The 121896-nt window shown below is 40.3% G+C and overlaps 2 protein-coding genes across 5 annotated transcripts; both read left to right on the plus strand.

Annotated features, from left to right (window-relative positions):
• Positions 1–37153: 37153 nt before the first annotated feature.
• On the plus strand, positions 37154–63500 carry LOC120902101 (proteoglycan 4). 4 transcript variants are annotated; one of them, XM_040310606.1, is made up of 7 exons: positions 37154–37330; positions 51035–51256; positions 51606–53415; positions 54636–54999; positions 55066–55275; positions 55339–56637; positions 61695–63500. In XM_040310606.1, exons 1-6 carry the CDS (start codon positions 37282–37284, stop codon positions 56551–56553), a joined length of 3870 nt encoding a protein of 1289 aa, XP_040166540.1. In that variant the 5' UTR covers positions 37154–37281; the 3' UTR covers positions 56554–56637; positions 61695–63500. The 4 variants fall into 4 exon arrangements, with proteins under 4 accessions (XP_040166540.1, XP_040166539.1, XP_040166541.1 ...); XM_040310608.1 differs by having other exon boundaries at positions 37155–37330; positions 51606–52784; positions 52944–53415; positions 54636–55275; XM_040310605.1 differs by having other exon boundaries at positions 54636–55275.
• A 3202-nt stretch (positions 63501–66702) lies between these two features.
• LOC120903556 (tetraspanin-2A) lies at positions 66703–121576 on the plus strand. The gene is made up of 5 exons (XM_040313063.1): positions 66703–67019; positions 102538–102735; positions 119507–119683; positions 120892–121077; positions 121197–121576. Exons 1-5 carry the CDS (start codon positions 66921–66923, stop codon positions 121269–121271), a joined length of 735 nt encoding a protein of 244 aa, XP_040168997.1. The 5' UTR covers positions 66703–66920; the 3' UTR covers positions 121272–121576.
• Positions 121577–121896: the final 320 nt, after the last annotated feature.

The raw sequence follows: 121896 nt of genomic DNA on the forward strand, positions 1-121896 counted from the left end.
TGATATCATTGAATTGTGTCGACTGACAGGCTTTATGAGGCTGAATTGCGTATCATGTTCTCAATCTCAATGTATATTTTTCAATCAAACCTAGGCTGAAATAGTAAGCTTTAAAACTTAAACATTAAAAGATGCTGATAATTATAACCTATAACCTATAACCTATATAACTTATTATAAACAGTACAACTACGCTACCAATTAAGTCAAGTAGATTGAAATGATTGTTCAAACCAATGCTCCAACAACAAACGGTTGTTTTCCTTTTCGGTAGAAGCTACCAGACCGACTGGTTTATTCTTCAACAGCCACCTCATTATCATTAAACTGGTCGCAGGTGGTGCTGAACAAACTTCCGCATTGATTCGCCGGAATGTTTGTCTCGGGCCAGTGCGCATTACACCCCAGCACACCACGCGGGGTGGCGGGAAACACACATCTCGACAGTTAAAACAAGCATATGTGTATAGGTGCTGCGCCGGTGGAAGTGTCCTGTAACTAACGAAACCCCTCGAACTGTCCAATCTATCACGACCAAGCGGCAAGGTCAGTGGCGTTCCGGCGCTTAGCCATAAATCAAACCGTGCGCTACGTTGCCGAGTCCGCTCAACACACGGACAAGATACGCGCCATGTTTAGCGTGTTTGTGAACTGGGGAAACAAGGAGTGTCATGGTTGGGCGACCTACTCGTCGAGGATGTGGAAAACCGTGGCGATATGGCGAACAGTGGCAGACAGCTCGGGGTGGTAGGGTTAATCACTGTAATCCATCATCTATCCTGGTGGCGTCGACAACGGTGGTCGGCGAGCACGGCTCCTGCTTTCTTTGTGGTAATAACAAGCATGCAGACGCACATACACACACACAATCGTACAAGGACGTCATACTTTGACTTTCTCTCGTTTTACATCTCTCGATGCCCTGTCAACCGTGCTCGGTGTCGGTTCCCAACTCACGGTGAAAATGCGTTCTAAGTGTGTTCATCAAACACTAGCAGAGTCTCCTCAGCAGGCAGCGGAGGACATAATTTGCCGGCAGAGGGTCATATATGTGGATGGGGTAAAGTCCGAGTCATTCAGGCGCCAGCCGTGTGTAAGTGTGTGCGAACGTGACCCAGCAATAAGCGGGTTCTTTTTTTCCTGAATCTACCCTCTGTATCGCCTACGGTAAAGCACACCCCGTTCAATGTTCGATGTGCGTGTGTTTGTGCGTGTTGGTGTTTGGATGTGGGTTAAATGATTTAATTCTGAAAGTTAATTAACTCCACTGCAGCCTGCCTTCATTTGCATAATCAAGACGTGTCATTTATGAGCCGATAGTGGCCGGTCAGCAGGAAAGGGGCAGCGTTCATTGAATGTACAGTTTAGCGGAAAGGTATCACGCAACGCCACACTTCAAACGGTGAGGGACGGTGATACATTCGTTTTTGAAGTAGCCGGCTAGCATTCTTTTCAATTTGCCATTGCTCGAAGCAACGGTGATTAACCCTAACGATGGGTGATAGTGTCGTTTTCGGTATGAAGGGAACACATGCACCAGCAGAAGCTCTTCACAGATCACCGCAGCAATTTAATCGAGTGCACTTTAAGCAGTTTTCCACACGACCACCTTCTTATCAGGGGAAGTTGGCGCGCGCTTGAGTCGTCAAAAATGTCAAGAGCCGGTGCGAAGAGCCGGTTGTCCTCGGGTAAGGAAAACGGTGTGCTATACCCGTTCCTCGTGATTTAGTTGTCGTCGTGACAGTAATGTGATAATTTGCATTTCCGCGTATTCAGCACATTGTGTGCACTGGGAGTGATCATTTGCAGTGCCGAATGGTATGGACCGGTGAAAGAGGACGGAGTCCCGGCAGAGAGCAAGAGCATTGAGGGTTTACACAGCTTAGCAGTCACGGAATTGCTTGATGGGGGAAGGTGTGGGGTATGGCACTGCCACACCCTGAAACAACTGACCCGCTAGCGGCAGAGATTGTACACCACCTCACGCTACAACTCCTTCTAATCTGCTGCACTTTCTACCGTTTGGCAATAAATGACGATTAACTGCAGCCCGGCCTGGCTGGCTGGCTGTCTGGCCGCCAGTCTATGCTCTACCATCCCTCTCCTCGTGGCACTGTGTTTGCGGCAGTATAATTAGATTGCTGTTTGCGTGTTATTTGGATAATTGAATTATGGTAATTTTTGTCAATCATACGCACCCGGATTGACAGTAATTACGCACATATGCGTGCGTCACGCCCATTGGAGAAGAGCAGTAGGTGCGTTATCAATGCATTTTGATACAATTGTTGAGTAACGTATTGTTGGTGTAATGGGATGGTGAGGCAAAGTATTGAGCAAATTATTGGTAGTATTATTAGTAGTTAACTAACCACAAGCATCTATTAAATATTTGTCCCATTCGAAAACCAAATTTACCCTATCCGTAACTATCGATCTTTAAGTAACTTTTCTGTGATCACTTTTAGCAGTATTCGTTTGACAGTTCATCACCCGTTCTTATCTAGTGACAGCTGTGTCAGATCTAAGGCGTTAAAGAGTAAAAAATACGCCTAAAGTGTGGGTATAACTTCTGCTGCCTTCGACTGTTCCATATTTCCCAGCAATCCCAGCCAGTGCCGTTTGTGGACGCGTTGATAATTATCGCGGATCGCGTTCCCAACGAGCATTGCACGTCGCCGTGACGTTGACGAGGGTGTAGGCAGGCCTATGCTAACCTTGCGCTAACCCGGGAAACTTATCACCAGCGCTACTGTTTGGTAGTGGATCCGATAGATCGTGGGTTAGTTTCCCTATCATTTGTTCGCTATTTGCGCGAGCGCGCTGAAAATCGTGCCTTCCAACATTCGTGACAGTTTTGGGGTGAGACATCCTACCAAGCTTCCACTCCCTAGACAATTTAACTGGCTAACTGTTGCAACACTGCAGAGTTTACCAGGATCGTTGGCTACCTGTTCGAATGAAATGGAATTTTGCAATAGAAATACAAAATGTTGCTCACCTTTCGCATCGGTACCACGCACATGAATCGTTGCTTTTGGACAGTTTTGTTTACCCCGGACACACCCTTGAGAGAGCATTTCTGCTCTTCCAGCACTGCGCTGCGCCCAAATGTTTGACGCGGTTTACTGTGGCCAAGCTTTGCGTAACCCAAATGGGGAATCGACACTGGTACACATTTCAACGTGCCTCACGTACGCAAAATTGTAACGAATCAATCTTTTCGATATTCCCTGTTTTGTATTCCTCCAAAAAAAAAAAAAACCGCATGGCAACGAAATGAGCCGTTTTTAGCATGCGAGCTAATGTATTCGTGTGTGCATGTGTGTGGGTGCACACTGTTAGCGAAAAGGAAACTCTAGCAGGAGCACAGTCATTCGTTTGTTTCAAATGCTCTAATGCAGATCCAGGATATTGGTGTTGGTCGTGATGGTATGTGGTAATCCGCTGCTGCGATGGAGCACGATCCCATTGTATTTGATTGATAGATTTATGGTGGTGATGATTGGATTTATGGTTACGAGTCGCCAAGTGTCAATCGATCAGCATGGGAATCGAAAGCTCCATCAGACAGCTGGACAGTTCAATCCGAGAGTTTGTTCAATCCTGAAGGGGCTTTGTACGGTTGAATGCAATGTTGAAACCATGACTTCAATATTCATCTCATTTCTGCTGGATTACACTGGTAAATTATATATGTTTCAAATTATACACATCAAATGGGCCTGTTGGGAGAAGCATTTGAAGGTTTTTGTGCGTATTTTATTTAGTAACTTTTTTTTGGGATTAATTCTAGAGCCCCGTTTAAAGATCCGTAGTGAGGCAAGGTTACACAAATATTATATATGTTGAGTGCCGACATCGGTAGCCACGCAGAAGTCGACTTCCATGCTGTTACATCCTTTTCTACTTCTCCTTGGTTTAGTTTAGGGTAGTTCCAATTATTTTAATACCAATAGGACCAGCTAGATTTTAAGCAATTTATGTTAAACCCCATAGGCAGACATATTGAAAGTAATAAATGAAATGAAAAGTCTATCAATAGGACCTGAATTGTTTTAAACTTTTTTTTTAGTTTTTGTACTTTTTATTTTGTCCGGTCATGTTAGACTGTACTAAATGTTTTTTTTTAATAATAGATATCGGGTTGCTTAAAATATAACTATCTTCAACCCTTTGTTAAAATTATTTTAATTACTATTAGTTTTCTACTGCAAAAAATTCAATACCATTACTTTTTACAATAACACCAACTTGGAGTGTTTGAATATTTAATTTTAGTTTTGCTACTTTTGTCTAGCCTATTAGTGGTCTTCACCGAAAACGGTTGTTGTGCCAAAGAAAAATAATTTGTAAATAAGCAATGTAAAATGTGTTAAAATTTAAACAGTTCCATAAAATTTGACTTTGTTTTTCAATCTCAGCTTAAATCGAGTTGTTTAAAGAATGCTTCTATAAAAAAGAAGAGATTATTTTCGTTCTACTGAAAGGGGAACAAGAGTCTCTAATTTTACCGTATTAAACCTTCATTTTTTACGCATAGTTAAATTTTCTGGCTGCTTGACTGCACCCCAACAACTTTAGTATACAACCGGAAGCACTAATTGTGTACTGCTTTCCGTGTTTCAACCTGAATTCTAGTCACCTAGAACGAATGATTTTCGTGAAAGGATTACGATAGCGAGGATGGCAAGGATGAAATGAAAACACACATTTTATTTCACTCTATGATGCCAAATTTAATTGAATGGAGTATAGTTGGAGGGTTTCAAAATGCACCTCAGAGGTACAGTCCCTGAACCGAGGAAGGAAAGCGGTTCCGTTCTTTCCATTTCATTCTAAACAAAGCCATGGAACCCGTCCCCAGAGAGTGAGCGCATAGCGTTTTGTCTGGTTGTATTTTGATTTCAAGGCTGCTTCTGCCTGCGCTTTTTACTCATTGACCCAGGAAAAGCGAGGCAAAAATGTGTTAGGCGTGCCACTGCAACGCGATGTAATTAAGAAACAAGGGCAAACTATTGTGTACATCGAGTCTTGCAGCACAAGAGAAGAGGGATCCCAAATCTTAGTCAGGCGAAATAACGGAACGCAGGCTAAAATCACCCATCGCATGAGGTAAAGAACAGTGAGGTTAAATGGTACCGTTACCAACTCGAGTCGTACAGGTCGTTGTGAACTCACTGTTTGTCAGCTTGGTGGATGTGGGTTTGGTAAGGTCTCCTGCTGCGTTCCGTGGCAGTTGCATGTGTTGTTGCTTTTGCGACAAATTACACCGTCAACCGGCAGGGTGAACCTAGCCGCACCTAGGTTTAGGTGTCTCAAGGGTCTACAGCGAAACCGTGTCGTGTAGCACACAATAAACGCCTCCAACTCTTTCTGTGCGATGAAAAGGAACTGCTCTTCTCTCACGGATAAACGTGCGCTGGAACATAAATTTAAAGGTGGAAAAGAAAAACATTTTGCTTAAGCTTGCACAGTAGGGTGGCTTTGTTATCTGACTTTTGCGATGCGGTTGCGGAAGGAAGGTGCCACAAATAACATCGTTTGCTGCTTGCACACGTTCGAGGGATGATTGGAAAGAATGGTTTAGTGTTGTATTGAAGTGCTTGAATGCTGTGTGTTTTAATGAACAAAAATTGGTTCTGCACAAAACTAGTGAATAGCGGGAGAAACGGACGAAAACAAATTGATTGTAAAATTATTCTTAATCAATGTATGAACGGCCAACTGGAAGGGAAAAGGCTAGCTTACGTTTTTTATTGATCTGCGCGAAGAACTGAGAGAGAAAAAGCGAGACTTTCGAGCAAATGGGAAATCGATGGATGTAAAGCGCGAAACAAACAGAATTTATGGGAACAAATACTTGTTCTATCGCGACGCATGATCCGAACGCATGAACAGGATCCGAACCATGCCCAGAGTCATAAACAAAATTTGATGGCAATGTTTCCTTCGAGCTGGGAACCATTTTTTCGTTTAGTAAGAGTATTGGCAGAAGCACGAAGTTACAACGTGTTTGGTATTTTCAATATGTAATCCGATATGGTTCGGGATGGATGGTGTGCGTAACATAAATTAATGAAATTATTGCATACTTCGTGGATGAAATAGCTACGTTAGAACACAACATTTTCAAAAATTGGTTTAGTGAACAAGTTTTTTTTTTATTTTCCTCTTCTCTGTGAATATATAAATGAATCTTGCGATGGACAGTATTGATACGAATATTTGAAGCACTATCTAGCGTATTGAACACAACTTCCACGTAAACTCAAGGGATTCATAACTTATAGCATGTACTTTCTTAATGTTATTAACCTTCTTACTATCATTTTATTTTTATAGCTTTCTTGGAATTTAGGAAGCGCACGAAGTACTAAAAGGCATTCAAACAATAAATATGTTGTTTTTTAAGTATGAGTTTGAAATAATTGAATTGTGTTGGAGGTCAGAAGCTTTTAAAAGGCAAAGATATGTAGTAACTACTAAAATAAAAACTACTATGACAGAAATGAAGATGGATTGGAACAAGGCGTTGTTGTGCACGATTGAAAGGATTTACAAATCTTCTTCTCCTTCTTTGGCTCAACAAACGATGGCGGTCAAGGCCTGCCTGTACCCACTTGTGGGCTTGGCTTTCAGTGACTAATTGATTCCCCCCCATAGCAGGATAGTCAGTCCTACGTATGGCGGCGCGGTCTATTTGGGGATTGAACCCATGACGGGCATGTGGTTAAGTCGTACGAGTTGACGACTGTACTACGAGACCGGCAAATGTATCTCTCGATGTATCTGAAGGTCTAAAGTCATACAATACTGAAATACGCCCTTGCAAATCATACTATTATAATTTTGCGATTGTAACGATTTGTAGTTGATACTTAGTTCATATAAATGCTATTTTTTATATTTGATTAATGTAACGTGTTTTTATAAGTTGTAAAGTTAAAACAAACTCATATCTAATAGTAAGAGAAAAGTTGAAACCCCTCAAACATTTGATTATTAAACAGTAATAATTCATTATTATCATATGTAATAACACGCGTTTACCTTAAGTTTTTTTCTTTCCTAGAGTGATGAATGTCTTACTTCATTAGTTGTTTTCGCACATCAGCTGCAAGAGCTAGTATCTAAGCTTTTGTAATTCATATTTTCCCATTTAAATTCTTCTTCGTCTCCTTGGTACAACAACCGTTCTTGAACAAGGACTTATTGATTACTCATAGTAGGAAAGTCAAACCTACGTATGAGAGCAAGCTCCATTTTGGGTTGTAACCCATGATGGGCATGTTGTTAAGTCATACGAGTTGATGTCTGTACCGCGAGACCGGCCCCATTTAAAAAATATATTTACAGTCCCTATTTGCTTATAATAAGCTTTTGGGTATTGATATATGATATACCAATGGTTTATCATTAGTAATAATGACGTAATAATGTAAACTAATGATCGACGTTCATTTAGCATTATTTACTGTCTTCGTTAAAAGTGCTAAACGACCAAGTTGTTTAACGAAAAATCTCCTGGAGCAACACGAAATTAGCACACATAACTGACAGAAGTGACTGGTTTTATTACCACCCTGCATTGCCACTCCATTAATGAAGATCTTTATGCTCAGTTGAACATTATTCACTGCCTTGCAAATGTACCCAACTTGGCTCACAAAATCCGTGTTGCATGTTGCATTGCACTTCATTCATGCAAGCGTTTGAGGAGTGTATTTTTTCGCTCGCCTCGTGCACCACCATAGTGTCAGTCTTGCGTAGGAAGATCTAATTGCATTTCACACGAGCAATTAACTGTTTGAAGATTATAATTAAACGGATGCGAAACGCACCGGAAAGCGCGGAGCTGCTTGATGGTCGAGGTATCGCGAACCTCTTCCTTGAAGGCTGATAAGTTGGCAGCTTTGCAAAGCGAGACTAACGTAATGAAGTTCCGTTCCGTTCCGTTTTCTGCCTGGATGGTTGTAAATTTGCCATGCTTACTGTAACAAAGAAAAGTGGTAAACTGCTTGATAAGATTTAATTAGTTTCACTCGTTTGCATGCCCATGTGCGGGTGCGTGGGTATAAGGGTGTCCTTGCATAAAGCAACGTGTATTTCTGTCAGGAGCGTGTATTACATTCAACTAGTGAGAGATAATTGAATGGTGAATTAGTGAAACTTATGCTAATTGCCTTAATACTTTGAAAATTTGTGATAAATGTTCAGTTTCTTATAATGAACAACTACCCCTCTCATACATGTGACTCCTTTATTCGTTCAAACTTACCCTTTGCAAGTTTACCATTATTTTGAAAGGATCAAAGTAAGAAATTGGTTTCTCAAATATATGAGGTCATAAACTAACCTACATTTATCATCTAGAATCGTTTCAAATTAATCATTGAAATTTAAAAAAATGTGTTGAACCTACTACACATCATCATTTCTTTTCCAGCAAGGCTCAGTTTGATTCCTGACTGTAAATGAATTTTTGATGAGCACTTTAAGATGTATTGAGATTTTAGATCCCCTTGTTTCGCTTAGTTTTGTTTGCCTGCGAAAGAAATATAGAACAAGACATTGAAATGGTTTCTCACATTTTCGTACGTGCTTGAGCAAAGGATTGGAGAAAAAGAGCATGCTTTTGGGTATGAATCATAACATCCATTTTCATCTTGGAATGGCTTTCTTTCAATTTCGTCTCGGTAAGGATTTTCTGTGTACACAAAATAAAACAAACCTCAAGCTGAGGAATCATTCTGAGTGTGGTACTTCTAGCCCATCTTTGATGGTGTTTTTTATAGTATCTTGACTTCTTTCACTCAACCTTCTGCACAATACCCAGGAAATGGGCAGCAAACCGAACCCCGTAGGGCGTCAACTACCGTACCCCAAAACCAGTCCGAAAAGCAAATCAATCTTTTCCCACCCCGAGCGATGGCCGTTTGTTCCGTTTGGAATGAAAAATCGTTCGAGCACGTTGTTGATAGTTTTATGATGTAAAACCCCATGATAACATGAGTCGCCTCAGTCCTTTTGCTGATGGATAAATCTTCCTCAGAGCATGTTCGAACAATTCGTAATGCGGCTCACGTACACACGTACGCCGATAGTGCAATAAAACAATTACCCAACCAAATCCAGCGCGAATCAACCGACATCACGGAAAGTAATACGCTCCACGCGGACGGATCCACTCGCACTCGATCTGGACGTTTCGTGCTGGGGCTGTGAAGTGAAGGGCTGTCTCGGCAACGCGACGCTGTGTTGGTGTATGCAACACAATAAAGAAACAAATTCATCCATAAATGCATGGTAATGCACATAAATTTCCCAACCACATGGCTGCTGAACGAAGATTGACAATTCAGCACGGCAGTTATTGACTGTAATTGACTCACGTTTGACGACTCACGTCCCCGCGGCATGAGCTCCTTTGCACTGGCAAGCGTTTCCCCCATGTCGATCCTCGCATATCGACACCTGACAGCAGACTTTTCCTGTCCACCTGTGCAGGTAAGCGAGGAAAAACGAGATTTCCATTGATGCCGTATCCCTGCTCAGCAATGGGGCCGACGCTTCTCGTGTGGGAGGAACTCAACACGTTACCCGTGCCAGTTGTGACGGAAAAATGGCTTCTAATTGCGCGGCAGGAAAGAGAATGGGAAATGTGTAAAGCAACGTTTATGGGCTTTAAGTAGATGTGGATTGGCTGGAAGCTCGTTTTCCTTCCATAAATATTGTATGCCTACATAGTCGTCCTGGAGGGGTGTGTGAACATTTGCTACACAAGTCTTTCCTCTACCGGCGATGGGCAACTGTCATTAATAATTGGATGACGATGACGGACCTCCGTGCAGGTGTCTGTGCAAGTAAATGATGGATTTGTAAAGAGATTCCCCCTTTCTTTGCGGACCATTCATGCTTTGCGCATCGGGCTGGAACGTGTGGCTCTACAATACGTACGCCTTTCTATGTTCGCTGGCTATGTTGCCGAGCCACCCACGGTAAAAGGATTAGCACGCTGCCCTGTTTCTGTAGTGCAAGGTGATTCTTTGAATGGATTGACAACAAGGAAAAGATGATTTGTACCGTTCACTCTTCAGATTTAAATGAAACAGCACGTGCACACGCAAGCAGAGTGAATTGCCTAGCATGGTGCCGAACGGTTGATGAGTTGATGGGAAAGTGACTTGAATGTTAGTGACCGTTCCTTGGGGGATTGGATTTTGCACGTCAAGTGTTGAGAGGATAATTATTCTTGTGCAGCAGAATATCGTCTTTGTCCCTTTTATAACAGGCTTTACTAACAGGAAATGTCAAACATTTATGGACGCAGAGGAATACAATGTCAACATTGATGTTGGATTTCAGATGTATTGAAAATGAGTGAATATTCCAGTTACTGTATGTTCTACAAATATTAGTTGATATATGGTATGATTGATAAATAACTAATAGCAAATTGAAAAATGTGTAGTATTTTGAATTTCTTATTCTATTTTTTGTCTTGTTTAAATATGCTTTCACTTATTCAATATTTCTCCAACAACATTTTTACATCTTTTGCATTTTAATAATCATAAAATAAAACATGAATTTGTTCTAATTTGTCTTAAGTGCAGCAGGCGTTTCTCAATTGTTAGGAGCTTTGAAAACAAATATATTGTTTTGTGGTGCAATGTTCACATCCTTGTCTGTTACCTAACGCTTAACGTCTTCATGTTTGGAAAACCTTACGCTGAACTCTTGTGCATTGTACAACGGCTGAAGCGATACAGCTCGGTTGGGCAACGGACACAGCTCTATCTGGTCAATTCATCGTTCCGGTTGAAAACCGGTAGTGCACACCGCCCTTGGAGACAGTCCAGGTGGTTTTGCAATCTGCTGTTTGACCTAACCTTCGACCAGGGTAAACTGTCGGTGGTATGTCACATACCAAACTATGACACTACTCTTTGCATTCCACGCCACATGGCATCTTTGGTTTAATTTTGTCGGTTGTGAGAGTGGATTTTTCCATTTCCTGCTTTGAATACCTAGTACGGTGTGTTTTTTAAAACTTCGGAATCATATGTTATGTGCGGATTTTACTTTGAGAGAAGAGGTTATTAAATCAAATATTATATTAATTTCATACTTACGCTACGACATGATGGACACGATTTGCAAACGTCACATTAATCAAAGCAGGTTTCGTTGCCTGCTTTACCACGTGTTTCTGCAATTTAATTTTGCCATTGAAGCACAACATCTCTGAGTGCGTCAAATGTTCCGAGCAAAGCCTACAAATAAATCCATTCACAAATACAGATGGAAAAAATGCTCTTCCTTGCCATTATGTATTTTACTTCAAGCCCATACAAGTAGTGGCCAAGATGGAAGATGAATGACGTTGTAGCTACTCTTACCAACAAGGGCAAAATGTCAATGAATCGTGAAATTGTTAGCTGCCTCGGATACGCCAGGCAGTCACGGACACACCAGTTCTTGATGGATATGTATCCAACGGATGGTGAAAATAAATATCCCGCTGTGGTTAGCACATTCCCAACTGTGTCAACAAAATGACAGTGGAATGGGATGAATCCGTAAATACAAGCAAATAGCGAGAACAAATTGAATGGGAATAGGGTTAGGTGGACCATCGTCGCAAAGATTGAGAAGAATTCAACCATTTGGTGTTTAGGAGAGTTTGCTGGAAATGATCCTAATTTGTCATGTGAAAGACACAAGGAAGACGGAAATGTCAACGTTTGCTTTCGGTAAACGAGTGAGATAAATAAATAAATAATCAATTTTGAAGCATCCATGTGAATTATTTACGCTACGTTTCATTGGTTCTTACTTTCTCTATTTCATTTGCAGATAGCTGTACCTTTGCGTGGAAATACATGTCAATCGGTATGTACCTTTAATCAAATTAAACATATTATTTTTAGTATAAACTGTTTCAAACACGCTGTTACTAGTGTTTGGTCAGGCATACATGAGCACCATCATAATGTTTTGTATTCCGGCAAGTTCATGGCATTCCAGAGCTGTCGCATGCATGTCGTCATTCGTGAATCATAGAATGACGTATAATATTTAAAATAGGTTTGTCCTTCCGACGCAGAACTTGCATGGATTTTCCAACTCTTCGGGGATGATTCTTTGATGCTCTATGACTGTGACTCTTTAGTGTATTTGGTCAGTATCGGTTTGTCATTTGGTGTTGATGGTGTGGTTTGCATTTCGTTGCTTAAAACATAGTGTTTAGTGTAAATTTTTGTGAATGATTGTGATGATTGTGTGGATAAACTGAATTATATAGTGTAGATAGAAAATTGTTGCTTTAATAACGCTTTCTGATGTGGTAGGTTGTTTACAAGTAAAGTATAAATCATAAGCTATTCGATAGAAATCACAATGACTACGACAGAAACCATATTCTGACTTAAGTCTTTATTTTGATTTCTCGCTGCGAGAAGAACGTGTAACACTTAGTTATTCCACAAGCAGATGAATAGTTCCGCCTGCGTTAATGATACGTCGCAAAGAGGCTTACCACTGTGACACTTTCGATATAGAGCCCTGATGAACGCACACCGCACCCGATGAATGGGAAGAACGCGAGCAAAATTTACAATTGTAATGCTCCACAAGGAAATCTTGTTCTTCCATATTCCCTTCCCACGCCCACATCTGGGCTGACAGGTGGTTCTCAGGATTTGTGTCGGATTTGTGGCGTGTTTGCGCGTGTATCGGCATGCACGGAAACCATCGATAACGCCTAAATTAATGCTGATGGATGCTGTTCCGTAAGCCATAATTGATGGTAAACATTTTATATTCCACCATTCTACCTTCCGCCCTGGCATAACGACGCCGAGGCGTTTTAATGAACGCACATGGGCAGATTTACGATATGATTGATATGTTTCCTTTAGGATGAAAGCGTGTGTGAAGCACCCTCACGGATCCGGCATACAGGAGCAATCCGCAAAGATGTGGGATAAGGTGATGAAGATCGCTATGGAGATAATTCGGAACGGCCTGGTTACTATGAGCGATACAGGAGTGGTATTGATAGAGGGTTTTCCTTTTGATCCTAGCTGAGATCAAAGTTTGTTTGACACTTTCGAGCTTTGTAAATGATGTCTTCAATATGGTTAGAAATTGTCGTTGTCTTGCAAAACTTCAAAGCCGTTACATTTCTGGTTGTGGATTTTACTCTTATTTGTTTCGTGAATGGAGAGCTCTTGATATTTTATAGATTCCATGCGTTGAATGAAGAGTATTATCTTTGAAACAAAGACATTTGATTGCTTATGTGAATCTTTTAACTTCAATGGTAGCAACAGTGCTAACAAAAGAGCTCAGAGGTACAAACGATGTACACTCAAATAGCCATCCTAATTTAGAATTGCCCAAAGGTGAATGCAGCTAATCAAATTAACCACAGCAAAGGTGTCTCTTGAAAGATCACATTACCGTTTTTGGGTACGTGCGTCGTTGTGCCGTAATCTTATTTAAATCTTTGTAGTAGCAAAGAGAGAAAAAAAAAACGCACACTCCTAATCCTGACTTTTGCCTGGAAGCTAATTTTGGTTGGCCGGATCAAATGGTTAAACGGTGTCGCGTGATCCTTTTTGCTGGTATCAAATTCCCAACAGAACGTCCTGGACGGAGCAAAGCTTAAGATTCAAATAATTGGATTCTAGCAGGCGGTAGGAGAGCAACGCTATGGGTAAGCTTTATACGGCGTAAAAAGGTTTAATTGGAATTTTCTTCCCCGCGCTGCCTTTTCGGTCGGACGTGCACTATAAACGGTTTAGCAGATATTCGCATTAATGTTGCCGTCGGTAAGCGAAGTGAGAATACGCCTCTCGTACTTTTCATTCTTTCCCCTTGCCGCTGCTCGGATGCGTATTACTTGCAGCGTTAGAAGGAGGCGTGAGAAGGATCGGGGTGGTAAACCCCTTCGCAATTTATGACTGACTTTAACGAAGAAATACGTGTGCACCTACACATGCTCAGGTGCTAATGAGGGAGGCAGGATAGGGTAAAATCCAGCAGGAGCTCCTGCAAGAGCCGTAAGGGATGAATCGTCCAGTGAAGCATCTTTTAATCCTGCCCCGAGGCTTAGTGCACACTTTATGAGTTTTAATTTAATTTTTGCTTTCCATACCTGAGGGCCAGGGTGTGTGTGTGCCTCGGGAAGTTGGTTGCAACTAAAGTCGACGGGTCGTACTTTTAAAGAGTAGATGGTGGTTTCTAAATCTAACTTGCTTGATTTTTTTCTATTTACTTTGGTAGGCTTTGTACCTTAGACTTTGTGAGGGTTGTGCTTGAAACGCTTTGAAAAATAATTGTAAACTAGGGTGTTATAAAAAAATAATGACAGAGAGAAATACAAAACCCTAATACACTCTACGGATAAACTTTGGTCTGTAGACGATCGAGTGCAAAGTGTTGTGAGCTTTTATTTATTCATGATGCCAAGCTGCTATCAACAATCCACCACCCCAAAAATAACGACGGTCAAGATGGTGAAGATAATAAACTACTGCTTAGAATGACGAAGATTATGGAAAATGTATATGCATATAATTAAACTTCTTGTTGTTGTAGAAGGGGTTCTTTAAAACACCCTAAAGCAGAATAGTACTAAAATATAATGTTTAATTTGGATGCTGCCTACAGCGAAGCCGATGGTAGTTCAGGAGTTGATGTTTATGAACACAGTTAATTGACCGTTTACTGGTAAAGCCCTTTTCTTCAAGAGTTTTCTGAGAGTAGCTTACTGACTTAGGCATTAATGAATTATTGTGGAAAAAGTGATTGTATAAGAATCTTGTATATGAAGGCTTTTTTTTCTACATACTTTAAAAATTAAACTCTATAAAGATTTCGCCTTCGTTGTGTTTAATTTTGTCATTGTCAGGCTTGCAGAAAGTTTTCACGTTTTGTTGTTCTTGTTGTGTACAGCTCATTCATTAATAAAGCTTCGATTAAGATTGAAATACTGCTAAGGTATACAATTTGTTCTGGTGTCCACATTTTAGCAATTAGCCACAGTACGCAATACTCGATTTGCGCGATTGCTTTTAAATTGAAAGATTCTTGTTTTAGTTTTAGAATATTTTTGGGTTTTTTAAAGTTTTATGTTACATTAAGACATCTAACTTTATTATTATTATTATTATTATTACATATCCTCAACTAACTTTGTTCTGATATTTGTGACACTTTTTGCCAACTACGTTTGGTATGGCACGTCCTAAAATTGATTTAGAAGAAGAAATATCATATAATTGACATTGGATCTTGTATGAGTATAAAAAAGGAACATAAAAATCGCGCATGATACTCCTAAATACGGCCGATTGTGAATTCAATTATAAGGCATTTCGATTTTGGAGCCAAAATATTTCAGTGTCAATTTTTTTAAAGAATTTTTAATGATTGTAGGCGTTGTTCCTCGAAAGCTATATACAAATAAAGTACAAATTGAATTAACTCCACACTAACGTAGTCACTGCAGCATAACAACCACTCTAGAAGAGCACACTCTGGAACCTCTGATAAACAGCATCGGAATGGGTATAAAAAGCTAATCCATTTTCTCATGCAACTGATAGCTGGTAGGGTTTATTAAAAAAAGAGAAGTTTGCCATCAATATTGACGGGTAGAATTTATGGCATCGTATGTCACCGTAAAACAACTCACGTATTTTGCCAGGAAGAAAGGATGCTATAGACTTCGTTTTAACAGCATCAGTACGTGATGGATGCATTCTTGACTGCACGGTAGTAAACGAAGGCAAAAAGGAAACTTTCGATAGAGTCCATAACGCTGATGAGGCTGGACCGGCTGGATGATCCATCGTTGTAAAATGATCTCATTTTGAACGATGCTACCACCCGAGACGTAATCCACGAGAGTAATATTGTGTGTGATTGCTATGGGAGTATATAATGGCGACAGAAACTTGAGCTTTATTTTTCCAGATCTTTTTTATATTTTTAAAACATGGAACGTTTGATCTAAGACTTAACTATTTTAATGCTCATACACAATGCGACATCTAATGAAGATGATCCAAAACTATATTGCTTAAAATCTATTTACAATTTAATAACGCCACAAAAAATAATAATTAATTGATTAATTTGGGCGATTAAACGTGTACACAAAATGACTGAATTTAAAAAAAGAAACTAAAAATCTTCCATATTATAGTACTCCTTTACAGTGTCTCGAATTGCATCATTGAACTTCTGTATGAATCACTGCATATACAATTATGCTACAGTTGGGATGCCCTTTTACTCGAGTTGGCAAATCAACAGCTATTGATGATAGACTAGAGCAAAAAAAGGACCGTCTACTTTAAACTAACCGACAATCGATGCGTCGCTCGCATGCGGTACGGCACTGTAGTTGAGATTGTAATAACACACTTCCCCAACCAGCAAGGTTACACACACGCATGAAACAATCATATGACGACCCAGTTTTCGCAAGCACCATCCCATGCTTCCATGTCGGTACCGTCGGCTTTGATTGTTGGTGTCGGTTGTTCTTAATGTTGTTGTTGTTGTTGTTGCTGCACCGTCATCATCTCCCACATACAAGCACCTCTCGAAAAGGTACAGACGCTCACGTGCGGATGTTCCAATTATTATCGATGGCCACCGAAATCGAAATCGCATCGCAGCAGCGCTCGACCGAAAGGCATCGGATTTGCCGCGCGCAAATGGCAACCGCACTGGGATCAATTTACTTTCGCCCCGCCGACACAAGATGGTGTACAGAGATGCTGGTGCGCTATTTACCTTGGCATTGCAAAGGCACGAGTGGCACGATTGGGGCTTGAGTTTCTATGCCGAGGTCTTGCACTCGTTGTGGTTTTTCTAATGAAGTGTCGAACAGCGGAAGGTTGGGCTGGTACGTGTTTGGAAGTTTTCCGAGTGCCGCTCAAGTCATTTGGTATTGAAAATTGCCATCTTCGGTATGCCGTTGGTTTTTTTTCAATATTTCAATGGACAAGTACCAAAGCTTATTCATTATCAAAATATTCTTATTCTAAAAACTAAATTAATATTACAAAAAACTTTAACCGATCTAGAACAGCGAGAATTAAAGGAAATAGTTTGTGATGTTTCTGTTTTTAAAATAACAAGCAGATAGTCCTGAAATTCAAATAAAAACTTAAACAAGATTAATAATTTTTAAAAGCTTATTTGTTGTAAAAATAAACAATTAATAAGAAAAAAAATGATTGGCGAATTTAATGCTTTATGCTAATTCCAGATATGGATTTCTCGATATGTTCGAAACACACCTACCGAGCAAGAGTTGATAACAATTTAAATTTTGAACATTATCATAAAATGCCAGAGGTTACTTATTATATTTTAAAAAACTTTCAGATTAAACGGCTACTATCTTTTAGACAGTATGTTTTAAGAAATAAAACAAAATTCTTCACATCTTAATATACATGCCAAATATCTATCTTGTGTTTTGCTCATGTTTCAGAGTATTTTTTTTTCTATATTTTATATTTATATTTTTTTATATTTTTTTTCTTATTTGCATATCGAACATTTTCTGTTTTGAATAAAATAACTTAAAACTACTCCGATTTGCAATGGCATATCATTGGTTGTGTTGTGAACATCATTTGATGGTGCCTTAATATCCCAGTATCTCTTCATTCAACAATACTGCTCATCTTCTCGATGCCTGCTCACCCTCCTTTCGTCCGGCCAGTATGCGCTACGGTACGCTCGGTTGCACATTTAACCGAGATTAGACAGCTTCCGTTCGTTCTTGAAGGCTCCGCATCTTCAAGATGCAATCATGCGATGCCTGCTTCCTTTTCCAAAGCCCCGGCCAAGCTACCCAAAGCTGTGAGAGATTCGTAAGTGACAAACGAGATGATGATTTACGTGATTCGAATCATATCGTTCGTTTTGGAAGCACCGGCTGCCGGCGGATTGACGCTGTTCGGTGCAAGTGTTTGGAATAAATCCCAAACTGCTACCCCGTGCGCTGGCAGTTTGTTTGTTTGCAACTCTGCTCTGGTTGCACGGGGTTACAAACGCAAAGAGCAAACACACCGGTACCGTTTGCAGTGTGCCACTGTGCACGCAAAACGCATCCACAACCCAAACACACCGCCGACAGGGGAAGAGGCGAAGGCAATAACCAAGTGGCAACCGTGGCAAAGTGCAGCCACATTCCCGTGGTGGTGCTGAAATTGCTCTGCGTGATACACTCTCAGCGTTGATTGGCACGAAGGGTAGGGTAGCATTGTTGCTGGGGCATAGGGACGGCACTGCGCTCTGGTGGGGAGAAACGCAACGCAAAGTGTTTGCATTTTTGGTGGCATTCATCGCCTGGTCCTTGCTTCGTGAGAGAAAGAGAGAGTGGCAAGGGACGAAAACCGGTGTGCGGTAGTAATATCATTTGCATATTGATTGAAATCGAAATTCGAAATTCAATCAATTTCCACATGATATGAATTTTTAGTCAATTTCATTACACATTATACAATTTGTCTCGTGAGAGTTATTTTATTGCGCGTGTAGAAACCTCGTTCGCAATTTTGATGAATGTTTTTGGTGATAAAATAACCTTATTTAAAAGAATACATTTCTCATTTATTAGACAAAACGATATTAAAAATGTATAAGCAAAGAGTGCAACTGCTTTCCTTTTGTAGGTTGCACGTATTCGTGAGCAGTGATTTTTTTCATTCATAAGTTTTAATCCTTTATTTGAATAGAGGTTCTTGGTAATTAAGAATTTTGACATGTCCAACCCACACTACGAGGAATAATGTTATCTTTTCCAAGCGCTCCAGAGCGAACGTTTTTGGCTCGTAATTGATTTCTTAGACACAATTTAGATTCTCAATAAGCGTGTGTTAAAATTTCTTGCTTTTAAAAATAGAATAGTCTACAAAATGTGTATATTATTTAAAATAAAAGTTCCTTACGACCTCGAGCCGAACGAAAACCAAAGGCTTCTCCATCAGTAAACGATTCAGCGACAGGGATTCGTTATTTTAAATCACTTTTTCTTAATTAAAAATATATCACTCCAATGCTTGCAGCGTACCATATGGTGTTGAGTGAACAGAGTACGATAATTAACGAGCAGTTCCAATTTGCCATCAAAGCAAAAAAGGGATTACAAGAAAACCATGTTTGAAAAATAAACAGCTCATCCACAGCGGCAAGAAGTGTTCCTTTGGAGATGTAACTCTTCCCTTTTGATGGCAAAGATTGATCAAGAAGGTTCATTAAAAGGCTAAGGGATCCCGTTGCGATGTTGCTAATTGATGATTAATTAAAATCAAGCCACGTGAAGTGAGCAAATCGAGCATTTGCGTTTGCATAACAGAGCTGCGTTCGCTTGGCAGTAAAAGAAATATGATACTTATTCGGAAACATTTCATTCGCTCGGTAAACCTATAATATGGAAGCATTGTTGTTTCTTTTTTTTGCTAAAATGTAAATGTATTAATCAATCAATTAGAATTTTTTTGCTAAAAAGCCACAAGGAAAAATCAACGTCATGTGATTTTCTTTCGCTTCATTACCTTCATTGTTGAATTCCTCTTACCTTTAGCAAGACGCATTAATTACATCACATTCGTCATATGTTAATTAAAACACGGCTTCGGTTAATTAGCGGTTGCCAAAAAGGCTTACCAGGAATAATCTGCAGGGTTTTGATTCAATTTTACTCCATCGAATTGTGCCGGCAGAATTTGTACAATACGTAACGCAAACAGAGCAGCTTATTAATTTAGAATTTATTTTCCGCACAAAGTGGAACGTTTGTTCCACGCTTTGTGCACTCTAGTAAAACCACAGATTGATCGCTTCAAGGGAAATCAATTTATTATTTATCATGCTGATGTGCTGATGTGTAATTTTCTTCCTCCGAAACGATCCTATGGAGCGTACCAATTGTGACAGATTTACGTATTTTCGGAAGGGCAGTACGCCTGTGTGTCGCTTTCTTGCAACTTGCTTCCCGTCCGGGCGCTTGGTGGTTTGCCAGCTCACAAAACGTTCTCATGTCGGGACAAATTACTTTACCCAAACAATGATTTCACCATGAGCGCACCATGTAGCAGAACCAATTGTGTGCTCATCGAGGGGGCAAAATTGCTGGCGTACGCTGAAGTCGGATGAATTGAAGCATTGTGCGGTGGCTCGTAAGAAGCAAAGCTCGGTATCGCGCTGCCCGTAAGAATAGTCGCGCGTTCTTCGTGGTATTACTTCCCGCTCAAGAGAGAGAGAGAGAGAGAGAGAGAGGGAGAGAGAGAGAGAGAGAGAGAGAGAGGAAGAAAAAGAGCGAAGAAAAAACAATTGTCCCGAATGTGTCCCGACGTTCACGGTGTTCTTTGGCAGACGAGAGCTGTCAAGCGTTCCGGACGCTCGGTGACATGTTTCCGGTGCGACGGGTGCGCTTAGGAGCCTGATTTCATGCGACACAACAAACTACAACTGGCGACCGCTCTTACTGTCCTCGAGTCGTTATTTCAGTGTTTTTTATTGAGGTACACCACACACTCATACGCTCACCGAAAGTGAGGTAAAAAACAAAACAGGCCCGCTTTCATACTTGCCGCACAAGTATGGCAATGAGATTTTTTTGTGAAAGAAAGAACCTACTCCTACGCTGGTACGCCAAGCTGCAGTGCCATTTTTTTCAATTTCAGCAGAAAAAACTGATGAGCAAGATTGAATTCCATTTTCGGTGTACTTTATGTCATGAGTTTTAAGGCTGTTACGGGCAATGGAAGCAGCATTGGAAAGAATGTACCGTCTAATGTATGGCCTAGGACACATCACAAACATACACACTCGAGTCCACAGAAGGGGGGAAAATGAACGAAAAGAAAGCTGTCTAAAATAAGAAAAACAAGACTGAACGTCTCGTACAGCCTTACACACGGCACGGTGTAGCGGGGTTCCGGAGGCACCCGATAAGAACGCAACAATGCAGGAAAATAATGTCATTGCCAGTGGAGGAATGTAGGAAATGTGGCGGTTTGCTTCCGGCGTACTCGGCAGACCGGAAGACATCATCATCATCATCTTCCTCGTTTGGACCGTCGGTTTGGACCACCGGGGTGCCGGAGAGCATCTGTAGGGGAATGTACTGGGTTGTAGACACTTGTAAAAGGAAACACGTTTGCTACCAGCGTGTCCACGCGACTCGCTTGGCCACAATTGTCCGTGCAATATTCCTTTCCTTTGCCTTGCGATAGCTCTATTTCTTTGCCAAGGAATTCTTGGAAAAATCTACGTGTTTCTTTTATTTGCTTCAGTTAGCACTCGAAACATGTGAATGTATTATTCGCTGAAATATTCAATGATAGCGAAAGTAATAAGCTGAATGTAAGTATTCAAGTAAATACCGTGTTTCTACATTTTTTATTAAATCGTGAAGAACTGTAATGACAAATACACATTTGTCTTTAAAGATTTTGCTAGCCATTTTCCAATTTCAAATGCATTCTCCATTGCTTACGAGATGTTTTTCCACAACTGTCTAATGTTGTATTTGCTTCAAAATAATGTTAAAGTTCTTCTAAATGATTTTCAACACATAGCAAAGAGCTGTCCACAACAATCCAGTTTGAGACGTGTCATTCTGTGGTAGTGTACATCATACAGGGTTTTCCGAGTCAATTTCCAATGTCAACAATACTTTTCATTGCTTCGAGATGTTTTTCAACAACTTGCATATGTTGCAATTTGCATCACAATTACAGGGTTTTCCAATTTACTTTTGAATCTAAACATTGATTTTCACCGCATGCAAGATGTTATTCTACATCACTCTAATGTTTCATTTTCATCATAATAATTTTAATTTCTTCAGCATGATTTTCAACACTTCAACGGTCTGTCATCGTTTTATCGCCGGGGTTTCAAACCGGATTGCATCACCCGTTGATCGAACACGTCTCAAGTTGGATTAAATTTGACGGTTCTTTGTGATGTGTTGAAAATCATGTATAAGGACTAAAATTGTATTGTAATGTCAATACAATATGTGATAGTTGTTGAAGCACATCTTGCTGGTTGTGAATAATGATGTGCACATTCGGAAGTGACTTGGGAAACCTTCAAACCATGTAATAATTGTTGATAAGTAATATGTGACATGTATAAAATAAATGCTACGACTTCGAAATTAATCTTTCTGAATAAAAAAATGTTTCTAAACATCTTTGTTTTTAAAATAATATCTAAACAGGAAATAAAGTTTCAGTATCATAAAAATTCGTTTATATCTTTTACAATTTTATTGTTTGTTAGTTGTGTTAATTCTTCTTCATTATTATCAAGCATTTGCACAAGTCATACGATGTCTCCAATGAAACAATTAGGGAATCACTCCCAATTCTTAAACGCAACAGTTTTATTTATCTGCATGTTGATATCATTTCCTTTCAGAGCGTTATTTTTTCCATTATCCTTTTGTCCCCATTTTACCCTCTTCATCTTCTTTCTCTGCCCACTATCGATAATGAAGGCTAATGAGCTGCATGTAGTTCGTCAGAAAATAGCAGACGTGGTTGAGCGAGAAAACAACGCCAACCATCCCCTCCGCAATAGTACGTAACGGAAAGGCATAAAATGTCCCAAAATACCGCTCCGAGCCTGAACAATAAACTGTCCTGTTATCGTTCGCTTGCCGTTCGTGTTCGGGTTCGGACCGGATACGTTGCTTTTGAGCCGGGACGTATTATTATTAGCAGGGACGTCACAAGTGCAAGCAGTTGTTGGGGGAGGAAATGATCCTTAAAAAAGAGAAGAAATAATCACATCACACGCTCATGTCGTCCATGCCACGCTGCTCGGGCCGGAAGCAGTAAACATTTTATCGAACACGCCCTTTGAGTTCCGGGGCAAAGCACCCGATGGGGCCAGAACGACTGACCCACGGGTGCGTTGAAGGACGCTCTGACAGAGCCATGCACCGGAAGCGAACTCGAAGAATGCTAATTAAACACCGGTACACCACAGCGTAATGTCCGGTTTGGTTAGATGAGGCAGGAGGGAAGGTTGTAACTTTCCTCCAATTTGGGGTACGTCCTAAAGCGAGTTCTGGGTGAAGTTGATTAGGGAGGAAAATTGATGAAGGAAGACAAGAAAAAAGCATCCCACCACCGTTTGGTTGAGTTTGAGTTACAAATAAAGCTACAGCCACAATTCTGCAGGGAGAGAGAGAGAGAGAGAAAGAGCGGAAGCAGCCGCGTGCCTTGGTGTGTCATAAAGATCATGAATATTTGTTCTGCCCGTCGGGGCTTTGGTATTGCAGGGCAAGAATTAAACAAGAGAAAGAGAAAGAACGAAAAGCAAAAAAAAAATACAACAAAACATTCAGCCTAACGCCTCTGGTACGCTTTAATGTCGCAAAGGCACACGCCCAACAGAGAGGTGGCATTCGTTTTCCATGCTAATAAAGTTTCCCTATCTTTACTGTTATCGTTTCAGGTTGAGCTAATCGCTAGAGAGCATACATTTTCGCGGGTAAGTACGGTTGGGTGTTGTTGCGTGCCCCCAAAACATTGTGCGTAGGTAAAGGAGAAAGGCAAAAGAGAGAAAAAAAGGAGTTGTACGTTTCTGTACAATGGACTTCGAGGAAGCATGATAAGATTGGTGTAATATTCAACATGTAAATACTTTATGGTTATGAGGGGTTTTTTTCATCTACATTGTTACAGATTGTCGATAGCGAAAAGCATTTTATATGATTTGTTCATCTGTTCGTGCTTACAAATGTAAACCTTAGAAAAAGGGGAAAAGAAAAAAAAATAGCTTAATTCATATGAATAAAGAATGATTCAAGATTATCGAAAACATTTTTCTATTGATGCTATCATGTTTAATTTATTAACACTCATTGAATGGTGAATCACATTTTGAAACACTTTTTACAGTCACTTGATTTCACTTGAAAGTCTCTTTACCGTCTAACTGTATCACTTGACAGATGTCAGCAGGCTGACGTCTGGCGCACACAACAATCAGCGCCTCAATTACATTTTCAATCAACCAACAAATCAACCCTCCCAAATCACCCATTCATAATCAGCGTCGTATCACATTCGATGGTGTTTGCACGGGTACCATCTCCCCATCGGCAGTGGCTAATAAATTCACCACTTTACTGGTATGTCCCGATCGGTCGGGTAATCGTTGTCATCGGCCTCCGCCTCCGTCTCGTCTTGTTTACTTCGCAACACCGTCCGGGCAATACCAATCTTCAGTCGGATGAAGCATCTGCAAGCGCTTGTGCAGGTTACGATGTTGATGCTGTTGCATAAGTGACCTTAATTGCTTGGCTAAAGCCGGTGCAAACGTTTCGAGCGAGTTGCACGTTTGGTGGCTCGTCGCCCTCCCCGCTTTTCGCAATGCATCTTTATCAAGCAATCGGGCCGAGAATGATCAGCCACACAGTCTCATGAATAACGTTCCTGTTATGGAAAGCATTTTCTCTTTTTTTTTGGGTAGGAGTAAAAGATTAATCTATGCTGTGGGGATGTCTGCTGGCGTGATGGGTACGTGTTTGATTGCTTGCGGTTTATTTTCGGTAAATATCTCATAAATAAAACATTCTTCCATCACTTCACTTACCTATCGGGCAGGGAACGTGGTGATGGTTGTGACGGAGCGCTCAGGAGTTCTTCAATTTCTCATAGTGCTCGATTTTTCTCTAGCCACGCAAAGCACGTAGCCTCGTGTGGGGTGTTCCCGCGGAAACCACCGCGCCTAGCCAGTTTCTTGCATGTGTCTGCGTGTGGTCCTGGTCGATGGCGTGTAGTTTGAACGATGCCACAAGTGGAATAAACATCAATCTCAAGTGCTTTAGCACATCCTTCAGCTGTCTCTTTAGCTTCCAATGAAGCTAAAAGCTCTTGTGATCAAAGTTCTGATCGGTGTTGCCTTGGCAGCGTCGTTGAAATTCATTGAACTTTACCGATGAGTTCACTGGCCCGCCAACAAACGAGCCCGAGTAGACCCGGTTGCTGAGTGTAGATGATAACTCACAGGCACACCAGGGTTAGGCAGCTGGTTTTCAAAAGCGGCACGCAACTGTGATTCCTTCTGTGGGTGTTAAAGTGGAAAGCGTTAGACTAACGACTGCAGACATATCCTTGGGCGCCGAAGGTTCGAACAACAACCTTGGTTGGTTTAATTGACGCTTATTAGTATATCTGTCAACTGTGCTCCACACAGCGGGGCATTGTGCCCTGTTGGCAAATATCAAACTGTGCTACCAGCACAGGAAATTTATTACACATTGCCAAATGAGACCATAAGCTCATTATTTCACCTCAAGTTTCGAATTGATGTATTGGCTGGTGGGAGTGTTTGGTGATAACCGAGCGTGCTGGGTAATAATTATGTTCAACATTTGATTTTGACATCAAGCGCGATTGGCCCGAAGATCAAAGGTTGAGGTGATTTTGTGGGGTAAGAAAACATAATTGATTTCAACGAATACCATGAATCCTGTAAGTTATTGTTTACACTGATATCACTCACAATTTATTCTCAAATGAATAAGTTTCTGCGAAAAAATACTCCTAATTCAAGTTCTAGAATTACCCACCAACATTACCGGGCAAATTTTTGGAACCAACAATATGCATAGCATTTTCCCGTTGTTTTGCTGTCAAATTCATCACCCTCGGGGACGTGGCAAATCAACCAAGCCAGGCAAAAACACTGCACTGTTGTTGTTTAGCTTTAGCGAAAGGAAAAGAAAAGAAACAAAGCCAGCGCAAACATACCAAGGCTAATGCGGTAGGAACTCATTTTATTTCCCGCGTTCGAGGATAATCTGTAGCTCTTAAAGTTTGCACAAAAACACAAACAAAAGCAAACCCCGCCGCAGCGTCAATTCGTTTGGTACAGCCTCCCAGCAATGGCATCGTGTACATCGTTTGTTACCGGTTGTTGGCAAATGAAATGAGACACCATGGCGACCACCGCGGGAGCCTAGCCGAAAGCCTGCTACGTCTACAACGCTTTCATGGGACCGGCTAGTTGAACCTCTCCACCAGCCCAGCGTGACAGCTGGTAGAAAATCTGGCAAAATTTCGCTGGCCCGTCAGGATCGTTGCAGAGGTTTTTTTTCTTCTTTTTGTTCCTCCCATTATCTCGCTCTGTAATGGTTACTTGGACGATTGCTAGGAAAATTGTTGTGTGCTGTGTTATTGTTGTGTGGAGCGTTTTCGCACTGTACTTGTTTTATAGAGATTGCTTTACTTTTATCTCACGTTTTGTACAATTTTTCCGCTAAACTCGTAATCAGATAATTGACTCTTGTTTACGATCTTGCAGTGTATATTATCTAGTTCGATTTTAGCTTTTTTTCATCTGCCTTCAATTGGAAACTGTTATTCAGTGCTTGCGTTTGTGTATGTGTGTGTGTGTGCGAGTGATGGTGGTGGGTGGTTTAGATTGCTGTCATCGGTTTGTGGAGTTAAGGAAATTTATTGAATTTGACACCCAATTTGGGTGTGTGGGTGAAGTAGGACCATTGCCTCGAGCTCGTGCAATGGTCAATAAATTACAGATTAGCGCTTCGTGTTAATATGATTTCGGTGCGGTTTGGTGTCGGTATGTTTGGGTAAATGTGTCTGGACAAAGGGTTGAATATCAACATTCGGCAAACCCGGGCGTGTCGATATCGATGATGGTGTAAATTTTCACATTTGGTAGTATAGGGGTGTTTGGAAGGATTATTGTCGGTCCATTAGTACTGGCCGAGTTTCTGCCGATAAAAAATCGTACTTGCGATGCAGTTGGAATAATGTATTGTTTTGATTTCACTATTCATTTGGATGTCGAAAGAAGAACCAATTTTAATTAAATAAAAAATATCGTCGTTCCTTATACAATTATCAGAAAAATGTTAAAAGTGCGATAACAGGATAATGTTTTGTAGATTGCATAATGTAAGACGTTTAAGAGCCATGAAAATGCACCTTGCATAATGCATCGAAGGTGCCCGATGGTTCATGTTAGAAAGCTTATATTTTAGCCCGAGTCAGTTGAAATATACATAAAGCATAATGTGTAAAACTCGCCACAAAGGGAGATGATCAGACGCTTAATTGTGGTCTCGCCGTGTTTTGATAATAATAAAATCATAAATACTTTTAATAAATGAGACTGTAGATAATCATGTACTGTTATATTATTAGAAGGCATTTTCAAGTAAAACACATTAAATGTTTTAAAATTTAGGTATATTTGTAATTATCATTAAAATTATTACCGTAATCTCCTCTCGGTAGGCCTTTTTGGTGGACGTTTTGGTTATTAAATAAATGGAAAAATAAATAAAATGGGTTCTTCTTTGCTTTTTCAATCGAGTGAAGTTTTAAAAGATGTTCATAATTGTATTTAGTTGTACATTACTGTTTCAAACTGGTTCAACATGTTCTACTCTTGAGCAATTAAATTTGAACAGTTGGAAACTGTTTTTATCAATTTATCAAAAGTAGAAACTAAATGCTTTAGCATCTTCAGTAAAAAAAAAACAATACTACATGAACCGATTTTTTGGTTTACGTAACAAGTCAGCTAAAGTTGACAACAAATCAGTATTTTTAACTGCAAAATGTAGCAAAAGTTAAAAACAAATTTTTAAATTGAAAACACATAATTTTTAGCAGATAACTATTTAGTTAGATATTTTAAGGTAAATCTCTGGCTCTTAAATTGATGTTTTATTAGTGTAAAATGTATCCATCAATATAAGATGGGTTTGACCATCATCAAACACTTTGCTAGCGTTGGCAGGGCGTTTTAATTTTGATAAAATTTAACATCATTGCTTTCCCGCAAGTAGTTATTAACTGGCTGGCTGCATTTTAGTGTAAACAATTTTCAATTTAAAACTTTGCTCATAACCTTCTGGCTTGGGAAGAGGAAAGTGAGAGAGTACACAGTAACATCCGCCATATAACCACTCGCAACATACATCGTGCTGGAAAGTAATCACAATTTGGCTGCACACGCTTTTGCGCAGAGCCGTTTTGCCCGTCTCGAGCGTCCGGAGCGTCCCGAAAGCTATACTAGTTCCTTCCCGCCCGAGCGAAAACACGACGCCAACGTGACGCTGATGGTGCTTCTGACGTGCGTTTTTCACCCGGGCGGTTTTGCTCGAGTGGATGACAAAGTTGTCACGGAGAATTAGGCGCGCTCATATACAGTTTACAAACAACAGTTTGGTGGTTTCATTTTTTTTCTGCATTCCCGCTCCACTTTGCTAGTTGCATGCTTGGAGGTAGGGGAGGGCACTGCTTTCCTATGCTTACCAAGCTTCGAAAAATATCTAGGAAGCACCGACACCATTTGTGATAAGTTATCGCAACAGCAGCACCAGTAGGAACCCAACTCAACTCGTCGCAAATGCAATCAGTTACTCTTTACCCTCGCAGTCCCTCCGCACTACTCGCGGTGGATGATGATGCACTTGCCAGGCACACTTTACTGATGGCAATATAGACGACGCCTGCTCCACGGAGAGTGTCGTTCTCAGCCTTCCAGACAGCTTCGTGCGGCAGCGTTTTCTATACATTCGTTGATAGCTTTCCCTTCCAATAGCAAACGCACGGAAATGCATTTTTCTGCATACAAATTTCAGTGCTTCTTCTCGCTAGCAAAGCAATGATGCCTGGCAGCATCATTTCGCTAAACGATGGACAAAACGAAGATAGCGTGCGTAACATTTGTCTTATGTCTGCACCGGGTGGCTGGTTGGTTACTGCTTTAGACATACGGTCCGCCACCAGCTTCCAATATTCTGTAGTGATTTTCATCCACCTCCGAGCGCACCGAACCTTTCGCGATGATTTATGATGACATAATGTCCACTTATTGCAACAAAACTACAAGATGAGCCAGTTGGCAGTGGTAGGACGGGAAGGACGCCTACCCTCCGATGGACACTCACGCTCGTCATCGTCTCTTCCTTTCTCTATTCGAGTGATTAGGTTGATGGACTTTCAACAGAACGAGCTACTTAGCTGCTGGTGGCCAGACGTGCCCGTTTTGGCTACTCGCGATCGTTGACGAAGGGCAGAGATGCTTTTTAACACCCCGGAAATGCAAATGCGTTTTGCATACAATAGATGATGACTTATCGCATTACTAGCATCTGAGGCAATATTCAATTGATCGATAAGGATAGAAAGAAATAGAAATGTTTTAGACCACGTGTATATTTGAGGTGGACCTTGCATAAAATTGCTTTGGTTTCAATACCACATACTAATGGAATTAAACAGTATTATATCATGTTTATACACAATGTTTTTAGCCGCTGTTTTTGTACTATCTTTCACAACCTTACGCACATTTTTTTTATTCTTTTGTTAGCTGCAGGGTAGCCTTAGGACAAGCTGTAACTAATTTGAGACAGTTGTATAGCTTTTATGACAAATAATTATATTGAAATACAATTAACTATAATACCATGCAGAATGAACATGAACTTACTATTATCATAAATATGATGCTAATAATCAATAGCATGTTAATTCTATCAGTTGAATAATTCAGCGGTACTCCGCTTAGAGACCACAGCTGAGCTTCTTTTTAATTGGATTTAATTTTCGTCTGCCGGCTGTTGAGATCGAGTGTGGTACTTTTACGCAAATGTTTGGTGCTGTAAGAGTCAGCTTATTGTTGAGATACAGCCTGTCGAGCTACATGTAGTGAATATAGTTGCAAATTTTGTTTCATAAAAATTGTAACTTGATTTTTTTACCATATATAGCACAAAAACCTGACAAAGTATGTGGAATTTTCCGTTATTGGGGTTTTGCGATACTAGTTTTTTTTTATGGAGTTTGACACTTGGCGGCTGAAATCATGTAAACACCCCATACAATACCACACGCAAAACTAGCCTCAGTATTTCAGCGATTATTTAAGCCTGAAAATTATGTAAATAAATTCCGATTCGTAGCGGGCGCGATCAGGCTCGTGAATGATTTTTTTCTTCGGAAGGATGAATATTGTGTCAAGATAGGTTGAAAATTGTATGGATCGATATTTTTAAGTTCAATAAAAGTAATTAAAGTCAATTCAAACAGAAAAAATAAAACATAACGATTATAAGGGGCTGATTAGTAGAAAAATTGTACAAAAACATCTTAACAATGTTTTAGACCGATCTGGTACAGCATGACAGCGAATGGTTTATGTGCATTTTCGTTCATTCAAGTTATTCTGGCTAATGGATTAAGGTGCCCCAGCAAGATTACTATTTTTTTTTCACTTTTCATCATAAAAATCATAATGCGTTGCTCGCTTTGATTTAGCTGCCGTCGTAATAAACGTTTACCCGCATCAGCGTTATGTTAAAAAATGTGGAAAATTTGGAAAACCCACCCTTATATGCAATCTGCACGAACGTCATCCGTCATCCGCAACCGTCTCACGCCACAGAGTGCACCGACATTTACGGTTTGATGCAACATAACGCGTCCTTCTGATAAAAATCTGTACCCATCTAACGGTCCCGCTAGTGGCATAACTTTCCCATTGCCCCCTTCGCCAGAACCGCCTCTGTTGCACCGCTGTTTGCGGCACTGCAGCATTCAGCAGCGGAAGAAGCACATTATCAAATGAGATTTTTTAATTTCATTAAAAGCATTTCCCATTACGCCGAGCCTGGTACGAGTGGACGGTGCGAGGGAGACCACGTGCAGCGTGGTGTAGTGGTTAGTATATTATTCCATCATATTCATTTCATTTTTCCGAGCATGGATTACTACACACACGCCGACACATTGCGCCACGACGGACTCGCGTGGCGATAGTTATATCCATTTCCGATGATTTCTGTTACCCGTCGTGTTTGTGTGTGTGTGTTTTTGCAAGGTACGCGCAGTGAGGTTTGTACATGAATGTAGTGTTTCAGCACTGGCAGAGGAAAATGGGTGCATTTATTTGGAGAAGCTGCATTGGCAAATCAGTCATGTGAAGCATAATCGTATGGTATGCAGTTCCGGGCGAGTTAAACGCAATGCGATAAAGTGTAGAATTCGAGCAAGGAATGCTCCGCTTAAGTTGTATTTGCATTCCTTTCGGGCGTAATTTTTAATACCACAAAATATGCTTTCCACGAAAAGCCATGGTATGCAGTGGTTAATAAATTAAAGAGCGGCTTTACTTTTGCGCTTTGACCGTAAATTTTGCATCAAACATCAAGTCTAAATAATATCGCCACACACATTTCATTTACTAGCTCAGCGTGGTCGATAAAGAAATCAATTAACACCGCTATTACTTTCTGCCAGCTGATTGCAGCGAATGTAGCTCATGAACCCGTTCTCGCTTTTAGCTGAATGCTTAATTCACTGCTAATCTGACAATCATTGGCCTTAATTTGGTTTGTAATTAATTTTACCAAACCATGCATTTCTGTTTCGGGATTGAGGAGAAGGGAAGAAATTTAAAAAAAAAAAGATTCTCTGAGGAAATCTCCCACATAGGGAGCAAATCAACCGAGCGCAATTTCCCCCGTTCGCCAAATCCCCAGTGTCGGCCGTGAAAAGACAATTACAATTTCCCATAAAACCTAATTAACCTCTTTTGTGAACTTTTGCGTTAGGGGGTTGCGCTTGCTTACGACCCCACGCTCAAGCTTTCTTGGAATAAATCTAATCGCCAGTATTTCACTCGATCGTCGTCGGGATCGGGCTGGCAGAGAGTTACGATTCCCGTGTGAATTTTTCCTACACCAAGCTGCCACCTTCCTCATGGTTCTAAAAACAGAGTAGGCGCAGAGTAATTGTTGGGGCTCAACTTTGCACATCAAAAGTTGCTCTGCTTGCTCTGTGCCGTTGGTAAACACGGTGAACCTACTTGGCTACTTGTATTGAGGATAATGAATAATGTTTTCTTCGTATCATTGCAGAGGGAGTTGATTATGTTTGCAAAACACCAGATTCGTAAAAAAAGGAAAACCCATCATGTCAATATTACAAGTGAATAACAGTCCAAAAATAAACCGATCCATCCTATTTGAAGTCAAACCTACAGATGAGTTTCACATGATACGCAATACCCCATTACCAAGGCGAGAAAAAAGCGTCGGTAAATTCCCCCAATGATGGTGATCAGGAGAAATGGCGGTAGAGGCGTGAGTAGTGGCCTCTTCCCCGAACTGCATCGACCAGAATCAAATTAAAAGTAATCTTGAAGGGAAAACTTTTTAATTTCTTTTTAATTATATCAATACCAACGGGGGCCGGGCGGGCAAAAGGTAGCAAAACGCACGTGGCTTGAAATTCCCTGAGGTGACTTTTCTCGGCAATCGGGGAGTAGGAGAGAGAGAGAGAGAAAAAAACTTTTTGCTCCTTGGATTCGTGTCGACGAATCGGGTTGAAATTCGCACCGGTCTGGGGCAGATTCTCGCTAGAGAGGCAATAAAGTAGCAGGCACAGAAAGTATACCAGCAGGCAGAAAGGTAGAGCAAATAGCTCGCGGTGCGTTTCGGACCTTTTAGGCAGACATTTCGTAGGCGCCACTTTCCAAGAAGGCGCTTATCTGCACCCTTTTCTGCTGAAGGTTCTGAAGTGTGGAACGTCGACAGGGCTGCTGACATTTAATTTCCGCCTCAAGAATCCGCCGTCCAACGCATTGGCAGGGATTCGTTTTTTTTGTGGCGTTGCAGTGGTAGAAGTGGTGTTTGTGCAGTGCTCTTGAGGTGTTTGAAGTTTTATGAATGCTGCCGTGGAAAATAGCTGGCTCGATGCCGAGCACAAACAGGAGCGAGTGGAAGTAAATACGCATAATGCACTCGGCCGTTGTTGGTTCAATAGTTATACGGAAGGCAACAAGGTAATGTGTGCTGGGAAGTTCATTTACAGGGATGATAATGACTGAATTTTTTTGTTCTAACGACTTGTTATTTCAATAGTACGTTCCTATAATTGTTCATTGCACGAAAAGAATCTGCAAATGATAGATTTTTTGTTGTTGAAGGTTATAATCAATAATTTTTAGCAAAAATAAAAGAATTTGGTGTGTTTTTTTCAAATTTTATTTCAATTGAGCTTTTATCGTTTTTTTCTGTACTAAGCACACTGCAACCCAAAAGGGAAAAGAGCTTGTGTTGAGAGCTAGCGAACAAAATCCTTGGCCTCTGAAAATGAGCAGCAATTAGATGAGTTGGCAAAGTTTCAAATCTGGCCATGGATTACCGAAACACCATTGAGTGTTTGATTTGTTTGTGTTCCTGCTTCTTAAAATCCAGCGGTGCATTTGCTAATGCGCTCTCAGGAAACTTTCATTGCAGAGTTTCAGGATTATTTTTTCCCCTTTGTGTGTGTGTGTTTGTGTGAGTGAGAGAGAGAGAGAGAGAGAGAGAGAGAGAGAGAGAGAGAGAGAGAGAGAGAGAAGGTCTATACATGTTCTAAGAAAAAGTAAATATTTTCATTAGGGAAAATAGATGAGATTGACCTACGGGAAGATTGTGAAGTAAACGATTTTAGATACACGTTTACTTTGGGAGGATTTTTTAGAATCAGGTTACTTAGTACAGACTGTAAAACAAGCAATTTTCAACATTGAAAAATGATTTTGGCGTCAAACGAAAAGTATTACATTGCCAATTCGTTGCAAGATATAAAAATAATAAAGTGTTTATGTACAGATGAATGCAACGACTTTTCCTTCAATGCTTCTCATTAGATCCCGCACAACCGATACATTGTCTTTTATCGCTTTATTCTCCAGTAATATGCAATTTGTGACCCTTGTTAGTAAGAAAAAGTCATTTATAAGGGTGTGTAATTTTTTTTTTGAATTAATTTATTAACAGGACATTACGCTATGGCCGTAAATCTATTGATGCATGCACTTCTATTTGGCGTAACGTCCTACGCAGACATGCCGGCCTATACAGACTTTCGAGACTTAATTCATTACCATTCTGTGACGTCCTTTCTGGACCTATGTTTTGTGCATTTATATTATTGAAATATGATATAGTAATTTATTAAAATATTATAAAACATTACTATTATTATCAAAAGAAACCCCATAAAGCTAAATAGAAGGATAATTACTATGTACATTAGTTAATTCACAGTTTTTGACCGAATCTCCGGCATCTTCTATTTCGATCAAGTATATTTATCAAAATGGTTTAATAGAACACAACTTGTACTAATTCTGTAAAAGAAAGTCAAAACAGAAAAAAAACATGCCTTACATAAGCATTATTTTAAATAACCCTTTTTACAAACAAATATATTTTTCCATATTTTTTTATTATCATTGAATCAGGTTTTCGTTTAAAAATAATATACTTCATTTAAAAAAACAAACAGAAAAAATCTCTTTTAATTTTGCTTGTACAGGTATCTTTCAAATGGCTTTATGCATCTTCGTGCATCTTTCAACTGTTCAAGAACTATGAATTGCAATTGTGATAGAAGTATACATGTACAAATATCATGAATTATATTATAATTGTATTCGTGATGTCTACTGGCATACATACTTACAATTAATTTTAGCATCTTATTTAAAACAATTATATGTCGCTTTAGTTTGTTTGTCTAAAGAAAACAATAGTCAGAACAATTATATTACCACCCAACCGCTTTACATATTTTGAACGAAAATGGTAGAAACTTTTTTTAGTACAGTCTCTTAATCCGACTTGGATTTATGTACCATTTCAAGACTGATTGGTTTATGTTCAATTATAGAGAATTTTTATCAAACAAGCTTTTTTAACTATGTAAATATGTAAATGCATGTCTGTTAATATTCTTACACGGTTAAACCTAAAAACAATCACCATTTACTGTAATTATTTTAATGAGAGACACTGTTCCATTTCATGTCGCAGAGCAAAAACTGCATATTTCGTTAATTAAATTACCAACTTTCCGTATGGAAAAGGTAGCCAATCGTTAAAAAAATGTGAAAAATCACAGTACCACGCCTTACTCTGCAAGGAGCGCCACAATAGCTTAATTGTCACCGTTGTAGCAATTAGATCGTTTTGCAAAATGCCGATCGCGGTGGCGCGAATATTAATAACTCTTTATCCCATTGCAGAGCCACGGTATACGGAGCTTCACTTAAAGCAATTAAAACTAAATATGGTTTGCTCGTGTTGAACTCGCCAAGTGAAGAATTTGTGAATGGTGCATTGAAAAATGAAACACAAAAAAGCGCGAAGCAAAAATAGGGCACGCTTCCAAAGAGATCTTACAGTAGGTGTCGTTTTTTTTGCTTCTCTCCACCTTTTACACTTCGCATGGGAAGGGCAACTGGTGGCTCCAGCTGTCAGGGTAGCATGATCTCTTACTTCATTCACAACTTGATATGGAGACCTGACATGTAGGGCGTTGTTCGTTGCTCGCGAACATATGCGATCTTTTCTTCAGATCAGGCGTCGATTGTTGATCGATGGGTGGCAAATCTGTCCGTAGGGGGACACGAATTTCGTTCGCAAGACAAGACAAGTATGCCGAGAATGATGAATTAATCAATTTCACGGCAAAAGCGCCATTTATGTAACTGGCTATCAAACGCGTTCCCCATGCTATGGTTGTACGTGGTGCAGGAGTGGTAACAATGAATATTTTACACCCTTGCTGTGTATGATCGTGCCATTACACATAGCCGAACACAAATCGAATGACCACACATCATCATTCGAGCACTAATTGAGCTCAACTAACTCGCTTCTTTATTTCATACCCACCCCCGACAGAGATATCCGTAGAAAGGAAGGAATCGCACAGGACTTCCGGGGATCGTCCTAGTTACATAAAGCCATAACTTATGCACCGCACAGACCGTACCGGTTTTGCCAGACAGTTTATTATCCAATTACTGGCCGATGTGGCTTGCGCTGAAATGTTGCACACTTGCACCCTGCTCGTGTTCTAGAGCGTAGGATCGAATGGGAGAATGCATTTAAGTGCTCCTTTTTTGCCATCCATGATGACGTTGTGGTGTGAATAGAAAGTGAGGCCAATTTTGCAGCAGCGAGAGTACACAACTGACCCACGCAGGCTATGGTCCAGTGGTGAGCGTTTTTTCACTGCTAGATCTAACTTAAACTAATGCAAAAAAGAAAAAAAAACTATCCTGAAGCTTTATTTTTGCCAGCATCCCAACCCAATAGGAGTACCTTGGCTCATGAATTATTATTACATAAGCTTTTGTGAAGCCACTATTCGATTTTCGTTCTTGTTTTTTTATCCACGTTGGCTATCGAGTCTGCATCGAGTCGAGCCATTTTTCCCACCTGAAGCTGGGTACCAACGCTCAACGCTTTTGCAGTTGCTTGCTGTTGGTGGACAAAACGGACGAAATCGTGGAAACTAAAGTAATTAAAACTATTTATCCACCGCTCGATTTGGTGTAGGTCGAATGGTGCTAAATGCAGTTGTTGTTCGTCTGCCGTTTTGTTTCACAGGTGTCGGATGCTTAAATCATGAAGGAAAAGGGTTCAGTTTGTTCTATTTTTATTGTTCTCTAATTTTGCCTCCAGTCCGTCCAGTGGGCGTTTATTTTTTTTGCCTGAAACGTTCGATTTAGTTTTCAATGTTTTTTTTTATTGAAAGCAAATGTTCAAATCGTTTGGTTTTAAAGTTTTAGATTAGGGATGGGAAAATTTCTACAATAAATTTTGTGGTGATTGTATGGTAATGACTTTTGGACTGGAAAAGTTACATGACTTTCGCTCGGCCAGATCATTTATCTGTTGGTAAATAAACAATAGAAGAGGTTTTGTTAATGACACTCACAATATCCTAGTTTTTTTTTAATTTATCAAACTTTTGATAGCAATAATTTCTAGCCGTTAAAACAGGAAGGAAGTTTTGGAATGATGATCCTACATAATTTTGAATTTTGTTTAACAAAAAAGGTTTCTATTGTGATTTTACCGATATTTTTCTTAATGTATGTTCTATTTATCTAAAATATGTTTTTGTTTTCTTTAGCTCGATCTTTATACTCTAAAATAAGTTTGTAAAAATGTTATTTTTGAAATTTTATTTTCCATTGATTTAACCTATGTTTTTTTTCTTTACAGAAACTCTCTGCATACCAACTTTAGCTTGATTGCACAAATAATGCAAACGCTTGCAACTTAATTTCCTAGCACAGAGCACCACAATCTGAGAACGTCTTTTTTATAAATTTCGTAACATCAATCCGGTAAATCAAAGCGAATCGATCTAGAACAGCTACACAATGGAACATTTTATCAAATTGTTGCTGCTGTGCGTTTGCTTAGCAAATGGTAAGTTAATTCATTTTTGTTTTAGTTTTTACTCCATTATATCTACCCGTGGTATGTGCCAACAAACCATTCGTGTTTGTTTATCCAATCCGTTTTTATTTTTTCACTAAAACTTCGCAACCAACCCTTCACTTTCTCTAAACGCAATCAATCCTTGCTGTCGTGAGTGATATGACCTGCGAAAAGCCACTCTATATTAAGCCCTGGCACGACGGTCACGTAGAAACACTTTTGTTTTCGTCACGCCATTAAATTACACAAATTAACGCCCTAATCAGTGATTAATTATTGCCAAACTCGAGCCACGAAGCAAAGGCTGCGTCAGTCATTTGTAAATGACAGCCCCCTCTCGGTTTCAACCCCATTTTTGGCCCGGGGGCTGTAAAGTTTGTAATTGTGATATATTCCTTCCTTGCGTGTGATATATTCTGGACAGGAGTGGATATCCTTTAAAAAGAAAGGGTTTTCTGTTTTGTGACTGCAAACTATTTTTTATTTGCCGGTTCAGGCTTGTGTGTATGTGTTGTTGCAGCGACACATTGTCCTTGTGGCTCGAAGTTAACTTTGGAACCCCGTTTGGCCGACAGGGAAATAAAGCACCTTTAAAAGGTTGGACAATTACAGACACGCACATATTTCAGCACAAAGTAAGCCAATGCTTGTCACGCCATAGGCAAACTGCATCAAGATGGTCGTGATCGTTCACTTTTCTTCCTAACGTGAGCGAGTGTGTGTGTGTATGTGTCTCTTTGCATATTTGTTGTACCGTACCAAACCATAGGCTGATTTGCTTTGCATTTTCTCCACTACTTTTATTTACCGACCGCCAAGGCACCATAAGGCTCCATTAGACAGGAAGGAGGACACAAGCGTGCCGTAAAAGTTGTTTTAGGTCAGCACTGGGCCCAAGGTTTGAGCCGCCCAAGAAATGGTTATGTTTATGCAAATGTCATTACACCACCGGAAGCCGCACCGAGCGCAATGCAGCGCGGGGAGGCAAAGGAAGAAACTACCACCGGCCAAACCCGGGCTAGGAAGCAGGACGGAGGAAAACTTTAATGAAAAGTGCCATCTAACCTACAAAATAATTTTCTTCGCTTCACTTTGCGGTTCACTTTGGTCGTATTTCTTTGTCCGGGGCGAACTGTAAGCGAGAAGTCTGCTTTCTTGGCTCGCTCAAGAAAGCCCAAACAAGGCGGCGTCCAACGGCACGAAGGGGAAGAGAATCAGCTGAGCCCCGAGTGTGGTAACTTTATGACCTCCAGAGGTTAACAGCGCTATAAGTGGCATTCGGTTCGACTGGTGCACAGCACCGCTATCTGAAGGGAAACAGACAAAAACTGCTCGCCGAGAGGAAGCGTCTGGGGGCAATTTACCACCACAATAAACGCAACCAGCGTCGAAAATGAACGACATACTGCATTTGCTCGTATGCGTCGGGTCCGAGGGAGTTATGGGCGAGCGTTGAGTAAATAATCGCTTCCAGAAAAGATGGAGACCGAATTGTTTGAACCGTTTCGGATGGTCGGGCTGGGCGGAGGGGATAAAATAATGTCACAGACGTGCTGTGTTTAAGATAACAGGATAGTTTGGTAGTTTTGGCATGGAAGCATGAAATATTAATTCGTTTCAAACTGGTATTTTTTGCTCTTTTAACGTCTTGCGGATTGGCATTAATGAAAGGATCTAAATGAAGTTGATTTGTGTTCAGCGAAGAGGCTATGGATAGGTGTATGATATTGGAATGATTCAATAAGCACGTGAAGTTTACCTTCTTAGCCAAGTACATAGCCAAGTTTCTGAAGCAACAAATTCCAACTCTTAAAATATTTTACGGAGCCAGGTTTTATTGGACCCTCTTAAAAGCAATCCACTTTGTACGCCATTGCCAACCAGCCTGGGAAAGGGTCCTATAGGGATGAGACGTAACGCCTGCCCGATAATAGGATAGTAATGGTTGGCCCGGTATCCGGTAGCAGGTGTATCTACTTTGTAGCCAATTTCCGATAACAGCATTAGAGCTTCGGGTTACAATCCAATCCTTACTGTGGACGTTCGATCGATGGGAGACATTCTAGTTCCGAGTGACAAAGACTACAGGTAAACTTCCGTGCCCATCGTAGATTTTTTTTTTTGCTGCATTCCTTCTCTTTGTTACAAGCTGATGAGCAGTACGCTTCCGTCGCCATGGGAAATACTCTCAAAACACACTTCCACGTACACAAAACCCGGAAACGATGTGTTTGTAGGCTATGTCGACGTTTTTCTCTACTCGAACCCACCCTATGCTGGTAGTGTTCTGCCGATTGCCTACCTTGCAGGCGTACCATAAGGAAAAAGGGATGTTTCATTCGCACCCTGTAATCGACATCCGGTAATAAAATACCTGTGTATGTTCTCCATTGATACAAATTTACATAAATTCCCATTTTCCAAACGGCACGCCTACCTTTGCACACACATACACTCAAAACAAGGAAACAGACTGATATCGATAGGAATGATCAGGCTGCGGTAGGTTGTGAAGTACACGTTGCGCAGCAGCGGCATTCGCTCCAGGTGAAGTGAAGTGGTCGTACGAAAACACATTCCCAGCTGTACCGCTGCACGTATGTGCCCTCTGTTAGACGAAGTACCGCCAATTATCGACTTTTGTCGGCTTTGTCTGTCTCTGGCTGCCGGAAAGTCGGAAAGTTTCACCCGGAGGAAGGCAGGGCAGGGGAAACGGAAGTTTCCCGGTAGAGCAAAAGTTTTGTTTATCCAGCCTTTCGTTTCGCTAACTTGTGCTTGCTGTTTTTTTATCCTCCTTGCTAGCACTCGCCTCCCCAGGGCGACGGTAGTTTTTTGTTCACCATTCATGGGTTTCTCCAGAATTCGGACATTCTTATCTTTCCCACAGCAGCATGTTTTCCCTGGAAACGTACGACGCGACACGGGGTCTTGTAAGCCCGGGGGGAAATAATTTCGCATGAATGTCGACCAGCAAGGCAAACTGTGTATGTGTGGGTTGCTGTTGAAGAGCGTACAGTGATCATTACCGCGCTGTGCGGATTGCCTACAATTAGGGGCCATCTCGTCCGGTAGTCGGTATCGATTTCCACGAACAATTTCTATGCCTGCACGAGGTTCGAGTGTGATGCGTTTTCTTTCCCTTCGGAGCATATGCCGGAACGGAACCGGAACTGTAACGGATACGTCTGTTTCTTTGCCTTAGCGCTGGGCGTTGCGATTGCTGGAAATACCAGCTTTTTTTTATTTGGCTCTCCGTAGGAAAGTGTGGCCCGTGTGGTTATGGGCGATGATTCACATGGGGAGCATTATACTGATTAGTTAATAAGAAATTGTCATCAGAACGTTACGAAATGCTATTCAAAGTTTAAAGGCGATCTACCTTATTTTATTTTTGTTGCAATTCTCACAGAAATCAAAGCACGAAACAAAACTTCTTCAAGCCTGTTCATTCCTTTTCTGTGCGACGTGCGTTGTAGCACTTGCAAGGATACTCCACTCCATTCGATGACACAGCATGGTAAAAAGTTACGGTTAATTTGCAGTTAGTCAAAGTTTCCACTGTTTGCTCCAGGACCTACAGCAGCAGCCAGTGGCCATTTCTCGCACCGTTAGCAATGGGTTTAGTTGCTCCAGGTAGGTCGTACCGGCACTACTCGTAACACCTTCGAGACTCGGGAAAGCTTATTGCCAGTAATAGGCGGAAGTTGTGCGAAAAATGGACCCAATGAGCCAATGGGACGAAACTTTCGCAACAGAATGCGAAAAATACTCCCTTCATGGGCGGCATGGTCTGAGCCATCGTCGGCCGGTCCGGCAACCACTGCAGAGATGGATACAGTCCAATTAAATGCAAATTAAGTTGGAGAAAAGTCTAATTAAAGTTAAATTTCAAACCATTTGCTATTTGTGCTTGTATGTATGTGCCACCGGTGGATGCCAACCGTACATCGGGCTGTTGTTTCGGGCACCGGAGGGCTTGGACTTTCGATCAGGTTTCTTATCCAGAACCATCGCACTGGTTTCAAACCGGGGGAAATGAAGCTTCCCACTGCATCTCATGCTTACCCCTGGATCTGCTATGCCCTGGTGGTTAATGAAACATCAAGCCGTACCCGTGTGCAAGTGGCAGTGTGAAGTCTATTTTTCTTCATTTGACTATCAGGGATAGCGAAGAGCCGGATCGAGAGGATCGAGCTTCGGATTGGACCGGTCAAAAGCCGTAGTCGTTCGGACAGAGTTAGGTTCGTTATGTTGAATCGACACTCGAACGCCAGAGCGTTGAATCGAGAGGCGCACCATCGAGTGTGGCAAACTGCTGTTCCGTTTGGTGTTTAAAATTTTCCCATTAGTTCTTCATTTCGACGCCTCAATTAAAGCTCAATTTTGTGCAAAGGCGTTTGGATCAGGAAAAAGCCGAGCATGATACTGACCAGAGATATTGAAAAATCGTTACCTTACCATGGAAAATAAATAACGCAAGGCTTTAAAGTTTGGCGAGGTTGGTTGAATGCCATTATGCATTTCATTAAAAACCACATAATGCTCAGTCAGTTAATGGTAACGATGCGTTTACTCATCGTTCTTGAATATCGTCTACTTTATTACCCAAGTTTTTCAATATGTAGCCTACCAACTTAGTGGGTATGGTAGAAGGGGTCTGAATTCATTCTGTGTAAAGTTATAAGAGGGTCGACTAGTTTTATTCAGCACCTAGCAAAGCATGTTCTATGATGTCATATCAGTTTTCATTACTATTAAATAGTATAGGGCAAACGTACTTATAGTGGTTGTAGTGCCAATAGTGATAGTATTGCACTAAAATGCGCTCCATACGATAATTTAAAAGTAATCAAGTTATTTATTTTTATTAAGATTCACATTATTACGGCTTCGGACGTATTTTCAGATCAAGTTATTTATGTTACTGTGAAATATTCTAAGGTCATTTGCAAAGGGTTTAAAAGTTTGATAGGGCCATTCCGTACCTTAGTGACCGAAATATCCATTATTTTGTGACATGTGGCAACATTTCTCCAAAATCCTTAAGGCCGGGGGACATTGTACGTACTCGTTAGTGTAATTTCGGTTTTCACTAGCGCATTTGGAGGCGGCTGGTGGAAGCTTTTTTTTATATTCGAGGGAATGGTCGTTCCGGAACTCAAATGAAAGTAGTTTTTTAACCGTTATTTTAAGAAAATATGGCTGAAACACTTGCACAACATATTTATCTATCACTTATAAAGCGTCTCCAGTTCAGTTTTAGTAAAAAAACATGGAAGAATAACATATTTTCTGAAGCGGCTCCAAATTGTTTGGCAAAATGCTTCGGTCAGCCGCCGCCACATGCGCTTATGAAAATCGAAATTACACCAGCGAGTACGGACAATGTCCCCCGGCCTTTAGGATTTCCTAACAAAACTAATATTTTTGTTAACGTTATAAGCGACCACTTAACAATGAATTATAAACTTTTTCAACATAACTTTTTTTAAATGTTATTGATTGACTAGAATTCATTGCTTTTAGACCATGCATTTGCCTTTTTCAGTGTTTTACCATAGTGCCATTATAAGAACACAAAACAGGCATGTTCTTATTGTGATTATAGCCATAAAATCAGTTAAAACAATACATTTTAGATATTTTCCAGATTTTTTTTACATGTCTAATTGTTTTCACTAAAATGAGTTTTCTTTTAGTAATTTACCGGGTGTGGGTGGACCATAGTATATCGTACTTTGGTCAATATTTTCATCAATCGAATTTGTACATTTTTTACGATCAAATGATGAAAGAGATCAATATTATGGCAGCAATCCTTGCTATGCATAGGACAAAGCATGAAAACTAGGTTCCATTTTATATTATACACAGTTTTTGAGGTATCTTTGTTTACCATCACTATAGGAACACAATACGTCGACTATAGGAACCATACTACTATTGTGGTACAACGAAGTCGTTATAAAAATATAATTTTTTCGTAAATTTGTTTTGTTAGATGGTAAAAATGCGTGTGATTGCAAAGATAAAGCATATACCAATTGCTATGTGTTAAAATAATCATACATTCCACTATTATTGGTACATTTACTCTATCCTTACTTGTTATTTTCAGAAATTATTCTTCGATTTGCTCTGTTAATAATTTATCTCACATTTATGAAAACATATAAGTCTAAAGGCTCTAAACAAACAAACTGTGGTGCTTATTTACATCATTAACGTATGTGAACATTACAACATGTTTAAACTTTTCATATGGTCCCTTACGAAAACCATCAAACGATCGCAGAAAAAGAAAACATGAAAACGACTTATTAGATGATACAAATGTGCAGATAAAATTTCTTTCCTCCGAAGGTAACAGTTTTTCTTTCTTCTCTTGAATAAAAATTTGCTCAATCGGATTGTGTATAAAGGGTATGTAAAAATGTGTATGTGCCGTGAGCATCTTCGTTTTTCGCTTTAACTATACTCATACAGTCTTTGACACAAAATTACCTTTTACGTGTGCGCACACATACTTTCTTGCCATTGAATGTCTTTTTAATGAGACGCGCATTTCATGTACGTTTGATAAAAGAATGAAAAGTACCACACATCAGGCGCCAACGCCAAAGTATTTTGTCAGTGTTTGTAGGGTGAAAAAACGCAACAGCGAGGTTGTTTTGCTCGTTGAAATTTGTGGCATTTTATCTTTCCATCATTGAACGTTTCAGCACACAGGCAAGAAGACATCAACGTTTTATTTCCACATGAAATCTTCAAAAACTTTCCCCCTAAACAGCAATCCGTGTGAACAGATTTTATCCTGCCAGTTTGGGCCTTCCGGGAAAGCCAAATTTGAGGCCTGCCAACATATAGCACCGGCTCAGGAGCCGAGTGAAAGGGGGCATCAAAAACATTCAATTTTCTTTCACAATTGACAAACCAAAAGGAAGTGGAAGCAAAACCACCCCGTTTGAATGTGGGGAAAAAGTGACAAACATGTGATGGCGGTGTGACGGGTCGGTGACGGAAAATTACCTTACACAAAATGTGTTGTGACCATTCCTGTGGGGAAAAGTTAAGAATTTGAATGTTCCAACACACCTGGTGCTTTGGTTACATTCGTGTTACACTTTTTTGTCAATGATTTTTGTATTATCCTTGCGGCTCACACTTCTAGCAGGAGTAACGCAACGAAAAGATGTAATACAAGGAAGAAAATGGGAAACGAGTGACACACGTTTAGAGACGACTGCCTTGGGGACAATCGTCCATTAAATTTATGTGGAGGCATAAAAGTGAAACGATTTGCAGTTGTCCCGCGGGAAGCGGCGAACGATGTTCGACACATGACGGAATGAAAAACGAAAGCATCTCACAAACTCCAACATGATGGCGTTGTTCCGCTAGGCAACATATCCCTGTTGCACAAAACAATTACGTTCTAGTTGGTGGAACCCCTTCTCGTTGTTTTTCCACCAAAAAACGTATGTAAAAGCGCAATGGCTTGTGTGGAGAAAATCAAGCCCACACTAACGCCATATAATCATGCGAGTTGGTGTGTGTGTGTGCGCCTTGTGCAATACAATCAAAGATGAATAAACCTGGCCCATGTGGTGAAGGACGAGATTGGAATATTTTTCTGGCCTTCGTTTTGTTTATTCGTTTTTTTGTGAATGTTGTGTATACTAAGAATGTCTTAATCTTCTGCGCATGGTTCACTCACAGTCGCCAGTATGTGTTGTGACAGCGGCGAAAGGAAATAGACAAATGGTGTGAAACATACATGTGTATTATTTTACGCGAAGAATACACGTTTCACCATCTTTTGGTTTTGCTAACTCGTATGAGCGGAAACTCCATTCCAGGAAGCAGAAAAGAATGATGAAATCATGTTTTAGAACGACTCCTCCAGCCAGCTCCAGCTGCTTTCTCGCATAACCACCATAGCGCTTAACTGGTAAGCTCTGTGTATATCTGTAGAGTAAAAAAAAGAAAACACAATCATCCGGAAATAAAACTGTCACCGATGGGAACGGGTAACGGGAGCGGGAGAGGGATAAACATTTCACCACGCTAATGTAAAAAAAACCACTCTCCTGTAGAGCACTCGCCTAATTGAGATGTTTACATGCGTGGCTTTAGAAGTTAAGCGTGTATGGGAAGGCCGATGGCGATTCTGGAGGAGATGTTGCTACCTGTTAGCTAAAAATAAGGGCAGGTTTGTATGCCGCACCGGAACGGCAACAGCACCGAATACCTTTGATCTTTCTCCTGAAACGCTGAAAAACGGGGGCAAAATAAAGAAGAGGATACGTACACGAGCTTTCAACGTAAAGGTAAAAAATCCTTCTCAGCATCGGATGGACGACATACATGGCAGCATCGTGTCGTTTTGCCCCAGTGCGTGTCCTTTGCCCACACATCAGTCGTTCCAGTGGGGCTGGATTTTTATCATTTACGTGTTTTTCTTTATTTTGGTTGTTTACGTTTCATTGCTTTTTATTTTGGCAAATATTTTTATTCCCGTGTCTGTGCTTTTATTCTTTGACTTTTACTGAAAGGCGAAGAGTGGCTTCGCTTGAAACCATGAAATTGTTTTAAAGGTGCAATCCGATGTTTAGTCTTAATAATTTAAGAAATTTTCAAACAAGACTAGTAGAGATCTAGTTTTTTTAATTAGAATTGAAGAGAGGGCTTTAGTAGATTGTGAATATGTGTAGTTAATATGTGAAGCATACAAAACACAAATGCTCTTTGATTATTGGATGAGGGTTAGAAATAATAATGTAATTTAATATAATTATAACTTATTCTCATACCTTGTACCTATATACATTTTTATGTTATTTTTATGTATGTTTATGTAAAATCGTAAAGTTTATTTGGTTTAAATCTTCATTTTTTTAAATAATCAATTAATTTTAATTAGAAAAAAAAAACCAAGTGGTATTGATGAAACTGCCACAGATTGGATGCCTTGTTTAGTTTTTTGACAATCCCTTAGTAAGATAGTTTTGCTCCTATGTACTAAAGATTCGTGTACAATTTATACGCAGACCGGATATGCTATTCTACAGCACTTGTACAGCACACACCAAGTAAAATGGGGGAAAGCATACCTTGTAGCACAAGATATGGGAATTATTATCCTTAATGTTTTTCTTCGTTTTATAGTTGATTCTTTATTGTTACATTCATGTTTTTACTAGCGCTGAAACACATCGTTATAATCGGAACGTGTAAATTACATTCGACTTATTCAATTTAGCTCTCCTGCAAATCGTTCAATCACGAGAGGCACGCCAGAGCAAATGGGCACGTCGAATTAAAGCATTTCTTCACGTGCTCCATTACTTGCCAGGTTTTACTGAATGGGCGGCAAGTGGGAAACATTTGACCCTTGTTCGAGATCAAAGAGAGAGAGAGAGAGAGAAAGAGATGGAGCAAGACGCAGAGGTTCGTAGAGCTAATCGTTAGGTATGCAAATCGTGGCCGTGGTTACTTATCGTTTGATCTAGACCACTTTGTTACCGACCCGGGGGATCAGCAAAGACGCTGCCCGGTCGAAAAAGGAAGCCGAGCTTGATATATTGTTAAAGTCAGCCGCACCGAGCCGAACTGGTTGCACGCTGGTTTGTGCGGGCAGAATTGGAAATGGAACGAGGATGGTATGCTCCAAGTCCAGGACCAAAAATGTCGAGTAGAAAACCTGCCAAACGTGAGCAAATGGCAGCTCCGTTCGATGGAGTGGCGCGTAGAGTGTCTTGTACTTGCGCGAAGGCACGCCGTCCTGCTCGATTGCACTCGCGCGAATGGTCCGTGTTTAGAATAGTGAAAGAATTTAATATGTGTGCTGGCATGTAAATCGTAGGTAGAAGAAGTTGGTAAAAGCTCGTTAACAAGGCCAGCTCTGCCCTGTTCTGCAGTTTTGTCCTGCTGGTTATCTTCCGATGTCACTGCTAGTCAAAGGACACACGCGTGCATACATTCACGTACGCTGCAATGCGACCCAAAGGTTTGCCCGTTGGTGTACCTGTGGGAGCGTAACTTTCTGCACATGTACTTTTAGATTTTTTTTAAAAAAGAAAGCAAAAGAACATAACAGGCACAATCCATTTGGCAGAAGTCTCGGCGACGAAAAAATAGGGGGGCTCCGATAGCAAACCCCGTCTAGTTACATTTCATTCGGACGATTGCTTTTGCGTTCTGTTTCTCCTGCGCCCGCAAAGAGGCAGGCTTCTTTTGTGCCGGCTGGCAATCGCATACGGAACAACTTTGTCCTTGGAGGTTCAAGAGTATTGCGTTAAAACTTGTCCTTTTTCCCGTTCAAAGGCATCTGTTTTGGGACTTTTTCCTGAGGACGCTTTCACATGGGTTCGAATTTGTATGTGCGTGTGTGTGTATGAACGATGCACGTATTCGTTTTTCCGCCTTTTTAAACTTTTCCACTCGTTTTGCGACGTTCCACCTAGCGATGCATCCTTTTGAATCAGAAAATCTAAACGCACGCTTCAATCAGTTCCCTTCACATGTTCGGCTCAAAACAGCGTACCAGGGTAAATCGTTTGTGAGCAAAAGTTGTGCTTTACAAAGCGGGAGCAGCCAACCCGCGGCACGGGACGGAAAGCGGAAATAAAATGTGGAAAAAACTCTCGTTCTAACTACCGCAACTTTACTGCTTTCGTTGGCTAGTTCTTGTGCCGCCCAATCATCAAACCTTCGCAGTGCCATTATCGTCCCTTCCCTCTGATTTCCGTGTGTTTCTAGTTTCCTAACTGCTATTCAACTTAGTTGCAAACATCAGCAATACACACACACACATACACCCGCACCCTCACCTACTCAAGCACACTACGAAGTAAGCTGTAAAGGCGGAAGGCACCGGTACGCACGGTACAAACTTTACCCCGCAACTGCATGCAATGCTTCCCTTTGCAAGAAGTTCCTATCTGTACGTACACAGGCGAAGAAACGCACCTCACTCACGCTTACTGTACGCCATTTTCCATGACGTTGTTCATCGGATGCCTTCTCTTCACATCTAGCACACACAAAAAAGTTTATATAAAAAGTGCATCATATGGTGTTTGAGAGTGGTGCATTCGCCCGACAGTGCAAACATTTGCTCCATGCTCGAACGAATAATTCTATTTAAAATTGGCTCGTCACGCAAAGTGGTAATTTGCAAATATCCTTTCGAGTGGCGGGTGTGAGTGATTGTTTCTTTGCCTCCCCCCCCCTCCATGCCAAAGCTTTCCTCTTACCCTTCAGCTGCTGATTAATCGTGCCTGCAAAAGGCTGGTTCGTATGGGCCTTGCTGCATCAAATGCCCTGTAACTGGGAATAAAATTTCAACTTTTTCAAACCTCACCCATGACCGCCGGTACCGCTACGTAGGAAGGGAGCTTTAGCATTTTCATGACTATTTCGAGAGAGTGATTACTTTCTCTGCGAGTATAAATTGAAAAAGGGGGAGAAAGGAGTCAGCATTGTTCCACCCCAAGCCGTAAGCTTCATTACGCTTTTTTCGGATAATTTGCTGTCGTTTCCATTTTAGCATACTTGAGCCGATACATACACACACAGACAAACACTTGGCGGACATTTAGTACGGGTGAGTTTTGTGGTTCACGTTCTAGCAAGCTATGCATAAAACAGAGTCGAACGATTTATTCGACTTCGATTTGGTGTGCAGTAGGGAGGCTCTCACTGCCGGCTGACCATGCCGCCAGCGCAATTCCACCATCGAAAACCGTCCTTAAACACGTGCCTTCGCCTTTTTCGACTGGGAACAGGAGGGACTTCAAATCAACCATTCACATTTAGATTCGTCTAGACTGCATTGTGGAAGATCGATTTGGGATAGCGTCAAGGGATGGAATAACTTGAAGTCTTTTCCCACTCTATGTCACTCCCACAACCACACCTCAACCCAGGGTACGGTATCCATCGCTTCAGACGAGAGTACCTGAAAATTTATTCATTTCCATTCAACAGTAGGATTGATGGAAATATTACACTCAGGATTTGGGAAGGTGAACAAAAAAAACTCATTTTAATCGCTCCAGACGGTTTGACGCTGAATAATCAACCCCAAAGTGTAAGTAATGGAGAGTAAATTTGTGAAAGGTTTTTTTTATTACTTACCTTTACAATTTATTGAGAATAATATTTTATACCACTTTCTTTTCTTTAGATGCGAAAGAAAAATAAATGCTAAGGCGAATGATTTTTCCAATCGGCATGAATATTAAGCGTTCGATTTGCAATGGAAATATAATTTTTTAAGGCTAAGTACGAGAGAAATACTTATAAAACTTTTGAAAAAAATCTCTGTGTTCCATAAGATATGTTTAAAACACGACAGAGTGAGTTTGAACTTTAATGTAAATAAGAAAAAATGCCCATCGGATCAGGTCCAATTATTAAACGAGCTGTCGCTTCCATAGTATAAGACTAATAACGAAATAAATTCTTCCAATCATGGATATTCAATGACAGTCTAAGGAAGGTTTAAACATATTATTAACATATTGTTGCGTTAAATAAGAAGACAATTGTGAAGAAGGTGAGATTGAAGTATTTTGAATTTTACAAAACTGTACAAAATAAACAATTTAGCTAATACGTATGACAAATAAACGTAAGTAAAAGTCATAAAACATTAACAGGTACAAAATTTTCAAATCAATAGCAACAAAAGTAATGTTTTTATTAAGAAAATGTAATGAAGAAGTATTTGCTTTCAGTATTAGAAGTTTTCATAATGTGGGGACAATTTCGTGACTCTTTCTTTCGGGAAGCGAATTTTATGTGACTGTATTGGCACACTTATTAGACTGGCTAAGTTGGAATCTAATAGTAAATTCCATTGTGAGTGTCTCTGACATTCCTGAAAGGGCTCAACATCTTCATTTAAAGTGCATGGTACTTTTAATCATATTTGATAAACACCTAATTGGAAGGAATTTCTTTACACTTACAATTTCAAACAATTCAAACAGCTTTATTTGTTCTAGAAAACAACGTTAGGATATGGTTGCAGGTGAAAGTTTTAAGTGAATCAAACGCACGCGTTGTGTAGTTATGTTGATATTGACATAAAGTTCTACTCAGCTAGTGCTGTCTACGGTTAAGCTTGCTCCAAACGCTGTCAAAACCATGCACAAGAAATGAAAGTTCAACCCTTTCCTCCAATTATGCCATTTTTGCCCCTCACACCGGCATCACAGATCCGTTCAAATTTTGATAAAGTTTAATAACCAAATGCAAAGAAACGTAGAGATGAATTGATTGCTGCCTGTTTGCTTATTGTTAGCTGTGCGACAAAACTTCTGAGCGGAACACTGTGCACGGCCCTCCACCGTTCGCTGCCGCGCTGGTGGGAAAAGTGACAGACTGTTGGCGTCAATATTTGAGCAAATTATTACGCCCAACTCGCGCAGCGGATTGTTGGTTGAACGCCATTTTAGAATAAATGATCGTTCAAAACCCACGGTGTCGCAATCGATACGCCTTTGCCTGAATGGTTTACCCCGTTGGCTGCGGTGGCCGTAGAGCGCTGGTTGGAAATTAGTGTGGCTTTATTTAAGTTTCTCATCTAGCGACCTTCTCCGCATTCGACAGCACGATTACACGATTGATAATTTTGAACAACTATTTTCACTGCTCTTTTCGCGTCGCTATTCATCGTTACAGCCGTACACGGTGCCGTCTATTCGCCGGGAGGAGGCGGAGTTTATGGGGACTCATCACCGAAAGATGCCGGCGGGGATCCAGTGTTTGCTGTGCTGCCGAGCCAGGACGTCAATCCGGACTATTACACAACCCAGACGGTGTATGGATTTCTCGATTTTACCACCACCATCGGTAACACGGTGATGATCTTTTCGCCGCAGAGTGCCGCTCCGGCTTTGACAGGTAATTCGGTTTTAGCATTCAGATTGCGAACAGTCAGCTGCCATGGTGGGATGGCGCATTCGGTTGATTGTTCAGATAGGTTTGTTGTTGATTTAGATGATTGCTAAAAATACAGCTTGCTACAGGGTGGGGTGTTTGCAGATTTTAATTATCCACTGTGCTAAACATTAGCAAGCTAAACTGCTAGGCGGATTTTAAAAAGCCAGGGTGGGGCAAGCAATCATCGGCAAGAAGTAACTGAATGTTTAGCCTTATCTTAATAATTTACAAATATAGACACTAACAATCAAACAAAGTTCGTATTCGCTGCTATGTAGTTGGTACTTAACGAAATGTTATCCACTTTTAGAACCACCAAAAACGACGGCTCCACCACCTCCGGTCATTGAAACGACCCCAACCACCACCACTACCACGGAGGAAGTGGTGAAGGAGATTAAACCCAGCAAAACGGTCGTGCTGCCAGTGCAGCCAAAGGAGAAGGTCAGCATCGTGCAGGTTCTGCCGGAAACTCCGAAGCCTCCGACGACGAAACCGATCGGTCCGCTAAAGTTCGTCCCCAAGGCCGTTCCGAAGGTGGCAATCAAACCAATTCTAAAGCCGAAGCCGAAAATCGTTGAAGTTGCCCCAGTTAAGGCAGAAGCCGTGCCACAACAAGAACAACCCCAGGCAGATCGATTCATCGTGAAACCGGTACCGAAATCTGTGATCATTAAACCAGTCGCACCGATCGTGAAGGTGGTAGCTACGAAGGTTGAACCAACGACGACGACGACGCCCGAGCCTGTCCCGGCAGTTGAATCGGAGGAAGAGGAGGAAGAGGATTTCGAAAAGGAGCAGGAACAGGAAGTGCACGAAGTTGCTGAAGAAGAACATGACGAGCAGCACGATGAAGAGGAACAAGAAGAAGAAGAAGAAGAAGAAGAAGAGGAACAGCAGCACGAGCAGGAGCAGGAACAGGAACAGCAGCAGCAAGAACTCAGTCCAGTCGCAAATGTAGCAGTTGAAGCGGTTCAAGTTACAGAGAAACCGAAGATGCACGTTGTTGAAGCGGTAAAACCAGTAACTGCTGCAAGTACAACAACCACGACGACGGAAGAACCGGTGGCTGTGGTGAATGCTGCCGAGGATCAACACGAAGAGCACTCGCCGATAATGTTTTCCAACATTTCGGAAGATGAAGTGAAACCAGTTGCTGGGGTAAAGGATGCTCAGGCCGATAAAAGCTCGCCCGTAGCGGGAACGGACGACCACCAGCAGCAGAACGAGGAAACGCCCGAAGACGATACCAACGCCGAGGAGGAGGAAGAGGAAGAGGATGAGGAAGAGGACGAACCGATGCCGGTGCTGCAAATTGGCAACAATCTTGGCGAACCGGAGTACGACTTTCTGTCCCGCCAGCCGTCCGAGTTCGTCGAGGAAACGTTCCGCGTCGTCAACCTCAGGCCGACGGCGGCAGGCTCCCAGCCGGTAGCTGCCACTGCCCCATCGTCAGCCCCGCGCGAGAAGGCGGCCAAACCGAAGCGAGGTAATAAGGGCAGATCCCATCCGACCGGCCTGGTGACGACGCTCGGTGGCACCGTGGTTAAGGAGGGCGTTACCACCGTCCACGAGACCAGCGTGATCGGCACCTACATTTCAGGAAAGTATGCGCAGGTCCTACAAAGCACGTCTCATGTCATTCAAGGTAACCAAGGTGGAGCGGCAGCGAGCGGCAACGGGGCAGCGGGGCCATCCAGCCCGGCCACCGATGGCCGGCGGCCCAAGCTGAACCCGAGCTCGACGCTGCGCATCCTGAAGACGGCGGCGCCGGCACTCAACAAGACGCCACGGTACAACCCGGAGGCGGCCTCGATCATCACGCCGTCGCCGGCGACGCACGCGCTCGAGGACACTGGGCTACCGCTGGAGAATCTGTTAGCTAGCCAGCCCAGCTCGAGCCTGGTGCGGCCGTCCCGCCGTCTGCCCGGTAGCGCTAGCGGTAACTTCAAGAACCGTCTGAAGAACCGCATCAGCAAGGACGAGAACGATCTGCAGGAGCAGGGCGGTGAGAGCGAACCCGTTACACCGCAAGCCACGGTAACGCCGCAGCCTACGTACGGCAAGAAGCCAGGCAGCCGCTACCGCAACACACAAATCGTTAAGCCCGTCGCCAAGAAGTAAGTAGCAGTAGCAGGTCGGGTGCCTTAAGCCCGTACCGGCAAGGTGTCGTACGTATTGCTTGCATCGACTTTGCCCGATTCAGAACACGTGCCGCTAGAGGGGGGGCCGGTTCTCGCATCGGAAGTCAAAATTTAAAGCGAACTCAAACGATCGATCCGGCTGTGCCGGTCGGTTTAATTTCATTTCATTCCATTTCGTGCTCATAGCCTGTGTAAGTGAATGTTATGCATGAGTGTTGTCGTCTATTATTTATTTTTTATTTTATCTTCTTCAGTTGAGCAGATCCTTCGTTATTATTTCTTTTTTTCGTTTCATTTATTTTGAATCGTTATTTTCCTTTGTTGTTCATAAGTGCAAACAATTCAATACGCTTTCATGTCATTTATTGTTTTTCTGTCATTTTGTATATTCGACTATTATTTCAAGCATAAAAATCTCTCTTTTCCTCTTAAACTAAAACATTAATGTTTTGAAATCATAATGTTGCGTTTTGCAATCGTTTGCTTGTGAACAATATGTAAATGTGTGTAAATTTTATAATTTCGTTGTGTCAAAATTTCAATTTTTTAACTCATCGTGATACTAAAAAAGAATCATTTACGTTTTTGTGTTTGTGTGTGTGCCTGCTGTATGATTGCGCTTCATATGTTTGAAAGTTTTCACATTTTCATTATCATGTTTCACTACACTCATTTTAAACACATCATGTCTAATTGTTCATCACCACATTACTACCGATTTGAATGTGTCTGTTTGTATGAGAGTTTTGTTTGAGCTGCATATGTGTTTTTGCTCATTTTATTATTTTATCCATTTGTTTTACGTTTTGTTTTGCACGTTTGTTTTTTGTTTGTTTTTATTTTTGCATGAACGCACACCCAATACCATCACCATACATTCATCACAACTTATTACTTCTCACATGTTTCCACCTATTTACGCAATCCACTATACATTCCATTCATACTTGTCACGATTCACAAACTTAACAATGTCACGATACATGATCTCACCATTTCATGAACACTAAATTCACCATCAACACATCATCAGCGAGCGTTTCGTTTTGGGTTTTGTTTTCTTCTGGGCAAAGTGCTGCATGCAAACCAACGGCAAAACACACGCACACATACTGTGTACATACTGGTACAAAGACACCACCCCGGTGATTGTAAACACTTCCCTCCCTTTTCTTCCGCTAACCGTGTTTTTGCAGTACAAGATTTAACCGTTATTCTACATCAAGCGTGGAGGTTGCCACGGTGTCCGTTTATAGTGAGCCGAATCCGACGCCCGGCTCGGGCTATCAGAACCGGCGCAATAAGTCCTCACGTAACGGTTTCAAACCAACATCATCCCACAGCGTGTCGACGGTACAGCAGCAGCAGCCGGATGCGGCTACCAGACGATCGTTCAAGCCGAAACCGCAACCGTCCGCACCGCAGGATCAGGAACCGGGCCAGACCACCAGTCTGTACAAGTTCAAGCTGAACCGGTCGCCGGGCCGCTGGCAGTACAAATCGCCCGCGAAGCCGACAGTCGCGATCCGGAAGCAGAGCGCGGTCAAGCCCAAGGATCAGGTACTGGAAAATCTCACGACCGCACCGATTTCCGACACATCCGTACAGTCTAATGATATTGCGCAGTCACCCGAGCACGCGGAAAAGGTGGACACGGATGCGGACCTGGACCAGTCCGGCTCGGTGCATGGGAATGTGCTGAACGATGCGGATAACGACAACCAGATCGAGCGCCGCTATCCGATCGAGACGCTGAAGGTGGAGATTTCGACGCCGGCTGACTTCCGCGATACGTACTACGAGATTGCAACGATAAAGTCGCCCTACACCTTCCAAGTAAGTGTTGATTTTTATTTAGTGAGAATAAACTGATCTCATGCAAATGGTCTTCTCTTTTAGGTGGGTACGGTGAAGAACACGCGCTATATTACTGTCACATCGACTATTGAGAAGGTGCTGGAGCAGGAGACGGCCACCATCACACCGTCGCTAACGGAACCATTGACTGAGAACATTTTGGCCACTACGACGCACATTGACAAGGAGAGCAATTTGTTGGACTCGAGCATTGCCACACTGCCTCCGATTGTGCTGGGCCTTGACACGGAGACGCCACCACTTGAAACGCTAACGGAAACGTTCAGCACTACCCAGGCCATGCTTAAGACGCACATTCTGCCTGTTATCAGAGAAGGCGATACTACCAGCTACACCCTCATTCAAACCTACCATGTGACGCGTCTAGTCACTGCCACCAAAACGTTGCCACCGATGGAGCTGTACCATTTCGTACCGTCGCGCACACTGAACGAGTTCAACAGCCGATTGGACGAGGCAGGATCCGAGCTACACCTGGAGCTGGAGTTCGGTGATGACAATGAGAACGATGACGAGGATAAGCCCAAGCGCGAACGGCTACCATCCGATCTGGACCTCTCGAACATTGGGTCCGACTTTGACCTGTCCGAGGTGGACAAGACAAACATCCCGGAGAACATTCGACCGAAGAAGAAGATCACGGGAAGCAACAAGGAAAACCGTGTGACCACCGAAGCACCGGTAACGACTCCCGCACTTACACCCGAACAGCTGCAGCAGTTGGCGCTGCTCCGTCTGCTCAACCCGGCCGCTGCTGCACAGATTCCCTCGGTACTGACCTCCTCGAAGCCGGTGGTTAAGCTCGAGACGGTGTACGAGTCGCACGTGCTGCCCATCATCAACGGTGCCAACACAATCCTCAGCACGATTTCGCGCCCGATCGGTACGATCACCAAGACGAGCTACGAGCTTGTAACGACGACGCTGCCCAGCCTACCCATCCCGCCGATTCCGCAGCTCAATCCGCTTCTACTGCAGCAGCAACAGCAGCAACAGTCGCTCCAGATTCAGTCGACACCCGTCGTCACGCAGACAATCGTCACCGAGACGAACAGTAAGGTGCTGAAGCTGACGTTTGGTGCTAAGACGGCGTATACCACGCTCTACTCGACGACGGTGGTTCCAACGGTGCTGACCACCTACTTGACCCAGTCGGTGTCCGTTCAACCGACGGCAGCCGCTGCGTTCCCTGGATTCTTCCCCAACCCGTACGCACCGTTCCCGTTCGTCGGCTAAGGAGGAATGGTAGCGAATTGACTTGCCTAGTTGCTAATTTAGGATAACGAATTGACAGAGCAAAGAGATGGCGTGAATGAGAAGGTAAGCTAACGTAGATATAAAAAGATAATACTAAGCCTAAGATAATACTAAGATAAAAATGGACGCATAAAGCGGTTGTTGCTGGTAAAAGACGCCTTAATGAATGCAATTTGTGCAACAAATCCGTACTAACGAGATTTTTTCCTTGTGGTCAAGTTTTTGTCGCAACCAACCCTCTAACTAAGTAAACAGAACAGTTTGATTTAATTTTCCTGCACAATTCTTATCGAATGGGTAGATTATTGTAGTTTGAACAAACTTTTGTCGTTTATTCAGCCTCTGGTTTGTGCGCAATTATCGGACAAACATCCGGGTCTACTTGTCTCCCATCCTGGGTGGTTTTAAAGTTTCCAACCGAATTTGTTTTCCTGCACTGCTCGTTGCAATGTCCCACTTTGGAAACAAACTTGAACCAGCAGCGGGACTATTAGTCTAGCGACGAGAAGCTTTTGTGTTTGCATCCATCAGTAAGAACAGTGGATAAAGCTTTCCACCAGAAATGGCATCGAGATCTCTCTGGAAGATTCCGCTTGCAATCAACGTGCAACAAGTTTGGTCTATTGTGGACGCCCTATGTCTAGTGCTTGTGAATGAAGCAGCAAGCAAAAGCAGCTAAGATTTTGTTTTCCAGCAAGCCGAAACTTTGCAAATGGTACCAAATCGTGATCAATACATCTGTTTACATTATTGTCATGCTGCTGTGGATAGTTAAATTACCTACTTCGAGTTAAAGAAAGCCTTTACAAAATGAAAATAAAAACACAATCATTTCAGGACGGACCGTCTACCCTTCGAGACAATGACCGATCCAAGTTGATTGAAATCCACACAATGCCAAGTTCTGCTCCCCATTGGGATCCTAAACAGACACATTCAATCTGCAATAGCAAAAGCAAAAAAAGTGCTGCACAGAAAACTCGCTAATAACAGTCCATTCCATACCGATGTACTACCGATTGGTTTCATGAGCTAAAATTGGCGAGGGAAGAAGTACGGAGAAGCAAAAAAATGTGCGAGAAGTCATCTTAATTCTCTTGTTGAATGGAAGTTTATTTCGCATCGCAAACTTTTACCCGTCCGAGCGTACAATGCATCGCGGGAATGGCTCAACTTTCACATCATCGCAGGACAGCACAATGTAAGGACGATTTTTCCTCATTTACTATTTGTCCAGCTAGTTTAGCGAAACTATGGTGTCTCTGGTCATCACCAGTATCAACATCATCATCATCACCATCATCATTAATACCCGCAAAGTCAAACCCAACGTCCGGCTGGCGACGGCACACACTGTAAGACTTGGTCTTTGCCTTGCTGGAGCTGTTTCTATTGAACTAAGGCAACGGCGGAGCGAAGAGTCGTGGGTAGATGGAAAGTTTTCCACTTTCTTTTTTTCTTTTTCCGGAATAGGATTTTTTTCATCTCCCTTCATCCGCTTTCCAGATGCGCGTGAAATCCGGCGAAGATCAACTTCCTGTCGGAAAAGATGTGTGTATTTCTGTGCACAAAGCAAGCGCAAAGTATGGTTGCCATGGCTCATTTCGCCTTTATTTTACGACTTTTACCGCCAGTTTGCCAATGTACAGTGAGCCCTTTTGTTTTTGTATGTACGCGTTTCATGTTGGAACAATTTTTCCTTTACTTCGTTTACCATTTGGTTTTGGTGAAGACTGCTCAATCGAACTTATTTTATTACTTCACTTAAGTTTAGTTGGAGAAACAATTTCGGTTGAGGTTTTTGGCGAATTGGTTCACCAGGGAACACTCCTTTTTGTCACTGTCTTTGTTGTGTGCTGCTTGAATCGATTCCGTATGCTTTTATCGATCGATTGATCGTATTGTTGTATTTCTTCCACTACATTCGGTAGCTGTTTGGGTAGAGAAATTATTTGTTCTGGAGTAAAACCAGGGAACAACGGGACTATTTTTTTGTTGTCACGATGTGGTTATTCAACTTCTACAGCTGTTACTAAAAATGGACAAAGGGAAACGCGCGAAAGACTTATGAGCCTGTGTTCGGTGCTAGAACTCAACCGGCGAGAGTTTTCCTTTCAGGGTTATTTTTATTGGCCCCGTTTGGGTTGTTTTCGGGCGAGGTTTTGGAAAATCCTTAAACGGATTAGTTTTTTATTCAGCCGAAGACTGAACACTCCTATTTCTTTCTAACGATGCATCCCCTCAGGGATGGTGGATGGATCGTGGTCTGTTTTATTTGAGCTAGAGAGGAAAGGACATAAAGCGCTACAAAGGAGCCGATCAGACCGTTTGATTGGATTAGAATCGTCGTCTTTTTCGTCTCCAACGCGCCTTCTACGCAAACAAACAAAGACAAAAAGCCTATAACATTTAGGGGATCTGATCTAGGAGCGGCCCGTAGACCTTTTTTAACCGGTTTACAAGCGTAGTAGAGCGTAACGAAAACTTTAAGTCGTTTGAATAAATGCCAGTGAACACCGAGTAGCCATAGGTCTACCACATAACGCATAGGCACTAACATCAGCTGTATCGTCGTCGAGAGGATTGTTGCATTGAGATGTGCCATAAACTTGGAATCGAACCGTGTCCAACTGGCCATTTGTGTTTCAATCAATAGCTGATTCAATAAAGTGGCTGGCTAGTTGAAAACAGAATAACATCAATATTTGATCCACATGTGAACAAAACCATTGGAATTGTGCAAGAAAATGGACTGGTTCTGCAAACAACGAAACAGGGAGTTTCAATTGTACAGATTGATGTTAGCAAAAACTATATATCAACGGGTAGTATGGAAACAAGTTGTCTAAGTGTAGTTTTTTATACGTAATGTAAAACAACGGTTTGTTCACTATGAAATTAAATATATGATAATAAGATTAACTTTTTGTTTCTAATCTGTAAAAATGTTGAACTTTGGGAAGCCCTGTGATTCAGTTAACTCGTATGACTTAACAACATGCCCGTTTTGGGTTCAAGCTCCGTATGCACCGTGCCCCCCATAAGTAGGATTGCCTATTCTGGTATGGGTAACCAAAAAGTTGCTGAATGGTGGCACAATCTTTGACCGACAACGGTAGTGTTGGGCTCCAAAGAAGAAGACGATTGTTTAAACTGACATTTGAATGTCGATGAGTTGTAGATCTACTCGTAACAAAATAGAATGCGCATTGCTGTCAAACAATCGTAGAGTTAAACAAAGTGTTGGTATTATTCAATCGTGAAGACGAGAACATTTTTCGACTGTGTATTAGGGAATGTTTCCTAATCTTGTCTTCTAAAGAACCAGCCTCAGATAATCATATGAAAATGAAACAAACGTCATCTCCATACTTATCTATAGTATGATTACTCATCAAAACCACATCACACAGCAGTAGCTTCTAGTATCGTCCGTTTCTTTGGAATCGCTCACCGAACCATCCGAGCACTCTATTAGAAAGCTGTTAACGCACCGTCACCTAGCAAGCCTTTCCGGGAATGGTATCATCCATCGACCACAGTGTGTTTAGAACGAGGTAAAGTGACACTAATTAGTGTGAAAATATTTCCTCTGACAAGTACGCAAGGAGAAGGAACCGGTGGTTTAGAGTACCTTGGATACCACCAAAACACCAGCCGCAGTACGATCGGCTCCTTCGGTTTTCCCGTGCAGGAACTGGATCGGAATTAAGTATGGGCAAAACCACAGCAGAATGTGGTGGGAATTGTTGCGTGAATTTGTCGAAGCATTGCTGGCAATACGAAGAGTTCTGGTGCAGTGTCTGTTGGTTCTTTCCCAGCCCTTCCGGACCACAACAAACACTGACACTTCAGTGCTTCAGTGCAAAAGAAAGTCGGGGAGGGAGGAAGACACACTGCTTGAAATTTCTGCAACTTGCTTCCAGTGGCAACCGTTCTGTCCTCGTCGTCAGATGGTTGCTTTGTACTGGCCCTTTTTTGCCAGGCTTTATTCTAGTCTTCACGCTACCCCACTCAACACCTACTGCAAGTAATGTGCAATTTATCCCTGCACAACACGTATACGTGAGGGATGGGATTTTTTCTCTTTCTAGTGCTCATTTTGACCACTTCAGAGCAAAACCACCGAGACAAACAATTTTACCAAAGTGAGCAATGTGCGAAATAAAGATCCCAACCGACTCAAAAAAAAAGTCTGTTGGTGAAATCATTCTGCTCTATTTTATATTCCGCTTAACCCCTCGAAGAGAAGCGACCAAACAGCTTGTGGATCTTCAACCGTTGAGCTACTAGCGGCTGGTGGAAAATGGCGTTAAAAACACTTTTGAAGTTTCGTTTTCCGTTAAGATGATGGTTCTTTGATTTACGGCCCAGTATCCCAGGCGGCTGAGTTTTTCACGTCGGCCCATAGGAAAGAGAGAGATTGAGAGAGAGAGAGATGGAAGAAAAAACACAAGAAAACCGTTTGACGGTCAAAAGATTTATGTGTTCTGGTTGGGTCGTCGTCATCGGCCGGTGGTCAAAGTTTGGTTCAACCTTTTCCCCCTTTTGCAATGCAAAATTCTTTTCAACGGGTAGGGAAAAGTTTTCAAACTCAACCATTCGGCCGGTGACTGGGATGGGGTTTAAACTTAAATGCAAAGAATAAATTGGGGCCAGAATTTAGAACCACTCTTGTGCATTCTAGGAAGCATTACTTTCCAGACAGGAACTATCCCCTTTTCCTCAACAATGTTTTAATGATTGCAATTTTGTGCACCTTTCAGTACGTACGAGCAGTCTCAACAGACCATGAAATGTGGTGTGAATTTCGTCCTTTTACAAAAGAATTCGTTCATTAAGAGTTACTTCGAGTGTGAATGCTTTTTCCAGAAACAACGGAACTTTCGTTTTAAATTCAAAGTGCTCTGCATTTAAATCTCAAAAATCTACAAAAGCTTTTAAAAACATGTCTGAAAAGTCTGCGCTGGATAGGGAATACATTTCATGCCTATCAAAAAGCAAACATTTTCCTTTATTCTTACTTAATGCTTGTAAAGAAGCTTTTTTTAACTCCCTATCCATGGAGATCCATGCGACTTACTAATCCTTAATCCTTTTCTTTTCACATTGATTTATAGACGATCGTACAAGGGACAAAAGCTAATGCCACAACGAAAAGTGAACACATCCCGGGCCCGCTGTATTAACCGTGGCCGTGGATAATCTTCTACCGCCACGATAAATTCCCCAATGATACCGTGTCGGGCTGGTGACGCGTGGAAAAGGAAATTATTCAACGGTGCAGCGAAGCAGCAGCGAAATGGATAGAGATAGCACGCCACAGGATAGGATGTGAAAGGTTAAATGTCTGTGCACAGGAATCTTGCCACGGCTGGGGATGAGACGCCTGTATCTACCGTTTGCTGCTGACAATAAAGTAAGGAACAAGAGGAGTAGAAGAAAAAGAAACCAGACCCCAGCGGAATATAAGGCGCGCCACCCTCAGCTGGAACGATGTTTTAGTGTTATTTGCATGTTTTGTTTTTCTTGCCGGACGATCCAGGCGGATCCAAAACCTACCCTTGACTGACGAACCCAAACCTGGTGGCTGGACATAAAATATTCCATTCCGTTTAGTGGACGAAATGTTTCCCCATGTTTTTTTTTGTTTCCAACCCGCATCCTCCCAGCAGCGCGATGTAAGCGAGGGAAGAAACATTTGCCTTAAGAATAGCATTAAATTTAATTCAAACTAGAGCCTCGGTAATACGGTGAAAATGTTGCCGTAGAAGTATACGATGAGGCGGGAGTGATTTTAAAAGGCGGGTAAGTGCACCCCTTTAGCTTCAGTGGGCCGCGAAATAAGGCAAAACAGTGTGAGAGAGGAGAAAAAACAGGATAGGATCCGCAAAAGGTTTTATTTTATGCTACAAAGGATAAACGGTTTATGGCGACGCAATGGCGAACCAACCAAACGAAGGTGCAAAAACGAATGAAATCGGAGTGAAAAGTGTGGCCGTTAAAGATGAATAGAAAAGTTGGAAAAGAATGGATTTATGAAATTGGAGCGCATCATCGCAAACTACGGACCGTTTCCTCGGTGTATCGGGTGTAATGGATACGCCGTATTCATAAACGGATAATTTTGTAAATATTTTATACGATTATCGCAACAATCGGCTCGAGTTGTCCGTTTAAGGAGCGCACAGGCTTTTTTGTGTGGCTACGCAACAAGCCTCGCTTGAAACGAAATTATCTACTTTGTCTGCAGTATTTAGCTCAGTAAAATTTTAATACAATTTTCCAATTACAAAAAAGATCTTTTATTAGAACTCAATCCTTCAAAGTGTTCTGATTTAGTATTCTTTTGTAAATAATTTATTTTTTCTTGCATGTTTAAAATTTCCTTTTTAGGATCTTTTTTATGATAAAATGGACTTTAAACAATTGACGATTATTGTTTCATATTATTCTTCTAAAAATTCTCATTGCTACTATAAATGTTTTACAGTCTTCAGCTTGCTACTTACCTCCTATATGTGCTAATACTGATCAGCTCAGCAATATATCTGAATCGTTTTCATACGTGATTACTGCAATTGCTCTAGAAATAGCTAGTACTTTAAATGAACGAAAATGCGTTGACCGCTTTTAAGAAACGGTACATGAAAATACAACATGAAAATACTCAGCTCAATACACGTGCTTTACAATTTAAAGTAAAATGATATTACGAATCAAGCGATGGCCGTCGAGTTATTACTCTAATTGAAAATTTCACTCTCCTATTATTTTATGTTTATTTTAAAGTGTCTTTTGTAAATAAGAATTTTCTGTGTTTTTGTTTTTTTGCTATTTTCAAAACTCGTCGCAATATGCTATTGACTTTATAGTTAAAAGTACTGTATTCATTAAACTTTCTTTTAATAAAATCTATACATATGTAAAATGCGTTGTGTCCGAAAAAAATCCGAATTATATGCATTCGAAAGTATTTTTGAAAGGAGTAAGTATTAGAGTTAATGTATCAATAGTGGTGCAATTTGAAGTAGTATAGATGTGTTTTACTGGATTTAAAGTACCAGGAAGGTAAATTTATGATTATTCTAACTCATAGCAATTGTAATATGTTTAATCTACGCAATCACAAGCATTTTGAACATCTAACAAAACAAATTTACGAAAGAATTATATTTTTTACGAGTTCGTTGTACCACAATAGTAGTATGGTTCCTATAGTAGTCGTATTGTGTTCCTATAGTGGCGGTAAACAAAGATACCTCAAAAACAGTGTAGAATATCAATGGAACTTAGTTTTCAAGCTGTTTCCTATGTATAGCAAGTATTGCTGCCATAATATTGATGTCTTTCATAATTTGATTGTAATTTTTTTTTATAAATTTGACGAAAATATTTACTAGCCTGTGGTCAACCCACACCCGGTAAATTACTGACAGAAAACGCATTTTGGTTGCTTATTTTAGTGAAAACAATTCGACATGTAAACAATATTCTAGAAAAAAATCTAAAATGTATTGTTCCGACTGATTTTATGACTAAAATCACAATAAGAACATGTCTGTTTTGTGTTCTTATAATGGCTAATAATGGCACTATGGTAAAAAATACTGAAAAAACAAAAATATGGTCAACAAGCAATTATTTCTAGTAAATCAATAACATTTCATAACAGTTATGTCAAAAAAGATATTGATTAATTGTTAAGTCATAATTTACAGCGTTAACAAACATATTAGCTTGGTTATAAAATCCTAAGGATTTTGGAAAAAAAATGTCGCCACATTTAACAAAATAATGGGTTTTGCCGGAACAAAATAATGGCTGGTATTAATGAATCCGTTCGTAGCGGGAACGTACGGCGCTCAAATGAAATTCTAGGGATGGCAACACATTTCTTGAGCCCAGTCCTACAACGCCGCAGTGAATAATCATCTAGTACGTTAGGAAAATGAGTGTCGGGACGTACGCCGCCGCTACGAACGGAATCAATAATACCAGCCAATAAGTAACGGAATGGCCCTATTTTACTTTTCAATCCCTGGAATTAGACCAGAATATGTCACACTAACTATTGTAATGTGTGAGAATATGTCACACTAACATAAATAACTTAATTATTTTCAAATTATCGCATGGAACGCATTTTAGTGCAATACCACCACTATTGGTACTACCACCACTATACAAACGTTTACCTTATAAACGAATAAACACACTAATAAATGAACAAAAAAAAAACACTGTAATGCCAATTGTGTGAGAGAATCGCAAGGAATAAATTTTCAAGCATGAGAAATATTTCAAATCATACACTACGTTATTTAATAACCCTTAAAATGAATGACTTATTTTGACAATTACCTTATTTTCAAGAGAGTTATGGCAATAACTATAACAACAAAATTAAAAGGTCTGTTTTTAAGTTGGTGAAAATCAAGAATTTGGAATATTCATGTTTTCGCTAGTACTACACACTATAGAATGACTTATTATAAAGCTTGTTCAAGCTCAAAATCAAGATACACTTTCGCAACTTTAGAAGATACTTCAAATATTGTAATTATCGGTTTGTAAGAAGTATAGGCCGGTCTCGTAGTACAGTCGTCAACTCGTACGACTTAACAACATGCCCGTCATGGGTTCAATCCTCATATAGACCGCGCCGCCATACGTAGGACTGACTATCCTGCTATGGGGGGGAATCAATTAGTCACTGAAAGCTAAACCCACAAGTGGGTACAGGCAGGCTTTGACCGACATCGGTTGTTGAGCCAAAGAAGAAGAAGAAGAAGAAGTATAGGCCATATTACCTCTTCTAATACTATTATTTTAGAAATGATACGGCGATGATGTGTTTGAGCAAATGTTCAAGAATGAGATTATAAGTATATAGTATGAATCACAGTTGGGATGGTTACATTATATTGATGCTTTTTTATAGATGTGGATATTTAAACGATAATATATACGTTGGTTATATTAAAGATTAGGTTTAAACGTAAGTAAAGCATGACCTGGCCGGTGTTGCCGTTTTAATTCCAATAGATTCGTTTGTTTGTATAATAATCCAACTTTGTTTTTTTTTGTGGTTTGATTTTGCAAATGATTTTTTTTGAAACTAACTTTAGAGACACATTAGTCTTTGCAAGGTCTAACAACATCTTAATCACAATATAAATTCACTCTTTTACGATTTTTTCAAAATGGATAATGCTTTACATTTCTGTCGTAATGTACCTATAGGAAAGCTCATTTACTATACCATCACAAGGAACCATTAAACTATCAAAATGTAGCTAATTATGTGAAATTATTATAATTTTCAAGGCAAAATAGAATCAAACACCCTTGTTCAATAGAAACTATTAAAATCTATTAACAATATATTTTTATCCTGGTGTTATTTTCATGGGTTCAAGTCCCAAATAGATCATGCTCCCATACGTAGGGCTGACTATCCTGCTATGGTAAAAATAAGTCACTGAAAGCCAAGCTCACTTCACTAGTGGGTACAGGCAGGCCTTGACCGGCAGCGGTTGTTGTGCCACAAGAAGAAGAAGCAGTTTTTTTTTATGGGCTGCTTCCACTGTGCACCCTATTCATTGGACTTATCCCCTGTGTTCCCAAAAATACTCCGTGGAAGTGGCATCGATTCTATTCGAAAAATTCGCTGAATGAATGGAACACCTCAAACGCCATGGAAAACATGTTCAACGATAGGGGAAAATGGACACAGCCAATTTCTTGATTGAACGAACTGCTACTGAGCTGCGATCAAAACCGTTCACAACAATCGCGACTATCTTGTAAAGGGTCTAGACGGACTGTTAAAGAAAACATCGCTTCAAAACTCATAATGCATCGCACCATTTAACGAAATACCGCAAACGACACATCCACACCTGTGCCGTAAAAAAACATCGCAAAAACACATAAACCACCACTACTCAAATGAGTCACAAACATAGAAACAACGTGAAGATTACAACAGTACACACACGACCAGCACATACCAAAATGTGACCCTGCCCATAGCATCTCGCGCCCATTGGGGTGTTCGCGCCTTATCTTTTTATCTTATCTCGCTGTTGCTCAGAATCGACCCAAAACGAGCGTAACTTAGCCCTTTCGAGGACAGGTGCGTTTGCAGTTACCAGTGAACGTTTAGTTTCTCACAATCGCAGCGACTTTTGGATTCGTTGTAAGAAACGGTGTAAGCAGTTTTAAGTGTTACGATTGGTGTTGAAATTTTGCAATACTTATTCGAATTTCTCATCACTTGAGTGGTGTAGAAGGTGTATCAAACAATCAGTGACATTAGTGAAAACAAAGCGAACACGAAAATGGCTCGCGGTGAAGGAAAAGGTGAAAGTGTTGCCAGGTTGTCGAACCAAATCGCTTGCATCAAGTACACGCTGTTTTGTTTCAATATAGTAGCATGGGTAAGTGTAAAATCGTTACAATAATAGGGCAGGGGAAAAGAATGCGCTTGAATGCGCACTAAAGGAGACATTCCAATTGTTCCCTTCAGTGGCGAGCGTGAAATCATTGGAATTCATAGAACGGAAACGTGCTATGCTAGCGAAGTCGCCCAGTTTAACGAGTGAATCATGCACGTTATTCGCAACATATCAGTTGAATGGTAGTGTTGGTATACGAGTGCTACAATTGATGGGTTGGATGTGTTAGTGTAAACCGACGTTATCTACATGCGTGGCTATCGCAATGAGTGAGTCTTCAGTGATAAGCGCGATGATGAAACGGAAATGTACATCGCTTGGGTTGCGTATATTTAAAAAGATTTCGTTTAATAAGAAAAACGTATAAATGAAATGAGTCAATTGTTGTTATAAATTGTTTTCGATAAATGAGCACAAACTAAAGCGATTGTAATGATACAATTATTCAAGCTTTAGATATCAGCTTTGAAACCAACTTAAGATACACGTAACTGTTCATATGGTGTTTCCATTAAAGCTAGTAAAATGTTGATCGACTTATCCAAACACACGTTAAAGTAACCTACCAGAGTTTACTGACATCCTTCTTTCACAACCAATCGATCCAGGCTGCTCGCCTGTTGTGTACCTGGTAAAATCCATTCCAATTTTATGCTCCCGTACCGTTGTGCTTTGCCTTCAATCAAGTGCACTTCAATTTGCTCTAGTTGAATAGTTTTATTTTACGTTCTTTGCCCAACCGTCCAGCCGATGGCTGACGAAGTTTTACGATGGAAATCGATCCTTGACATACTGCGGCACTACATCTTGTACACGATGCACAATCTTCACAATCCAGTGATTGGATTGGGTCTGTGCACAACAAACGTGTCAGAGTTTGTTATGCATTTTGGGGTGTTTCTTCACCACTCGTAAGGTATTGTTTCTGGTGGGATGGGAAAGGAAAGTACAAAAATAACACTGCCATCTAAGCTTGCTAACAGATTTCATGTGCGTATAAAACAAAGGATCTAATTGAGCAAAAAGCAGCTCAAAAAAGATTCCCTCTTTGAACTGGATCGATTCCATTTCGTTTCAATCGAAGATAAAAGCTTCTTACACTGTTTTCTCTATCTGCTGTGTAGTGCAGTTTTGATGTCAAAAGCTTTACATGCATCGGTATAATATCTGTGCGAAAGTTGAGAAGGATCAAAACTAGCAGAAAGATTTCTTCACGGAAGGTCAAAGACTGTCTACACCTTTCAAGGCTTGAATAAAGTTAAGGGGTTTTGAACTGAAGCCTTTAGTTTATTCAATCTGAAGAGAAAAATCAACACATCAATGTTCCTTTAATAAAGAAGGAGTACATTGTTTATGGATTTAAATATTCTCTTTGAAATACATGAATCAATGAGTTCATTAAGATAATCAAAAATTGATTGTTGGTATATTTTCCACATCATTACACATTCTATTTTAGAATAATTTAACATTTCTGGTTAAAGGTCAATAGATTCAAACTGTCATAGATGTGTTGTTTACGTATTAATAGAAATCCTCAGCCATAAAACATTCGCCCTAGCTCAAGTCAAAAGCATCAAGAGATACCAGTTAAAATGTCAAAAGCCGGTTTAATACGCGAATATTGAACCATTGTCATTATGTAGGCTTTCTTGGAAATCAAACAGATTCCAGCACGTCAGCTGCCCCAATCTTCCTGCCTTACCATCTAGCAAACATTCCAGACCCACTTTGAGAGGATTAAAAAACCAGCAACTCACCCAACACCGATATAAAATTGTCGAATTTATGATGGAAACCATAAAAATTTCCCTTTTCTTCCTGGGTACGAGCGGGCGTCTGCTGGAAATGAAAGAAACGAAACACCCGCACGCACGCACGCAATTTCGTACGGACGGCAGAGTTGTACAGGGACATAAATATTCCCTCCCACCACGTTTCTCGCCAGGATGAGTTTGTGGTGGTTGTAGATTTCTTCTTTAAGCGTTCGTTTTCTACCGTGTACCCACGGTGCAGACAAAGCTCACCAATGCGACCAGAAGAAAACAGAAGGATAATTCATCCGTCTCACCGTCTGGATCGTCGCATCCGAGGCTTCTTAGTCGTTGGCAAATTTCGACAATCCGCATAAAAGACGCACAAATCGTTCAACAACAACTCAGCCGGTGTTGGAAGGAGCGTGGTTGGAGCTGGATTGAAAGGTAGGGATTTTTTGGATTCCAAAATATGTTGCTCCAAAATGATGGAGAGTGCGTCGCCGCCACGGTTTCGTGGAGCAGGGAAAGCAGTAGAAAGTGAAGAAGTTTAGGAGAGTCTCAATTTTATTGCGTGTTGCGAGGATGGGTGAAACATAAAATTTACTATACCTTCACAACTCTGTTTCGTGTCAGCAGGGAAGGCTGTATTCGTCTTGGTGGATCTCACACGTTTGGTGGGGGGTTGTGTGTGTGAGTATGTAAGAAGGAGTTTTTTTCACACTTCAAGCATTTGTTAATTGGTTCTTGTATGTGGTTTAGAAATATTTTCTTTTTATGCGGAAAATATTTTAATGGTGTTGGTTTTTATTTCATAAGTTAAGATAAAAGCTTTTATATTTTTTTTATTATTTCTTCAGAAAAATATGTGTATTAAATAACAATTAGATTTATTACCAGGTCACATTATCACAGCAGAAATGAGAAATAGGATATTAAGGCCATGGAGAGCTCAAGATAACAAAAAAACTCTTTTCTGTGAGGTTTTGGTATGAATAAAAGTAATGAAGCATATACACCATCCAGAGTATTTTATTATTTTGTTTTATTTTTTCTCGGGCTAGTTTTATTCTTCCCGTTATCTATAATTTCCCATAAAAAGTTTTATGTTATCATTGTTTTCTTTATCTTTTTTGTATTATTCTTTAATAAAATAATTCTCTTCTTCCGATACTTTGTTATCGATGTACAATGCGAAATAAGCTCAGCGAAATACAAATCATTGAATGTACTGCGTAAATACTTGAGGTATCCATAAATAGAATGGTGTAGCTAGTTAGATTCTTTGATGATCGAAAATCCCTTACAAAAAGTTCATTTAATCATCAATAAAGAGAACCTCATTCACTTTTCTACTATTGTTTGTCACGACTATGAGACATTCATTTCTGAGACACAATTTCTGAGGTTATGGTTCTGTTAATTTATTGAAAAAAGTAGAAATTGTCAATTCTTCCAAATTTAGGATACTTTGCTCCGAAAAGCTTCGCAACCATTTGCAAAGTGCTTTCCAACGAATGATTTTCTTCCTTCGTGTTATGATTATTTCTTCAGCGTATTGATTTCACATTTACCATTTCTTTCTCTGGCAGTAGTTAGATTGCTTTCAGCATAATTAAAGAACAAAATCTACATCCAGGAATGAAGAAAGTTGTGCACGAAAAGGGAAAAGACTAGAGCAAATTGATTTCTCTTTGTGCTCCCGAGGTCACTATATGGTTGGTGCTACCGTTCGAATCCTACGCAAAACAGCGATGATTGTAATGAGCAAAAGAAGTGTAGAACCACCAGTATAACCTCAGAAAAGACTCTCCTGGTCGGGCACAACGGTCACCACAGTTGGCCATCGGTGGTGATTTTCGTTTCAAACGAATCGAAAGAAAAACGAAACCTCTTCTCGGTACATTCCCAGTAAGCTGCACCCACCGTAATCTATTATGCCAAAGAAGCATTTACGGGTGCACAGAGTAAGTGGAAGTGAATGAAGGGAAAGCTACGAAAGCGTGCGGGAAGTGGGAAAAATGCAAAAGAAAACTTTAGCTCCTGCAGTGTCCGGCCAAGCCAACAGGACCGGCTTCTGGCACAAAGAGAACAAATTAATATTAATTAGAGTGAACAAGTGAAGTGACAGTGCGCTTGCGGGTCAGTGGTCCCCAGCGTACGGTACTGAACACGGATACGGGTGGGTTTGGTGCTGTAAGATGCTCGCCTTCTCCGCCGACCGGTCCATGCTACCAACCAATTACAACAGTGCATTGTGCTCGATTGAAGAAGTAAGAAAGAAACGATAGGATAATTTTCGTTCATTAAACGAGGAGTTGAGAGACTGTTTCGAGATTTAAATTGTACAGTCCGCTTGTTTTCCTCAACTGCACCACAGTGACCATCAACCTCTCCGCCCTCGCAGGGAGCAATTATGCTAAGAATAAATTTCTCTTGAAGTTTATGTTTCATCACAAGCCACACGAATTGGCGCTTCCAGCAGGAAGGTAATAGTTTTAACTTGGTTTCGTTGTTTATTTGCATTCAAAAGAATAATTAAAGTGGGTTTGTTAATTTGTGGACTGATAAATTCACTGCTTGTTAAGTATAGCTTAGTTTGATTTTTTTGTTTTTAAAATTTTAATTTTGTTTTAGATCTACCTAAACTATGATAAGTAGTTTGTTTATTTATTTTGTTTGTGGAATGAGTAAAAAGGTTTAAAAAAGTGTGATGAGAAACACAGGTAATTAATAATTTTGTCAGCTTATTTAAATCGCACCATGATAAAACTAAAATAAAGAAAATTGAAATTTATCATGATTTCACGGTGAACAAACGTTTGAAATACACATTCAATATACTCATGGTAATATTATATTTAACGAATGGGATTCAATTTTCTTTCCATTTCAAGTTCCCGTTCTAACGCCTTTCGAAATAACCCCTCTATAATAATGTTCCAGCTAACTAGAAGAATATATCGTTAGGATATTAGCGAAATTTGTTTTGTATACGGTATAAATTAAAAAGATTCATACTGCTCAAACCCTTTCTTACATTACATACAAACAAAGCTAGGTGCCAAAATGAACACCTGCCAATAAATCAGATATAATTGAAACGTTAAGATCATCTTAATGCATGATCGATTTACCACACATTTGATCACGCAGCGAACTGCACACTGTGGTTTGATTTTATTTCTTTCATTTTCTCCCTGCACCGCCAATGCCAATTCCAATGGACTTCCTTTAAACAACTCCAAAACTACACTGGTACCGTTTCGCTGACATAGCCATCTCCATTTGATAGTGCTTCAGTGGAGCTCACATAAGCACCCGGTTCGAGGGCTCGAGCGAAAAAAAAACATGTTTGTGCGGACGGGTTTTCCCTATCCTCGGCGGTCTGCATCGTTTCGGCCACTGGTTCGTGTTTTTATCTGTCTATTTTACAACCTGTACAACTGTTCCCGGAACGAGGCCACTGGTTCCGAAATAAAGTGCAAAGTGTACAGCCGATTTTCCCACCGTTCTTATCCGGCTTCGTGTTTTTTTTTTGTTTTTATTTTTAGCAGGCCGGGAAGATGGTGCGAAAGGAAATAAAAATGGTGGTGTGAAACAGAACAAAAACAAAAAAAAAGAAACAAAATAAAAACACACGACAAAAGTTCTGGCAAAGTTTCCTACCACAAAGCGGGGCAAAGTATCTGAGAATGTGTATGTGTGTGCATGTGCGCGTGTTTGTTGAAAGTCAGACGAAGAAAAAGTGAAACCGAAACTAGCAGGAACTAAAATCAGCAGCAAACAGATGAACGCAGAACTGAAACAACCGATGTTGCTGTCTTCCGTTCATTTGTGTTGTTGCGTCTTTTCATTTTCTTCCTTCTTTCCAATGTTTTCTTTGTTTATTTGGTCCACCAGTTTTTCCTCCCTTCAAATTTAGTTGCGCTCAATGCTGGACCTGCTTTTTGTTATATTACATTTATAGCTTCATGTTCGTGCTGCTGGTTGTATTTTTATACACTTCGCACTTGCACTCGGCCACGACAGCACACAAACTCGTTCGTTTGCTTGCTTTTGCGTAAGTGAGCTACCATTTTTTTTTCACACCACCGTTCGGCTCGATTTCTGAATCGGAAACTTTGTGATTTTTTCACACCATCCCATTTCAGTCGACTGACCCAGATACCCCAGCGCCAAGGAATCACACTTCTTGGCTGCACTTCCCACCGTTTTGAAGTTTGATCTCGGCTACAGTTTATACGGTGTGAAAATTTATCATTCTTACGTGATCTCGTGCCTTTTTTGGAGCGGTATTCTTGATACTGTTTTTTTTTAAACGGGCCATTCTGACCTAGGTGCAGTTAACTTTTGCCAACCTGACGCCGTACCAGCAATGAAGCAAGAAGAGATACTAACCCGTGCAACAGTGCACTTTTTCGGTGTTTATTTTATTTCTTTGCTTGGTGTTCCACCAAGTTTGAGTTTGCCCTTTTTGCCAGGAAAGAAAGAAAGAGAGAGAGAGAGACAGAGAGAAAAAAAGACTCTAGGACAGGCAAAAGGGCAATCGGTAAAGCGGTATCGCTACATAAACTTGCGGCCGTCACGGTTTCGGTGTTATTTTTCCGTGGCTGGTGAAGTTTTAATTCAATAAAATTTAAAGCCAATCTTTGTTTTACTGTTTCCCCATTTTTCGGTTTCCTGTTTAAGAAACGACAATAGAAAAAAATGCACAAATCCAACACCCTGTTGAGGAGCTAACTAATGTCAGAAATAATCTAAAACGATACACGCTCCCCGGATAGTGCATCACGAACAGGGTAGGGCACTGTTTTTAGTTGTCATTTTTCATTCTAACTATTGCCCTTCCTCGGGCTCGGGGTAAACAGGATATTTTTCATCATTCTCTCTGCCGATATATTTCAACCAAGGCAGCTTTGCAGTTTGTAAGGTTAGTGCGAGGCAAATGCAATTACAGTCAGTCGAAAGCAATTAATTTGAGCGACAGCACCCTGGAAATGGCCGCGCTCCCGGTGGATGACCGAGAAGGGAAAGCTACATCCATTCGGCTACAGCCAAATGGGAATGGCAGCTAGGCACGAAAGGGCGAAGGCGTGTGAGTAACATATTAACGAAAACTCGACACAAATATGAATATTTGTGCGAGAAAATTTGTCAAAAGCATCCTTATGCTCGGAGCAAAGCGGGGCATTGGGAGAATGGGGTGATGGGAGCGTTGGTTGAAATATTTAATAAATGTCTCCCTGCTGTCCTTTGCGACGGTGATCCTTTCGCAGTTTCCGGATGAGCTCATTCCTGCCGTATTAATATGGAAGTAAACCAAAGCAATGTACAACACTGAGGCTATTTTAGCACACCGTGGTCGGATGAAACGGTAGCATGTCCCTTTCTGTGGCTGACCGTTTACCACTTTTGGTATGTGTGATTGCTTACAGCACACGTTCTTTCGTCGGTCGGTTTAGTGCTGCATGGTTCAGGCGGTTTTTTTTATTTGTTTTTTTTCCAGAAAATTCATGGCAAATATTTCATAACGAAGAAATTCCTTTCTTATGTAGTTGTCTTTCGGCGAATGAAGACAATTTAGTTGAAAAAAACGGTTACCTATGGTACGGACATGTTTTCATTACACATTCCTGTTTTAATATAGCACTCACGCTAGCGTGCATGTTTGACTGTTACACAAGGCTATGAATGAATTTTTTGTGCAAAATCTTGACTCAAAAACTAAGAATAAAAGTATATTTCAATTAGTTTTTGAAGAACCTTTACTGCTTAGCAACATGCCTGTCATGGGCGCAAACCTCAAATGAACCGTGCTCCGCATACGTGGGATGTACGTAGGATGTCCACAAAAAATTGTAAAGCGTCCTAAACCTAACCCCCCCTGGGCGGACCGCACACTCAAACGACTCAAACGTGTAAAAAGAGCTGCTTATCGTCACTACCAGACGCGCCGCTGCCAAAGATCTCGCTCGATCTACTTTGACACGTACTCTTTATACTGCAGCTATAACAGGTTTCGATATCGCAGATATTTGAGTAAAATTCAACGTAACCTCTGCAGGTGGCCTGACTCGTTTTGGCGCTTCTACAACAGCAAAACAAAATCCACGCATACCCCGAAATCCATTACGTACAAAGGAGCAACAAGTGCCAACACTAATGAAATGTGCAATCTCTTCGCGGATCGCTTCGCAGATTGCTTTTCACCGGCCATGAATGATACCGATACCATTGATGCTGATCTCGTCAACACTCGGCTGGCGCAATTAACATGAGCACTCCTTTCATCGACAGTGAGATCGTGAGACCTAGCGCAACTAAAGCCTTCCTTCGCTCCTGGACCCGACGGAATTCCTTCTACCGTGCTGAAACGCTGTCAAACGACAGTAGCACCTATCCTTGCAAAATTGTTCAATGCATCGCTAGCCAATGGCTACTTTCCCAAAACATGGAGGAAATCTTGGATGGTTCCTATTTACATAAAGGGCTACAGGACAGATGCCATCAACTAACGGGGTATTACATCTTTGTGTGCCATTGCCAAGGTGTTCGAACTAGTGATATACAAAAATCTGCTACATGCATGCCGCAGCTACCTAAGCCCGTATCAACATGGATTCGTGCCAAAAAAGTCGACTACCACGAACCTGGTTGAATTTGTAACCTATTGCACTAGCCAAATTGATGCCGGAGCTCAAGTCGATGCAATTTATACAGATCTGAAAGCAGCATTCGACTCTCTTCCGCACGCAATTCTTCTCGCTAAACTAGGACTTCCCAGCTCGCTCGTACAGTGGCTTAAGTCTTACCTAATTAATCGCACATACATCGTGAAAATTGATAAGCACATGTCCAAAGAAATAGTCAGCAGCTCGGGTGTGCCACAAGGAAGCAATATTGGCCCGCTTCTCTTCATATTGTTTATCAACGATGTTACCCTCGCTTTACCTCCCGACAGTATCAGCCGACAACGCAAAAATTTTTGCGCTTATTCACAACACAGGTGATTGTACATTCCTGCAAGACTGCATCGAAATTTTCTGTTCGTGGTGCAAGCGTAATGGACTGACTATCTGCATCGAGAAATGCTACTGTGTGTCTTTTAGTCGATGCAGGAGCCCAGTGACTGGGACCTACTTCATGGACGGCACTGCAGTTAATCGACAGAATCATGCCAAAGACCTGGGCGTTCTGCTTGACTCTAGTTTGAACTTTAAACAGCATATCGATGACGTTGTAGCCAGAGGAAATCAATTACTTGGCGTGGTTATCCGGACAACTAATGAATTTCGCAACCCTATGTGCATCTAAGCTGTGTACAACTGTATCGTTCTTTCGGTTCTGGAATATTCGTACGTAGTCTGGAGCCCAACTACCGCTTCTTCAATTGCTCGACTTGAGGCGATTCAACGTAAGCTCACGAGATATGCCCTACGCCTACTTCCCTGGCAGGATCGCAATAATCTTCCTCCGTATGCTGCGCGGTGCCGTCTTCTAGGCCTTGAACCTCTTTCGGTTAGAAGACGCAATGCACAGTGCTCTTTCATCGCTGGATTGCTAAATGGCTCTATCGACTCATCGCCTTTGTTGCATCGAGTCGATATCTATGCACCATCCCGAACACTTAGGTCTAGAGAAACTCTACGGCTCGCTCAACCCCGTTCCAGTGCTGGTCGGTCTGACCCTATGTTCCGCATGTCGGCTGTCTTCAACACAGTCTCGGATTGCTTCGACTTCGACATCTCAACTCAGTGCTTCAAGGAACGTCTCCGGCTTTTGCCGTGGCCGCAGTGAATTGCGATGCAAATTTTGTTTTGCTATGTATTTTTTTTATTGAACTGTTACATCTTAATTAGGCCATACGGCCCGTTGAAGATTAAATAATAATAATAATTATAATAATAATAAAATTAACGGTATCTTTCATAACAGGAAAACACTATGAATTCACCATCATGTTGGGAGTAAAAATTCCCAAAAGTCATGACAAATTAAATAAAAGGACAGAGGGGAGTATACTACAAACAATATTTTACAAGAAATAAATTGCAATCAGAAGGACATTTTGTATAATGTGCTGTATTCCTCTGATTCGTTAATCAGTTTAAGATAGAGATTAACTTTACAAATGATGTAAATACTTTATTTGTAGCATTAAAACAAGTACTGTTAGCTCTGATTTGTTCAGACAGTTAACGAAGAACATCAGTACTTTAGTTTTATTACCCGCTCTAAAGGCAGTATAGAAGTTGGAAAAGTATTGTATAAATATTGTGTGATATCAATGTGAAAGCGAAAATGTTCAAAGAAAATGGAAAAAATGTTTAAAACAACATTGACGAGTTAATCATAAGAACAAAAAAAAATCGTTGGATTAACTTTTGATGTAAAAAGACAGCGTAAATGAAGATAACACACGTATGATCGGAGTATCGAGCTATTTCATCGGCTTTCATTCGATTGAAAATGAACCTCAGTGAGACACCACTGACACAGTTTTCCATTAATTTTTAATCAATTATAGAGTTGTATGATAATTGCGTCATATACAATATACGATAAAGTATTTTCTTTGCATTGTTTTGAGATACATTTTTTTTATTCAGGAGGGACGGCTTTGCCATATTACTTCAGATATTCATAAATATCAGGCCGGTCTCGTAGTACAGTCGTCAACTCGTACGACCTAACAACATGCCCGTCATGGGTTTAAGCCCCAAATAGACCGTCCCGCCACACGTAGGATTGACTATCCTGCTATGGGGGGAAATCAATTAGTCACTTAAAGCCAATCCCACAAGAAGTAAAGGCAGGCCTTGACCAACATCGGTTGTTGAGCCAAAGAAGAAGAAGAAGATTCATAAATATCATTGATAAAAAAATGATAAACGAATGAACTATCGCGGTATGTTTTAAATTTGTTGATTTTCATGGGCTGAATAATTACCAATCTGTTGTTTCTAATCATTAAAGAGCAAGAGAGTGTATTCACACATCTTGCCCTTATTTATAACATTTTTATTATTGCCACTCACTCGAATGGCAACTCACGCATAACTCATCTCCTTCTTCCGTCATCACAGTGTTCACTTGACCAAACAAGTTTACGTCGATTTCCCTTTTCGACTTCCATGCGTCAACAACGTAGTACAAATTACCAAAACCGCGTTCAGAACACTGAAGGATTGAATTTAACATGAACGTCTTTTTGACGCTACAATTAACTTTTTTTTATGAATTCAACGTTTTAGTCTATTTTTGTATTTATGAAATCAAAGCCTATTTTGAAAGCACTACAAATCCCTATAACAATTTTCTTCCTCTGTAAATCATTTTCCTTTTACATGATACTATTTTAAAAACATAATTTCTCTATTTGTAAAACATTACAACACTACCAAAGACTATCATTTGATAAAGCGATGATCAAAATTTAATCCGAATAAAGGTTTGTACTGATTCCAAAAGTTTGACGGCATTTTTAATGCTATTTTTACTTCCACTTACCCTACCTTTACATTAAATTTCGGTCCCCAGGGCGAAAATACGAACTCATTCCCGCGCACAAACGCATACGCACGCACTAGTCAGTCACACAAAACGGTAACACCGACTGCGTTCCGAAGAAAAAAAAGCTCCCTCCCGCCGACTTTACTGTCCCAACGGTGGATGGAAAAAGGATACTAATGAGATTATTCCATTAGGAAGTCGCTGAAATTGTGCGCCGTTGACGTTGAAGGGAATTTAATGAGTGAACGAGCGCGGAGCGCTTTTTTACTTACCATTATCCCAAACCATCCCCTTTTGCCACCGGATGAAGTGTGGCATGAGGCGGGACGAACTTTTACCGCTTAACAGCCCTTTCGATGGATGCTAACCGTGGGAGATTTTTGGTTCTTCCTTTCTTGCCGACACCCAAACATCCGACGGGGAAGAAAGTGTGAGAGTTTGGAAGAATTTTAATTTCCCATCAACCCGTTGGAGTGGTGGCAAGTGATTGCCGGGCATGGCTTGAAAATGGCTGCGTGCACCATTTGCTTATCGGTTTCGCAAGGGGTGTGACAGTTTCAACAATCAGGCTCTTAAAAGCCTTACGCTTCGCGCGAGTGTCTTTCACATGCGGCTCACGTCGCAAACATGTGTCTCGTGCGCTCTGTCTGCCACACATGGTGCGATGACGTGATGGTTGTGGCAGGACGGGCACCGGCGTATTTATGATTTATAATTCATACGCAAATGAGTGGCCCCTTGCGTGTGCCCCGATTTGCTACGTACGTCTCATTTCGCTATTTGTTACGCGTTACTTCGTAGTTTCATGATGGCGCTGTTTCTAAAATGTGCCTCCAAAGTGGATCGTGTGAATGTTCGCCCACGATGACAGGTTTTTCTCCGGTTCCGTTGGGATTGAATTAACGGCGCTTAAAACGAGACTCATGTCGGTGAGGATGGCAACAAGCATGACAAAATGTGGGAAGCAAAAAACTTACTTCTTGCATGTTGGGGCAAATCATACTTTTTTTTCGTTTCCCATCATCGCTCGGCTCTCGACCGCAACGTTGGGACTGGTTCGGGTGTTGACAGATTTTCACATGCTTTGGGTTTTGTTTTATTTTTCTTATTTACGACACATTCAGGATTTGGTTGGAACGAAGTTTTTCATTGTGCCAGGTGCAGTAGAAAAAATAAATCGTTCTAAAGAAATAAAAAGCCAATGGAAATCGTATATTTTCGATTTAGTGTACAACAGTGAATGCAATCGGAAGGCATTGTATATAATGTAAATTAAATAATTTGTGGAATTTGGACCGCTATTCGGAACAAATAGGAAAAAAGTTTATAATGCACTTAGTCTAATGAAACCCCAATCCGATTAGAAAAAAGTTGTATCGCACATTGAAACTGAAAATGCTGTTTTCTAATCGATACATCTAAAACCGCCATCGAATCCCTTTTCGTAGCCACATACTGAATCAAGTGATCGAGATTTCCAGGAAGCTGTGTCTCAATTAAGAGTTTTCGCTCTCGCTTGACTACGTAATCAGGCCACCGTTTTACATCCCAGCAGCAGCTAGAGTTAATGAGAATTACCTATTTTGCTTCAATGTTGGAAAATCACCTGCAAAATTCAATGCTATATTTCCGGTTTTTCGGATCATACGCTTTACAGATGAAGTAGAGTTTATTATCCAATTGTGCTTCTATAAAGCATACTATTCAACAATACAATACAAACAAGACTTTTTTACATCGAACGATACTTTATAAAGCCTTAAGGCAAACAAATATGAACTGTAAAGAAATGCAAATAAATACAAATAAATACAAATATATACAATTAAATATAAATAAATATAAACGACTCACTTGTTTTTGATTATCAAATTTCTTTCTTTCCCTTTCTTTTTATTTCGAAGCTTCTTGCAGTGCTGAGAAGAATAATGAGATATTAAATCATGAAAAAATCCTTTGTTTTCATGATAATTCAATGTCTAGGACATAAGCTCTTCTGCACTCAAGCCATTGTTGAAGTAAAAGGAAACCACTAATCACCATCATATGATAACAGTGAAATTCATAATTATCTTTCCTTTAAAAAATAACATTACGTCGATCAGGAGCTGGATTTAATTTTTTTTGTTATACCATATCCCTTTTGGTTCTATAATGGTTTATCGATGAATACCATCATGGTGAAAGTAAAAAATGAAGCAACTGAACAAAAACTGTCAGCTGCTACTTTCTCAACCCTTTCTTCAGAACGGGTTCTGTATAAAAATAGGGATAAAAAGAAAAGGCGCTGGTAAAACTAAATGGAGCAAGGTACTTTTCTTTTTATTTGCCTCCAATAGCACTTTTACGACTAACGTCGACGACGAAGGCTATTAATGCCAGAAACCGAACGCACCTTTTGGATAAAAAAAACAAGTTAGATGGTAGAAAGGATGATATACCCTGCTTACGCGAACCCGGGCAGCTGTTGAACGCACCCTTCCCGGTGGTGGGACGATGCACACGAATTGCCGACGGTCGAGATCCATCAAGTCGATTGGTGCCTCGCAACAAGTCGCCTAAATGGTCGATCGAAGAATATTTTCAAGGATGAAATGTGCGTTACCGGGCTACCAGCTTTAGGCTGACGAACTGATGATTGGCGAAGGACGCATTATGAGTGCGGCAGGGGGGTGCCCTCCAACAAACCCCCTCCCCCTCCTCTCAAAAAAAAAACTTCCCCAGTCCTCAAAATTCCACTTTGGAAGGCATTTTTCTTAAGAGCCTTTTTGGGACCGAAAAATTTTACGACCAAAAACTGACCCGCATGCGTTTGGAACGGAGGTTTTTTCCGGGAGAGGATGAAAAAGTAGTCATCCAGCAAAGGCTAGGATCAGAGGGAACCCCATCGAGTCAAGTAGATGTAAACAGCAGAATGTTTTACGGGTAAAACTGTACAAAGACAGTCGATGCTTGTTTTCTTACCGTTTCGCCCGTTTGATGCTTTATGCTTCCTGTGATGGTTGGTGGATTCGTGCCTTTATTTTCATTTTTTTTTTGTAAGGTGAACTGTGTCCTTTTTGAAGAAATAAGGAAGAGTACGCAGCACACTGAAGCCAGGGATGGATGGAGGAAACGAGTAGAAAAATTCAATTAGTATAAAAGCCGTCAGAAGGATTGAAAACTTTGCGCCCAAAACTTTATCCACTTGCTGCTGGTAGGGGTTTGCATAACCGGCCCGCTCAGCTTTATAACGATGAGAATGATAACCGTTGTGGTGACGAACGAACCACTGGACATTTACTCAAATGCAAACCCGTTACTGTTCGTTTAGGATAACGAAAGGTAGCGGTGCAGTTTCAATATTATGACTATTCTACATACATCTTAAATCTAAAAAACTTCTGCCCGCTTAAGGAGTACTAAGATTAAATTATACTTTATTTACTATTCTTTCAATTGTCCTACGATAAACTTTCAGCAACAATTGCTTCCAAGTTTGATTAATTAAGCGTTCAGTTACAAAGTGTCTCTAGTTTTATGTTGGCAACAATGAACTCGGTAAGAATTCTCGACGAACTTCTACGAAAAAATATGTCTTCTCTATTTGCCAACCCATATTGGAAGAAAAACGAACAATAATGCTCAACTCAAATAAAATCTACAACAGCAAGAAGAACGTAAAAGTTTCAAAGCGTAAGCAGCAACTGCATTTACCGATCCCTTTGAACTATTGTTTCCAACAAGCGGCCATACTATTCCACTAGCAAGGTTTGTGTTGTTTGTCGAAGGTTTGGCAAACTAAATTAACGAAAAAGTTTATCCTCAAGTGCACAATCCCTTCCCCTCCTAGTGTTAGTTCCATAGTCACTTTGTCCGGGCTGCTTGGACAATGTGAAGCTCTCTGTTTTATCTCCATGTTTAGCCTTTTGCATCGCTTACGACTGAAAACAATAGGAGTTGAAAAAAGAGGATAACAATGTTTGTAAAAAAAGAGTACTGGAAAATTTCTTTAGTTCTCTTTGCGAAGTGAATTGAGCGCTTCTTGGAGTTGTTTTGTCTCAGCGTACATTTGTTCTTAAATTCATCCACAGCGATTTTACCACCAAATGCTCTGATATTCTAACCACAATCTCATTGTTACTAACGGTGGTTGCCTCATAGTTGACTGTCATGGTCACACGAATTGCACCAACAAACAATAATTTGATTTGGTTTGGCGAGGAAGTGCATTTTACCTTCACCCAAAATTCACTTTTATTCCCTACCAATTGTGCCTTTCTTTCGGTAACGATATTTACAGTTCCTTTTCTTTTCGCGCACTTGCTCATGAACTCAATCGGACTGTTAGGCAGGTTTAACTTTGTTCTTTTCAACCAGTACCGTTGGCGTAGTTGAAGATGGACACAAATGGTGGTTGGATTTTTTTTGCTCTACGAACTAGTGTAATTGATAGTTTATTTGTGGAAAGTTGAATACCATAAAAAATTCTCTCCATTATAAAATACTAGCATTTGATTAATTCCTGAGTCCATTATATAATTTGACAGGAACAGTTAATCATTAAGCTATAGAAAATGGTACTTTAAGCTTCAGACATAGTTTACCAATCCCTTTCAGAGTGTTTTTAGATGCTTTTGGTAAAGCTACATAACAACCCCCATTTTTTAATTGAATCTTCAGCTCTTCCTAAGCAAATCGCATTGCTTTAGTTCAATCATCTTCCTAACCTGATATATTGTCAAAACAAGGCGATGCAGTGATATTGACGGAAAGCATCTATCCTACCAATGATCAAACGAATTGTTGTGTCTGCTATGTGAGCACGATAAGAAACACAATTTCCGGTGCCAGAACAAACAGAGACTCTGTCGTTTCCGCACAGTCAATACAACCGATCTACTAGACAAAATAGCGGAACACGAACAAAGAAAAGGAAAACGTCAATGTTGAACGATGTCGCTCGAGAAATGTTAGCATTCAACTACACGAAAAAAAACAATAAAATGAAATTAATCGTAAAACACATCGTTTCTTTTATTGCAAATTGTGGTACGCTCGGGATCTCATTTGTACGTTTATGACATTCTGCTGCTGTAATCAAACGGTGTACAGTCATTGAATGTCTCAATAAATTCGGTTTTAATTTTTTTTAACTGCGATTGATTTGGTGAGCGGGAGTTCGGGTGATTTAAAGATTCATCTACGACTAAAGATTAAGGGCCTACAAAGTGTTATTAAACACATAAATTCTTATACTTATAACTAACTATGTATTAAGCAGAATTTAACTGCAATAAAAATGACAAAGGTCTTTACATAAATAAATTTAATTTTCATGAAATAAATAATAAAAATTGTACACATTGTGCCATATTGGAAACATTCAATTGATGATATATCCAAACCGACAAGCATATCGCTGAATGCACTATCTTTGAAAATGAAAACATTTTCAGTGTTGAATATTTCTAGTTGTGCTTGCGGTTAACCTACCCATCGATATTAAGTCGCCAAAATGGATGGAGCCACCACGTATCATCAGAATGAACGTTTCTCTAATCTAAACCATGGCAAACTTCCCGAAGCCCGTTCAATGCCAATAGATCTTCATCGCGTATCACATTCGTTTGTCGCGATGGTCGTGTCTGGAATGCTATTCTACAGGCAGACCTCAATATCTGATGCCTTTCCTCAGCCAAGCAAATCATTGCCAAGTTGGGAGGACTGAGCCAGAGTTGCCATATAACCTAGACTGCATATACACCACCCGGTAGTATCACTTGACACTGACAAGTGGAGCTCAAATTGACGCTTCAAATGGAAATTCCACGTAGTTCCAGTCCAACTGGACGTACCGGTGTCCCGAGCCACAGCGAAATTCGTCGATTTGTTACATGAGCCTACTGCCCAGGATGAAGTTTGTACGGTCTGTTTCAGTAGCCTACAGCTTACCTGTCACTGCTTACGTTGGGCCGTTTATCTCTTTGAGAAGCTTCCACGGTCATGAACTATGCGCATGGGTCGGCATGTACTCGGACGGGTTGCAAATGACGTCGCTACGCGATGGCAATAATTTTTCGACTACGCTTCACTCTCACAGTTGCCTCGGGAGATTAACATCGTGCGGTTGTCATAGATAGAAGCTGACCACAAAACTCGAACCATGGTAAGGGATATATTAATCTTAGTTCATTTCCTTTTGCTCGGTGGTTGCTTACTATCGCGAATCGAGCAACGTACACGCAATTTCCGGCGTAACAAACGTCTAGAATCGCCCTGTGAGGGAAGCAAGAGCGGGCGTGTGAAGAAAACAGATGAAGGGTTCGAGCTCAAACGAGTTTATCTAGTATCAGTGATGCATCACGTGGAAGGATTTTGAATATTTTACGGCTCGAAAAATGGAGTTGATTGTTGTTTATTGTAAGATAGGAGGTATATATTACATTCTAGTTGCATTTGTAGTGTAAGTATTTTAATAACATAATTGTATGGGTTTTAACAAGAACAATGTTAAATCTGTTACTTTCAGCGCTCTAAACGATATTTCTTTACATAAAAACAAACTATACTAATGTGTTTTAAGTAAATTTCTAACGAAGTCTTACATTTCTGAGTTGCGAGCTCAACATTGGTTATTTTTTGTGGTTTATTTCTTTTCCTTATTATACAATTATCTATAAAGGAGCATGTTCTCTGCGACACATTAATGGGCAACGAACATACCCAACGGCGCAGAAAACATCATCTCATCCGAGCGAATGTAACGTTTTCGTTACAGGAACAGATTCAACGCTTTCAGGGTGTTTCAAAGAAATCCCGCTGGAAAACGTCAATTAATGTCACTGAAGACGGACGTACATGCGCGAACTTTCCCTGCTCTGTTACGGAAGTGAATAAGAGATGCTTCTTGTGCCCATTTTGTGGAGTGTTTCCTTCACTGGACGCACTGTTGAAAATACAATGGAATTGTTTTATGTTGCTGAAGCAGAGAACTTAATTTCTCCTTGATAGCCACTGGATAGTGAGCGTTAAGCAAGGTGGATGATAAGGATGAAATTTTCATGTAATTGCTCAAGGCACATCTAGTCGCCAACTACAAGGGAGAACGCGAACGTCCACATAATGGGCATACTGTGGTCACCCAAGCACGAAATTCCTTATTATTTGCGGTATGATGTTCTGTCGGTTAACTTTTGTGATTCTAGTGAACTTTTTTAGTGGGTAAAAGTGAAAAAAAAACTCTCAAACCAGCTCAAAATGAAGTTGTATATTTCAGACTTCCATGTAACAACGATTATCACTAAGTTGAAAGCCATTATTGGTCAGCTAATTTTCTGAGCGTCCTTTTTCTAAGGATATCGTTTCATAGGGAAAGAGAAGGGAAAGAAAATCTGAGCTCAATCCACTCGATTCCAAGCATTTTGGTTAAGATTTAAATTTTCCGAACTGACTGTCACCACCAAACAGTAAGAGGAAGTATAAATCCGTTTCTTTAACTACTTAAAATCATCGCAAACTTCATTTGTCTCCGATGTGCAAGGTGACCGACTATAAAAGCGAACGAAAACGGTCAAACAAAGCAGCACTCTAGCGATCATTATTGTTTGCCCATCGGTGCGAAAAAATAAATGTCGCTTGGTAAAACACCCCGCTGGACACCAATTAGAAAGTCTCGTTAAATTTAACTGTAGTGTCAAGCTCATTACTTTGAATTGCAAGTTTCGTTTTACTGATAGTTTCGCTCGCTTGTTTTAGTGTTGGTTTTCTAGAATATCAAAACGACTTACATTTTGAAAAGGTGATTATGTTTTGTACATTTATCCACAAAGGGGAACGTTTTCGATCGATCGTACAAACTGTCTCTATATTGCTTCATTTGTGTTTGCTATTTTACAATGATAATAACATTTTCATCCGAAATATGCTTTGGAACCTTAGTGTGTTCGAGTAGTATGGAGAAAAGAATGACCGATCAAATATTATTCAGTAATAATTTTTAAAATAATTTTGCATGTTAGCTCTTTGCCGTTTATTCCTTGTCATTTATTGATGCTTTAAGAAACAATTTGAAGCACAAACATATGATAGTTTGTAATTTATAGAACGAAATATTTTCACTTATTGCAATATGGAATATGCTTTTGCATAGCAGGAGCTGTGCAGATTCCATTACATTTTGAGGGTTTTTTTTCGATGAGAATGTTTATGGATTGGAGGCAAATCACATTGACATAAATCTTGTCAGAAGGACGCGATAACCATAACAAATTGTAGATGTCACCATGTGTTCCATGTCAGTTTTGGAAAACATTTTGCACCAGATAACAAGCGAAAACTGATTTTGATATATTTTTACTTATAATTTATAGCTGAATGTAAGGGTGTTTGGTAAGCGACAGAGGAGTAAATAAATAGCTCATTCCATACTTCTTCCTATCAGAAAAACTAAAGAAACTGAAAATGTCTACATTTCGTGTATTTGATTTGCTTTTATATATAGACAGGGCAGTTCCATCGAGCCGTGAAGGACTCAAGCTTCGTATTGACCCTCGTAGCTAGGAATAAACATTTTATAGACCAGTATGACCGCAAGATTTGTTTGGTTGAAAAGAAGAAGAAAAAGATATAGTCAGTATAAAACATCGTCTACTGTTACAGTTACAATACTCTAATATCTTTAACTTTTGAGAATTTCTTTCCATTTTCAAATATGATCTGCTTATTTATCAACTCGTTAATAGATGTAATTTACTGAAAAAAGCATTTTTTGTTAAATTATTTTAAACATATATTAAGGTTAATTTGAAAATTAAGAGTAGTATTAAACAGAAGAAATAACAATACAAACATAAAGAAATTATGTATACATCAATCACGTTTTCTAAAACTAAACTGTTACTTTTTTTAATTATATAATTCTAAAAAATCATTTTTTTATCTAAAACTGTAATATTTATTTTTTAAGCGTTATTGGTACATATTTCGTTAAAAAAAGAAAATATTGCGCATTCTATTCACCTCCCTACCTCAAACATAACCAGTCAACCCATCTCATAATCAAGTAAGATACTTAATGACTTTATTTTCCCCTCATTCAATGCGCCCAGCGCTGAACTCTGGGGCATGTTTTTATTATCATCGTGACATGCAAAACTAAAAACACACATAAAAACTGAACCTTTCCTTTTAGCATACGCCTACCCTGTCGCCGTATTCACTAATTTAGAACCACCCTGCTTGGACGATCCCTTTTCTTATTGAAACAGCAACACGCCTCCCGCACTCGCTGTTGAGCATGGGACAAAAATTATGCCACCGGGTACTGCTTGGTCATCGTTAGGCATAATATTTCCAGCATTTTAATCATCTGCCACCGTTTACTTTACGACTCTTTTAGCGGACGATCCTGTCCTTCTTGTTCGAGGGACCACCATTGGCTGGTGTAAATGAAATTAGCAAAACATTTGCCGCTGTGTGTATGTGACGGTTGTTGCTGGTGAGCGAAAAAATATCCACCCGGATACCGTGGGCAAATCGTAACTTGTTGAATTTTACAGGTTGTTTCCTGAATATTTCATCACCGTCGCCACAGGCCTAGCGTGGTTTGTTTTTGTGGGGTAGTATGACTAGTAAAAAGATGGGCATAGCTTATTTTTGCTTGCGTTGCGGGATGATACTGGATTGCATAGCTCGTTTATTTGTTTTATTGTGTGTTTTTTTTCGGTGTCATATAATTGGCTTTAATAAATCTGCCCCAGGATGTGGTACCGGAATTGACACTTTTGCTAATGGTGTGCTGTCATCTTCCCTTGTGCGATTTGCGGGTTGAGTCATACATGACGCATTGCTGTTTTTTTCCTCTTTACGATGGATTTTTTTGTTATTAAAATGTATTTTTGTTTAAAGTTTCTTGAAATTGTTTTGAGTAAAATTTGTCAAGTTCCATTTTCTTTTATTTACTTCAGTATGAGAAAGATTGTTGTACATAAATAAATGATTCCCGATTGTTGATTTGTTTATTTATTTCATAATTCATCATACTCTACCAAATTTCACTATATTAGATTATATGAAAATACGTATTCCTTATTAAACTCTCAAGACTTAGCTGGCAATAATCTGCCTCAAATAAAAAAGTGTGCTACAAATCAACTCTTAAATTCTTTGGCTTGATATACTGATTTCAATATTCTTGCATTACAAACAACTAGTACAAGCAGGATTACAAAAATGTGATTTTTTTCTGTTTGGTTCTTTGTTTATTATTTTGTTTGAGCCTTTTCCTTTTCCATCAAAGCATGTTGCTTCAAATTTAGAAGGGAAAAGATCTCAATTGTTTTTTTAGTTTAAGTAAATTTAAAGCAAGTTATCAGTTTATATTTACTTAGTTATTTATTTACTTACCAACAGATGTGTTTTGCACTCTTGTAAAACCTAACCTACACCTAAACCCTAAATTATTACCCCCTTAACACCTCCATTGATACAGTGTCGCCAAAATTGAAGATTAATAGAATGTTCTCTTTAAATTAAAATCAAAGGATGGGACCATGTATTGAATTGCCTTGTCATAGCTAGTAACGGTTCGTTGTATCCATATAAGGTACGCCTGTTCTCGCCGACAAGTAATTTACGAGAGCGAAGAGGTCTTAAAGACGCTTAGATATTGATCTTCTCTAGTAACAGGTTGGCTGATAAGTCCCCGGTCTGACACATAGATGGCGCCGCTAGTATGAAATGCATATTTTTTTATATAGTACCAACCTTCAAATGATTCTTGTCAAAATTTGACGTCTGTATGTCAATTAGTCTGTGAGACAGAGCGTCTTTTGTCAAGCAACTTTTGTTATATTGTTGTTCCACCAAGACAACGCACCGTGCCACAAGTCATTGAGAACGATGGCAAAAATTCATGAATTGGGCTTCGAATTGCTTCCCCACCCACCGTATTCTCCAGATCTGGCCCCCAGCGACTTTTTTCTTGTTCTCAGACCTCAAAAGGATGCTCGCAGGGAAAAAAATTTGGCTGCAATGAAGAGGTGGTCGCCGAAGCTGAGGCCTATTTTGAGGCAAAACCGAAGGAGTATCAAAAAATTGGAAGGTCGTTATTAACGTTGTATCGCTCTTGAAGGGAACTATGTTGAATAATAAAAACGAATTTTGACAAAAAAATGTGTTTTTCTTTGTTAGACCGGGGACTTATCAGCCAACTAGTTAAATAAGGGAAGTCTAATTCGTTTGTTTTAATATTTTGGCTACAAACACACATTGGTTAACCTTAAAACGGTGTTCGAGCGTCTGTAGGGCAAGCAGAAGGCAACGAGAGCGATAATTTGGTATGGTTGTAAGTCCTCTGAATTGTAAACTTCCATTGTATTCCCCCTATTCTGTTAATCATCGTAGTGCAATTCGGGAATCAAAAAATTGAGCAATACTCCACGCAAGAGCGCACAAGACCAATAAACTACGACTTAAGACATAAGACATCATTACATTCACGGAATTGTCGAAAGATAAAGCCTAGCATTTTGTATGCCTTGTTAACAGTGTTGTCAATATGTAAACGGAAATTTAAACTAGAGTTTAGAAACACCTAGATCAACTAGTAACACCTAGATCACAGACTTCCATGCGACACTGCCTAACAACGAATAATTATACTTGATCGTTTTTTTAGTCTATGAAACGTAATAATGAAACATTTATCAAGGGCTAACTCTAGATCATTTTTTAGACACCAAGTACCAAACCAATTTATAATATTTTGAAGAATGATGCAATCGGTAGGTCTCTTAACCGATAAAAAGAGTTTGACATCGTCAGCATACATCAAAAACAATTATCAGGCGGCACACAATAAGTTAAATCATTAATAATTATAATAAATAGAAAAGGTCCTAAATTACTACCTTGCGGGAAACCGGAAGAGCTAATAAATTCTGCAGAATTAGTGTTTTCGATTTTAACTTAATAACGCCTATTTTAGATATACGAATTTATCCATGATACTGTATGCTGAGAAGACTATGTATTCAAGGCAAGTAGTTTATGGTTAACACTATCAAATGCCGCTTTAAGGTCGATATATTAACACTCTAATTTAGCTCGAAATCAAAACATATTAGGCGTCTTTATTACGTTTATGCTTTGTTTCTTTATCAATATAACCTGTCAGAATATCCACTATTTTATTAGAATTACGGATTGAATTGACATATTATATGTACAAATATGTTTTACAATGGGTAGGAAAATAAAGATGATTATATTTGAAATTAAGTTGTTGTCAAAATAGGTATCAAACTAAAAGAAATTTTTAATCGTTATCATTTTTCAGGGTACATTAAGTTTTATTTAGTTAATAGAAATTAGTCTCCATCTTTAAGTTAAACATTTTTATTTTATCTGTTCTATGCTCATTACAGAATTCGTAGTATTTTTTTAATTCATAGCTTTGTGATATTAACTGGCCAATGTTATTAATATATTATTCAGAAAGAATGGCTTCGGCCGTATTGTTTAGCTGGTCAATGTTTACATGAAAACATTATCTAGCAAATCCTGGAATAAAAGAATTTATTAACTTTATTTTTTACACAATTTTCACAAATCTACACAATTTAAAATGCTGTAAAAAATGTCTCCAAGCATTAATATCCTTTAATTTTTTATAGTGATGTATTCAATTGTTGAGATCTGTACGAGTATCTGTTTGAGTTAATGTGATGTATTCAATTCAGTCTGAATGTCTGATAGGGATTATAATGTGTTAAATAGTATAGTTGGAGAAAAACTAATTTTAGAATGCAAATAAAACCATATTAATTAATGCAGAATAAATATTTGCATCAGATTGAATTGGTCTTACACTAACTGTAAATGCAATTGGAAGCAACAATCCATCCCGTATTCCGTTGCGTTTATGTGGTACGACATTGAAAATTTCGCCCTTAGTTGTGAGCGTAAGTTTATTCAAAGCGCGTTACGCGGGTGAATATGTTCCTTTGCATCACGTTTTCTCAGGTGTGCGAAATTATGATTCCAGTAAAACATGTTTTCCAGGAAGCAAATGGCACTGAAGAATGCTTTTATGCACATAATTTTCTTGGCAACACTGAGGATGGCCAACCAGAAAGACGGTGAAAAATGATACAGCATGCAATTAGCGTAATGTGTCTAGCCTAGCTCATAATTCAACGAAAATTAGAACTCATATATTTTGCATGCGGTAGTTCATCGAAGTAAGAGAAAGTCGTTTGCTTGAGTTCAATTTCTTACCATTAACTGGCACGCAGCACACATCGCTTTTTCGTTGGATCTGTATTTTATTTTGTACATTTCGGTTGGTGCTCCTTCTCCAGGGACCGTTTCGAGTCAAAAAAAGAAAAAAAGGACGAAGTGCTCGGGTTTTGCACACGCCTGCGATGAATGATTTATAGGCGTTATTGCAAAAAGTAAACCCCATCAAGCATTTATCAATATACGTGCAGAGTGGAAGCGTATCTGGCCAAGCAGGCCAGTCGGTAGCAATATTGGGGGATGTATTTTGGATCAATAATTTTCATCTCTTCGCTGATGGACGTTCCGGAGTTGACCTCGCTGGTCCGGGAGCTGTGAGTCAAACATTTTTCAATCATTTTCGAGCGTTATTCGATTCTGGAGGGTTTTCTCGTTATTTTGGGTTTTTTTCTCGATAAACCAGTATACCTTACATTGCGAACGAAGAAAGGGTTCGGTTTTTTTTTTATTAAACTGGTTGAATATTTCCAATACTTGCATCAAGTGGGGTTGTAAATGATAGTTACACCATTTCACTGTGCATTTGTTGGCCCTCACAAGTCCAGCTCTACGTCTACTCGCATCGAACTTTTTGGAACATTTACCAAGGTAGTATCCACGCAAGCAATCTCTCTCAGTTCGAGGAAAGCTTTTGAAATATTCCACCGATCAGATTTTCAGACTTTTGACTTGTTGAAGTTTAGGGGTTTTATTTGGTTCTTTGGCCCTTGCCATACGTTAACGCTTCAAGTGTTTGATTTTCGCTACTATTTTGGCGGTCATTACGGTTCGCCACTGTTATTTGGCTGCATCGACGATGAATGGCGTGGTGGAAAAATGCAACACCAACAACGACAATGACAAAGTAGTAATAACAACCAAGCAGAACCAAACTGTCAACCAGCTCACAGCTACAACCGGTTTCCACACAGAAAATGTTATTTATGAGCAACAATATGACATCGGAAACCGAGGGCAGTAAAACATGGCACGAAGGAGGGGTAAAAATGAAAGCAGAAACTGCTGAAGCATAGTGGCAGGTCAGAAATTCAAACCATTCGATACACGGTGTTCGGGCTCTGCATTCTGGCAGTATGGGTTGTTACACTGTACGTTGTTTTCCGTAAAAAAAAAACGACCTACTGATGGAAAACTTCGCATGCAATAGTAGGAACGTGTGTGCGCGTTTGAAATGAATGAAAAAAGTCCTGGCAAACCATCTCCATTTCTCCATCTCCCCAAACAACACCCTCCTGCCTTTACTTTCTGCCTACTGTGTGCATTTCCACCGAAGGATTGAAAAAGTAATAAAATTTTAATCGAATTCCATTGTTCCGGCGTCGATCGGCACACAATACCCTTGGATGGTGCAAGACGAACGAAGGTGAATAACAAAATAAAACACAGGAAACTGTGGCGTTATCACTATTGACCACTAAGTGACACTAAAACGGTTGGGTTGAGCTTTCGGTAACCAATGTTGCCAATGGTTTTGTCCACTCGTATGCAAAATTTGTCTCTGCGTAGCATACAAAACCGCATGCACCATGCAAGAAATGATTTAATTTGTCAGCTCAATTGAATGATCCCAGATAGCCCCTCGAAAGCGGTGAAAACGGTGGGCGGTGGAGAGGAACTAGCAATTTGGTTTCGTGTTTGGTTGATTTTTAATGTTACCTTGCATGGTAGAGTCCCTGTTGTTTCGTTGCAATGAAATTCGATTTACATCTTCTTAACATACATCATATTAAGCATATATGAATTTATAGAAGTGCTTAAATGATAGCAATTAGCAACAAGTTTTATTTGTTACATGCATACATTAGTCGTGATAATTTCATTTCATTTCATTTCATTTCATTTCATTTATTAATACAATATCCGCCATCAAGGCTAAATAAGGCAAACTTAAAACTAAATAAACCCTAACAAATAAACAAAATAATTCATGAAAAACTAAGCCTAACTAAACTAGTCTAGACCTAGCAAAAAATTAAAGAAAAAAAAACATAGGTAGAGCGTAGAGACTATCAAAACTGTGTTGTTTTTACTATAATTGTGTTGTTTTTTGACAAAAAGTTGAATATTTACCGATTATAGGAATTACTCGAACGCATTAGGTTTGACAGATTTTATTGAACGCTAAGGATCCACCTTAACATGCTCAGTCGTCACGGCTTTACTATATGCCCGTCATGGGTTCAAGCCTCGTATGGACCGAGACGCCTGACGTACTGAGGGGTCTTGTAATATGTCACCGATACACAAGCTCGTTAAAGGTACAGGTAGCGTTTGTTTTACTACGATTATTGCGTTCAAGAAGGAGAAGAATAAGAGGGATGGACTTTTGTGAAAGGCAGTTATAATTATACCCTTATATAATGCAAGATATTATACGCATAAGAGAAGATAAAGGAACAAAAAAGATGGGAACAAAAAAATACAGTTGCTGTTAGTTAATATCGAGCTCGATTATAATACAGACAGTTCCCTGTTACGGGGCAGACTATCCGGTTGTATAACATCGAGCCTGTATTAAATGATATCTGGGAAAGAAGCCAACATAAATTTGTCTGAAATATTTCACGCCAACATCTATCTGTCTGACATATTGTATGGTGCGATGACATTTAATGTAATGCCATTTTTTGTGCACACATTCCGTGAAAATATTTACCCTGAAACAGCGGTCGGCCAACTTTTGAGGCAAAGGGCCAAATTTAGTAAATGATCTAAAGCCGCGGGCCAGGAGAATGCGGTTTTTCTATTATTGTGATTTAATTATCACATTATATAATTTTAGAAAAAAACAATAATTGGTTAATGATATCAAGCAATGTGATTGGAATTATTGCTGTTTTCCTATAATTGCGTCACCCAAGTATGGTTAAACATAGAAAATACCTACCTACTCAAATTTAATATGCAAAAAAATAAATCATAAAATCTCGTATGCGACCTTCATTTCGATAGTCTCATTGTGGTGTTAAAATAATGTTAATATTACATAACGGTAACATTAGAAAATGGACAACAATTGTCGATTTTTTATGAGTTTATCTTAACCCGCACTATTCTCTCTCTGTTGTTGGCCTGCTTGGCCTGTTGGCACGTCGATGTGACATGGCTCAGTCAACAATAATTCTCCAGGATGCTCGGTCCCTGGCTGCAGTCTCCCATCCATGCAGACACCCAATCTCCGTCAGGTCTCGCTTCACCTGGTCCAGCCATCGAGTTCGCTGTGCTCCCATGCGCCTTATACCGAACTGGGGATCGCTGTCGAACACCTTCTTGGTGGGGCATGAGTCCGGCATCCTCATGACATGCCCCAGCCATCATATCCTGCCAGCCTTCGCCACCGTCAGGATGCTCCATACTAGAACGCATCGCCAAAGATGGTCCGGAGGATGCGTCGCTTAAACACGCCCAGAGCGTTTGCATCCTCCGCTCAGATGGTCTTGGATTCGTGTCCGTAGAGGACCACCGGGCGAATCAATGTGCGTTATATCTCACATTTCGTGCGGACTCGAAGTCTTTTGGATCTCAGCAGTCGATGAAGCTCACAATTTGCACGATTCCCCTGCACAATGCGTCTCCGGATTTCGCTGCTGATGTCGTTTTCCGAAGTAACGACCGTCACGAGATAGCAAAAATCTTTTACCACCTCGAGACTGTCGCCGTCAACTAATACACTGCTTCCCAGATGGTCTGAGTCACCGGCAAGCAGGTACTTCGTCTTCGTCGCATTGATTCTCATTGCATTGAATACGTTAATTGCACTTTGAGTGGTAGTATCCCATTAGTTAGCAGACAAAATTTGTCACCTCTATCAGTCGAACTCTAACCATGATGGCCAATAAAGTGAATCAAAAGCGTACGCGATCAAAGAATGGCACCCCGTAGCGTCCAAAATCGACTCCGTGCGGAAGTTTGTGGACGTCGTATATACCCGTTTTGGCATTTTGGTCGCCAACATCTTGGCACTATTAGGCAACAATCAAAGCATCGAAAGAAAACCTAGGTTCATTGAGGTTTCAAAAGAAGCTGAAATGAAGACAGAGGGTCAAGTGGCTACATTACTGCGTTAGCTGAACCGGGATATCGATGCAACCCACCAAACAGTTAAATAATATCTGGGAACCATGAAGAAACAGATCAGGAATTAGAAATCGCATCCACTGGCTTCGTAGTGGCAATCAATTACGCAAAAACTCAATGCAATCATTTCAGGTGAATTTCGACCGAATTTCGATATAACACCCATATAGTCCGCAAACTGGTCCAACATCCGTCACCTGTGTCCCATCGATTTTTTTCTACGCCATCGTGATGCAAAAACTCTACTCTAACAATTTTTTAGCGAAAACTTAGGAGGAATTGATGAAAATCGAAGGTAGAACTTAAATCATGCATGTCTTCGTCCACCATGGTGAAAACTCCTAATAACTGAGGAAAGGCAATTCGCAAGGTCTTGAACATATTTGTGCAAGTAATCTGAAATCATGCCCTTTGAACAGATGTATAGTAAATGTAAAGAAATTATCTTTCCTAGTTTTTTTCTACATCTAATATCGAAAATGGCATATTTTTTCATGCAAAAGTTACGGGGATATTGACCTCGAGTTCGATACATCGTACTTTTCCTACGTTTAATTAAACTACTATGGAATAATGCACCGTTTAATTAAAAGTTGAAAAAGTACGATGGTTTAATATAGTATACTAAAAAATCTTCAGTAATTTGTGTACGAATCGTTTCTTCCCATCTTTCAAAATCAGTCAAATCCTTTCACGGGCCGGATTGAATGTTCCCCATTTGGCCGCATTTGGCCTGCGGGCCGGACTTTGCCGACCGCTGCCCTAAAACATACTGTTTCTGCGTGGATTTTATATCGACACACCATCGCATATCATCGAATTTGGCTTAAATTTTCATGGCTTGACAATATTTGGCTCTATCTCAAAACGCACAGCTAAGTGCTTCTAATCGAAAAAGTGTTTGAACTCTGCGTATCTCTAGGACGCAAAGTCAAAGATTATTCTTGTTTCTTGTTTTTTGTTATTATTCTATTCTCTAACACACTCTCCAGAAAATAACACACCGTATAAGAGATAGTTCATATGTACCTTCTACTCGAAATTCATTCTTTCCATATACCGATCGATACTCTTAAAAAAGCCTCCATTTGCTTACTAGAATGTAGCCTAACTTATATGCTAAATTTTGATGCAAAATTGGTGGCTGTATCTGAAACGACCTGAAAGCCTTATATTGTCCCATAACCCATAAACCCCTAACTAAGCATATTGTCTGCCCCACAGCCGCCAGCAACCCGATCCATTCATCTTTTAAAATATGCTAATGATTGCATAAATTCGACACAATTTTCATATCTGCCAGATCTGTCTGATCATAATCATTTCACATTTACCGTCCCTATCCAGCAAAGGGTAAAAAAGGATAAGCTTGAAGTTATTCTCAGGCACACCAAATGAATTCTACGGCTCAGTAAATCCACTCAAATACGCTCAATGGTATGGCTTCCCTGGAAAGTGAGGGAAGCCAATGTTAATAATTCACCAGTTTCAAAAAACCCAGCCCTCGTCGAAGGGCAAGGACCGATGGCGGCAGGTTCCGATGAAGCCTGCCGAAAACTTAACAATCTCACTACCCCGCACAGGGATGGCAGCTCGTTCGTCTGACAGATTGTGAACATGAAACTAACCGGACGGTACGATCTGGTGCGGGTTCGGTGCGAGTGGGAAGCAATTTCTCTATTACTGCTCAACCAACCGACCAGCCAGCCAACCAGCCAGCCAACCAACCAACCATTCGGGACCGTACCGGTCGGAGAAAAGAGGAATGGTTAGAAATAAATCTCATTTCGTGATTTTAGAGACAATCGCATGAATAATAGAAGGACAACCCCAATTGTGCCTCGCAACGCAGGTTTTGCATGTTTCGATCGGGCCCGAAACAGAGGTCATCCGGTAACATGAGGTGGGATAGTGTTGGCTGAGTTTGTACCGCTCAGCCTTGTCTTTGTCTCCCTTTCTCCGTTCCATCAAACCCTTGCTTCCGAGGCTGGGGGCCAATCCCACTTCCATCAAGCAACGCATTATACATCACCACTCAACTGATGTCCTTTTCCTTTTGTGGGCCCCTTTTTCTTTCCCCGTTCCTCTAACGCTAACCACACGGTCATTTCGTAACGGAAGGCATGGTGCGAAAGGACGATACGAAATTAGGACGAATCGGTTTTATCCCGATGCCGTTGGATATCGTATGCCATCCATCCTTGGGCACCGTGATTCCACCGCTTTCTTTTCCGTATGCCCAAGCGCACCCCGCACAGAAGTCAAGTTCATTTCCATTTTCAGTTTTCGGTAGTGAAAATATTCTCCTAATGGTGATTACATTCGTTTTGCCCGGGCACCCCTTCGATCGGGCTTGATTGTAGCTGTAAGGGGAGCGTGTATTATGCTTTTTCAAACAGAAGGTTCCTATTCTTATGTTTCAATCAAACAGAACGAAACCTTACTGTACAGCACAATATTGCTCTGTTTTTCCATCCCGTTCCAGGAGACGCTTGATGAGCAGCGTCCCAATCGAAAGCCAATCTAGTACGAGTGATGAGTGGAGATGCTTTCTGATTTCTATTTACACACTCTCCAAAATGACTTCCCAGTAGAGCCGGGATTTCCCTTTGGGGCTTAATATTGCGTCCGATTCGTCAAGTGCGTTGGCGGAGCAGTTGGTTATCGACACGCGGCATGTCCGGCGAGAAAGGATGTAGATGAGATTCATACTTTACCGTCACTGTAGAGGAGTGAAAAAAGATTCCTTTCATTCGTCAACCGGTGCGTTCCCTTCCCGGTCATCTTACGGCGTCTAATGGAAAATCATCGATTCTGTTCCGTCACTGTATCGACGGGGAAGGAGGGCTATATAATACGAGGCTACCGAAACACGGGTCTAGTATGGGAATCGTATCGGCACTGGCGATGTGTCCAGAATTTATAAAGCAACAACGGCAACCCTCACGTCTAGAAAGGATTTTTACCCATTCCTCTCAACGCGGGCTTTTGAGACCGGTATGGTTCTATTAAATAAAATAACTTTTCACCATATCCTCAGCGGGAGGGACACGATGCTCTGGGTGTAGCCACGTTTTCCATTGCGTCTGCAAGGCGATGGTGCCAGCGCCCCCAGGGGGGAATTGCGTCCGAGGTCCGTGTTGTCCCTTTTTTTTGGCTGCGGGTGTGATGTGAAATTTATATTTTCTCACATTGCCCTCTGCACGCTTGTCGGAAAGCCGAAAATGACCAAAGGATCATGGGTTTGCCACCCATCTCCCGAGTGTTGGGATGAATATGCCACCTCCCCTTACAGCATAAGGGAAGCTATCCATTGGGTTTGGGCATGGGAATTAAGCTCCCCCGCCGGTACCGGATATCTTCATCTTCATCGGAAAGGATGCCTCGATTTCCCGAAACAAAACCGGAGGCCGTAGATAAATTTACGAATAATTGAGCTCCCGAAGGATTGGACACTATACCCGTCGTTGGAGATTGCTTTCCCGCATTGGGCAGGAATTCAATGAAAGCTACGCATAAAAATGAGCAAAACATGCCGTTGATGGTAATAGTACAAGAAAAAAAAAACATGCGTAAATCGAGGTAAAATCATTCATTTACCCTTGTACGGATGCCACACGGGCACATTAACGTGCCGGGATGGAGTATCGTATCGGAGCGACCATTACGCGAGCAGTTGAATACCGAAGGCCAATTCTGTGACACGTGATGTGATGAATATAAATGAACCACCACCTTCATTCGTCCCGAGGCCGTCTGGGACTGGGCCGGTTGGGAAAGAGTTGGTATGAGGCTCAGGAACAAGTCATGTCTTCTCCCGTTGATATGACGGATTTCGGGAATGGAATGGACCCAGTGTACCTGCAAGATGCTCATTCATTGGACCGTTGATGTTGCAAACCGCACCGACACAGGATGGATGAGATGCGCTTTGTCCTGTTTCATTCGGGGATTGGTTGTTCTTTCTTTCTTTTTTTCTGCCTGCCGCCCGTCGTATAAAACCTGCCTGAATGATAATTCAAGAGTTGATTAAAAATTCGACACAACTTTCCATTTCAATGCATATGAAATGAGGCTCGGTGTCGAGGTTTGAGAAACATCGGGTGCCTGAAGCTTTTCTCAAGCCATACCTATCATGCGAGAGCAAAAGGATCGAAACACACCTCCGATTGCTGGGTGCTGCTATCAAAACCGTAACGAAGAGAGTCATTTGAACTAAAAGCGCGCATAGAAGCCCGTATGTGGCTGAGATAAAAATCTGCAGAAATAGGTAAATTTTAATTTTGCATAGTATTAAGGATTGGCTGCTTTGCAAATCGTTCAAATTTGAATTTCATCTAGAGATTGCGGGCATAAAAAATGTTTAGATTCGACTTTTTTGGTAGCCAAGTTGCCTACAGCAATCCGGAATAGTGTGAATATTATTAAAATGGGTAAAAAGGATAAAATTTAATTTAACCATGCTAAGGCATTCCAAATGTACCGATGAGAAGGACTGCAATCACATTCAAAAAAAAAATGGTAGGTATTGTAATATTGTTTTATAATGATCTACAATCAATATTAATATATGGAGCTAAATAGTAGAAATAAAACATTATTCATCTGAATTACATACATTGCAATAAATTACAAGACCGCTTTCGATGGATTTCGTAGCAAAGATGAAATATCTGACTGCATTTATCCGTGACATGCATTATCCGTCGAGGAATCTTGTATGGAGCGGTATGACTACATGAATATTCATAATTTTAAACTTTATATAAGAATAAGATTAAGATACATTTTGCAAATAATTTACTTATGATAACAGTTACTAAATCGTTGAATGTGTTTCTAAATACAGAGGGAATGAATTTTCCCTGCAATTAATGTTATTGCAATTTAGACGGTTTTATTGAAATAAAACGATAAATATCTCTCATCAATCCAAGGCACTTACAATCTAATATCTAAAATGAAACGTTTCAAGCCAAACTACAAAAAATCAAAATTAACATTATGCAACGAAAGTTATATCAAAATGTATACATCTTCTGTACCCCTGACCAATGTTTCCGAACAAAATCATTTGGCATGTTTGCACTGCATTACACTAAAAATAACGCACGAACACAACCAAAGCACGTAACCAGAAATAGAGGTAATGTCGATTCCGTTGTCCTTTTGCAACTGGCAAATGTAAATCGTACCCCATAAAAGATCAATGCAAGAAAAACAGAATAGCCACCCATGCATAAAACCGATGTGCTACCTTCCAGAAGCGTTGCGATGAGCGAAGCAGCTCTGGCAACGGATAAGCGATGCAGAACATGCACAACACTATTCCCACACGACTTATTGGTAACATTGGCCAAACTGGACACCAATTGCTATCCTTTCGACTTCCGTATTCTCGCAGCTAATGGAAACTATCATTTGTTTAAGAAGCAGCTCGAAAATGTTCACTTCATGCTGATTTACATAATGTTTTTATTCTTTTCGTACCCTTTGAGGTATTTTGCCAATTTCGCATACTACGGGTCGGTGCAACGACTGAGTAGGATGGAGTAGATGGAAGAAAACTCGAAAAAAGTACGCTTATCTCTGCGTTGCTACGCTAGCTCTTTTCGGCAAACATCCAGTTCTAGTTTGACAGTGGTACTGAGATAAAGTGTATTGTTGTTTAACGGTTGCCTGCTTGTGGTTGGTGGTGCAAACAACAGAATGCCAAACGAGGAGGTGCTTGGCGCATGGAGACGCCCGGTTGTTCATGCGACTGGTTGATCGTGGAGACGCTTGGTAGTTTACGGTCGATCGAATTCTAACACCACAACAACTTGGTGTTGGTTACGACAACAACTAGGAAAAGTAAAGGATAAATCAAAAATTTTAAAACAGTATTAAACGTTTTATGTCATTATGTATTATCTATACCATTACTAAAAAAAGATCAATTAGAATGATGTAAAGATTGATGTAGAGATGACCACGTTGTAAAAAAACTCTTATTTACTTTTTTAACACAACACATTTTTTAACACTTTAAGCGCCACGTCATATGAAATCGCATGACGGTTTTGCTCACTTTGTATCTGACGCTCAGTGATTCTCTTGAGAACGAATGAGGTTGGAAATAGAGAACGAGAACGACATGTGCTACGCCGCTTATCGCTATGAAACAAAAGAGTAATAACAATTTATATTGTTAGCACATTTATAATCTTTATTTCAAAATAATGCGATTACAGTGAGCGTAATAAGTAAATAAGTAATTTATATACTGATAGTTGATAAATCTACAATTCCTCATTCTGACAAAAAAAGGCGTCAATTCTTTTCTCAATGTATTCAAGGTTTCTGAAACTTAAACAAATTTTTTGGAAATATCATTTGCTTTCAAGCTTTTAATTTAATTAAATTGTTTTAAATGTTGGTTTGACATTTTATTTCATATCCTCTAACTCTAACCTGACTCATTGCATTATTTGCGCTAGAGAGAGTTAGTTGTTTGTATGGTACTGATTCGCTGCCCATCTTCGTCCCAGAAAGGGAATCACAATCAAAGAAGGCAATGCGCGCCGCAGTGCGTTGTTGTAAAATATTGCCACCCACTGGTGTAAATTAAAAGAAGAAAGAGAACTGACAAAAATGTGCAATTCGGAAACAGACGCCGAGAGTAAGCTCAGAGAAATGCAAATTATTTCCTGTTTTTCATTACACATACCCGTGTTCACCCGTGGCATTTGGCCAGTTTCCTGCTAGAAGTGGCCAGTTTAAGCTTATCTTCATCTAAATCGTGTTCTTGGACGGTAGATTACGTATTCTACAGCCGTTTCGGAGAATGTTCACTAATCGGTTTGTTTGTGGTGTATGTATGTGTGTTTCAGATCGTTGGAGCGGGACTGTTTGCGTTTACCATTTTTATTCGTGCCGAGCCCGGGTTCGATGAGTGGATCGCTATATTGGAAGTGTACGAGTACTACATAGGAGTGTATATACTGATTGGTGCCGGTGCACTGGTTATGATATTTTCCTTCCTTGGCTGCTGCTCAGCACTGATGGAGCACTCGTCTGCACTGTACCTGGTAAGTGTTATGCTAAGCAATATTACGCTTTCCTGTTCCTTTTGTTTGCATTTGAAAGTTTAGCACTGTTTGAGTAATATTTGATGATTCACCTAACACGCACGGCCAGCTCCCAACATCTCATTATAATATAATAACCATCCCCTTCCACGGAAGCAGAATCACAAACGAACGTTAGCGTCAGACAACCCGTCGCGCACCGTGACGTCTTTGGAACAAAGGCATTCGATTGACAGGACAAAAACACCACCAGGACATAATGCGCATTGGTGACAGGGCTGTGTCCTGCCAGTGACAGCTTTAATGAAACTTGCCCAATCCAGCAATCATCCTATGCTTGCCTTCGACTCCAGTGAATAATGGATTCCGCGATGGACTGCACGCCATCCGGTGGCGAACTGTCACTTAACCGCCTTCGTCGAACCAATCCCCGTACTTGTGCGCTGTATCGTTGCAGAACAATCTTTTCATGTCGATTTCATGATCCTGTTCCAAGATTCGTTTGCGACTGAAACTAGAGGTTCCGTGGTTGTGGCTTCCCGGAGAAAACTTTGATCCTCGATTCGGTGTCTAGGAAGAATAACTAATCTGGCAAGTCGGTCAATGTAACGACCGTGACATGTGCTGGAACTTGAATTGGTTGGTCAGCCGTAACGAATCATTTCAGACGAGCAAAGAAGCAAGACATTCGAAAGTTGCGTCCCTTGAACCAGCAAAGCATTCCCAGGAATGTCTTGCCCCTACTTGGTTCGATTACATCCAATCCCAGGAAAATAGTGAGCGCCAGCGTGAGGAAAATTATAAATTACACAACATGACACTTCGGTGTCAATTAAAGCATGAATAATACAGCACAATTCCTGGCCGCAACCTAGCCGTCCATGAATACTGCATACGGCGTTCGGCTTTGCTGTCGGAACAAAGAAAATGTCCCATTTCCCCTTTTCAAAGAAAACGCGCTTGCAGCTGACAGTTTTCGGGCAGCCGTCTGTATCCTGAACCTTTCCCGGGCTAAACCAATTTCAATAATCAACCAACCGAACTAACCGATGGCGATGCATCCCCTGGTGGTAGTGCGTTTTCCAGCTTTCTTGGCACTCCCTATTTTGTTATGACAAAGCCACTCCTTTCTAGTGCCAGCTCAGCAACACCGCCATTTTGTCTTTAGCGTGTTTCTTTTGTCTTCACTTTGATTTTTTGCCCTCTTTTGCTTTCTGTATTATTAAACGTTTTCGATGGTTTCCAGCGGAAGAACACCGTGTCCCTCGTTGCCAGCAAAGATTACAATCTCAACTGCAGTGGAACCGGACGCGGCCAAACGTATAACTTTAATTGCTTTCAGTAGTGCGCCCATTGCCGTCTCGGGTGCATCGCATTTGGCTACGGTACGCGGAAGTGCAGAACTATAATGAACCTTCCGGATGGTGATTATATCTGTGTCATGGTGCGTGCGAATGTCACTTCCATCTATTGTTTTATTTAAGACGTGTTTGTTTTTACAACGTTCATTATATTCGCTCGTTATCTTTGGCGTCAGTTCAAGCAAACTATTCTTTGCTTTCAGAGGAGTCGGTAGAATTTTTATTCCTGTCAGGAAATATTGTATAATGAGCGTACTACAACAATCTTAATCTCATAGGAAAAGGTATGAAGGTTTCACGATTCATTGTTTTAGAATATTCGCCAACGAGCAATGATCTCCATGTTAAAGATCGTTTTATGTTCCGTAGACACTCATGTAAGATATACCCTCCGCTAAGTCATTAATGATGATAGTGGCTTGCTTATATTGAGTCCCAGATCAAGCTTTAACTAAAAGTTTTATTATTTATTTTATCGAGAAAAATAATTATCTTCACTTAATTTATTTATTATTTATTACTCATTTTTCATGCTGTCCTGCTTTACATGGTCATATCTTAAGGAATGTTGCAAAAGCATAAAACAATGACTAAAAATAGGATGATTCGTTCGAATCCGGCAATCAGGTGTCGCGCCATCATTATTTTAAATTTGCACCATTATTGGCATCTCGATAGTGACCGAAACCGCTAGGTATTTAGATTCCGCCAAATACAGTTTCTAATCAAAGAGCGTTTTCAAGATTCCTATAAGAATAGTCAACATTTTCGCTACGCGACTAATTCAGGGCAAATAGGTGATATTCTAGTATACTAATGAATGAATAAATTGAACAACAACTTTCAATTTTTGTTTTCTGTGGAAAATTGTTCTACATTTTTCACTAAAACTGACAAAATACTTTCAAATAAACAAATATTTTTAGTGTATCTTCTTCTTCTTCTTTGGCTCAACAACCGTTGTCGGTCAAGGCCTGCCTGTACCACTTATGGGCTTGGCTTTCAGTGACTAATTGATTTCCCCCCATAGCAGGATAGTCAGTCCTACGTATGGCGGCACGGTCTATTTGGGGATTGAAACCCATGACGGGCATGTTGTTAAGTCGTACGAGTTGACGACTGTACTACGAGACCGGCTGTAAATTTTTAGTGTATAGTGATTACAATATCGAGTAGCAACGTTGTCTCAGCTATGATGGCATTCAGAAATCAATTTGTGCATTTATCTAACATCACGATGCGCCTTTTTTAATATTGGTATTTTAGGCAAAATAACCTAAAACCGTAATATGGCATCAGGTTAACATCATTTCTTCTACGAATTCTTGAGCATAAACTGATTATGTGTGTTTTTATACTTTTACTCGATTTGAGTCGAAAAATTTGATTCGATTACTCTTTGAAATATAATTGAAGTATAATTGATTTTAGAAATCTGTAAGGCCGCAAATACACGGAGCATAGATAGTTCCGCAGAGATATTTTAGCACTCACGTCTCATACGTCATCGAGTGCAAACGTCCTTCCGATTTCGTCCACAGTATTATCGTCGTGGTTAATCTACACTATTCTGTTTGATCACTTACGACAGTCGCCACATAAACTCAACAGTTTCCCAAGTATCTCCTGCTTCAGTGAATTGTTACACTTGTTATAGTTCGGTAAATTTTCGGGTGTCAACGCATTTCATAATGACCGATATTTGCGTAACTTGTTCGCGCCCTGTGACCTCAGATAACCCGACATACACGTGTGATGGTGTTTGTAAACGCCGGTTCCACACCTCCTGTATTAGTGTTACAAGTGCCGTGTACAAGGAACTCACTAAAACAGACACACAGTGCCTGTGGTTTTGTTTGGATTGCCTAGAGTCGCGGCGTACTGGTCGATCCTTGATGCTACAAGAGCTGTCATCTGCTCTTTCATCTCCCAAAGAGCAATTAATAGAGGAATTTGAGCGGCGCGTGGCCTCGGCTTTGGATGAAACTAAAAAAGCGTTAGCCACTGCACTTGGTGATATGGTTCCTCGAGCAATAGCCCAAACCCATTCCACTCCACTTGCACCGACAACGTCACTACGCAGACCATCACTCACCGCACACACAACACATCTACAAGACCTGTCCAACACATCGAAGCGTAGACTCATCGATCGTTCACCGCCTTCACCGAATGTGATTCCTGCACTTCTTTCGGGTACAGCAGCACCGCCAACATCGTCTCACCCTATTTTTACGGTACCCTCAGCACCACCAAGATTTTGGTTGTACCTCACTCGCTCCTTCGGTATCCGAATCCGAGGTAAAGACATTCGTCAAGGAACAACTATGGACTGATGACGTCATCATCATCAAGCTGACACCGAAAGATCGTGATACTGGCACACTAACATTGGTATCCTTCAAAGTTGGGATGTCGTCAGCACTAAGGGACAAAGCACTCTCTCCGTCCACTTGGCCATGCACTATAACCTACAGGGAATTTATTGATAACCGCAAACAACAAATAACAACATCGGTTTTACGCGTGAAACCTGTCATAACCACTACCAACAATCATACACTAATAGCATCACCGCTGGCCACTGCTCACACATCCAATTTATAACCCACACATACGATCCCTCGACATCAATAACTACAACAACTGAGAGAACTCCAACAGGATATGTCAGTCGCAATAATCGCTCGTCGAAACGCAACACTTTCACGATCTACTATCAAAATGTGCGTGGCGTTCGTACGAAACTGGATGAGTTACTTCTCGTACTCAGCGATTACATCTATGACGTCATTGTTTTTACCGAAACGTGGCTAAACGAACAAATACCGTCTTCGCTCTTCTCGGGTAACAAATACAACATTTACCGTTGCGACCGCTCTCTTAATAACAACGTACACTCTCGTGGTGGTGGTGTAATAATTGCGTGTGCAACGGATCTGATCACCGAATTGATTACATCTCCAGCCAACATCGAGATGGTCTGGGTAAAGATAAGCATGCAGAGAGTATCTCTATTTATAGGCGGCATTTGTATCCCGCCAGGTATGATAGCAAATAATGTATTGTTAAATAACCTTAGCGATAGTATTGATGCGGTTCAACACCGCCTAAAAAGAAACGATTCAATGTTATTGTTAGGTGATTTCAATATGCCTTCTATTGTTTGGACGCCTATTGAAAACTATTCTGTTTCAAGTAATGCACACTCATCAAGCAATGCTCAACATAATGTTTTTTGTGACATAATAACAGAGTGTAGTCTCCGTCAAATCTCAGGGATCAAAAATAGTCTGGGACGTCAATTAGATCTAATTTTTGTTAATGAGAGCGCCGTTGATATAAACTCTCAGGTGCTATCGGCTGTAGAGATGACCAGATGATTATCATCCAGCTTTAGAATTCTCTCTTTCTGCAAATATTCAAAAGGCTCCGCGCTCAGTATCGTCCAATATACGTAGATATAACTTAAAAAAAATGGATTACTCTAAACTTTCAGCTATGCTTTCGAATATTAACTGGTCGTTCTTAGATACAGATATTTCAATTAATGATGCGGTTACTACTTTTTATGCTAATATTATCTCGGTTTTCCCCTCCTGCTGTCCCACCTATAAACCTAACAACTCTCCTCCCTGGTCTGTAGACTCTACACTCCGCTCCCTCAAAAGAGATCGCAATCAATCACTACGTAATTACATGCGAGATCCTCATCAAAAGCGCATATTTAAATACGCCTCTAATGCATATCGCATATATAACGGAGCTTGCTTTAGATCTTACGTCCACCGAGTACAAGCACAGTTTAAAATTCACCCTAAAGCCTTTTGGGGATATGCTGATAAACGTCGTAAATCTAATGATATCCCTTCTCATCTAACTCTTGATAATCTCTCTGCATCCGGTACTGACGGCTGCTGCAACCTTCTAGCTGAACATTTTTCAAGTGTGTGCTGAATGCTGAATCAATCAAAACCAAAGCATCAATCTCTAATAGCACTCATAACACGCCAACCAATGTAATCAACGACAGTAATCTAAACTTACATCTTAGCACAGTTTTACAAGCAATAAAAAATCTTAAACACACATATAATCCCGGTCCAGATGGCATTCCAGCAGCATTATACAAGAAATGCAATACTGTGCTCGGTTCTCTCCTATTAAAACTGTAGCTCATATTACTCCTTTCCCTAAGAAAGGTAATCGCGCAAACGCTACCAATTATCGTGGAATCAGCATCCTCTGTGCAAGCTCCAAAATATTTGAATCTATAGTTCACTCACATATCCTCTTTATTGCAAGAAACTGCATTATACCTCATCAACACGGTTTCTTTCCTAAACGTTCTACCTTGACAAACCTTATTTCCTTGACTTCCGTTATCACCTCTAGTTTAGACAGCGGTTCTCAGGATGATATCATTTATACTGAATTTAAAGCAGCCTTTGACCGTATTCCTCACCCTATCCTTCTTGCGAAGCTATGCAAATTGGGTTTCATTGACTCACTCATTCATTGGCTTGATTCGTTTCTCAGCAATTGCTCTTTTCGTGTTAAACTAAACTCCTGCTTTTTCAAATCCTTTTCATACAAATCGGGAGTGCCTCAATGTAGCGTGTTGAGTCCTTTATTGTTTGTTTTATTTATTAATGATGTTAACTCTGTCATTCCACACGATTGTTTTCTTTGTAATGCAGATGACCTAAATATTTTTAAATCTATATCGTCTGTTGATGACTGCGTATCGCTCCAAAACACCCTCAACCGATTTGCATCATAGTGCTCATCGAACCAGCTAGTTCTATGCCCCGAAAAATATCATATCATGTCCTTCAGTCGTTCACGTTATCCCGTTACGATTGCTTACAACTTCGAGGGTATAGCAATAAATCGTGTACTCTCGGTAAAAGATCTTTTAAAAAAAGATAAAAGGATTGGTGTAACTTTCGATAGCAGGTTATCATTCCTCGATCACATTGACATTACCGTTAATAAGGCTCGTAAAACAATGATAAAACGTTTTTCAATCCGCAAAACCGACCCTCTGTGTTTGAAAGCGTTATATTGTTCGTTAGTAAGACCAATTTTGGAATACTGTGTTGTTGTTTGGTGTCCCAGCTCATTTACATCGATTGACCGCATAGAAAGAGTGCAGAGATCATTTACTCGGTATATTGTCAGCAAAATGCCCGGCTACACATCAAATACCCTACCGGACTATGAACAAAGATGCCATCTTTTGGGTTTGGACTCATTGGAGAAACGCCGTCACATTTCCCAAATAATGTTTGTTGCTTCGCTCATATCTAATGCTGTGGATTCACAAATCATTCTTTCATCCCTGCATTTCTATACTCCAATTCGTTCCTTACGCCCTCGTGCTCCTTTATTTGTTCCAAATCCACGCACTTCAGTTGGCTTAAATGATCCTTTATTACGTGCTGTGAGATTGTTTAATTCCTGCGCACACCTGTTTGACCATCACCTCTCATTTTATTTTTATCATTTTATAGAAAAACATCCTTTTTAGGACTGTTTTTCGTTCTTTTCAGTGTGTCCTAAAGAGTTCATTCGTGGGTTTAATGTGTGCAATAAAAGTTTTTTTAGTGTTTTATGTTGTGCTATCATTGGATTTTGGAATATATTTCAAAGTCTGTAATTATTAAGATTATTCATCCCTTTTGTGAATGAGTCTCGGTCCATTTGGGGCTTGAACCCATAACGGGCATGTCGTTAAGTCGTACGAGTTGACTACCAGACCGGCAAACATAACATAACTAGAATATTGTGGTTTTATCAATTATGTAAGTGAGCCTCCGTGATCCGCGACACTCACAACGATTTATTACAACGTCTCTTATCATTCGATTTATAATGCTCCTGCACAATGCTCCAATCTATCAATTATCGTTAATTAATCGACTTCCGGATTTGTTTAAACATCTCATATTCAAAATTTGAAAAGGGCTTTAGAGCATCGAGTGCATTTATTTGAAAACTACCATCAGAAAAAAACACTCATTATTCTCATTTGGCTGACTAATTGAATTTATCAAATCCAACAAAACAATAACTGTACATATATTTTCAGCAACTGTTTTCGCTGAAGTCCATTCGAATCTGTACACTCGAATTTACAAAGTGCAGTGAATATATGCAACAAAATTATCATTTGTTTGTATTGTCTTTCCCATGAAATTGGATGCATATCAAACCTGCCGCATATGTGTAACACTCCGAAATGCACAATGCAATTTAATCTGTGCTTCCTGTTTCAACACATGCACAATGACAACAGGAACAAAAAATCGAATTCCCATTGATAATGCATTCCTTTGAAAAGCTTCTTTACTCTAACGTCTGTCTCACGGTATGCCTTGTTTTCGATTTCACCTTCAACAATCCAGTTCGCCCATACGGACACACTAGCATGCTGTCAATGTTCGTTTCCCTAAAATCGTTTCATTTCAAACAGGGATTTTGTGTTTGCCGTTTCGTTGAAATCCTTTCCGTTCAATGATGCCTTCCATACCAATGCTTTCATTTTTTTTTGTAAGCTTTTGTTGTCGAAGGAACATACATCCATCGACATGGAATTTGTCTCTCTAAGCTTTTGCTTTCAATTTAGCTAAAGCCCCGCACACTACTACTTTGCTCCTTTTGCCTTGCTTACGTTTGTGGTTTGAATTTTTGGAATGCAAAATGTTTCCTCCAACAACTTTTTCTACGATTCGGAGCATACCATTCGTTCGAGTGAAGCAAAGGCAGCCATAGAACGAGCATCGTCTGAAGCAGGATGTCTCTTACTTACGTATACACATACGTGTGTATGTGTATATGTATTTGAGCTACGATATAGGTGTAATTGTGCCAGTATCAAGGTGCTTCGGAAAATGAACCCGGTTTCATTGTAATACCAATGTAAAAGTGCATGTTATCAACCAGGAAAAAGTGTCAGGAGGTATACCAGCTTATGCCAGTTTGATTTGTGTTTCCGTTTTCAGCAATGACCTTTCAGATCTCCTACCGCACTGTATTGAGGCCATGTATGCCAAAAAGCAGATGCAATGATTTATAAACTTCTAAGCAAAGCTATCCTGAACTTCATTCCTATTTTCGATCGATCCATTTCGTTATCGCTGGGAAATTGTTGATGAAGTTGCACTCACAAAACCACAGGCAATTCATTCTAGCATTCAATCCAAGCTGCACTTCATTTAATGCATTTTATCGATTTAATTTAAGCCGCTTCTGTGAAATGATGTTGTCGTTGCAGGATTATTCTAAAGATACCTTTTGTTTTATTTTTAAATTCATTTCTCAGAGGACAGCAATTTAATAAGCAATACAGAGTTTCCCACGATTTATTAGTCGGTTCCCATCAATTTTTGGTGGGTTCCCATATTTTTTGGTGCGTTCTTACGATTTTTTGGTCGTTTCCCAGAATTTTTTGGTAAAATTGTATTGATATCCAATCGGAAAATACCAATAAATTATGGGAACGAACCAAAAATCTATGGGATACGACCAAAACATCGTGGGAACGCACCAAAAATATCATGAGAACTGACCAATAAATCGTCGAAATCCTGTATAACGATATATAAGCAAGGCTGAAAAATGGTCTACTTTAAATGACATTTTATTTGAAAACAAAAACTATTTGGAGTTGATGAAAAAAAAACTAACAGTAAGAAAAAAATAATTCCAATCAACGCTCTCTGTTTCAATTTAAAGAACCGTTTACCATCAAAGGATTCGAATTTTCGTTAAATAAAATTAATCGAGACAATTATCAAAAAAAAAATTAATCTCGTTTCATACCCAAATACAAGCTACGATATTAAACAAACCTTGCCGAGCGATTGCCGATCGCTTGCGAGCAGGCGTATATCGTCAACCTAAAACGGTTGTAGAAATATAATTTCACTCAAAGCTAAAGCTTGTTTAAGCTTGCAATCTGCTTCTTCAATACTTCAAACGCTCGCTTTAATGAGCATCAAATTCCTGAAAGGACTCTCTGCTGTTAACTGTCGTTGTGCCTAACCCTACGTTGTCTTTCTTGAGGTACCATCTGTGCAAACACTCTCCAGCACTACCCACACGCAATCGGTTTCAAATTGCGCACCGGAGAAGTCACAAGATGTCTAGCCCTAGACGAAAAGCATCGCTTTTTAAGAAAATAAACACAACTTCCCTATCGTCCATCAGCTCTACCATCGCTTGACCACAGTATACCACAGCGGAAAGTTTCAGCCTCGGGAGAAAGCCCAACTTCCCTGTCCCCGGGTGAAGGTAGGGTGGTGTGTGAGTCAAAGACCAAAGCTGGGATAAACATGCTGATTATATCATAAACTCCAAATGTCTCTCCATCCCGTCGTCCAGATTGCCAACCCCCTTGCACAAAGATGCTTGTGGTTTCAACAATTTACACCGGCCGACCATCGGTCAACCGTTGTTCGCCTGTTTGCCGGCTGGTTTATTTGTTTGTTTGGCTTGCTATTTGATTATTTGCCATTGGGGAATATTTCTCGGTACCGCAACCGTCAAAGTTGGGATGACTTTTCCTTGTTCACATTGCTTCGTGGTAAAGTTAGTCAGGCAAGCAAAACATTTTTGTCAATTTGGGTGGAATTTCATATTCTTGCAAGCGATGGTGATTTGTTTATTTCAAAGATCGTAAATATAAAGCCATCTTAGTAAATGTCAACCTAACCCGGTTACAAAATTTATCCTTAATCCTATGTACCATGGGACCGAATTTTAACACGTTAAAGTTGTAAATTTCACTCCAACTCGAGCGTTTAATGTTCAAAATATTCAAACTTTATATTCTACAAATTATTAATACCTATGCCTTGCCCTTGGAACCATAAATCACGAATGGCAATCATAATATCAGTTTTCCGACATGAAATCGACGGAAGAAACCAACTATCATGCAGATCATAATGGTTGAACAAAATGCCTCAGCAATCCGATTGCAAATCGCTTCAATGATTTTTTTATTGTTAAAAGTACTGCAATTCAAGTGATTCCATGTCTTCGCAATAATACTCAGCAGTTCGCTGCCATAGCAAGTGGATGGGAAGAAGGTCCAATGGATGTTTATTTGAATAGTTGTCTAGTGCTTTGCAAACGCTATCGTGTTACGAGAATTGAAAAATAGATACTTTTAGAGGCCCCTTTGCCTACAAATATGAACCAGCAGTATATTTTATATATCTGTGTTGAAAGTTGTAGCTCAGTTTTGACTCTCCACCGATGGGAAAGGAGACAATCTGGCTAAGCAATTCTCCAAAGCACAATTTCCCACTATGACTACTTTTGGCATTTTAGAATGCATAGTCATGAATAGATTATAATCAACAATAAAGAATCACAACAAAAATATTTCAAGGATTCTATCAAACAGATAAAAACTGTCTAGATTTTTGGCACACTATGCATCGTGCATTACAAAAAACTATGTAACTTTCAGAAGAAAGAATGAGATTCTTCTTTTTTCTGGGCAGTCATGCTGGTCTTCTGAAACTGGATAGTGGTAGGAGGAAGCGATTTTGGTTGAGAATCGATTCTGTCCGGTCCTGTAGGAGCCAAAGCATCTATCGAATAATCCAATCTGGTGGTACGACTGACAGAGCCATAACTCCGAAGAATATAATTTAAGAGGAATACGGTTATGACGTGCTTATTTATAGAACAGTCAACATTTTGGTGATATATTTTAAAACTATGTCTTGATTTTAATACACCAGACCAGAAGCTCAAAAAACAAAACCCTTTTTAGTTATTCATTGTACACCACAAAAATCAATTATTTTGTCATTTCTAGCAAAGTGTTTGTCACACCAGTTTTATAAATTGGACACGAAGTATGTCTGCCATAGCAAAAATAGAGCATATAGTAAGTTTAAGTTCAAGATAGTTATTGAATGCCTATCATCCATTCGCTGTTTGATACACGAGAAGTTAAATTAATGTACAAGAAAATGTTCACGAAATCACCAATGTTAAGGTGTCCAACGTAAAGCCATACGTCATTCAATAATTGATCTTCGTTCATGACGGGGAAAGGGTAAAAGACGAGTACGAGCAACGTGCGGTCCAGTCCCACACAGTTCCGGTGTAGAGATTCATTCCCCTCTGGCACCTTTTCGGTTGCCTTTAACAATGCGAACGATTGATACTGCGATGCATCCGGTGCTGCACATGGTGATGATTAATTAATTAAGTTTTCCAAATGGATTTATGAATAATGAGCAGTTGTCAGTCGACCGATGTCTGCCGTATGAAATTCAACAACCAACGTCAAAGAAAGGCATGATGCACGACTGGTACCATAGAGCAAGGATCTCTGCAATGATCCCCCAGACAGATGGAAGGTGAACAGACAATTGGTATCCATGCTCGTTCATTGCACTCTCGAAACGAACAATTTACCATCGGCCAGATCAGCTAGTTCGGGAGGAGATGCCAGCTTCTTGTTTCCACTCAATCAATTTAGCTCGAAGAAAACAGGACAAAAAAAACTCCCATCACCCCAGAATGTTCGTTTTGAGGCACAAACGTGAAGGGGAAAAACCCGCTTTACACTCAGACACTAAATGTGAACGTTAAAGGGCTACAGATGAGTGCAAAAAAAACCTTGCCCTCCCTGGAGCGACAACAATTCGTCGGACAGGACAGAACTGGACTGATAAAACGGGTTGGCAGTACACAGACCTGTTGTACGGACGGGTCGGTAGGAGATGATGAAAAATGACAAAAATTTCCAATCACATCACGGAAATTGGTTTTCATAACATCCGGTACGGGTGTGGGCGCTGGGAAGGCGAAAATCAAGTAGCAGCAAATCAGGACACTCTTTCCGTATGCTTCCTTGACCGCTTCGCTGGGGGAAAGGAGTGTGCTGGTTGGCAGTGATCACATTCCCGTCTGAAGCTTTCACCACAAATGGTAAGGGAAAGATAAAATGTGATAAAAACTGAACCCATCATTGCAAGAATACTTTCCGTCTGGTCGAAAGGTTTCAGGGCCGCCAACACAGAATGCTGCCCGATGTAGGCTTCGTTCTGATCTGAAAGAAAGGAAAAAAGCCCAAACAAAACAATTGAAGCAAAAAGGCAGAAAGAAGATGAAACAAGAAGGGAAGCGGTTTAATTTTTTTTGTAAATCATTGTTTCGCTGGCTCTAGTCCGTGTGTTTTTCTCACCGTGCACCGACTTGTCTCTAGGCCGAGAGTCAGGGCTACTTGCTTCCTGAGAAAGCATATCAAATGCCGCATCGAAGCGTCGCATTGCCCCCGGCTATTGAGGTTTCTTTCTGGTGATTTCTGGTGGTTTGTGTTGTTTTTTCTTGTGGACACCGTTCAGAGACGGTTAAAAAGTGGACAATAAAACGCACTGGCTGGAAGGTGTGCGGGTTTTTTTTCCATTTTTTGACATTTTCAAATCATTTGCCAATTCCACCCGTCCAGTCACACGAAATAAGGAAAAGTTATCTCGTGGAACCTCACTGTCGTACAACGTATTAAGCTCGCCAGGCTCCGGTGGGCTGGACATGTTGTACGCATGGAAACGGACGACCCAGCCCGTAAAGTCTTTTTAGGCCGTCCACAAGGACAGAGGAGGCGTGGTAGGCCCAAATTGAGGTGGCAAGATGGCGTGGAGGCGTCCGCCATTAAGGCCGGAATAACGGACTGGCAGACGAAGGCGCGAGACCGTGAGCGGTTTCGGACACTCCTGAGGCAGGCCAAGACCGCAAAGCGGTTGTAGCGCCGGATAAGTAAGTAAGTATCTCGTGAAAATCCTAGCAGAAGATGAGAAGTCAAAAGACTCAAATAATTTCATCAGGTTCATGTAATACAACATGCCTTTGAAGGATCGTTAATCTATTCTTCGCAACATGGATCTATGTTTTTAAAACGTAAATAGTTTAATTACGATACAATAGTTTCTTTGAGTTTTGCATAATATTTCAAACAATTTTTCCATTTGTATGATGTAGTATTTACTCCAATGAAAACAAGTTTCACAAATAGTACCTCAGTGTAATCCATTATTTTGATCTTAATTTTCGAAATTTTCATCTTTATTCTACAACCACTTGGCCTATATTATATTGTAAAAGCACTTTCATTTCTTGCTACTCGTTATTCATTATTTACACAAGAACAAGACTTTCGTAAGAAGTAAACTGATACACCCCGGAAGGCTGCTTCCCAAATGGATCAACCACAAGCACGGTCATTGACATCACAATGGAGTTTCTGCATAGCACCGTTCAAGATTGTAAAATGATCATAAGATGGCAAGATAGTGAAAGCGAGAGGCATATTGACTCATTGCTCAAGAAAATGCTCTTTCATTCCTTTTGAAGCTCCTACTACCCAAGCTTATCGTATTCGTTGCACCATCGAGCAGTATGGCAGGATCAATCCACTAGCCTGATGTCAAACTTCATAACCAACGAGTATCATAACCATCACGAAACACGGAAGTGTCCTCTGGTGGGCTTTTTCTTCGAAGGCTTTTTTCAATATGCATGATCTTGCCTACCTCAAGGGATGGGATCCAAGAATGGGCCACCATCGTGGCAGGTTACCGGCAGGTTGTCTTCGTTTCGTAACCGATGGCTTATGTAACGATGAACTAGCAATAAAAGAAACCCACCTTGTTCCATTTCGTAACGAGCCTCGCAAGACGATGCCGCAGGAGAAAGAGCTATTCCCATACTGAGGCACTTCTCCTTCATGCAACAGGCCATACAGCAGGGCGTACACTTTGATGTTGTAACATAATTTGTAAGAATAATATTCCGTTCCATTGGCAGAAGGTGGAACTTCATTTGCTGGAGCTTCATGCCGCTACGTAGGGTTGAGTAGTTGCGGCCCCTTAATTTACCCACTTGTCAACCGGTATCGCCGCAGTACGGATGAAAAGCAGTGTGGTGTGGAAAAGCATTGAAAAGTGTTCGGTTATATGATGATGAAGCCATTCCGTCGCTTGTAATCGACCGAAACGTGCTGTGAGATAGGCATAATTTTGTCACAGGAAAGCTGAAATGGCTTCTTAAATATTCAAATGACTCAATCTACCAGACGGTACATGTATAATTCAACCTTAAGGAAGCTTTCTTTTATAAGCTGTGTGTGGAATAAAGTAGACGCTCATGTGGGATCAATGTACGCATTGAATATGATTTCAATAGGGAACAAATCAATAGCAGCTCAAGTTTTGCAAAAAGTTGGGTTACAATTTCTCAAGTATTCCTTTAGTGTTTACACTTTGAATGCTTAATACAGTTTCCTTATTTTTTTTTATTCAGAAGGGACGGCTTTGCCGTATTGCTTAAGGTTTCCTTATTGAAAAAAAATAAAAAGTTTAATTGAAACAGAAATAAATTGTACGTGTTACGTTATTACATTACAACAAAGTATTAAGAGAAAAATGTGCAGTTTTTACTTTAACAGCCAACCTACAATGCATAATCATTTTCTTCAAAAAAAGAGGTATCTATCAATATTTGCAATGCAGTCCTTTAAAGAAATGCATTCAAGTTTCCAATCCCGCCTAGCGGCACCATTTTGAAGACCACTAGCGAAATGATTTCGATGAATAGGATATACCATTACCATCTCCGACCATTTACACACAAAAAAACGAACGGTTTGCCTATATTAATTCTATTTGACGACTGGTTCAATTCACTTGATCGAGGCTATATTGGATTCCCTTTAGTTGGTACGGTCAGCTTTCGCGATATTCATCATCGAGTGGACGGTCTGTGCCACTGAACCTGGGCCACTGAATCGTGCTGCTATTGAGCAAAAATTGAATGGCTATAGTTGATTGAATTTTTCAACGAATGCTTCTATGCTTGATGGAAGCTCATTCACGGGGTACTTGAATGCATGCATCTGCGTGAAGATCGTGTAATTTTATCGAATTCTTTTGGCTTCTGGCCAGTGCGGGCCGATTCTATAACCCTGTGCGAATGGAATGCTTATCGCACAAGAAAGTCGTTTCTTTACGAGCTCATGTAACCCAATTCGTATTAAACAATTTGTACACCAATCATAAATGATCCCGAGCTCATGTATTCTTCGTAGAATAATATTGTACTTATGCATCTGTTGACGGCATCTTTATAGTAATTGTGTAATTTCAGTAATAATTTCACATCTGTGTATGTAAATGTAAAGTGTTTGATACAAATCGAAGTATTTTTTTAATTTTTCGACTTAAATGAATGTTTTTAGATCGACAATAAATCGACGATTTTCACTCATTTTTCTACATTCAATAGTTCCATTATGTCAAACATGCAATTCAATATAGCAAAACGATACAGAGCTCGATCCACTCCACAATACTTCTCCGTGCTATCGTTAATAATGTTTTCATTGTAATTTATGTCCAATCTCTGTAGGAAGCTCCTACCAGACACAATCCATCGTAATCGATGGTAAACGGACGCTTTCCAATCAACCAAGACACACACGAACACACATACACATACCAACCGCTGCCCGGAAGGTAGCTCTCGTTCGTTCGATTGTATTTTAATCGGCTCGAACCCGGTGATGGCCCGGAGGAGATATTTGACAGGCGGCAGGATAATCGGCCCCGTTACATGGCTTAATCATGTTCGTAATTGTGCAATTTTCATCGCATCGATTCTCACGTCAATTGATCAGCAGGGATCGGTAAAGGGATGATGGTTTCCACGTATCGGTGAATGAAAATGTGCTAGGAAGGGGTTGGAAGCATTTTATAGAACGGAAAAGAGGTGTTTAATTTTTTCCTGGCAACAGCGTCGTTTCTGATTGAAACATCGTAATTGATAAGCTACTGATAATTAATTCTTCGTGGAGGAATATACTCTTCATCAAAACTTTGACGTTGCATATAGTTCGTAGAATAAAATGTCTGTGACTTACAGTATATATGCCTATATTTTTTAAAACAGAGGGTGAAGTTAAGCTATTAAAATTATAATAAAATCGATGAACAAAAAATTAGGGTAATTGTTTATTTGTTTATTTGTTTATTTGTAAATGTTAAGTGATTGGCCATCATTGACCTTATCACTGATCTTATAAACTTAACTTATAATAACATAAAGCAATTGTGTCATTAAATTAACCATTTACTTGTTATCTAACTGACTGACTTTTATTTTACAATCAACCCACTTAATAATCAGAATAATTTTAATTTGTAATTCTTTTCAAAATTCAATCTATCATGATGATCATGATGACAAGAACAACTTTTGATTTGTTTTATTTTGATCTTTTTTTAGTTTTTTGCATAAATTTTTATTTCCTTTGTAGCCACAAGTGCGGATAACGTCATGAAGTTTCCCTCTAATTTTGTCTATCTATTTTCTTTTCTTTCTAGTTCATCGGCACACAAGTATTTCTGTTCGTTCTGACCGTGATTGGTTCGGCCATTCTGCTTGACTACTCGACCATGAACTCCAGCATCCAGCCGCTGATTCGTCAAACGATGCTCCGCTTCATCGTCACTTCCGAACATCCGCATTCATCTGCCGCACTAAAGCTGATCCAAGAAAGCGTGCGTATATTCATGATTCAGCCTCAGTCTGTATTTCACTCCCCAGTTTCCAATGAGTTCTCATTCTCTATCAGCAATCCCTAAGGTTCTCGAATTCCCCGGTGTTCCTAATGTGTTGCCTTTTGTCTTTTGCGTGGAGAATAGCTTACCCTATATCGATTGTACAATTCATTAATCGATTATTGAAATCAAACACTTCCCATCACTACCACGCTATGCGTAATTTGAGAAGCATTCGTTGTATGTTGCTCTTATGGTTCTTTTGTATCACTTCATTCCATCCAAAGAAAGAAAATGTATACTCGAGGGAAATGGTAGAAATTAATACTGAAATACGATTCCTTCATGCATATTTGATGGGTGAATATTCACCCATCGATACTGTATGGATATGCATGATTATTCTCTGCATGTCTATGAAATGATTAAAAAGTTTTTTTCACAAAACTAAAGATATTTTCTTACCGCAACCAACCAAAAAGATCTCATAGACGATATGTTGATAATAAGCAAGAAATTAAAAAAAAACAAAATTACAAGTCATATGCAACATTTTTGCAACTCAATATTTCTTTGGGCTCCAAGTTTCTTCAAACGTGCTGTGATAAAGAAAGGAAGTAAAAACAACGAATTACAAATAAAAAGTTATATCTGACCTAACATTTCAGTACATGGAAAGTAAAGTTTAGTATTGCATTCAACTTTTATGTTTTTAAACAAGTTTACTTAGCAACATAATTAGGTTTATCGATAAGACGTTTTTGATCGATTTTCATCTGGAACTAATTATAAACTATCTGCTGGTATGCAATGCTTTGCATTAATCGATCATTTCTTTTATATCACTTTTCATTTCTCGATACCTTTTTCATGGGCAAGCATAAACACTAATTAAAACGATTCTTTTTGTGCTTACCTGGGCATGATTCGCTGATAGTATACCTTTTCCTTACATCCCGTACTTCCACGATGAATAAATAAACAGTAAAACTATAAAACATTACATGTATAACAGCTACTATCAGAAATAGCACTTCCCACGATACCGATCGTTCCCACAAATCGATTTCGCTGAAAGATTCTTCTGTAAAGATTTCAATATAGTGAATTGCTGCTGTAAAATTAAGTGTAGCACTCATGGAGCACCCATTGATCACAAGATCTGAGCAGATTTTTTTTATCGTACGGTGTCTTGTTGTTCAATACAGATTGGTTGCTGTGGAGCGGACGGACCGAACGACTACATGGTGATGCGTCAACCCTTGCCACTGGAGTGTCGTGACACCGTTACCGGCAATGCGTTCTTCAATGGATGCGTCAACGAGCTGACCTGGTTCCTGGAAGATAAGTCCATCTGGGCCGCCATCATGGCTATGATACTGGCTGCCGTACATGTGAGATTTTTTTTTTCAATCGAATTTGCTATTAAATATGTACCCGCTATCTTTCTTAAACATCTCTTTCCCTTATTTTCATTTCGTTTCTTTATACTAACACGAACAAAAATAACCAGACCTGCAATGCCGTGCTTGGAATCGTGCTGGTGCAAGCGCTCAGACGCGAGGAGGAAGCAATGAACCGACGCTAAATGCAGGATCCAGCAAGTAGAAGCGCATTTACGCGTGACAGCAGTGAAGGAAGCTTACTTACACTCCAAATCCAGAACCAGGAGCATAGAGCTATGACACGCTTGCAAGGGAATGAGTTGTTTTAATTAATTCTACAGTATTTAGATATCCGAGCTATCTTTGCCATGTTTTACACTTACTTTACATCGTCCATAGGTACTATAGATTAATCGAACAATGTCAGCAATGTCACCCAACCAAACACGTTTGGTGTATCTATAATAAATAAAGGCTAGATTTAGTGGAGACTTAACCATCTTATTTATTTCCACACTTGTGTTTCTCTCTTTTCTTCCTGATCGGTGTTGATTCGGCCCATAATTTTCCAAAACACAATTTATGCAGCTTTACTTGCTTGTTTTCCATACATTAGCATTTTGTTTCGAAGGGGATAACACTGATAAACAAAGAGAAAACATTGCATCGGTAAATAGCTTTATCAAGCACAGCCCAAGCCACAAATCTATAAGACGTGGCAGAGTAAAAAAACCAGAATCACTCACCCACCATTTTCAAAGAAAAGTTAAACAACTACCCAAACCGTTAGAGAAAAAAGATTCCTTCATTGTCGTTCAACCCTGCTAA

Source organism: Anopheles arabiensis, chromosome 3 (genome assembly GCF_016920715.1).
Source record: "Anopheles arabiensis isolate DONGOLA chromosome 3, AaraD3, whole genome shotgun sequence".
Classification (NCBI taxonomy): Eukaryota; Metazoa; Arthropoda; class Insecta; order Diptera; family Culicidae; genus Anopheles; species Anopheles arabiensis.

What these genes read in the sequence shown, in the direction of transcription:
- LOC120902101 (XM_040310605.1), top strand. Translation starts at nt 37,282, where the DNA reads ATGGAACATTTTATCAAATTGTTGCTGCTGTGCGTTTGCTTAGCAAAT. An exon ending in GTGCGTTTGCTTAGCAAATG is followed by an intron (nt 37,331 to 51,034) that starts GTAAGTTAATTC and finishes TCATCGTTACAG; the next exon opens with CCGTACACGGTGCCGTCTAT. An exon ending in AGTCGCCCTACACCTTCCAA is followed by an intron (nt 55,276 to 55,338) that starts GTAAGTGTTGAT and finishes CTTCTCTTTTAG; the next exon opens with GTGGGTACGGTGAAGAACAC.
- LOC120903556 (XM_040313063.1), top strand. Translation starts at nt 66,921, where the DNA reads ATGGCTCGCGGTGAAGGAAAAGGTGAAAGTGTTGCCAGGTTGTCGAAC. An exon ending in ACTCGTCTGCACTGTACCTG is followed by an intron (nt 102,736 to 119,506) that starts GTAAGTGTTATG and finishes TTTTCTTTCTAG; the next exon opens with TTCATCGGCACACAAGTATT. An exon ending in TGATACTGGCTGCCGTACAT is followed by an intron (nt 121,078 to 121,196) that starts GTGAGATTTTTT and finishes AAAAATAACCAG; the next exon opens with ACCTGCAATGCCGTGCTTGG.